The 134729-nt window shown below is 51.3% G+C and overlaps 5 protein-coding genes and 1 pseudogene across 9 annotated transcripts; 4 read left to right on the forward strand and 2 right to left on the reverse strand.

The window, feature by feature from the left end:
• Positions 1 to 12731: 12731 nt before the first annotated feature.
• SHF (Src homology 2 domain containing F) lies at positions 12732 to 32557 on the forward strand (the record flags this gene model as incomplete). 3 transcript variants are annotated; one of them, XR_013995673.1, is made up of 7 exons in its annotated part: positions 12732 to 13229; positions 22251 to 22392; positions 24616 to 24822; positions 26287 to 26455; positions 27666 to 27837; positions 27977 to 28096; positions 31803 to 32557. XR_013995673.1 is itself a non-coding variant. In XM_081086422.1 (7 exons), 7 exons carry the CDS (start codon positions 12732 to 12734, stop codon positions 31987 to 31989), a joined length of 1467 nt encoding a protein of 488 aa, XP_080942548.1. In that variant the 3' UTR covers positions 31990 to 32557. The 3 variants fall into 3 exon arrangements, 2 of the variants coding, with proteins under 2 accessions (XP_080942548.1, XP_080942549.1); XM_081086422.1 differs by having other exon boundaries at positions 26287 to 26427; XM_081086423.1 differs by lacking the exon at positions 26287 to 26455.
• A 2215-nt stretch (positions 32558 to 34772) lies between these two features.
• Positions 34773 to 69862, reverse strand: DUOX1 (dual oxidase 1; the record flags this gene model as incomplete). 2 transcript variants are annotated; one of them, XM_081086443.1, is made up of 33 exons in its annotated part: positions 34773 to 34895; positions 35577 to 35705; positions 35907 to 36062; positions 37360 to 37518; positions 37765 to 37994; positions 38386 to 38539; positions 42034 to 42161; positions 44422 to 44471; positions 44713 to 44812; positions 45387 to 45617; positions 45894 to 46072; positions 46626 to 46751; positions 47143 to 47212; positions 49927 to 50102; positions 50358 to 50451; positions 50721 to 50946; positions 53078 to 53263; positions 54115 to 54314; positions 55045 to 55158; positions 55766 to 55903; positions 56521 to 56639; positions 56831 to 57006; positions 58109 to 58281; positions 58541 to 58643; positions 59988 to 60078; positions 64229 to 64325; positions 64462 to 64522; positions 64948 to 65114; positions 65230 to 65431; positions 65598 to 65785; positions 66559 to 66723; positions 67137 to 67217; positions 69805 to 69862. In XM_081086443.1, the coding sequence occupies 33 exons, from the start codon at positions 69860 to 69862 to the stop codon at positions 34773 to 34775; spliced, it is 4650 nt and encodes a 1549-aa protein (XP_080942569.1). The 2 variants fall into 2 exon arrangements, with proteins under 2 accessions (XP_080942569.1, XP_080942568.1); XM_081086442.1 differs by having other exon boundaries at positions 67137 to 67220.
• Positions 69863 to 79640: 9778 nt separating this feature from the next.
• On the forward strand, positions 79641 to 83278 carry DUOXA1 (dual oxidase maturation factor 1; the record flags this gene model as incomplete). Its single annotated transcript, XM_081099231.1, has 6 exons — positions 79641 to 79911; positions 80251 to 80308; positions 81030 to 81164; positions 81416 to 81629; positions 81887 to 82104; positions 83022 to 83278. The coding sequence occupies exons 1-6, from the start codon at positions 79765 to 79767 to the stop codon at positions 83276 to 83278; spliced, it is 1029 nt and encodes a 342-aa protein (XP_080955357.1). The 5' UTR covers positions 79641 to 79764.
• A 283-nt stretch (positions 83279 to 83561) lies between these two features.
• Positions 83562 to 88470, reverse strand: DUOXA2 (dual oxidase maturation factor 2; the record flags this gene model as incomplete). The annotated part of the gene is made up of 6 exons (XM_081099240.1): positions 83562 to 85163; positions 85492 to 85706; positions 86010 to 86223; positions 86477 to 86611; positions 87037 to 87094; positions 88324 to 88470. The coding sequence occupies 6 exons, from the start codon at positions 88468 to 88470 to the stop codon at positions 84970 to 84972; spliced, it is 963 nt and encodes a 320-aa protein (XP_080955366.1). The 3' UTR covers positions 83562 to 84969.
• Positions 88471 to 89501: 1031 nt separating this feature from the next.
• Positions 89502 to 107407, forward strand: DUOX2 (dual oxidase 2; the record flags this gene model as incomplete). The annotated part of the gene is made up of 33 exons (XM_081099218.1): positions 89502 to 89571; positions 89855 to 89944; positions 90136 to 90300; positions 90821 to 91008; positions 91175 to 91376; positions 91492 to 91658; positions 92085 to 92145; positions 92281 to 92377; positions 92819 to 92909; positions 93182 to 93284; positions 93837 to 94000; positions 94578 to 94753; positions 94956 to 95074; positions 95437 to 95574; positions 95801 to 95914; positions 96097 to 96299; positions 96532 to 96714; positions 97820 to 98045; positions 98125 to 98218; positions 99898 to 100079; positions 100618 to 100687; positions 101115 to 101198; positions 102144 to 102322; positions 102411 to 102641; positions 102805 to 102904; positions 103601 to 103650; positions 103942 to 104069; positions 104321 to 104474; positions 105594 to 105823; positions 106083 to 106241; positions 106587 to 106742; positions 106849 to 106977; positions 107285 to 107407. The coding sequence occupies 33 exons, from the start codon at positions 89502 to 89504 to the stop codon at positions 107405 to 107407; spliced, it is 4626 nt and encodes a 1541-aa protein (XP_080955344.1).
• Positions 107408 to 119598: 12191 nt separating this feature from the next.
• LOC308519247 (hyaluronan mediated motility receptor-like) lies at positions 119599 to 123247 on the forward strand (annotated as a pseudogene). Its single transcript has 4 exons — positions 119599 to 120866; positions 122642 to 122730; positions 122921 to 123018; positions 123095 to 123247. The product of its transcript is annotated as a hyaluronan mediated motility receptor-like (transcript).
• Positions 123248 to 134729: the final 11482 nt, after the last annotated feature.

A 134729-nucleotide genomic window follows, 5' to 3' on the forward strand; every position in this document is an offset into this window, starting at 1 on the left:
GCACAGAATGATAAGGTGCATTTCCTTAGGAAAATAACTTCAGATCTATTACATATAATAAATTACATAGATTGCATAGAATAAGTTATTTATTACATAAGAAATTATTGGGGATTAGAGACAAATTAATTAACCATAAACAAACAAATAATCCTTTTGCCACATGACTGTAATATTCAGATAAAAAATATATCTATGGTCTGGCCGGTGTGGCTCAGTTGGTTAGAGCATCATCCCATACACTGAAAGGCTGCAGGTTCCATCCCTGGTTGGAGTGGGATCAATCTCTCTCTCTCTCTCTCTCTCTCTCTCTCTCTCAAATCAATAATATATATTATTCTTTAATAATTATATTGCTAAAATAAATGCTACATTTTCCCATTTGAGATAACCCGGCTTTTTTAAAAAATTAATCTTTAAAACATCCCTGTCCTTTAAAAAGTGCCACAATACATAGTAGCCCTTAAAAAGTGTTAGGTGTTATTTTGGGGGAACACAACAGAATATAAGAAAGAAGTGCTAGACAAAGAAAGACACTGTGAGAAATCATATTGTTGTAAAAGAAAACATTCCATGCCATGGCAAGTGAATGCCACCAGCCAGGGAGGCCCCGCCTGAGCTTGGTGCCCAAGCACCATGGGCCCAGCCTAGACACTGATGAAGTTTTGTCAAGCTCTCTCTCTGTCAAAGCACTGAATGGGTTCATGAAAATTTGACAAAGGTCTACAGGGAGAAGGAGAAAATGCTCCCTGAAACCATGTCCTAGAATGGTCACCAATTAATAATAATAATAATAATAATAATAATAAATAATAGTTAACCTTTATGGAGAGCTTACTTGGTCTTGAACTCTGAGTCAAGGGCCTTTCATGCATTATTTCACTGCATCCTCCCAACCCCCTATAAGCTCACTGCTTTGTTAAGCCCATATTTTACAAAACCTGGGGCTTAGAGAAGTTAAGCCACTTGTCCAACTGCTGTTCAGTGGAGATCTTGTATATGAATCCAGATAGTTGGGTATTTTCTCAAGCAGAGTCACAAACCTTCAGTGATAGGCACCAAACTTGCCTCCTGGCCCCAGAGGGTGCCGATGGGGCATTGTACCGCTGGGGAACTGATTCCGGCCCTCAGTTCCTATCTTCTCAGGAAAAAGCCTTCTCAAGCAGTGTTGCAGTGAGGATAAGTGTAATTCTGCATTCTACTAAAATGAATTAAGATAACTCTAATGACAGGGAAAGGCCACCGGGCTGGCACCAGCTTTGAAGTCTATAAACTCCACCTACGATTCACTCCACAGGCTTCTTGTTCAAGAACTTTTCCAGGTGGAAGTTCTGCTGATTCTGTGGCCTCCAAGAGTGGAACCTGCCTGTGAGGAAGATGGAATGGAGTGGTTGCTGCCACCTCCTCGCTTCACTCCTCTCTCTTCCACCTCCACAAGCAGTCCCAATCTGATCCTTTCCAAGGAAACCGCTGTCCATATCATCTTTGTGAGAGTCAGAGAGGGAAATGGAGTCCAGCCTGGATGGGGGTATGAAGAGGAGGGGTCATGCCTGAGGCACGTACTGAAGGACAGCACAGATAAATGCGAAGCCAGCAAAGTGTCTTTGGGGCCGAGCCCCTTTCCTTTTCCCTTTTCTCCATCCTGTCTTCCTCTCTCTGGCCTGACCAAAATCCGTCTTCAGGAAAGGACCTGAGATCAGCTGCCTCACTGGGAACAAAGTCAGGAAGTACCGATGTGGTTTCTGTGCCCTGTTAAGGGCTTTTAGGAATCAGTGAGCAAGTCAGGGAGGTAGGTTTGTCTTGTTCAGGATTAATGACTCAGTGCCTAGAATAGTGCCTGGCTCCTGAAACTGTGTGGGATAAATACATTTTGGAGGCCAGGGAGTTCTTGGGACCCTAAACTTCCACACCTCTTGGCCCTGGACTGTGGACCTGTGAGCCACCGGTGCTGGACAGAGCTTCCAGCCTCAGCATTCCACATCCACTTCCTGGGATGCAGCGCCTCCTAGTGGGAGTCTGGGGCTGCTGCCTCCTCCCTAGATGCCTCCAAACATGGGCCCCTATATTACTTCCCCCATATCTCCATCTTCTCATTCTCAAAACCTCGACGTCACCTTCATCCGTGAAGCCCAGTAGATGGTGCAGGCCCCTTCTAGTAGCCACAAGTACTCATAAGATGAACAATAAAGGGCTCTAATGGAGTCAGGTAGTTACTCTATGTGAGAGCAGCACTCCTCAAACTAAGGTGCAGATGAATAATGTGTAAAAGCTTATAAATTACAGTTGTCATCTTCAAGATCTGCTGCCTCTTTTCTAGTGCTGAGACCTAAAGAAGAGCTTAAACTTTGAGTTGGAAGGAGCGGGGGGAAAGGACCACATTCCCAGAATCAGAAACTACAAAATATGGTTTATTAGTAAAGCAAGAGGTCAAGGGGAAGAGGGTGTTGTCTGACTTCTCAGAGAGGGCGTTCCAGAGCAGCAGGTGAGGTCATCCCTAGTTCTCAGCTCTGCCAACCCAGAAAACTCCTTTTATCGGTGCACCCAGAGATAAACACCCTGTCACCTAGGAGGCTGTGGAGACGGAGGCCACAAACTCCTCATCGCGACTCTGGAAGTCAGCCCCTCCGGGGCCGCCGTATTTTCCATTTGTCACAGTGTATTGTCTACTGCGCACTCTTCTCACCCTTCAAGGGAAATGAATCATACCAAATTATTAAGAATCTAAATCAGCCGAACCGGTTTGGCTCAGTGGATAGAGTGTCGGCCTGCGGACTGAAGGGTTCCAGGTTTGATTCCAGTCAAGGGCATGTACCTTGGTTGCAGGGACATCCCCAGTAGGGAGTGTGCAGGAGGCAGCTGATCCATGTTTCTAACTCTCTATCCCTCTCCCTTACCCTCTGTAAGAAATCAATAAAATATGGTTTTAAAAAAGGATATTATGAAATTTTGATAGTTGGGTGCATCTATCTCCAGGATAACTGTATACCTGCCAAGAAGGTCAGCAGTTGCAAGTGCAGAAGAACACCTTCCCCTTCTGTCACTCTTCCTCAAGGAAAAAAACAGGAGACTTTCCTTACTTCCCACCCTGACCCCTCATTCCAGCCTGTGAATTTAAACACCTTCAGTGCAGCTATTTGGTAAATGGTCAGAGGAAAGAAGTTCATCATATTTCTGTTGGCCAGTTCTGTGATTCTTAAGTCTGGCACTTTCTCAGGCTCACCTTCCTCCATTCTGTCCTCTTGTGGTCTGAGCTGTCCTGTTGTGTGGCTTTAAATTCATCAAATTTCGGAAACAGGCAGTGGGGAGACCGGGAAAATGACAGCCCTCAACAGTGTCTTGCTCTCACACACCATTCAGTACGTCTTTGCTGATAAATTGTCCGCAAAGGGGGCCCAACCCCGCTGCAGTGTCCACCTCTCCCAGGGTTGCTTCCTGGCTCTCTGTGCCAGCCCAGGTGCCCTGGGGGACAGCTGGAGAGGCTCATTTCTCACCAAGTCCTACCTCATTCCCTCCTCGAGGTGCTACAGCTGCTGTCAGCCACCCCAGAGCCAAGCCCAAAACTTCCATTTTGCCTGATGCCAAACGACAGGCCTTCATTTGCTAAATTTGGATTTTTTTAAGTGCTCATATAACAACTAACAAAATTTGCTTTAAACCCGAGGTAGCTTAGGGGGAAAATCCTCAAGGAGGAAACACCCTGTCACCTAGGAGGCTGTGGAGACGGAGGCCACAAACTCCTCATCGCGACTCTGGAAGTCAGCCCCTCCGGGGCCGCCGTATTTTCCATTTGTCACTGTGTATTGTCTACTGCGCGCACTTCTCACCCTTCATAAATGTTTGCACGTTGTGCTTGCGACCCCCAGACTCCAAAGCATTTAAGTTCTAGCCAGTGCGAGGCTCTTTAAAGAGCACAATATATGATCTGACCCTCGATAGGGGCCAAATGAAGAACGAATGACGTCCTGCGGTAAAACAATCACATAATAAAACAATCACACAGCCGGGAACATGAAGGCCAGCGCACCCATGGGCAGCTGAACTAGAAGGGGGAGCCAAGCCCCGGAGTTTCTTTTTTGCCGCTTTGGCATCAGGGCAGTGGCTTAAAGTCATAGTAAGCGCTAGGGAACCACAGGGAGGAATGCGGCTTCCCAGACCCAAAAGGGCGCCCTTGCCGTGCCATTGCCCCACAATGCCGTGACTCGGATTCGAACCGAGGTTGCTGCGGCCACAACGCAGAGTACTAACCACTATACGATCACGGCGAGCTACCGGAACGCCACGGGGGCCGGCCTTCCGCGGGCTGTACTCGTCTACGGGGCCGTCATTCCAATCTTCCCAAGTTGGCCATTGTCACCCAGGCCCTTCTGGCCCGCGCCCTGACCCGAAGCAGAGGACGAGCGCCGCGGACTCCTCGGCCTGGTGGTCCACACAAACCGTAAAGAAGGGACATGAAGATGCTTGGCAAACGAAAGGACTCCAATGAGGCCAGGCCTACGTGGGCAGCGAGAACGGGAGGCCCCGGAGTCGCCCAAAAGGTGGCCCTCTCACGCACACCGCTCACGCTATCTGGTTTGGAATGGGGCCGTCTCTTAAATTCTACAGGAAAATCGGTTCCGACCCGCCCGCCCAACTTCCTTTGAGACGCAAGGAAGCGAAAACCCGGACGCAGCTCCCCTGCAGGCGAAGCGGCGGGATCCGGCCCGCGGAAGAAAGCAGGTAGTGCGCCTGCGTACGCTCGAACAGCCACGTTGGAGATGGGCGGGAGCAAGGACAAATCAAAGATGTGCTAAGGGGCGGGGCTTTTAACACAGAAGACTTCTGGAGAGGACCCAGTGCGCCAGGTCCCCAGTAGCTCGCCGTGATCGTATAGTGGTTAGTACTCTGCGTTGTGGCCGCAGCAACCTCGGTTCGAATCCGAGTCACGGCATTGCGTGAAGCAATGGCACGGCAGGGGATCTACCTTTTTACTTTTCTCTCGAGTTTTTAACGACAGTCTGGAAAATGGATCTCAATTCTCTTATGACAGCGGGAGATGACTTTTTCGCCATCTCTGGCTAAACTGGATATCTGACAAAAATAGGCTTCCGGTTACTCCAGATCTACGTGCGTTATCATTCTTGGGGGACAAAGCACAAAGCACTCACAAGGCTGTGTTATAACAGACGTGTACAGATTCCCATGGCAGCACTGGAAAAGGACTCCCAATAATAGGAAGAGAAGGCCTCGCACAACAGTTGTCCTTTGAAGTAGCTCTTGAAGGCAGAAAGGAAATTTGTCAATCAGCTAAGACAATCTCTTGTGCAAAGGCTTGAATAGCTATCGTAATTTCTCTTCGTAAATTTTGTCTCTGAAAGGGCAGACGAGTTTCTTGGAGGGTGGGAGTGAGAGGTGGTGCGGTCAAATGATTCAATTCGTGTTTAGCAAGATCCCTCTGGCGATGCTGTAGGGTGTGGGGAGGTGATTAGAGCAAAAGGCACTGGAGAGACGGGTAGTTTTTGTGGATTCACTTTTTAGAACCCGTGGCAGGTTCTCGGTTTAGCAGAACGCCACTTCCTACCGTGGGCTCGGCCGGGTTCTAGGTGCGGTGGGGGCGGGAGCACAAGAAAAAACCCGACCTAAATCCTGCTGCCGCTCAGGGGCACAACGGAGGTGGATAACGGGTCCGGCGGGAGACTGCGGAGGGAGGAATCAGCGCCGTCGGGGAAGTAGAAGCTGCAAGGCAGTGGGTGCTGAGGGGAGAAGAACGGCAGGGTGAGATGCGTTGAGTCCATGCTACGTGGCCAGCCGGGTCGTGGGGCGTCCACATCCTCCGCAGAGGAAGCGTTGGGTCATTCCTGGGGGAATCAGCCGGGGAGAGAACCCCTGAGGAGCGCCCTGCAGGCCCACGATTATTGGAAGCGTCTCCCGAGCACAGAAGCAGAGGTCGGCGTCCCCCAGGGAATGGGAGTTACACAGCTTGTGGACACTCTGATATCCGACCAGTCCCGAATGCGGATGCCCAAATGGCCCCCTCTAAACTCCCACATCTCACATGGAACCCACCCTTCCCACTGCATCGTCACCATCTCCCGCGACTGAAGGGCCAAAACAGGAGAGAACCCGAGCAACTGGCGTGAGCGCAATGGACTGCGCGTTCTTAGATAGGCCTTAAGCTGAAACCCCGCCCCAGAAGGCGGGGCTTTTAGTGACGTGCAGACTGGGAAGGCCCACAACTATTGAAAAGGACAATCAAAAGCTGCGAGTCCCAAGGCTCCGGTAGCTCGCCGTGATCGTATAGTGGTTAGTACTCTGCGTTGTGGCCGCAGCAACCTCGGTTCGAATCCGAGTCACGGCATTGTGGAACAATGGCACGGCAAGGGGCTTAAACTTTTAATTTTCTTTCTTTACTTACTCAATCTGTTTCGTATATATCATAACTTGCTTTTTAAAACATAAGCCACTGCATTTCCCTACCCTGAATATTGAGCCACCTTTAATATCGCCACCCCCAGTAATTCTGATTTAACTCTTCGACTTCAGGTCTGTTTGAAAATTGGTGTCTAAATCATTCTCCTACACCAGCAGAACAGCGCCTCTGTGACCTTGCGATTTTTTCCCCCCTTTCATGCATTTTTTAAAATTTGAGTTGTTCTTTTTCAAATAGAGAGTGCATGTGCACAAGTCCAGTGAAAAGTAAGTTTCCTCATTCTTTTTTTTTTTTTATTGCTTAAAGTATTACAAAGGGTATTACATATGTGTCCTTCCCCCCCCCCCCCCCCCCCCCCGTTTCCTCATTCTTCACTCCGTCCACCAATTATTGACAGTTTCCAGTGGATCTTTCTATTTACGTCCTTGTATAAACATATGTTTGCAAACATATTCCCTTTCTTACTTCTTGCAAAATACAAATGACCTCTTCCCTTCCTCTCTCTCACCCTCAGAGTCAAAACTTGAGGTGATAGATTTGCACTGATAGGCAATCTCCATTTACAGGGAAGAATAGTACACATACCTGGAGGGAATCTCTACTACCCAGATCCTGTCGTTATTCTCCCCAGCCCTCAATCCTGGCTGGGGAAGGTGGGAGATGTTTGGGTTGGTAAGAGAGGCGAAAGTGGTTCACTACTGTGTCCATAGAAACCTTTGGATGGGAAACAGCCCAATTTTGATGATTTCAGGTTGGAAGGGCAGGGAAGCATCCTGGGTTTAGAAGTTGGAAGAGAAATTTGATTAGTTAATCCATTTGAAGGCTCTCTACTTCCATCTCTCCCCAATCGTATTGTCAGGATCCAACTTAACTCACAAGCCAGTGACGTTAGAAAATTCAAGTTCATTGAAGGCAGAATCAAAATCTTACTATGTTTGTGTTCCAAGCATACATCTTCTCCATAAATATTTGAACTGAGGTTTCTAATGGAGTTTATAAATGAGTGAAGTGGCCTAATTTGCTTTTTGGTTGTAGATTAAGTTGTATTCTTTCAACACAGAACCATGTTATTTTCATATCAGACAAATAGAAAACTTGGTCCAAATGAACCTCCATTTACATCCAGAATCTCAAAGAACAGAGTGCATATGTGAGTGTACTAGGATATGTTAGTCCTCACAAGGTTGTGGACAGAGATTGGCCCAAGACAGGGCAAGGACCAGACTTAGAAGAAGGCAAAACCCAGAAGGAAGCACAGTTCAGGACAGAATGAGTATCCAAAGTCAGGCACAAACAGAAGTGATGACACCCCACTCAGAGTGTACTAAGAAAAGTGAGGGCTAAGGACTAGGCCTTGGGATTGCACAAATTTAGGAGGTTAAAGGGGAAAGAGAGGATGTGGCCTGAGAGAAAGGAAGAGAACCAGAACAGTGTCATTTAAAGAAAAATTTGGGCCGAAACCGGTTTGGCTCAGTGGATGGGGCGTCGGCTTGCAGACTGAAGGGTCCTAGGTTCGATTCGGGTCAAGGACATGTACCTGGGTTGGGGGCACATCCCCAGTGGGGGATGTGCAGGAGACAGCTGATCAATGTTTCTCTCTCATCGATGTTTCTAACTGTCTATCTCTCTCCCTTCCTCTCTGTAGAAAATCAATAAAATATATTAAAAAAAATAAAGAAAGAAAAATTTGGGAGAAGAAGAGTTCAAATAGAAGAATTCAAAACACAGAGGAAGTCAGCAAACCCAGATGCTGCAAAGGAGAAAGAGGAATGAGACAAAATCTTTGGGTTTGACACTTAGAAGTCATTGTTGATTTTTAAAACCTTCTATAAGAGCAACTGGATAATGTGTATCAAGAGTCAGGGGGGGAAAATAATTCTACTTTTAGGAATCTTGCCAAAGCAAATAATCCTAAACTTGGAAGAGTTACCTGCATAAAGATGTCTGTTTACAGAGTTACTTAGAAGGGAGGAGAATGGAAATAGCCTAAAAGACCAACAAATAAAGTGCTGAACTAAACTAAGGTATATAATAATAGTCATTTTAATTTTTTAAAATAATAATCATTTTTAAAATATAAAGTCAACTTTTAATATTATTTATAACTAAAAAGAGTAAGATTCCCTTAAAGAAATGACTGATTACAGATCTTCAGCAGGGGAAGTACAAGTTGAGTCTGGAATATCTTGTGTAAGAGAGCAAGCAAGTGCTTAAAGATTGATAGGACCAAATCAAAAGGACACAGAAGCCTTCTGACAGGACTCCTATTGGACAAATTTGGGGCAATTTGAGCATCAAAAAGAATATTGGTAACAATAGATTATATCACATAGAACTAAAGAATTTTTGAGATCATGGGGAGAGAGAGAAAAAGAAGAAAGAGGAAGAATTCTTTACAGAAGAATGCCAGATAATAAACACAGAAGTAATGACAGAAGTAGAGTCACCATTTTGCAATCGCAGTGTAATAACAAACGCAAGCAGGGAAGCCAAAACCACTTGGTAAAACCTTGTTGGGAGCAAATAATGAAAAGGTCTTAGGAAAGCACAACAGAACTTACTGTAACTTGTTGTGTAGAGAGAGCTGATGAATTCTAACTTAACCAAGTGAGCAAGCCTGGCACCACCAATAAAGAGACAAATATGCACTACTGGCCTCCTGGTGTGACACAACATCCCCTACGAGGTGGTCTTTTCAAAACTGAAAAGTCTTTTCAAATATGTTTAACCTGAATCTAGTCATGAGGAAACTATGGAGGGATCCAGAATGTGGGACATTCTATATGACAACTGCTTTGGACTCTTCAAAACAATGCTATGAAAAAACAAACTAGCAACAATAAAATGGGGAACTGTTCAAGATTAAAGAGACTAAAGAAACTTAAACAAATGCAATAGAGGAATCTTGATGAAATCAAATCTATGTAAGTATATATAGGGTGTCCCAAAATTCACGCAAGATTTGAATTTTGCGTGAGCATTAACAACAACAACAAAAAACAAAAGCCTAATTTTACTTGGTTTATTGAATCAAATTCTAATATCTGTTGTCCTTTGATTTCAATCCCTTCAATTTGATAAGCATTACCAAGTACCAATTATGGCCCAGGAGCAGGGACAATGAAGACCAGTGAAGACTACGCTTTGTGTATGTGCCAGCAAAGCTGTGGAGGCCACCCGATGTGCTATTCCATACATAACCTCATACTGTATATTTTATGGATCAATAAAAAATTTACAATTTTTAATTATAAACCTGTGTTTTCTATCAAAATTACTTCTTGCGTGAATTTTGGGACACCCTTTATAAATACTAAAGGCCCAGTGCACGTAATTCGTGCCTTGGGAGGGAGGGGGTCCCTCAGCCCAGATTGTGAGAGGGCATAGGCCAGGCTGAGGGACCCCACCAGTGCACAATCAGGGCTGGGGAGGGAGGCAGGAGGTTGGCCAGCCAGGGAGGGACCGCAGGAGGGCTCCAAGGCATGCCTGGCCCATCTCGCTCAGTCCTGACGGGCCAGACCCCAGCAGCAAGCTCACCTACCAGTCGGAGCGTCTGCTCCCTGGTGGTCAGTGCACGTCATAGTGAGCAGTTGAGTGGCCTTAGCATATTATTAGCATATAACACTTTGATTGGTTGAATGGATGACTGGATGACCGGACACTTAGGATATAAGGCTTTTATTATATAGGATATGAATATATATATATATATATATATATATATATATATATATATATATGATTTTGCAGAGAAAAATAGAAAAAATTCAGTATAGACTGAATTTTATCTATTTGTCTATCACAGTAGGCAATACTATTGTGATAATGATCTTATGGCCCTATAGAAGAATTCCTTATTCTTAGGAAATTGCTGCTGAAGTATTTAGAGCTGAAGTGCCATGATATTTGCAACGTGCAGTCAAATGGTTAAGGGGAAGAAAGGGGGATAGAGCAAATATGGCAAAATGTTCAAAAAGAGTGAATCTAGGTGAAAGGTATACAGATTCCCACTGTACTTTCTTTGAGCTTCTCTGTAGGTTTGCAATTTTTTTAAAAAGGAGTTGGAAGAAAATAAGACATAACAAAAATGGGGAAATTATGCAATGCTAAGTATAGCTCTACAAAATAAGAACAAGAGAAATGTTCTGTATTCATTTCAACAGGCTCCTGCCACACAACAGGCTCTGTACTAAGTGGTGGGAACACCCTGTTCCCCTTCAGAAGCCTGGTTTTATGATGTTATGCTTAACGTGCTTAACATTCAAGACTTAGGATCTGGCCAATGCCACCCAAGTCTCAGAGGACGCTTGCTGTGACAGCTTCACCTCTGCTATCCTGGGTTCCTAGCAAAATGCCTGGCCCCATGACACATTCAGTAATGCCTGCTTCCAGGAGTCCACACTTAGGTGGGAAAGGAAATTGCATTAACAGGTAATTTAAAATAAGATTAAGAAGATGGTGCAGCCTTAGCCGGTTTGGCTCAGTGAGTAGAGCATAGGCCTGTGGATTGAAGGGTCCAGGTTCGATTTCCGCCAAGGGCACATGCTTGGGTTGTGGGCTTGATCCCCAGTGTGGGGCATGTATGAAGCAGCCAATCAATGATTCTCTCTCACCACTGATGTTTCTATCTCTCTCTTCCTGCCCCTTCCTCTCTGAAATCAATAAAAATATATTTTTTCAAAGGAATGCTAATTGTTTACTTTTTAAAAAAGAACATGGTGCACAGAAGGCATTAAGCATTTTAATTATCATTTAAACTCTTACCTTTATTACCATTTAAACTCTTACCCCTCCTCATCTAACTTTATTTCCTACTCTTCCCTACTATGAATCCTCCCCTTCTTTATGGCATTCTGGTTCCTACCTCAATGCCTTTGCTCAGCTCATGCTGACCTCCTAGCTTGGCGTGAATAAACTTTCACTCCTTTGCTCCAAAACCTACCCAGCTCAGGTCTGTTTTTACAAGGTGCACATGTCATTTTCCCAACTGTAGTTCATGAAGCCAGACAGGGTACCAGATATTTCAGTATTTCCTACAGCCTAGCTAATCAAAGTGTGGCGGGAGGACCAGCAGCGCCTGGCGGGAGTCTATCAGAGCTACAGTCTGGAGTCCTTCCTATCCAGCCACAACCTCAGAATCAGACACTGAAGTTGAACAAGTTTCCGGGGAGATTCATGGTCACATTAAAGTGTGAGAAGCACGGTCCTGTAACACTAACTAGAGTATGAGTAAAGCAGAAGCTCACATATTTTGAGACCTGAGGCCCTCCCTGGGGATCCTAGGGGAGTCTCAGGTTTGCCATCCAGCTTTGAGCCCCCTTGCTGGGCTCTTTGCTCAGAAGGCAGTAAGAACCTAAGAGTGAGGGAGGCGCTGAGGCCGTGTGCACGGGGTGATGGTGAGGTGAAGCTGCTACCTTCCCAGCAGAGCCGAAAGCAAATGTTGATGTCTGCTTCGCGGGTACTTTTCCGGGGGAGAAACTGGCTTTACTTCTAACACAAAAACGCCTATCGCTTCAGCAACCCAGCCTCAGGGTAAGAGCTATGTGACAGACAACACTGGAACGGTTTCTGGACTTGATTTATTGACTTGTCTGTTTCTCGTCTATCACTAATCTGATTGACGACGAAACCCGGGATGTGACTTAAGGCGATTTCGGCGGGAGCGCGCGCTCGGTGGGCCTGCGGGAGGCGGGTGCTCGGGAGGACGAAAGGCATGTCTGCGGGGGCCGTTTGCGTGTGCGGAGGGCGTGTGTGGAAACGACACGGGAGGAGTGGGCGCCTCTGGGAAGCTGGCTGTCTGTGATGGGAGCTGTGTCTGCCGGGCTGGAGTCTGAACCAGGCGAGCAGCTGGGCGGGAGGAGGCAGGTGGGGCTCCCCAAGGGAGGGTGTCGTTACAGACACATCTTAGGCAGAGCCCCCTTTCTCGCCCTCCCCAGCGTCCCCTCCTCGGGTCTGATTTCCCAACTGGGGGGCCTTGGGGGAGGGGAGGGAGAGGGACGAAAGGTGCCGAGGGCTCTTCGCTGGCAGCAGCGGAGGGAGAGCGGGTGGGACAGGTGCGCCCCCACAGCGGCAGCGGGTCACACGTGGAGGGCTCGTCCTCCGTCCGGGACTCGCCCCTGCCCGGGGTCGCCCGCTTCAGTCCCCGGGAGTCCCCTACCGCCCGCAGCCCGCGCCCCTCTCCGCGGGGGGCCCGGGAGGTGGACCCCGCCGGGAGCGGAGCCCCGCCCCTCCTTGTTACTGGCGAGCCCCGCCCGCCCGCCGCCGCGGAGCCCCGCCCCCGCCCCGCCCCCCGCGGCCGCGGCTCGGAGCGCAGTCGGCGGGCCCCATGCTGCTGAGCGGAGCTCCGCCCGCGGGCTCCGGCCCCGGGCCGCGGGCGCAGGGGGGCGCGGGGGGCGGCCCGGGGGGCTCGCGCCGGGGCGCCGGGGGGCCCGGGGCCGGCCCGGGAGGAGGCGGCAGCGGCGGCGTGGCCAAGTGGCTCCGGGAGCACCTGGGCTTCCGCGGGGGGAGCGGCGGCGGCGGCGGGGGCAAGCCGGCGCCCCCGGAGCCGGACTACCGGCCGCCCGTGCCCGCCCCGGCCGCGCCCCCCGCGCCCCCCCCGGACATCCTGGCCGCCTACCGGCTGCAGCGGGAGCGGGACTTCGAGGACCCCTACTCCGGAGGGCCGTCCGGCTCCGCTGCCCTGGCCGCCCCGGTAGCCCCCGGCCCCACGCCGCCCCCGCGCCACGGCTCGCCCCCCCACCGCCTGATTCGGGTCGAGACCCCGGGTCCCCCAGCGCCCCCGCCCGAGGAGCGGACCTCTGGACCCGCGGCCGGCGGCGACAGGGTGAGTGCCGGGGCGGGCGGGGGGTCCGGGAGCAGAGGCGGCGGTGGGCTCGGGCTTCGGAGAGGGACAAAGGTGGCCTGGCCGCCGGCCCCTCGGTGTCACGGCTCCTGACGGACCCCGGGGGCCCGGAGCCTTCACCCACCTTTGTTCCAGTTCTCGACCGACTCCTCTGGGCGCGGGCCCCAAACTCTGCCTCTGTCCCCTCTTATCGCCCCAGGACTCGGCGACCCTCCCCCTCTGCGGCTCTGATCTCCTCCTCACAGCCCCCAGGAACCTAACCAGCCGACCGGGCTTTTTCTAACGGGATTTGAGTTCCCCTCACCCCCCCTATTGGCCCTTCTGCCCACGGGGAGCAGCAGCTCACTGCCCTTTGATCTCTGACCCCTCCCACCAGGAGAGAACCAGCACAAAGCCCCACTCCTCCGTCTCCTCCTCCTGTAGCCCGAGCATCCTTGCAGGTGCTGGAGCCCCGGGAAGGAGGGGGCGGCTGGGGTTTCTCCCCGTGGACACAGCAAGAGCTGGCCTTTGCCTCACCCAGTCGGACTGGAGCTGGGTGGACTGTTGTTCTCGGGAAGCCAGCCGGGCCGTGCGCAGCTCTGCGCTGAGGATGCTGACCACTGGGGCTCGGGCAGGCCCGCCCTACACTCCTTCCCCTGTCCCCCCAGGTGCGGGGACAGCCAGTGCTCAGAACCTGTTGCCCAGAAGGGGCTGACCAGCTGAGACCACTCTTCTCCTCTTGGCCTCTCCCTCCCTCTGTCCATTCTGAGGGTGGCGAGAGCCTTTTATGGATCTGCAGGCTTGGGATGGAGAGGAGAGCCCGGCGCCCCCTGTTCGGAGAACACCCGCTGTGCCTCGGCAGGCCCTGGTGGAGAAGCCCCCCCACGCCCAGCCCAGCCGCAGTTTGACTTACCCCTCCTTGACAGCGGAAAGCCATCCCCAGGTCCCTCTAGCCCTAAATTTTATGACGGTCTGGGCCGCTCTGGCTCTGTTGTCTCTCTTCACACTCCCCTGGGAGCTCAGAGCTGGGGCTTGTTCCCCCTCCTCCTCCTCCTCCTCCTCCTCCTCCTCCTCCTCAGAGAACAGTTTTATTGTATCGGAGAGCAAATTGCTGTCCGAATCCACTGGCTCCAGGGTGGAGGCTTTCAGCTGAGAGAGTGCCGTTCTGCCTGATTTCCTGGGCAAGAGAGATGTGTCAGGGTCAGAGCAGAAGCCTCAGGAATGCGAATTATTTTTTCCCCTAGTTCCTGCCAGGGGGCACGGCTGCCCATCCTGAGTTAGGATCCTTAGCCTGCAGAAGGAGGCTGTGCTTTCTTCACATGTCCTGACCTAGTCTTCTCTTTTTCCCGATTGTCCCGGCTATTGGTGATGTGATGGTGGTGCAGTAAGGCACGGAGAGCATTAGGCCTTGTTTTTACTATTTTTAAAAAATGCTTTTGTTGATTTTAGAGAGAGAGAGAGGGAGAGAGAGATGGAAACGTCAATGGTAAGGGAAAATTGATTGGCTGCCTCCTGCATGCCCCCTATTGGGGATAGAGTCCTGACCAAGAATGGAACCGTGACCTCCTGGTTCATGGGCCCAGGCTCAATCACTGAGCCACACCAGCTGGGTTTGGTTTTATGATTGACCAATAGTCTCCTCCTCCCTGTCCACACCCATTCGCACATGGGCCTGAGCTGTTCCTGGCCCTCTTCCTCCTAGAATGCTTTAACAGCCTTCTCACCAAGCTGTGGGCTCCTCCACAACGAGGACCATGTTCTCCTCAAGTCTGTGTCTTCCAAATGATGGACACCAATTTTGGCATAAAGAAGGGTGCATGAATACGTCCCGAATGATGACTGTCCATTGCCGGGGTGGCCTGAGGGTCAGAGACCTCCTTGTACATTTCGCCACAAAGACCCCACAATGAAGGGGCTGTGCCCACACAACCATTCAGAGACCTGCAGCCTCCTCTCACTGAGGGCATCATGCCTCACCCTGGGTCAGCTCTGTGATCTGTGGGCTGTTCAGCCCTTGGGGGCCAAGAGGTGTCTGACTCCTTTGTCAGCTGCAGGGACAGGAATGAAATCCAGCAGGATATCCTGGGAACCACACAATCGGTGGTTTCTTTACCAGGTGTGATGAGAAGGAACCAGGATGCCATCCAAGATGGCCCAGGGGCAGGGATGCTGACCTGGGACTTCCCACCATTCCGAGAGAGCAGCTCCACCCCTTTAGGAGCCGTTTTGGGGACCCCAGAGTCTTCCCTTAGGAAGAGCCCTGCCGAGGTACCTGAACCCCTTACCCTAAATCCAAGTGTCAGCACATGCCTACAGAGCTCACTCTGCCCCTGAACAGTGAGCTGGCTGTGGCTCTTGAGGCATTATTGAGCCAGCTTTTCCATTCTGTGGCTGTTTTATCCCTAGTCTCTGTTCTCCCTCCTCTCAGCCCTGCAGATCCTCTTGGCTTGTTGCTTTTGGGTCACTCGCTGAGGTGAGGTAGGCACTGAATGTACCTTGGGCTGGTCAGTTTCCTCCGAGAGGCCAGTGACTGGTGCCAGAACCCTGTGAAAGGGGCTGGTTTGCGAGGTTTGATGAAATGGGTGGAAATGCCTCTGTGATGAGCCAGAGAGATTGAGGGGAAATGAGTTCAATGACTATGGGGTAGGAGAGAATGGGGACTTAGATGGGACCCTGGGAGGCCCAAGGGGCTCAGGACCATTAGCTTTCTCCCCAGGCAGGGCTTTGGCTGTTGGCCCACCCTGAGACCTACTGCTGCAGTTGGCAAGGTACCAGGGTGGCCATCTGGGCAGGCCTGGCAGGACAGGCATGGGAGCAGCAGGAGCCGAGCCTTGCATGGGATGGGAAGGCAGAGACTCGCCATCTGGCCGAAAAAGAGCTCCCGCTTGGTGTGTTGGACCCTTTCTGGCCGCCAGGCCGTGCTCTGACAGAGGGGTTAGAGAGCCAGTCTTGCCCTTGCTTTGCTCCCTTTTCTCAGACCTTCAACAGGAAAAACCTGGTCTAGGAAAGGGGGGTGGGGGTGGGAAAGGGGCCCTGATCGGATGAAGTTTTGAGCTGTCTGTGACCATCTGCACAGTGTGTCCTTTGCCTCCATCATGCCAAGATATGTGTGTGTGTGTGTGTGTGTGTGTGTGTGTGTGTGTGTGTGAGAGAGAGAGAGAGAGAGAGAGAGAGGGAGAGAGGGGGGGGGGAAATGTGATGGGAACAATAAGGCATCCTGTATGAAGTGAAACTAGAGCTCTTATTCTTAGCTTATGGGGGCGTTTCTGGAGTTCATGAGCCTCCAGAAATTGTGCAGATATTTGAGTAGATGAGCATTTTTTCTGGGAAAAGTCTCACAGCTCTCAGATTCTCACAGGGGTTCACAGGGCTCAACATATTAAGAATGTAAATAAAAATAGGTGTACCTCATAGATGGTATCCTCAGGCCCAAATTTAGAATGAATGAACAGACAGGTAGGAAGAGTACAGTAAAGTGAAGGAGATATTTGGGTGTCTGAAATTACACAAGACATGCCTGCCCTGGGGTTAGGAGGGCGGGTAGGGGCCCTCCCTTACCAATTGTTCATTGCGTGTTTATGTATCATTAAATGATACCTAGGCCCTGAAAGGGACTCACCACCCAGGAGACCTGGTCCCTGACTTTTTTGAGTTTGCTTGTTTGCTTTAATTTTCCTTGTTATGCCTTCCACAGAGCCCCGAGGTCTGATCTGTTTACCTAGCACATGGCCTCCTGTGGAAGTAGAGGGAGGAGAAGAGAGAGGTCCGGATCAGGAACCTTTGTGGACTGGCTAGACCTCTTAACCCCTCTGTGGCCTGAACTGGTCGTCTGTGCTGCAGGTGGTGCTTTGGGGAGGGCTGAAGCCTGAGACCTGCAGGATTGTATGGCAGGCCTGTCCACTCAACCCAGTGCCGCCTCCTCATATTGCGGCACTCCGACCCTCTAGAAGACATCTTTGGCTTGTTGGCTTGGGCGATGACTCAGAGACACCTCAGCCCTGGCACTCTGTGCATTGGGAGTCTGGAACAGCTGGGACCCTGTAGACCAGTGGTTCTCAACCTTTCTAATGCCACGACCCTTTAATACAGTTCCTCATGTTGTGGTGACCCCCAATTTCATTGTTACAAAAATTGAACATAATTAAAGCATAGTGATTAATCACAAAAATAATATGTAATTATATATGTGTTTTCCAATGGTCTTAGGCGACCCCTGTGAAAGGGTCTTTCGACCCCCAAAGGGGTCGCAACCCACAGGTTGAGAACCACTGCTGTATACCATGAATGGGAATGGGAGCAGCTGACTGGGCCCTGGGCTTGGAGGGGGACCTGCTGCCTACTCCAGTTGCCCTCACCATAGAACCAGTGTGATATTATATGACAGCAGTGAACCTGTGGTGCCTCTAGAGCAGTGGTTCTCAACCTTCCTAATGCGGTGACCCTTTAATACAGTTCCTCATGTTGTGGTGACCCCCAACCATAAAATTATTTTCGTTGCTACTTCATAACTGTAATTTTGCTACTGTTATGAATCGTAATGTAAATATCTGATATGCAGGATGTATTTTCAGGGGTCGCGACCCACAGGTTGAGAACTGCTGCTCTAGAGCCTGGGTCCCAGACATGGGGCTTCACAGCACCTCAAGATGCTTCAATCTTTTGGAGTTTATTCTGTGTCTGTCACTGTGAGCTTCTTGAGGACCAAGGAATTTGGTCTCTTCATCTTTAATGATATAATGGCGGACATTTACTGAGCACTTACTCGGGCCTGGTACCATTTTGAAGCGACTGACATGGATTGGGCCAGTGAGCCTTACCACAATCCTTTGAGGACATTCAGTTGTTATCCCCGGGTTATAAACAGGGAGACTGCCGCACAGGAATGCTGGGTCACACTTGCGTGGTTTCATAGCTAGTAAGCAGGAGAGCCCAGGTTGACAGCCAGGCAGCCCGACTCCGGATTGGCTGCTAGCACCGTGCCAGGGGACCCCTGCACTTATGGAGAGGAGCCCCGCAGAGCAGAGGTGCTCACTAGACATTTGCTAGTGAACAAGGGGAAGGAGACTCGGAGAAGGAATGAGGAGTGCATTCTGGGCTGAGTTCACCAATTTCTGGATGATGAAGGACAGCATGTGCCACCTAATCTCTAGGGAGCCATAGACACACCTTGTAAGGCATCAATTTCATCCATCATCTTCTTCCCAAGCCTATGGGTTAGGTACTAATACCAGCCCCATTTTACAGATAAAAATACAGAAGCCTCCAGATAGTAAATGTAAATTAAAGAAACAGAGAAAAGGGGCAGTGGTAGATTTGGAGGACCTTGCAGAGCCAAATCCTGTAATGTTTGTCCCCTTGGTCTCCCTGGACTCACAAGCCCCATGGAGGGCAGAGGTCAAAGACTCATAGCAGGGCCCAGCTGCAGAGTAGAAGGTTCCACCAGATGGTGGGCCTTCCAGCCACTTCAGGAGAGGCTTGGGCAGGAAGGAGAGTCCAAACCTGACAGCTGCTCTGGGAGGGGCACTGCACAATTGGAACAGGCACAAGAGCTGCCTTCTGGAGGCACCCTGCTGGATGACAGAAAGGAGGGGATCTGGTGGGCAGGTGGTATGGGGACAAGGGGGCCCTCTGATTCAGCATTTCAACAGCATTGTGACTACCAGAGGGCTTGCCCAAATATCAGCCCTGGCCTTGATGTCTTCCCTGCTAGTTTCTCTCTTCTGCTCCTGAGTCAGGGGCTTTGATCCCCATTCTAAAGTCGAGTCTCTTGACAGCCTGCTCCTACAGCTGCTAATGGTTGGTCAGAGTTCAGATAAATGGGGATCTGAGAGTCTATGGTAGGGGTGGGCAAACTTTTTGACTCGAGGGCCACAATGGGTTCTTTAACTGGACCGGAGGGCCGGAACAAAAGCATGAATGGAGTGTTTGTGTGAACTAATATAAATTCAAAGTAAACATCATTACATAAAAGGGTACGGTCTTTTTTTTTTTTTTTTTTTTTTTTAGTTTTATTCATTTCAAACGGGCCGGATCCGGCCCGTGGGCCGTAGTTTGCCCACGGCTGGTCTATGGGTATAGGGAGAAGGAGGCCTGTCGAGCCTCCCGGTAATGTGCACTGAGCACCCACTGTGTGCCAGGCTCCGTGGTGGACATGGTGTATAATTGTGAGCACATTAGAGTCTGGTAAATACACAAAATAAATAGGACAAAGGTGTCAGAAGCCTACAGGGGCAGCTTCCCCCACTGAGCAGTTTTGCCTCCTTGTGTAACCCAGAAGCTCCTGAGGAAGCAGGCCTGGCCTATGACACGGGTCCTCTGTTCTTGGGCAAGTGCCTGTCCTGCCTGGTTTCCCAGCAGGCATTTCTGCTGTTGCTCCTGACTCCCAACCCCATGGGTGGCTCCTTGGGCACCCCAGCCCAGGGCAGGGGGGTTGGGGCTTCCTGGAGCAGGGTGTGGAGCCAGGGGTGGAACAGAGGAGCCATTGAACTGCCCACAAAGCTGCCACCTGGGCGCCCACGGGCACCAAGGGCTGGCGCTAGGGAGGCCCACGCGGCCTGGGAGGGGTCGTGGCTCTAGGCACTGGCCCAAGACTCCAGTGGGAAGGGTGCTGAGTGCAGCTGTGACCCAGCTTGGCGAGGGAAGGGCTGGGGGGCTCTGTGGAGTTGCGGGCCACCGGTGCGTGGTTCTGGGTGCTTCTGCTCACTGAGCAGCTTCCAGGGCCTCAATCCCCTACCTGGTCCTCCACCCCACCCGGATTCATGCTTCCTCCCTCTTCTGAATGAACAAGAGAATGCACTTCCTTTGTCCATTCTTCCTGTTTTATGTGAACTGATTTAACAAAGATTTACTGAGCACTTTTGGGCACTAGGAATTTAACAGTAAACATTCTTGCCCTCAGGAAGCTCACAGTCTGCAGGAAGACAGATAATAAAGCAAGTATTCACTACACACAGGATGACAGCCCAGCTCAGAGGCACTAACTTGTCCTGGGGGGAGAATGGAAAGGCTTTCTGAAGGAAGGAAAGAATCTGATTCAGGCTTAGGGAAAGCTTTTGAGGTGAGAAAAAGAGCATTGAGCTTTTAGGTAACAATGTGATCTGAGATGGGTAAAGAGAAACCAAAGAGGAAAGTGGAATCTTAAAATCTCTTTAACTATGGACTTTTTATTGTAGCCACTGGAGAGCCATTCAAGGTTTAAGGATAGCCTGTCCGTTGATTCAGTTACTGTTGAGTTGCTGCCATGTGTGAGTTGTGAGTCTGGGTGCCAACTGGGCTGGGTACCCAACAGGCTGGCTCCAGAGCCCCCTTGGTCAAGTGGGTGGGGCCACTTGGGCGGGTGCCAGCTGGCCTGGGAGGAAGCAGTTTGGGGGAGGAGGGGTGAGTGGATTTATTTTCTTTACTTCTTGGAGGAAGGAGGATGAGGTGTGGTGGGCTCTGAGGGAGGTAGGAGGTGATCTAATAGAAACATTACTCCAGTGCCTACTGTGAGCTGGGTACTTACTGGAGCCGGAGAGACAAAAATGACAAAGGGCTCCAGGCTAGTGGCTGATCTGGTGGTGGGTTAGGAAGATCTGAGATGATAGAATTCTTGGAAGCAGGCAGAGATCTGAGGGCAGAAAGGGGCTGGGCGGCTTGACTAGGACAAAATGGAATAAGGTGGGAGCTGAAGAGCTGAAGGGTGAGATGGCAGGAGCCTTTGGGACATGCTTTGGAGACCTTTGGAGGGGTTTGCAGCAGCCCAAGGAACATGAAGAAGGGGTCTCTGAGGTGGGAAGCTTCCTTTTTCCATCTCTGCCTTACTAAGGGTCCCAGATCCGCTAACCCAGGGCAGGGAGGTCACCCTTACAGCTTCCCTGCTCAACTGGCTCCCACAGTCCTGATCTGTGGGATCTTGGCCCAGAACCAAAGCCTAGACCAAGAATGGGGAGAGGCAGGAGTGGCCCCTCCCCATGCTGCTGGCCCCAAAGCCACCTCTCATTAATGCAGTGCTCCCTGAGGGGCTGGGTGGCTGGGCTCTGTCTCTGCCACAGCCAGCCCTCCCCTCCCTGCCCCCCAGGCGCCTGTGCCCAGCTTGGAGAAAGGCTCTATTGTCCTCAGTTGTGCCCCACCCTGAGCACCTTGAGCTCCTCTGCAGGGTGTGCGGCTTGTGGTTCCCTCTGCCTTGACTGGGAGCAGAGACGGGGGGCCATGAGCCGCTCGTGTGGGAGAATGCATGGGATGTGGAGGGCCAAGGCAGGCCTTTCCTGTCCCTGTTCTCCACGAGCCCAGGGGATTTCAGCAGAGCCCCAATCCTGGCTTTCCTCATGGCTGTTCTAAGGTTGTCTTTCTCCTGGGACAGCCAAGGTGTCCACCGGTGGCAGGTTGGCAGCATGATTTTGCACAAAGGATGCAGGTTCCAATCCTGGTTCCTCCACTTCCTTGGAATGGTCTTGGGCATGTTGTTCCCTACCTACGATGAGCCTCCATTCCCTTAAAACGGGATAATGATACCCACATGGTGATTATGATGGATGTCCTGCAGCTAAACCAGCAGAACTGTGGCATAAAATACTCAGTCTTTCTGTTCTTGGTGGTCAGCAAATAATATTTGTTCAGCATCTGGTAACACACCGGTAGGCATGGACCAAGCTAATCTCCAAGTTGCCTCTTGTGCCCTGTCCACTCTTTGAACTCCATTGCAGCCAGTTCTCTGAATTAATTCCCTCTGTGGAACCACCTGGTGTAAGCTCTTGGGCTGCCTGGACCCTGACTGAGGCAGGCTTTAAGGCCCAGAGTCTCATCCTGGCTATTTAGCCTAGGAGTTGGCCCAGAGGCACAAAATTAACAGAAAAGAAAGTACCATTTTTGGGGGGCAGCCTAGTGGGAGACCCCTGCCAAGGAAGAGCCAGGGCTTGTCCCCATCTAAGTTCAGAGCCTGGGGCTCCAGGTCTAAGGCAGCCTGTCCAAGACTCTTGCTCCTGTGGATAGAGCATCTGGGGAGCAGAGCTGTCTCTCAGATGTCTGACGCCTGCTCTCTTCCCACAGTTGGCAATCCTAGAAGACTATGCGGACCCGTTTGATGTCCAGGAGACTGGTGACGGCCTAGTAGGGGCTTCAGGAGCCCCAGAGAAGGTCCCGGAAAACGATGGCTACATGGAGCCCTATGAGGCCCAAAAGATGATGGCCGGTGAGTGATAGAGTAAGGGAGAATGTTGCGGGAAGTTGTTCCCTGAGGCTTGGGTATCTGCAAAACAAGCTTTGCCACCCACACATCTTAAGAACTGATTCCTTGGTCTCTAGAAAATATGGAGAATGCCTTTGCTGGGTCCTCAGGGAAGGTGACCACTACTTTCAAGATAGTCACTTTGGAGAAGGAGCTGTGATTTGTGGTACCTGAGACCTGAGGTGGTAGAGAAGCCACACAAGCAAAGGTCAGACAGATGGAAGCATTTGGGGTAGTGAGGAAGGGCAAGATAGTGGTGTGGGCTGGGGGTCACTAGTCCCTAAAAGAGAATCACTAGCTTTAGAGAAGGTGGTAAGTTTGAAACGATGTTATGACAGTTGGAAACGCATGACTATATAAATGCAGATGCAATGCCCATGATGCTGGGCAAGTAGTTGAAGGAGTGAGGGCAGGAAGAAATGGATGAGCCTGGCTCTGGGGAGCAGAGACCAATAAAGGGCCCAGGGAAAGACCAAATCGGGGCAAGCAGACAGGAGGACAGGGGTGAGTCAGTCTAAGCCAAGGTCCCAAGGCAGGATGAAAGGAAGATGTGTTCACAGGAGAGGCAAGATGAGAGAGGCCAAGAGGGGCATTGATAGGCCTTAAAGGCTGGAATGAGGCATTTGGACTTGCTCCAAAAGGGGAAGGGGAGCCATTATGGATTCTTGAGCAAGAAAGCAATAGGACAAATAAGGCATTTTAAGAGGATTACAGAGGCTTTGGTGTACAGAACAGACTAGAAGAACTGGGCATCAATCAGAAAGATGAGTTATCAGGCTGTTGTGGAAATTACTGAGGCTTTACAGAACCAATAATTAACACCCTTTTCTTCCCCTCTGGAGCTTGGAAATAATTGAGAAATAAGATCAAGGAAACAGAAAATGGAGATAACAATGTCAGTTTTCTTACTGATAAAAGTGATTGGAGAACATTACTTAGCTATGTCACTACAATGGGCTTCTTAAGACTTCCCCACAGAATTAAACTTGCCCACCTCAGGCTTGGGCAACGTAGCATGACTTTAGGCCCTTGCACAGGGGCAGGAGGAAAAAGAACCAGAATGTTCTCTCTGTGTAAGAAAGCAGATCAGATAAACTGCTCGCCCTCCTTGGAAGAGGTGGGAGACGGGCAGAGGGCAGTCAGGAGTGTTATTCCATGGAGCCAATGAGACAAAAGCCTGAAGAATGGAGGTTCGCCCTAGTAGTAATCTAGATGTGGAGAGATGAGGGTGAGACTCATCAGGCAATGGCAATGACAGATGGGACTCAGACAGTGAAGGAGGGCCAGGACCAAGGAGAGCAGTATAGTAGACAGAAATGGAGACAGTGGGAGGGTGGCTACCATATTTAGATCAGAGGGGTGTGGCCCCCTAGGACAGCAGTCGCCAACCTTTGGACCTCACGGACCACCAGTGGTCCGCAGACCACCGGTTGGCGACCGCTGCCCTAGGAGGCCCATGAGTGCCCTGGGATTGATGAGAAAATCTGCACACAGGGGGAGCTCCATAGCTTTTATCAGTTTCACTGGGGTCAGAGATCTCAAAAAGAAAATCACAGAAGAGACTAGAAGAACATTCGGGGAGAGTGGGGAGTTTGAAACATCGAACTGAAACATCTTTATGGCAACTAGAAACATAGATGCAAAGGGTTCGACTGGACAAGTAGTGCAAGGATGAGGCCTGGGAGAAATGAATGAGACTTGGCCTTGGGAAACAGAGACCAAGAGAGGATCCAGTAAAGAGACCAAATGGGAGGACAGTCCATGAAGGGGACAGATTCAAGGATGGGGTGGTCAGCAGTGTCTGACCATCCCAATATGGCAACAAAGGATTGTCATATTGTGAATGGTATCACTTGGGACACAAGGAAAAAATGGAGTTGGGTAGCAAGGAGATGGACTAGGAGAGGACCCTGACTTGGTTTCCTAAATGTGTAAGCCTCAGCTCCCCAGCCCTTGCTGGCCATCGCAGGATCCTTTTTCTGTCTTTCATTCGGGTGCCGCTGCCCCTGCCTCTGTTGGGTCCCATGCTTTTGGAACCCCAGAGGTATTTTGAGGGAGAGGGACCCTGTATGTGTGCCCCAGAGCCACCGGCATCTGTGAAGGAAGCCTGCCTGGTTGCTGGGAACACTGCTGGGGGCTGAGCCAGGCAGCCAGGCTCTCACGCCTCCCTCCTGCTTGCCCTGGTAGAGATCCGGGGCTCCAAGGAGACGGCCACTCAGCCCCTGCCTCTGTATGACACACCCTATGAGCCAGAAGAGGAGGGGGCCACCCCTGAAGGTGAGGGGGCCCCTTGGCCCCGGGAGTCCCGCCTGCCTGAGGATGATGAGAGGCCGCCCGAGGAGTATGACCAGCCCTGGGAGTGGAAGAAGGAGCGGATTTCTAAAGCTTTTGCTGGTGAGTCCTGGGCAGAGAGGGCAGGTCCGCTGGGGCCTCTGGGCAGCTTTCTGGGCTCGGGAGTGAAGGAGAGGCACCCTGGGAGGGGAGGCCCAGGAGGGAGGTGTCGTTGAGTCTCCACCATGGAGCTGTGAGTTGGCAGGTGGACAGGGCGCTGTGTGCAGAGTCAGGGTGTGGGCACAAGAGGAGGATGAAGGCGTCTCCCTGCATCACCACATCCGACGCCCAGAGGCTGGGGCCACTTCCACCTTTTGGGGGACTGGGTATATTTAAAAATAAAGAAGTTCCAAACAAAATTATAAAACTTGTGGCATATGTTAAATACTTAACCAAAGAGGGCATTAACCCTCCAAACAATGCAAACAGCTGCCTCTGTAACCGTTAGAGAAACCAACCCTGAGTGAGCGGCTGTGTCTCCCAGTGGTAGGCCATGCGGACCAGGGGTGCCTACCCCCCGAGGGGTTTCTGAGAAATCCCCGTCACTGAGTGAGGGTAGGTTTCCTCTGTACCGAGCACCCCAGTGGCCATCCCAGGCCTGGAGTCTGACATGGAGAGGTGTGTGTGGGTGGTTTGAGTTGGGGGTAGGGGGCACAAGAGCTTTAACTCCTGGATCCTTGATTCAGTGAGGACATAGAGGACTTAAATGCCATTAGACTCCCTTTTCGTTCCCATGTCCCTCTTACTCCTCCTTGGGCAAGAGGCTCATCTTGGAGCTGGACCCAGGTCTTTGCTCTGTGGGGAGGCCCACCCTGGCAGCCAGACTGAGAAACCACAAGGTGCCTCATTTGTTTCCTGTAAAGCGCGCACCACGGAGGATGGGCCGCTTATCTCCAGAAGTCTCCTTGGAGAATCAATACTGTTTGGCTTGCTTAATGGGAAAATCTATGCTCGTCATTAGGAAACCTTGTTAGCAGTCCTGGCGCCGCCCGTGGCATCACTCTTCTCATTGTCAGGGCTTGGGATTTAGGGTGTGGGGGGCAAGTTTCACTAAAACATCTGCCCCCACATCTGAGTATCCCTGACAACCTGGGTGGGGCTGTCTCAGCGAGGCGGTGGGGAAAGGAGGGATGGAGGAGGCTGAGGCAACCTGGGGGTGGTGCTAGGAGATGTGGGCAGCTCCTTATCCCTCTTTTCCTCCTTTCCTGGCCCCTCTGGTTCCTGGAAGCTTGTGAGGTCAAATGAAGGGGATCCGCAGGGCTGACAGCAAGACCCTGCTTTTGCCACCTGAACCTCCGACCTTTGACCCTGCCAGCCCAGGGTGGTCAGTATGGCTCCACCTGGCCCCCTGAGAGTCCTGCTCCCCATTCAGAAGCCGCCCCTGCCTCCACTCTGACCCTCCTCCTCTCTAGGCTGTCCTGTGTCCTGGCTCTGGGTTTTGGTGTCTCAACCTCTGCCTCTCTCTGTCTCTGTCCCTGTCCCTGTCCCTGCCTGTCTCTCTCCTCCCTGCTGTGCTACTGGTTCCAGTTGACATTAAGGTCATCAAAGACCTACCTTGGCCTCCACCGGTGGGACAGCTGGACAGCAGCCCCTCCCTGCCCGACGGGGACAGGGACATCTCCGGTCCAGCCTCACCCCTCCCCGAGCCCAGCCTGGAGGATGGCAGCGGTGGGTCCTGTCGGGGCTTCTGGCCAGGGTGACGTGTCCTCTCATCCCTCGGGCCCTGGGGGCTTGGGTTGGAGGAGCCACGAGGTGGGGCATGGTTTGAAGGACCCAGGAGTAACCCCTCTCTTCTGCGGAAGAAGGAAGGGAGAAAGTACACACCTCCCGCTCCCTCCCCAAACGTGGGGAAGGTGTCTCCCAAGGGAAATCCCCTGGAAACCCACTCTTCTAAATCCACTTCTTTGGGTTGCGCTTTGCCTGGCCCGACTTCAGCAATGCAAACAACTCCTGAGATGGGGGAGACTAGCTCGCACAGCAAGTGTCTAGCTAGCTCCTCAGATAAAGGAAAGGGTCTGCTCCTTGCATTTGGTGTCTGAAAGATAATAAGGGCTTGAAAGTGCTACAAGGAGAGAAAAATAGTCCAAATGGGGAGAAAGAAGGCACCAAACACCTCATCTACGTTCAGTTTTACCCCGAATGGGCAGTTGAGGGGAGTGGGAGGCGGTGCATCTCTGCACGTGCACAGAGGCCTGAGCACTGTTGGTACATGTGTGCCCGAGTGTGAGTGGGTATTTTGTCAATACAGGATGTCACCTGTGCATGTGTGCCTCTGTCCATGTGGTCTGCTGGCTTCAGCTGCCCCTGTGCAGGCTCAGCAGTCAGGTCTGCCCTGGTCTGGGAGGGCAGAGCCCCCTCTACTGGGTTTCTGTGGGGGTGGGGAGGGGAGTCTGTGGGCAGCGACCTTGGGAGCGGGGGAGGGGCGGACCGGCTGGCGGCTTTGGGCAGGATTAGCCTGTCAGGATGGCACCAAGGGGAATCAGATAATTGTTCTCAGATCGATAAGTCATTTCTACAGAATGGCTTGGCAGGGTGATTTGGAGAACGGTAATGAACTCTGAGGAGGAGAAAGAAACAATATTATCAGCACTGAAGCCACCCCGAGGAGGATGGAATAGGGGAAGGCAGTCAGCAGCTCCCCAGGGAGAAGCTTAAGTGGTTCCTCTTGTTGCTCCTCTCCCCTCTTCTCCTACCGTGTGGGGACTGGGAGGCCCTGTGTGGCACCGGAGGGCTGAGCCCCACCTTCACCTCCACCCGTGCCCCTCCTGGGGGATGGACCCAGAATTCCATCCCTAGAGCCAGTCAGGCCCATGAGCATGTCCAGGAAATGGGGGTGGGGTACTGGCTATTCTATAGGGCTCTACTTCCAGGGTCCTCAGTGGCTGTGACTGGTATGTTCCCCACAGCCCAGTTTGAAGGATCTGAGAAGAGCTGCCTGTCACCCGGCCTGGAGGAGAAGGGGCGTCTACCTCCCCGACTGTCTGCAGGGAACCCCAAGTCAGCCAAGCCCCTAAGCATGGAGCCCAGCAGCCCCCTGGGGGAGTGGACAGACCCAGCACTGCCTCTGGAAAACCAGGTGTGAGTGTCTGTGTCCAGCTGGGGACTCTCCCCTCTCCTTTCCCTTCCTAGCACTTGCCTGAGGGGACACCCCGAATGGGTGGGCCTGGTCAGCGAGGGACCCAGCAGAGATGCTCCCCTTCCTCCCTCTCATCCGCAGCTGGTACCATGGGGCCATCAGTCGAACAGATGCCGAGAACCTGCTCCGGCTGTGCAAAGAGGCCAGCTACCTGGTGCGCAACAGTGAGACCAGCAAGAATGACTTCTCCCTGTCCCTCAAGTGAGTGGGGCTGGCTGGCTGGCAGTTTTAGACAGGATTAGCCTGTGAGGGTGGCACCAAGGATAATCAGTGGGAGGACAACCGCCAGCACAGGAGGAGACCCTAATATTCTCAGGCCCAGCCAAGCTGGGGAGAACCCCATCCCCCATGAACCTTTGCCGACTCTGGGCCACACTCTAAAGGTCTGAGCTCAGCCCCTGCTCTCAAGGAGCTCGTAGTTTCTCGGGGAAATAGTTAAGCCGTTGTCCAGTTCAGAAGGGTTCTGTCCCTTACTAGCTGTGTGGCCTTCGGTCCCCTTAATCTCTCTGGGCCTCAGTTTCCTTCACTTACAAAGTGAGGGAATAATATCTGCTTTATAGGGAATGATTAAATGTATGGGAAGCACTTGCCGTGGTGCTAAGTGCCCAGTAAATGTCACCATCATCATCATCAATGGAAGCCGGAAATGTTCTAATAGCACAGGCAAGGAGAGAGGAACTTTGCCTGAAAGGATCTACAGGGTGAGATGGAGGCTGGGTCCTGGGAGGAGGACAGGGCTGTGGACACAAAGCTATTCTTACTCTGAAGAAGCGGACAGGAGGTCTGGTTGCTGGTGGCTGACAACTGAGCTTTAAAGATCCTGGAAGAGGCCAGGGAGGTCGGCCCTCCCTTCCCATCAGCCCTCCTCCCTGGGAGCAGATACACAGGCCAGGATTGGCTTCCCAGGCTCTCCTGGTGGGATGGCAAGTCCTCTCCTTGGCACAGGAGTGCCCCCTGGTAGAGCCTGTACTCCACAGGACCGCCTGTCAGAGCAGTGTGTCCACTCACCCCCCTCCCCCCGCCACTACTGGAGCATCTATATCACCTTCTACCACATTTTCTGGGTGCAATAGAATATAGATATACCCGCACTTCAAACAAATCCAATATATGGACATCTGGGACTACTAAAAAGATACATTTGAAGATAATTATTCAACTTCACTAAAAGATAATGAAGAAAATAAAAGCCAGACTATAGTCATAACCTGAGTTTTATTCTCGGGTTTAATAAAATTAGCTATGTGACCCGAGGCAACCTTAACCCCTCTGGGCCTTGGTTTCTCCATCTGCAAAATGGAGAATGGTTACTTCTTAGGTTTCTTCCCGCTCTCATACTCTGGGAGTCTGCAAATTATCATAACATCAAAGGAGCATTTGGGAAAAATTTGTCAAAAATGTGATTTACATAACTTCCGGAATGTGTATTGCTTTAAAAATTGTAGTTAAGATTCATAGAGCATATACTATATGCCAAATAGCAGCGTATACACCATCTCTTAAACCAACTAGCATCCTGCAAAACCAATTTCTTTTTATAAACAAAAATAGATTCAAAGAGGTATGACTTGCTCAAGGCCATCAGCTAATAAAGTTCTAAGAGCAGAATTTTTTAAAAATATATTTTTACTGATGTGAGAGAGTGAGGGAGAGGGAGACCGAGACAGAGGGAGACCGAGATAGAAACATCAATGATGAGAGAGAATCATTGATTGGCTGCCTCCTGTACGCCCCCCTACTGGGGCTTGAGCCCGCAACCCAGGAATCAAACTGGGGACCCTTCAATCCACAGGCCAATGCTCTATCCACTGAGCCAGACTGGTTAGGGCCAAGAGCAGGATTTGAATCCAGCTCAGTCTGACTCTAATAACTACACAGTTCCTCCATTGCACAGCTCCACCCCTCAAGTCTGGAACAGTCTAAGGCAAGTGGAGACTGCAGGGGTCTGGCTCCCTAGCAGAGCACGGCAGAACACAGCCCTGCCTTAGCCTGGGGTGTAAAGGGGGAGGCACGTCTGGACGCCTGGCTCCAGCCCTGGCTGATCTGGCCCCGCCAGCAACTGTCTGCCAGAGCCTCGTTCACATATAAATGGCTGTTCTGAAACACAATTATGGTTTCTCTTCTCTCTGTAATGGAAGGGCTTTCATTGGTAATTAAACAGCTTCCTCCACAAGTCAAGCCAGCCCTGGCTCTGCTTCCCAGCTAGTCCCTCCCCGGCCCCCGGAGGGTCTGGCACGGGTTCTGCTGTGTCCTAATGGGCCCTTGGGACTTTGTCCCAGGAGGTCATTTATCTAGATGGAGGCTGAGCTCTCAGCTTCCAACTCTGGTCTCTGGCTACCTGTTGCCCTGCTTGCCCAGATCTGTCTCCCAAAGAGAAGATATAATGCACAGGTGTTAGGAGAGGTGATGTTCCCAAGTGGACTGTGGGAAGGGAGCCATCCCCAAACTGCGAGAGGGTGAGGGAAGGCAGGGTCCACGCTGCTGCCCACAGCCTCCCCTTTCTACAGTCCCCAGGGGCTGTGCATTTTCCTGAGGCCCTTGGCTCCTTTCCCAGGGCCTGTGTGGTCACCAACAGCCTCAGCAGTTATCTCAGACCAACAGATGAAGGATGGCCCCACGCCCTGACACACACACCCAGAACTGGGCTTCCAGCAGGCTTTGGGGCCCTGTACCCTGGGGAGGGAAGGATGGAGTTAAGGGCCTATGTTTTCCTCCCATCCCTTTACTCTCTTCAGTCACCCCACTCTCCCCGCTTTCTAACTGCTGGGCCTAGTGAAATGGGTCCAGAGACCTCTTTTAACCCAGGCAGGGGAGGCAAGCGAGGAGGTATTCCAGCTTCGCCTCTCAAGAGCAAGGGCCTCACCATGAGTCCTGCCTCCCACACCTGCTCTGAGCCCTGTCCTTGTCCCAGGTAGGCTCTGACCAGCAGGGCTCCCCTAAGCAGGGCTGACCACTTGCCGGTGAGTGGGTTTTAGACTGGGGCCTGGGCTGTAGTAGTTTGGACAAATGTTGTTCTTGCTGGGGCCCCACCCCCACTCTAAGGCTGAGGGTGCCCAGACATCTGGGAGCCTGCCAGAGCTGGGGGAATGGGGAGGACGGGGGAGGGGGGGGGGAGAGGATATGGGGGGAGCACAGAATGCAGGGGATGGGGTCCTTGTCTTGTGGTCAGGGCCAGGCAATACTGCTGACTTCCTTTCCTAGATTGTGCCAGGAGATGGGAGAGGCAGTGGAGCATGTCCTCTCTGAGGAGGGCATGGAGCTGTAGCCTCACCCATGACGTCAGCCCAGGCTGAAGGGCTGGATGGATGGGCTGGGTGCTTGGCTCAAGGCCAGTTAGCAGGAGGGTGAAGGGATGTCCCTAGGACAAGGTGGCTGGCTCTCCCCAGATTTGGGGAGCAGCTCACCTCCTCCCCTAGTATCTGCAAGAGAGAGCCCGAACCAAGATTCTCTTGGTTGTCACATCCACCCACCACTACTGCCCTGCCAAGGGTGTCTGTGTCTTCACGGGAGTGACCAAGAGCCTCACTGGTGTCCTCCCCACAGCTCAGAAAGGGGGATGGGTAAACTGGTCCTGGCCACATAGGCTGGAAGGCAGGAGTGCCTGGATACCAGGGTTTGGGGTGGGGGCGAGGGGTGTTGGTCCCTCCAGTTTCCACCTGTACACACCCTGTACACTCACTACAAGCACATTCTTGGCACACCCTGTGCCCTCACCACAAAGCCAATACCTACTGCTACCTACTCACAAAATCCCCTCCGCCCCCTCCCTGCTTTCTGGACTGACCTCCATCTTCCACAGCCACCTCCACGCTCTGCTGGTTTGGAACAAGACATTGGCTGCAGGGTTGGGGGAGGGAGGGGACTGGAAGGGGCCCCCACTCACCAGGGTCTCCTCTCCTCTTCCCAGGAGCAGTCAGGGCTTCATGCATATGAAGCTGTCTCGGACCAAGGAGCACAAGTATGTGCTGGGCCAGAACAGCCCGCCCTTCAGCAGCGTCCCGGAGATCGTGCACCACTACGCCAGCCGCAAGCTGCCCATTAAGGGGGCTGAGCACATGTCCCTGCTCTACCCCGTGGCCATCCGGACTCTGTAGGTGTGAGGCTTGGGCACTGCGACAGATCTGGACCCAGTCCTGTGCCGGTCCCCTGGCTGCGGGCTGTGGTCCTTCCAGGGCCGTGATCTCCCAAGCCTTTCTTCCCCTCTCCCTGGGATGGAGTGGAAACTGGAGATTCCTTAATTTATTCGAAAGAGTAAGGGCGATGGGGCCTTGGAGGAAGCGGAGGTCTGGAGCTGAGGAGAGAAGAACCCCTGGGGAGAAAGGGCAGCCCCTGGAGGAAGGGGGCTTCCAAACCCAGAGTCTCCCCGAAGAGTTTAAGATCCGCAGCTGCAGGCCCTTTCCGCCTCTGGGGCAGAGGTGGCAACCTACTTCCCCTCCGCCTCTCCCCCGGTCAGTACGAGGCGGAGCAGGATGCAGGCCCGCAGGGCACCCTGACCTCTCCCCCTCCGCCCCCAAACGATCGGCAGACCCCTGGGGTGGAGGTGGCATTGGGGCGGGAGAGGCGGGAAAGGGATCCGGACGGAGGGGACGGAGGGAATTCGTGCGGTCCCCCGGCCGTTCCGGCTCCCGGCCAGAGGCAATAAATAAACCCAGTGCTGCCAGGCACTGCCGCGTCTGCGCCTTCCGCGCCGCACCCCGGGCTGACGGGTGGGGAGCGGCGAAGCGAGCACAGATCCGTTTATAAATCAGCTCTGGAGCAGACACAGGCCGGCTGTGAAAAGCGCTTTGGAAGCATCAAGTTCCTTCCTTTGATGAGATATCAAAACATCCCCCACTGCCCCCGCCCCGGCTGGGTGAGGGGGGCGGGGGGCCGGAGCCGGCCGGCCTCGTGGCGCCCCCTGCCCGCCGCGCCGACGAGCCCGGCTTCCCAGGAGCGCGTCCAATTTCCTGCCTACAGCCATTTGTCTGGAGGAGGGGAGCCGCGGAGAGACAAAGAGGCAGCGCGCCAGGCGGGAGGAGCGGGTGGCCCTGCCACGCGGAAGCCGCGCGCCGCGAGCTGGGAAAGCTGGCACAGCCCACTGCGTTTCCTTTCCAGAGGAAGCGGGCCCTGCCGCCGCCTCCTCCATTCACTGAAGGTTGGGTTCGCCCCGCGACCTGCTGCCTGCGGGCCTCGGTCCGGATCTGCCACCCGCTGCTGCTCGCGGCCGAGGCCGGCGGGGGGGGGGGGGGGGGGGGGCCGTCCGCGCGCGCCCTCTGCTGGCCGTGCCCTTAACTGCGGGACCCGGGCGCGGGATCACACCAGCCGGTGGCCCCCAATGCGCCCCTGCTGCAAACCGCCGAGGCTTGTGGGCCCAGCTCCCGGCTATACCCTTGGGCCACCAGGCAGGGCTGCTGCCAAGCCACTCCAGGCCTGCCCTCCTGCTCCCCTGGGCAGGCTGAACAAAAACTCTACGAGGGGCTGAACACACACCCTGGCGATGGCTGCCTTGGGAGGACAGTCTGAAGACCTCCAGAACCTAGATCTGCAGTTCCAAAGTGTGATGTGAATCATGAGATTTTGGATGTTCTAATCCAGTGGTTAATTTATCAGGGATCGGGCGGAGGATATGAGATATGACAAATGTAAGAAGTCTGTGGAGACAATAGGAAGAATCACTTGAAATTGGGCACTGCTTCAGAAATTCCCTCAGAGAGGGTTGCCCTCTCTTTAAGTAGACTTGGAGGGCATTCAGTCATTTTGTAGATGCAAAAACAGCTCCAAAAAGGTTAGGTGATGTGCTCATCTATCTCCTTGCTATCATCTCACTACCTAAAGCTCAGAGAAGGACTAGGAGTAACAGGTCCTGGAGCAGGCCAGGTCAACTCTGCCTCCCTGTGGGCTCCTGGGTGTCTCGGCCCCTATCCCACACCCCTTGTGCCCAGTCCACCTTCTCCAAAACCCCTCACACCTCGCCCCCTCCTGACCAGGCTTCAGAAGACTCACACTCGCCACTCAGAGAGGCCCTCTGTCAGGAAGGGTGCCCTTGAGCAGGGGAAGGGGTCTGTAGCTGGGGTGCTTGGCCTGGACGGGTTCCTTTATTCAGAGGATACTAGCAAGCTCAGAGAATGTCTGCATTGGCCTGTTAGCCGGCCGGTTGGGTGGCTTCTTCTGCTAGTGCTTACCCCATCCTGGGGCAGAATAAAGCAACCCAGGGGGCAGAAAAGTGGTTTATTTGTAGAGGAGGCTATGGAACAAGAAGAGCAGAGAATGTCTGAAGAGCACTACATAGAGAGATATTGAGCCAGGTTCTGACTACAGAGCCTGTTTAAGAACTTGGGAGAGAAGATCAATTGTGCTGTTAAACTGAGGTGCTGAGAGATTTCCTATAAATTTCTCTCTGGGGTCCAGCCTCTGTCCCCTTGAAGGCATTTGCCAGCCCTTTTGACAGTGGAAAGCCCAGAAGAAGGGGAGGACTTAGGGGAGGAGTTCTAAGACGCCAGCATCTGTGCTCCCACTTCATCCTTAGGCTCACAGCCCCCTATACACACACACACACACACACACACACACACACACACACACAACTTACCACTTGTCAGGCCCAGTCTTTTGAAATTTTTCTTAGTTTGGAAGAAGAGCTGTCATTTTGCCCCCAAAACAATAATAGCTCCCAACCTCTAGTCCCCGGACAGTGCCTCCCACTTCTCCAGGCTGAGACTATGAGTCTGGGGGTCCCAGAACCCACATGCGGTGACTGACCATGGCCACCCGGACCAAGGTTGGCAGGTGGGAGTGAGGAGAAGGCGAGGGAACCAGAAACAGGAAGTACAGAGGTGAGGCGAGGTGTGACCCAAACCTCTGCTCAGCAGGCAGTGGGTGGAGCCCCTGGGCAGGAGGCCTAGAAGTTCTCGTAATGGTGGGAGAAATGAGTCCGGTCCTGCCTGTTAATGAGCTGACAGGCTTTTTCCACATTCTTGGTCATGCCAGGGGGGCCACAGCTAAACACCCCAATCTTCCGGACCTGTTGGGGAAGGAAGAAGTGAAGGCTAGCTCAGTGTTTGGAGGGAGGGCTAGCTCAGGGTCCATGTTAAAGCCATGAAGAGTCCCTGATGAGGGCTCATTCCACGTTCCTGTGAAAGTTTGCTTCTACCATGCCTGGTGAGGGCCAGCTTGGTGTTTTTAAATCTAACTTGATTTTAGTAGACCTTCTCTCGGTGGGTCCAGCCTCTACCCCTTCCAAGCATTTGCCAGCTTCAAGTGCCAGCTTCAAGAGCAGTTCCGATATGGGGCTGGGCTAATCAATGTTCAAGTTGAGGGATAGCTAGTGTCTCGTTAAGGGCTCCCCCAGTGCTTATGGGAGCAGTGGCTTGCTCAGTGTTTATGGTGAAGATTAGCTCAGTGTCCGGGATGAGGCCTGGCTCAGCATTGGTGTGAAGGGTAGCTCTGAGTTTATGGTGAGGACTAGCTCAATCACTGAGCTCTTCCTTCTGAACAAGGCAGGCATCATGGCTTCAGAAGTGGCAAGTCCCTGTTGCCTGCCTCCCCACTTCCCCCTCAGGGTGACCCCCTCTTCTCCTTTCCCATTTCGTTACCCCACCAACTTCCCAGGGGGTGATGGGTTCTCATCGGCAGTCAATAGCTTCCCTGATGGAGCAGGTTTGGGAGCTTTGCCCAACCCCCCAGAGGGGGCGGGGGAACTGACCTGTGGGTGAACCTCCTGCAGGGAGTTGAAGAAGGGCTCAAAGGGGGGGCGACCAAAGTGGGTGACAGAGCGCAGGCCCGTGAACAGACTCCGGTTCAGCACCTTCTGGAAGTGCCGCTCACAGATGTACTGGGGGCACAGGGGCAGGTCAAGACAAGGACAATCAGGGTCAGCCCAAGCCAACCCAAAGCCTGGGTTGGGAAGGGAGCTGGAGGCTGAGTATCGAAGCCACCTGCTCTGTGCCTCCTGCCAACCTTCCCTGGCCATCCTGCCTTACCCTGCTAACCCACTCAACCACTGAGCTACCCTGCCTGGCCGGCCCTGACGTACCAGCATGGTGGTCCTGAGGTCGAACTTCTCAGCCAGCTGGGTGATGTAGATGTGCACGGACACCAGGTCCTGGTGGTCATTCTCCTCCACCTCCCGGATGATGTCAGCCAGCCACTCGAACTGCCGCTGGGTCCGTGTCACCCAGATGAAGTAGATCTGGGGACAGGGCTGGAGCTTAGGGCCCAGCTCAGCTCAGGCTCCTTATACCCCAGGGATTTGCACACCAATAGAACTCTTCTGGCCAGCGGGTGCCCCTCTCCAGATATCCTGGGGAATGGAGTGTAGGGGGCCACAGGGCCAGGCTCTGGAGCAGGACATGGAGTTGCCCCAGGGCATGGAGAAGTGCAAGTAAGTGACAGCCTGGGGCACCTGACGGTCTGAGCCTATCCTGCCACTCTCTCCAATGTGCCCTCCTTAGGCCCAGAAGGAGAAGGTACCACTAAAGGGCTTGTCACAGAACATCTTCAGGGAAGACCCAGCTGGCTGTCTGGAGGGGATGGGAATGGACTCAGAGACCAGGGGGATGGAAACTTCCCTAGGAGAACCCATCTCCAGCTTCTGATGGGGGAAAGTGGGACTGTTTGGGTTAAGAATCAGAGGCAGCCTGGCCAGTGTGGCTCAGTGGTTGAGCGTCGACCTATGAACCAGGAGGTCACAGTTCAATTCCCAGTCAGGGCACATGCCCGGGTTGCAGGCTTGATCTCCAGTGGGGGGTGTGCAGGAGGCAGCCAATCATGATTCTCTCTTACCATTGATATTTCTATCTCTCCCTTCCTCTCTGAAATCATATTTATATATAAATATAAATTATTTTTTTCCAAAAAGGAAGCACAGGCAGAGCTAGCTTGGACAGAGGAGCAGAGAACTGTCTGTCACCTCTGAATGCTGACAGCATATGGGCTGGGCCTCTGCCTGCTGCATTCCTGCACTCCTGACTCACCTGCCAGGCCTAGAGAGACAAGCAGGGGCCTGCCACAAGGTGCAGGCTGGGGTGAAGGGGCCTGGCGTGGAGGGGTCCTGAGGGCCTGGGCTGTGTTCCTGGAGCCAGCCGTGCCCATCAGCCCTGCCTACCACCTCCTGTTCTCTTACTCTTGAGAGCAAAGCCAGTTTCACCTGTGCCCCACCCCAAGCCTGCCCTTCCTTCTCCCAGCCCGACAATGCCTCAAGTGCTAGCTTTCTCTGTAGGAGGGGAGTTTCTTCACCTTTCTCCAGCCTGCCTGGAGGGATTCCCTGTGTGGGGTGCTTCATAACTGAGGGAAGGAGCTCAGGGGCATCAACAAACTAACTCTGTCCTTTAGGATCTGGGGGTATCCTGCCCACCCCACCCCAGCCCACCCAGGGCCAGGCCAGCTTGGCCTTGCCTGGACTAGGGAGACCAAGAACAGAGGCAGGAGAGCCAGCACAGATGGACGCAGTGATCAGGAGCAAGGGACATGGGCTAGGGGGCACTTACCTTCTTACAGAACACTTGGTAGCTGACTGACGACTTGAAGACCAGGTCTTTGAGGATAGAGGCAAAGGGGGTGACCCCAATGCCCCCTCCTACCAGCACTGACACCTCAAACTTATGCCATTCCTGGTGGCCCTCTCCAAATGGCCCATCGAGGTACAACTGCAGGGAGGAGAGTGGGTGTGAGTTAAGCTCTCAGCTACCACCACAGTTCTGAAGCCAGAAATGAGAGGCAAGAAAAAGCAGGTAGGTTAATGGAGTGAGGGGGGAGGGGGACTGTGGCTTTATCTGGGACAGCCAGTCTCTGGATGGCGGAGGGAGGAGCACAGTGGGCGTCTGGTGCTGCAGAGTCGAGGCCTACTAAGGGGCTGTGGGAGCATGTGGCACGTCTGGCCTGGGTCTGGGCACCTTCGGGTAGCTGGCACAGCCGTTGGTCGGGGGTGAGTAGATCTCCCTGAGGCGAGTGGTCCAGGGCCCTGCCGCCCGGATGTGCAGGCTGAGCGTGTCCTCATGGGGCGCAGAAGTCAGTGTGAAGGGGTGGTACTCGGTGGTCCCCAGAGCCAGGCAGGCGATCCGCACCCACTGTCCTGACTTGTACTCAAAGCCTTGGGGCCGCTGGAACTGCAGGTGGGTCACCCCTGAGGAGGGGAGGTGGGCGTGAGGCTGCTGTCCTGAACCCAGCAACAGTGTGGTCTCCAGAGAGTTCCCTCTCTGCAGCCTCAGCTCTGCTCTGGAATATGCCAGGGACCTCCCCCCATCAGACCCCATTACTCCCCTCAGGCCCTGTCTGCCCTGAGGAGGGGCTGGTGGTCAGCAGGGCAAGGAACAGCCTGGCCTGGGCTTCTCCTCTCTGTTGTGAAAGAGGCTCAGGGCCCCTGGCAAGGAGCTTCTTTTACCAGCTCCCTCATCCCTTCCCCCCCAAGGCCCCTGCCAACTCCATGCGGCCAGGCTAGGAGACTGCAAGGCCCAGGCTCTGCTCTGCTTCCCAGTCCCACCAAGCTGGGCTCCTGACAGCCTCTCGGCTGGTACCTGAAGGCAGCAGCTCGGCCTTCACCACGCTGATCTCCACCTTCTTCCGGCTCAGGCTCACCAGCTTGTCCCCCCCGTAGATTAGTGCCGGGACCAGGAAGAAGATGTGGAAACGGGGCAGCTGGATCAGAGCGAAGCTGCCGTGGATGATGAGCTGAATAGAGTGAAGGATACCGCTCAGACCCGGCCACACCCACAACGGTTCTGCGGCCGGCTCAGGGCTTAGACCCCTGTATCATTCCTCACTGGCATGTCCACGCCTCACCTCACTGTGTGCCATGCTCCTTTCAGGTTCCAAAACCGAACCATTCCCAACCCCATCCTCCAAAGCATCCTTGACGAATAAGACTATTTGCATCTCTCCGACACAATCCTAGACCAAGCCATGTCAACTCTCCCCTGCACTCATGCAGTCGCCTCCTAACTGGTTTTCCACTGGGTTTCCCCATGTGATCAATTCTCTTCAAGGCAGCCAGTGTGACTCTTTAAAGTTCATTTTATCATGTCACCCCCAGCTTTAAAAACCTTAGCGGCCTTCCCATTGCACCACAAGGCCTCGTGATACTCTGATCCCTGCCTGCCAAACATGGCAAGTCCTTTCTGCTCCACGACCTTTGCACCTGCTGTCCCCTCTGCCAGGAATGCTCTTCCCCTGGCTCTTCCTAGATTATCTCCATCTCATGCTTCAGGTCGCAGCAGAAACACCACCTCCCTGGGCTTCCCCCCCCGCCCCCCCCCGAGTCCCCTCTGTCACAGCTCCCTGCTAACTGCCTTCAAAGCACTTGTCAGCCACAGTTATTGTGATTCTCCATTCATTGACCCGTTTGCTGTTGCTTTCCCCAGTGGACTGCTGGGGTAGGTCCTGCTTCCATTTTGTTTGCCACTATTCTCCCAGCTCCTAGCGGTTTCTGCCTGGCACATGGTAGGCACTCAATAACTTTTGAGTCAATGAAAGAAGTTCCCCCAATGTATCTTCTGCCTTTGGAGTCTAAGAACACATAATCAGTCTCCGTTTTCCATGAAACAACTGACAGGCATTGTCCAGCTCTAGTCCTTTCCTCCATAAGCTGGTCAGACACTCCTTGCCCCGTTCCTTCCACTTGCTTGCTCCTAAGTCTGGTCAGTCTGGCTTCCCCCTCAAGCTCTCCTCACTGAGGGCTCACGAATGGCCAAACCCCAAGGTGTCCTTTCAGACCATTTTCGCTCCCTGCCTTGGCACCTGTGGCACAGTGCCCCCCCCCCCCGCACCCCCCCCCCCACCTTGACACTCCCACAACAATACAATGCTCTCCTGGGTCTCCCTCCTCTCAGGCCACTTTCCACCTCCTGCACTGACTGTTCCTTCTCCACCCCAACCCTTGTGTTGCCCAAGCCCAATTTCCTCACCCTCTGCTTGTCTTTCTATGCTCTCCCACGTAGCATGGCTCTCAGCTGAACCACAGCCTCTCAGCTTCAGTGCAACTCACACAGGTCTACCATGTCCTGCCACCACGTAACGCCCCTGGCCAGGCAGCACTGTCTCCTCGGTGCCCTGAATATTCTGTCATCATCCACACCTCCACACCTGTGCTCATGCCCTCCCATCTACCTGCAATGCTCTTCAGCTTCCACTCTGCCCTGTCAAACCCTAGCTTATCTCTCTGTAAGGCTTGGCCCAAGTCCCATCTTCTCCCTGAAGTCTTCCCTAACCAGTTTGGCCCAAATGAAACTCCCTTCAATGAGCTCCTGTAGCTTACTTTTCAGAACACTCAGCTCAGCAATTAATCCTGTATTGTCTGCTCATGTCCATCATTTCACATGCATGGCGTTTACCTCTGCCGCAAATCCTAAATTCCTGAGGGCAGAGCATCCAGTCTCCCCTTCCCTGCAGGGCTTAGCACAGAGCTAGGACCTAACAGACTCTCAGCACAACTGTTAAACTCTGCTTCCTCATTCAACTCTCCCTTCCCCAGCTGAGGGTCCCAGAACTCGTGAGCCTTTCCCCACAGGATTCACTTGAGCCTCTCAGAGCTCTCCTCTGAACTGGCTCCAGTTCCTCTTTCATTGTGGAGCCCACGCCCACCCCCAAGGCTTTCTGAGCATCCAACCAGGCTGAGAACAATGCCAGGGTGACCTCATGCTATACACCCTGTTTGGTGTTAGCTCTACTTTTTAACCACCATCTGCCCTCTGGCTGAGGAGCTGGGGGAGCAGCTGCCAGCTCAGCTTTGGTTGTGCTGGCCTTGCCTCTCCAGCCTTCTCAGGGTCTACTCCACCCCACCCTGGGCCCTTTACTTGTAACTTCTCTTTCTGCCTGAGGTCAAGTGGCCACACCTGTGATAAATGGGAAGGAAGCGGGTGTTTTGGCCCTGACCTACCCCCAGGGGAGAAGCTCCCAAGCTGCCAGGGCTAGGACGGCCCAGCAGAGGGGCCTACACCTTTCTGAGCTGCTGACTTCCCTGTTGGCAGGACGGGTGGTTCTAAACTCTAGTGATTCTCCCAAACCAGCGATTAATCAGAAAGGGGTCTTGGTCTCAGGGTGCCAGTCTCCCATTAGTTCAAAGAAGCTCCTCTTTCACCAGGAATAAGAACATCACCTCCACCCCGGCCAGAAACAGTAACTAGGGCCCCACCCCTTACCGAGGAGGCGGTGGGGAAGGGATAAATTAGCTGGAGAGAGATTTCTTTGGAAATAAACATCATCAGTTCTAGGGAACAACCTAAGCCGAGGCTGGGTAGTCATCTTCAGAACTGTGAAGTACCAAGCCTTGGGCAAGATAGAAATAGACCCTCCTATCAATGAGGACGGAATAGCACCTGGGAGGAGACCCCTGTGTGCAGTTCTGCCCGGAGCCAGCGACGGAGAAGGAAGCCATACGGACTACGCATTTCTTAAATGCTCCCAGCCAAACTGTCATTCCTGGGGACTTAGTTTAGCTCCTCAACAAGCAGGTCCTCAGGGTGCCCTTTTGGGAACTGCCTGTGTCCCTGAGGAAGGCAGGCCAAACAGAACCATGACACAGGCGCACAGATCGAAGTCAGCTCCGAAGCAGCCGCCAAACCCAGGGAAGGGGGAAGGGAGCAGGACAGGAGAAAGGAGGGAATGTGAAGGAAGGCAGGCAGGAGCCCAGATTAAGGAGAAGGAAAGGGGAACGGTGGCCTTAAAAATCCAGTTTATCAGTAGTCCAAGTGAAGACTTTGGGAGCAAAGTCATTAACTTTATAGGTAGCACTTAGTTGGGTGGGGTGGCTAACATCTTAGAAAATGGGATCAGAACAGAAGCGGCAAAACCCAATGAAGATAAGTCTCTCTAAAAAAGGGCAATGCTCCCTTGAGTGTAGGCAGCCCACCCTGGAGCCCTATCCGGCCACTCAAAGTGGAGGAAGACTGGCTGGGCAAAATGACGCGGGGGTATCTGCTGGGAACGCAGATCCGTCTGCTAGAGCTGCTACTGCAAAACTCAGGTCGGCAAGTCCATCTCCAAGCGCTGCGTATCAGGGTCCGTCTACTCGAAAGTCCCCTACTATCCTCTCCATCTTTTAAGTGGCAAATGAAGAGGATACTTGAAATAACGAAGGGGATGGAGAACCGACGTCTCAGCCCTCACTGCCTCCCTGGGAACATCTTGCCCAGACCCCATGAGCCTGGCTCAGAGCCGAGAGCCCTCACCAGGATGTAGAGCAGGATGTAGAGGTGGTGGGTCAGCCAAAAGCCCCGGAAGCTGCAGCGCCGGAAGTGGCGGGAGGCGAAGACGTACATGACGGCCAGGACCAGGAGCATTGTAACCCCCGTGAGGCCTGCAAAATGAACAAGGGCTCTGAAGGGCCAGGGAGCGAGGCTGTTCTGGGCCTGCCAAGGGCCTGGACCCTTTTCCTCCCCACTGTCCTAGGAGCGGGTGGGGAAAGCCCAGCATCTTCCTCCGTTCCTCTCCCTTCACGCCACTGGTCACAGGTACCTCTCGCTTCTATAGACCCTACTCATCCTTCATAGACTTTGTCAGGATATATATATATATATATATATATATATATATATATATATATATATATATTTGCCTCCATTCTCTTTATTGGTGGGAGTTTAAGTTGATGTATCTTTTAAAAAGTGTACATACCCTTTGAGTAAGGAATCCATCTGTTAGGAATTTATTCTACAAATCTATCAAGAGGAATGCAAGAATACATGTACAAGATGTTCATGGCAACATAATTTGTAAGTAAAACAGCTGGAAATAACTTAAATGCTCAAGAAGAGGGAACTGGCTGAGTAAAATGATAGCATAGGAATACAATAGAATAGTATTCTGCCGCAAAGAAATGAGGCAGATGTACTGGTATGAGATGTCCAAAATAAAATGCTGCCCTGACCGGTTTGGCTCAGTGGATAGAGCGTCGGCCTGCGGACTGAAGGGTCCCAGGTTCGATTCTGGTCAAGGGCATGTACCTTGGTTGCGGGCATATCTCCAGTGGGGGATGTGCAGGAGGCAGCTGATCGATGTTTCTCCCTCATTGATGTTTCTAACTCGCTATCCCGCTCCCTTCCTAACAGCTGGCTGTGTTCCCCTGTGATGGAGTTCTGACTTGGCTCAAACAATAGTTCATTCAAGTGGACACTTTCTGGGCTGTCATGGAAAATGTCAATAAAAAACCTGGTTCGTCTGAATGCTGAATCCGGGCTTTTATTTCTGCTAAGCTGGTCTCCCCCTCTTGGGGGACTGAAGCTGCTGCCTCCTTCTCAGTGTCCTCTACCTTAGTTACAGTAAAGTGTGGCATTGCTGTTGAAATCCTGTGCTTTTTCTGTATTTAAACTTCCTTCCAAGTCTACTCTGCCCACCCCTTCCTTGCTGTGTCCCTTTCAGATTCTGTCAGGATATTTTTCAAGTATCTGTGTTTTATGTTCATCACTTTCCTGACTCTCAGCTTCACAAGAACAGGGCCAGGCTAGGCTAGTTCACCACTGAACCTAGTGTAGGGCCTAGTGTAGGGCCTGGCACACCGTGGGCCTTATATAAATGTATGTTGAATAAATGAATGCATGGGGCTGGGTCTCTGGACATTGCAGGCCCTGCCTTATGCAGTCAAGGCTTGTACCAAGTCCCTGCAGCACTCCACCTCGCTGCCACAGCACACAGCGTGAGCACTGGTGCGTAAGTGCTACCCCCAGAGACCCCCCTGGGTTCGGCCCTGAGTTAGTGAGAGGCCCCTCTTCACAGGGAATCCCAGGCCTGGGCTACCCAGGAGGGCAATACTGGAGCCAGAATGGGAATGCAGGGGTCAGGGAAGGGCCCCTCAAGGATCAAGGAGGAGAGAGGCACAAATTAGGAAGATTAGAGCCCTGAAGAGCGGCAAAGCAGAGGTTAAGAAGGGATCTAACCAAAGCCTGCCAAGTACAGAATGGAGAGCAGAGCATAAACACAGGCTTATCCTGGAAACCCCAGTGTGCAGGAATTAGCAGGCACTCTCTGAAGTTCAAAGCAGATCACTTTAGGATTAAAAAAAATAAAAAATTAAAAAACGGTGCTTTGTTTCATAGCGGAGTGAGTGTAGAAAACGTGTTGCCCCAAGGAGGGAACAGATTGAAAATACAAATAGGTTGAAGAAGTGTTTGAATAGATGCACAGCTAATAGCTCTAAAATGGGTGATTATGGGGAGTTAGGAATATGCCTCTAAACAGCCCTTGTCAAGACAGACTAAAAGGGGTGGGAAGGGGGGTCCGCCTGACTTGACAAGAGCCTGGTCCCTCCCCCGTGCAGCCGGGGCACAGTGTTTCTCAGAACCAGTCATGGCAGGTGTGTGCACTAGGGGAGAGGAGGGGCCCTCCCACCCCACAGAGGGAGGAACTAGTTCAGAGCTGGGGTGGAGCCCAGTCGAGCTCCGGAGAGAAGCACTAGAAAGCAGTCTCCTACTGCCCAGGAGAGCCCTCGGGGCCAGAGGGCAGGGCCTGACTGACCGTGAGAGCCCAGTGAGTGCAGCTGGGCTGCTCTGTTGGTAGAGAGAGCCCAGAACCTGGAACTCGGAGCCAGGCCCAGAAATTCATGGAGCAGGAAGGGCTCTCACCTGGCACCGTCTGGAAGAACCACCAGTAATACTTCTGGGGGAACTCGGACCTGTGGGGAAGGAATGCAAGGGAGGGTCCTGAGAGGAGATGTCTGGGACGTCCTGAAAGGACCCTCCAGATGAGGCACCCCAACCCAGCCACAGCCCCCCTTTCTGCTGACTCGGGGCGGGGGGCTCAGGCTGGTCATTGTCTGTCCTATAACCTGGAAGGTGACACTCTCCTCTGAGCAGAGATAATTAGATTCTTTCCACTCACAAATTATACACCCTTTCCCCTCGCTCACTACTCACCCGTCATCATGGAAGAGGCCGGGGAAGAGGCAGGAGAGGATGCTGAGTGGGCTGATGGAGAACAGGTACACGTTCACCACGTGGCCTGCGCTGTGTAACACTAAGGAAGACCAGGCGGGTGGGGTGAGCCTGGGGGCAGCCGGGTGGGGGTGCTCAACCCATTCAGCCCAAGGCGAACTCCCGCCAGCCAGAGGTGGGGGCCTGAAGAAGGACCCTAGGGGGTTGGATTTCTGATCTCTGAGAAACTTCCTGTTCCTCCCATGTCCCATATACACCCCCTTCATGAAGACAACCATGAGTCTAAATTATATATTAGAAGTCCACTCCTTTGGCTCCTCTCACAGATCTATCTTTTAAAACATAAACATTGCAAGATGGCACATTCTGTACACGCATTTGGGGTGTTAGGAACTTGTCAGGTGGAGGCTGGTGAGGTGTCCCTGAAAGTGTAGGAAGAGGCACTGGGGCGGGGGGGGGGGGCGGGCATTGAGGGGCTCCTGGGCTACTGCACACCACTGCCGGGGCGCCGCCATCCTTATGAGGACAACGAAGGCTCACACTCAAGTGAAGCACAGCGAACGCTCACCCTGGGAGAGGGACTAGGGGCTCTCGGAGGAGGGGAAGCCAGTGGGGGCGGAAGGACAGGGAGAGGATGCCCTCGACCCCAGCCCTGCCTGTGAGGATGATGGCAGTGGAGGCGATGAGGCGATGGAAGTCCACGGCGGCGTCGAAGGGCACGTAGCGGTTGAGGAAGGTCTCCCGCAGGAAGGTGATGAGGTTGCGGCACATGGTGAGCAGGATGTAGGAGAACATGAAGGAGATGCTGGCGGCCGTGCCCCGCGACAGGATGATGCCCACAAAGGTGGTCTGTGCGATGCCCGAGGGTGGCGAGGCGAAGGCGTAGTCTGCGGAGGGGCCCAGGCGGGTGAGGGCGGGCAGTGCAGTGGAGAGAGCGCTACTGAGGGAGGTCACCCGCAGGCCCGGCCAGCCCTCGCCCACAATCGCCTCCCCAAGTCCCCATTCCAGCTGCCCAGACACCCACTGCAGGCCTGCCCCCAGGGTGTCTGTCATTCACACAGTAGGCACGCTCTGTCCTCCCCGCAGCCGTCAATCAAGCAGGCCCCGCCCCCAGGGCTCTCCGTTTTTGTGAGCCCTGTCCCCACCCCGGGGCCAGCACGCACAGTAGGCCCGCTCCAGGAAGAGGCCCGCGGCGATGGCGTAGAACACAGCCACGCAGCCGATGTGGCGCCGGTAGTTCTCGATGAAGCGCTTGAACTGCTGCACCGTCTGGTGGCGACGGCTCCGCTGGAACTTCTGCCGGTGAGCCTCGGTGAACAGCAGGGGCTGAAACAACGTCACCCTGGGAGACAGCAAGTCTTGGCTCTCTGGTAGGGACCCGGCGCTAGTGCAGCCCCGCTCCCCTCCCAGTCTGAGCGCGGGAGAAAAAGGGCCCCGAGTCGCTCAAGCTAAGCATGGCTCAGAGTCCAAAGGCTCTTACCACACTCTTCCAGCGAGCTGTCAATGCAGGGACCCCTGCAAGTGGTCACTGGGTCAGCTCATCCCAGGGACGCACTTCATCTACCCCAGTTCTCACTCACAGACAGCCCTCTCCCCTCCCAATCTGAGCTCCCAACTCCACATCTCTATTCTCACTCTACCCTGGAGCTCAAAGGTCGCCTCCTCCAGGAAGCCTGCCCTGACCTCCCAGACAGAGATGAGCATTTCCTTGCGCTCTGAAGCCCCTTGCTCTTACCACCATTATACCATTCAGCAGTGGGACACTGCAGTTCTCAGTGTACCAGGCTATCTCATATGAGGCTGTGCTTAAGATAGTGCCTGGCACCAAGTAAGCAATGCACGCATGCTGAAAGGATGGATGAACTGCCTGGGCTTAGGGGAAGAAGCAGGCGTACTTCTTGCCAAACCTCCGTCGAACCTCCTGGGGAGGATCGGTGTCCATGGGGCACTGCAGTCTCTGCGGTGTCCGCTCCACCTCGACATCACTGCGGGAACAGCGAGCGCCCACTCTGGGAGAGGGACTAGGACAGGAATGCAGGAGACAGAATCTTGGTTACCCAAGCCACTTGGTGCTCCGCTGCCCCTGCTCTGCCTCCATACCCACTCTGTTGAAGAAGGGCCAGAGCTCTCAGCCAGAGGACAGCAGGATTCCCAGAGACCTAGATAGGGAATGAGTCGCGTCCTGGGGGTTCTAGACAGGGCTGTCAGAGATAGCTGTGCCCGTTACAAGGGCCTCTGACCCAGGCCAAAGGTGAATGCAGAGCTGTGTCAGCAGCGGAAGAAGTGTCTTTTTCTGATTTGCATGAAAGCATGATGTAGGCTAGTGAGGGCTGTGATCCCAGTCATTTTGGGAGAAAAAAGGCAACTCCCGGTCCCCAGCCCTCCCTCCAACATTCCCAGATGAGGGCTCACCAGAGCTTATCCTGGCTGATGTAGGAGGCTCTCCGGCAGAGATCCTTGATGCCTTCAGGCACCTCCACTCCTGCAAAATGGAGAGCTGGGCTAGGGAGCAGCTCAGGGCCCAGAGCCTCAGGAGAACCTGGCTCAAATGTCCAGACACTATAGGGGTCGCCTAAGACCATCCTGCATATCAGATATTTATATTACGATTCATAACAGTAGCAACATTACAGTTATGAAGTAGCAACGAAAATAATTTTATGGTTGGGTCACAACATGAGGAACTGTATTTAAAGGGCCAGAAGGTTGAGAACCACTGCTATAGAGGGTCCTGGCCAATAATACCCTGCCTCTGGGTGCCCCAGCCTCAGCCTGTGTCCCCAGTGGGAGCAGCCCTAGCCACCGTTAGTCAGGGAGAAGGCCTGCAACAAAGCTGGCCAGGCAGGCTCTCCTGAGTGTGTGCTCACCTTCAGTCTCATTCCTGGGACTAGAATCAGGCTTACGGGGCGGAGTTCAGGAACTATATGCAACCTGTCTGCTAAAAACATTCTGCCACAAACCCCCACTAATGACCCTCCAGCTTAAAATCTCTGTGGAGTTAAGTGTAGAATCTAGGACAAGGTGGTGCATATATGGGAGATTCCACTTTTCTGTGTTGGAAAATGTTCATAAGAAAATGGGGGGGTGGGGGTGGGGGGACACACCCTTCCAGGAGCTGCCCATTGTTCCCTGTCTGGGCTGAGCACTTAGGGGCAGGGCAGGACTGAGCAGCCAATCCAGGTTCTCACAGGAGACCTGGGAATCTGCAGGTCACTTCCAAGTGCTAAACCAATCCTGAGGATTACCCTGGTCTACAGGCCAGAGGCCAAATGTGATTAAGCTGAATTTAATGAAATCAGAGTGTTGAAAACAAAGTAATCTATCCCCTCTCAAATGCTTTAGCAAACAGCAGATGTGGCAAAAAAGGGTAACAAATGACAAATCTAGGTGAGGGAGAAAGAGATGAGCCTTTAAACTCTAGGTTTACAATGTTTCAAAGTAAAATTTGGAGGAAACAATAAAATACAACGATTAAAAGTCAAATGGGCCCTGGCTGGGTAGCTCAGTTGGTTAGAGTGTCATCCCAATACACCAGCAGTTCTCAACCTGTGGGTCGCGACCCCTTTGGGACAGGGCAGGACTGAGCAGCCAATCCAGGTTCTCACAGGAGAACAACCCTTTCACAGGGGTCGCCTAAGACCATCGGCAAACACATATATGATTACATATTGTTTTGTGATTAAGCACTATGCTTTAATTATGTTCAATTTGTAACAATGAAATTGGGGGTCACCACAACAAGAGGAACTGTATTAAAGGGTCGCGGCATTAGGAAGGTTGAGAACCACTGCAATACACCAAGATTGCGGGTTTGATCCCAGAGCACATACAAGAAGCAACCAATGAATGTAGAAATAAGTTGAACAACAAATCTCTCTCTCTTTCTCTCCAATAAATTTTTTTTTTCCATTAAAATGCCAAACAAAATACTCATTGCTAACCTTCTACTTAATCTCCTTTCCCAAGCCTGGTCCTTCCTCCACCCCAGGGGCCGTATATCGGGACTCTGGCCTGCGCTCACTTCAGGCACCCTCCCCTGCTCTGCCCTCAGGCCTGGGTGCCTCCTGCTCTGGCTGCCTGGGAAAGGTGAAAAGCTGCAGAATTAGACTTGCTGGGTCTGCACTCTACCAACTGTCCTCCCAACCTGGGCAGGGGAAGCCCTGACCAGAAGCCCAACTGTGCCTTGTCTAACTCGCCCCTCTCACCCAGACTGCTCAGCTCCCCCAGGGCCTCATCATCCTGGGAGGGGCTGGGTTTGGTTTCAACATGCCCCAGTGAGAATCCCAGGCTGTGAAGACACAGTAACAGCTCAGAGCAGGCCACAGGCAGTCCCTCGGCTGCTCTCTGCCCACTCCTCACCCTGATTCTAGCCCCACCCACTGAGTCAGACACAGGAAGGGCAGGAAGTAGGGGGAGACAACAGAAGTGGGTCTCCATGCACTTAGCAAACATTTACTGACCACTCCTCTGGGGAATAAAGTGGCAAACAAAACTCGAACACCCACCACTACCAGACATCCCAGCTGAGATGAGTATGGCCGGGGTAGGGCTGTAAGGAGGAGACACTGTTTTCCCTCTGCACTGGGCTCCAGGCATAGGGTTCTTTGGCAAGAAAGAGGAATTCCAGCTGCCATTCCCCACGCTATCCTGGCCCTGCACACCCCACCAGCAGGGCTGCATTATGACTGTTGTGGGTCCCAGGCCCCGTTGTCTTCCTGGGCCTCTTCCTCCATTAAAAAATAAATTAAAAATTATATTTAAAATAATTACATTGGTGTAAAGCAGAGGTGAGGAACCTTTCTTTCTGCCCAGGGCCATTTGGATATTTATAACATCGTTCAACGGTCACACAAAATTATCAACTTAAAAATTAGCCTGCTATATTTGGTCAAATATTTAAATAACTCACCCCTAATGCCTCAGCAGGGCCAGACCAAATGATTCTGCGGGCCTTATTCAGCCTGTGGGCCAGATGTTCCCCACCCCTGGTGTAAAGAATATAATCCAGGCTGGATATGTCATCACATATTTATTATTATTATACTAATTCTCTTTTATGATTTTATGATTTTTTTTTCGTCTTCTGATTTTAAAAGAAATGAAAACATTTCCATGGATTCCCAAAATACATGGGCCTTGTGTACTGTGCCTGCTGTGCCTAATGGATACGTCAGCCCTGCCTCCAGGCTCCCTCACCTTTGACACAGAGCTGTGTGAAGCGGAGCTCGCTGTCGTGGTCCCGCAGCATGAAGTGGAAGTCCTCCCATGTCAGCTCCTCCTTGTCCTGAAAGCCCGACTCCCGGAACATGGACTCCACCACCTCCGCCAGCTGGGCCTTGGACAGGCAGTTGTTGGAGATCTCGATGAAGGACCTGGGGGTTGGGGGCGGGGAGCTATCAGGCCCTGACAAGGGGCCTGGGGCCTAGACACAAGGGCCCACTGGCCATCCCACCAGGCAGGCCCGCTGGGCCTTTCCCAAGCCCCTCTTAGCTCTAACTGTCTCTGGCTCTGTGGGTGAGAAGGTGGGGGCCCCTGCTCTTTACCCTCCTGCTTCTTCCTTCATGTCCCACCCGACCCCCTGCAGTCCCTGCTCTGGCCCACTCTCCTAGCTGTCCCATCGGACCAACCTCAGCATCCTGATGAACTCGTCCTTGGAAATGAGGCCATTCTCATCAAAGTCGTACATGCGGAACATAAGGCGAGACTTCTCCTCAGGGGAGCCTGGGAGAAGGAGGAACCTATGAGCGGCCCAGACCTCCTGCCTAAACCCAGGCTGGCCGGGAGGGGCCTTACACTAGTGTGACCCACTGCTGGACACAGCGAGGGGTTGCTCTGCTTCCTGACTCTACCGGGGCGCTCCCAGATGTCTGCCATGGCTAGAGACCTGACCCCAGTGCTTCCCCATCTCCAGCAGGTCAGCCACACCCCAGCCTCAGGCTCCAGCCCCTTCCATCTTCTCCTATCTGGGCAATCACTCCCTCCTCCACTACCTTTCATGAAGACCACCAGGATGTCCAGGAACTCCCGGAAGGACAGGTAGCCATTGCCGTCTTTGTCGGCCAGAGAGAACATGGACTCCACAAACATGTCCTGGGGCTTGAGGCCCAGGGACTCGGCAAACTCGACCCTGCTGAGCTCACACGTCAGGGCCTCCTGCACCTTCTGAGATGAGTCCAGGGGCAGGGTCCCTGCGTCTGCCTGGTCGATGTCCAGCACCTGCATTTGGGCAGCAGCAGAGGGAGGGAGAGAAGGAGACAGGGATTCCTTGACTTGAAGGCCAGTTGAGCCACCTTTTAATGTACCTGCCCAGCACCCCCTCCCCTAAGCACTACCCCATAAGCCCTGTGGGTGGTCCCTGTGGCCATTTATTCTACAGAACCTTGGCCCCGTGCATTAGCTGATTGGACCAGGGATGCCCACTTAAGCCACGCAGGGGACGGGGAACTGGGACTGGAAGGTCCTAGGTCTGTCTTGCCTGAGCACAAGGAAACTCAGAAGTTGTGGACCACCCTGTTCCTCCAAGTGCTCAGAGACACAGAGACAGAGCGAAGCAGCAGCACAGAGGAGAGGAGGCAGCCTTATTTGCTGACAGCTTTCCCTTCCCTGGTCCTTTCCAGGCCAGGCCACAGCCCTCCCTTTGGGGTTCCTGAGACACTGCTATATCCTGAGTCAACTGACCCTTCATCAGTGCTGGCTTGAGCGGGTTGCTTTTCTATCCAGAGTTTTGACTGAAAAAAAAGCTCAACTGGGTTGAGAAAAAGCTGAGGGGAAATTCTCATCATGAGCCATCTTCATCCCACCCAAGGGGCTGCCCCAGCATAAGGAGAACAGACGGTTAGGGAAGCAAGCAGCCTGCAAACCACAGCACCTGTTGTTCCTGCCTGTCAACTAGAAGCCCCTACTTCAAGCCTGGCTGTGATTTCATGAGGTAACTTGTTGCTGGAAACAAGGTGCTTTAGCGGAAAGAGCCTGGGGCTAGAGACAAGAGACCCAGGTTCATGTCCCAACGGTGCCACTGTCTCACTGCATGGCCTCAGGCAAGTCTGTTCCGTTGCCTGGCATTCGTTTCCTCACCTGCCCGACCTATCTCACAGGGTTGCTGTGAGAATCAACAAGAGAGGCTGTACGAAAAAATATCTGAAAGCTGAAAACACTGAAAGGGTTGGCAGCTGCCCCAGGAAACAGTAGCACACCCTCCCCTCCCAACACAGGGCGTTCTCTTTCACAGCCCTGGCGGATCCTGAACTGAGTGGAAGTGCCTGCCCGGGCCCTGGCAATGAGTCACCCCAGCAGGGGACCCTCCATTCTAGTACATACTCAAGTTCAACTTGTTTGAAGAGTACGTGATGTAGTCAGGTGCACACAGCTAATGACCATTAAATGGTAGCTTCCCTCATGGGTCCTTTCTAGAGCTAGCCAACCCTGCTCCTTCTCCTCAAACACTGATTTTTTTTGCCCTTCTACCGGGTACCTCCTTTCTTCTTCTTCTTTTTTTGGTTAGTCCTCACCTGAGGATATTTTTCCATTGATTTTTAGAGAGAATGGAAGGGAGAGGGAGAGAGAAACATCGATGTGAGCCCCTTTCTTCTGAGCCAAAACTTTTCCAACTTTGAGTCCTTGCCAAATCTCACTTCCACCAGGACTTTATACCTGCCTGAAGCTTCAACTACCTTTTCTGAACTCCTAGACCACTTTTTTCCTGGGTCACCTTTATAGCGGTCATTCTTTGCCAATTATCTTCCTCTCTGTGTGCATCTTATCTTCCCATTGGGATGATAAACGCCTTCCGGGCGCGCCCATGCTGTATTATATCTCCCAGCCTTCTCCTCTCCACTGTTCTGCTCAGGCTGCCTTTATTTTCATGCCAGACATGGGTCCAAGTCCTTGCATTTCTCTTCCTATCTTATTTCCCCACAACCTCTCAGTGGCTCTCAGAAGTCTACAAGGTAGGCACTAATACCCTCTTTAGGCCTCTGGCAGCTACACTCCTCCAAGGAGTGGCTAAGGGCTCTCACTGCCCCACAAAGCCCATCTTACCCTAGATTTCTGCAGCCTTTAGGTGAGGGCAGAGAACCTGGGCAGCCCTGAGGAGAGATATCGACACATGCAGATGAGCCCCTTCCCAGGAAATGCCTCTCTGAAGTCTCACAGGTGGGTGGGATTGGAACGGGGGCTGGTGCATCTCCTTACAGTAAGGTCAGGTGACTTGGCCAAAATCACAGTAAAGTTGACTCTTGGCTGTGATTTCAGGGTTTCTGACTTGCCCTGGAGTCACCCACGGCCTTACACAGGTAAGGGCACCACCATAGACAGACGTGCAAGAACAGATCTGATCCCACATACACACCTGGGAGAAAAGGTGCCTGAAAAAGGTCTCCAGGAGATGGCTCCGCTGCTCCCGTGTCACGGCTGCCCTCATCAGCTCCTGCTCCCGCATCTCCCACTCCTGGAAGCTCAGCCCACTTTCCTTCAGAGCCACCCGAAGGTTTTCCACCAGTGCCTGCCGCTCTTCCTCCAGGTTAAACAGCAGCACCTACGGAGGCAGCAGGAAGGAGAGCAACCATTTGTCAAGGCCTCTTGGGTCTAGGACAGCGGTTCCCAACCTGTGGGTCGCGACCCCTTTGGGGGTCGAACGACCCTTTCACAGGGGTCGCCTAAGACCATCGGAAAACACATATATAATTACATATTGTTTTTGTGATTAATCACTATACTTTAATTATGCTCAATTTGTAACAATGAAATTGGGGGTCACCACAACATGAGGAACTGTACTAAAGGGTCGCGGCGTGAGGAAGGTTGAGAACCACTGGTCTAGGAGCTTTATATGAATTTTGTCGGGGCCACTGGAAAGGGAGCCCTTGCAAAAGACACTGTTATTTCCTGGGCTCGGGGGTTAAGTGGTTTTCTTATATGTGCAGAGGTAGCATTCAAAGTCACATACATGTATGAAGCATTCTTCCCTCCCTGTTCCATACTGGAGAAGGGGAAGGCGGGGAGGCCAGAGGATTGAGGGGGACCATGAGCCAGACACTCAGAGCTGAAGATCAGCCTCTGATGGACTCCCCTCCGAAATCTTTAACAAATCACTCCAGCCTGAAATCAGGGGACGGGGGAGCACCCAGCTTCTTCCCAGGAATCCCAGCTGGGACCTGCCACAGTGGCCTTAGAAAGGGAGGGGCAGACTCCCCTTAGAGGAATAGGGGACTGTGGAGATCACATCCAGCAGGTCCAGAGCAGGACAGATGTGCTCAAGTTTCTCTCTCTATCAGGTACTACAGCCAGTAACCAGAAGCCAGAAACCCTGTGTGACCCAGTGCTCATTTCCCTCCACCTGGCTGGCCATGTCGGTGGACGAGGAGCCAGGGGCCAGCGGGGCCATACCAGGTCATACTCCTTGGGGATCTTGAGCAGCAGGGTACGGCGTCCATGGTTGTTGGAAAGGATGAGGTTGACCTGCTGCAGGGGCCGCAGCTGGATGATGCGGAGCACAGAGAGCCTGCCATCCAGGACACGGACCTGCCCGGGTTGCAGGTGCACAAGCACAGGCCGGCAGGGCTCCTTGCGGCCCTGCCATTCCAACGCTGGGGAGAGACGGGGCTGGGTCAGCTGGGGCCTCCGGGCCTGCCCTGCTCGAGGCACACCCACAGGAAGAAGGCCAGCTCAGAGCTGGAGTTAGATCAAGGCCCCCATAGCTCCTTGCCTCTTCTTGGGTCCTGAGGGACACCCCCTCCCCAATAGTCCCATGAGAAGAATAGCTACCATTTCCTGAGTGTTTACCATGTGCCCAACACGGCATCAAGTACTTTGCATGAGCGAATTCATTTAGTCTTCATAAATCGATAAGGTAAGTGCTATTATAATTCCTACTTTACAGATAATGAAAAGTAAGTTTAGAAAACTTAAAGATCTGCCTAAGGCCCAGGTGGTGGGATCAAGATTCCAATCCTCAGTCAGTCTGACTCTAGACCTTCCTTAATGACTTCTCTGTTGCCTGAAATTCCAGTTTAAGATGCACAAAGCAGCAGTTCTTGGGAATTTGTGAGTCACAGAAACCCTGTAAAATGTAGTCCAGGTTCTGTGACTCCTCCCCATGAATCTATCTCATCCCCTCTGGGACCTTTAGGAGCAACTACAGAGGTGGGAGGACCCCAGGACCAACTTCCACCCAATGCCCCTGTGGCCCTTCCCCCTGCCCAGCTGCCAGGAGGCCTAGAAAAAGGAGACCTTTCCTTAGGCTGCTGAGGTGGAGGAAGGGGCTGTCGCCCTGAGTCAAGTCCTCCTTCTCACCACCATGGCCAGCCCCAGGCTTACCTTCCACGCCCTCCACGAACTTCTCAGACTTAATGCTTTGGCAGTTCTGGCCTTGGAGCTTCTTGAAATTTCTCTTCCGGAGCCGGGCAACAATCCAGGCAACAAGCAGGCTCACTGGCAGGGCAGAGGCAGTCGGATGCTCAGAGGGAGGTCTGTGGAGATCAGTGGCTCCTTTGCCAGACTCCTTCCCTTGCCAAGACCCCTGCTTTCCCCAAGTCCTAGATCTGTCCATTCTCAAATTATAAAGCTGCCTTCAGAGAGGCGGGGAGCTGGTTTGCATCCTATGGGGAGTTTGGGTAGCATCTAAGATGCCTGTGCAGGCTCCTTCTCTGCTTCCAGCGCTCAGGTCCTCTCCCAGCTAGAGCTGGACCCACTCCGCCAGGCTGCTGGTCCACCCACACACAAGTCCAAAGCCTCTGCCCCAGCAACTACATCCCAGCTCTGGTTCTCCAGCAGGGCATTGTCTCTGGCAGGCCCAGGCTCCTGCAAATAGCTGTGGATTGTGGATTCCTGGGACGCCTGACCAATCTGGGCCCTGAGAACAGGGGGGGCAGTTCTTCCTGGTGCCAACTTATCTGCAGGTCAGACACCTCTTGTGTCTCCTCCTGCTCTGATGTTTTTGTCATCTGCCCAGAGGAACATGGCTTGTTGCCACAGATGGAACCAACCCTACTCCCAGCTTGCATCTCTTACCCAACCCCACCCTGCCCATCACTGTTACCCAGGGGGAAACAGCAGAGGGTCCCAATGGTGACCCCGAAGCCAAATCCACTGCCTTTGAAGTAGTCCCGCATGACAGGGGGAACACAGGCTGGCAGGCCCTCCGTGCTGAGTTGTCCTGGCTGTGGGCAGGGGTCTCCTGGGGAGGCAGAGAAAGATAGAGTCCTGGGGGCTCAGGCACAGCATTACTGAGGCGGTTAGGGTGGCAGAAAGAGGGAATGGTGTTGGCTCTGGGTACCAGAGGGGAGGAGGCTGCTTACCCCTGCCATTGTCCCTGCCATTATACCAAGAATGTGGTGTTTTCCTACTTGGGTAACAAGTGGGGTCCAAAATGAACCTCAACCTCTATCTTTCCTTCCTATGCACATGTACACACACACACACACACACACACACACACACGCACACACACACAGAACTCTTCTGTCATCACTGCTGTGGGGTTGGGATATCTTCACTACACTCAGCCCTCCTAGTGTTCCACACACCCCAGCCCCATCCAGCTGAATGTGTCTCCTTACCAGGACTCTCCAAGTCCCAGGCCTGCCCTCACTTGGGCACCTGCAGTTGTGCAGAGGCGAACCTACGTAGCTGTATGTGGCAACCTTGGTGCCCAAATCCAAAGTTCCCAAGGGCACAACCATAGTTCACTCCCCCCTTGGAGTCTACTGTCCAGCCACACTGACCCAAACCCACGGTTGAGGAGGAAAGAAACTCCAGACCCCAAGCCCCTGCAAGCACTCCTTGGCCACTCACCCACATGCCAGAAAAAGACATTGGGCTGCAGGGCACTAGGGTCCACGTTGGTGACAGCCACTAGAACATCCCAGAGGGATGTGTTTCTGATCTCTGCGATCTCTTCCTCAGAGAAGAGTCTGGGGGTGAGAGAGGTGGGGTGTTCTCAGAGTGGGAGAGAGATGCAGGCCCCAGGCCCAGGGATCCAGATGAGGAAAGAGCCCCAGAGGGACTGGGGAGGGGACAGTGCCAGCTGGGAATCAAGGGCCCATGGGGGCTGCTTATAGGCAGTGGGTCTGGAGTCTGAGGTGGGAACCCAGGCAGGCCTTACCCATTCCTGGTGTTCTCAAACCAGTAACGGTCACCATCCCGCAGACGCACAAACTGGTCGAGGACTATGGTGCTGAAGAGGGGCCCGGGGTTCCCGTGGCTCTCCAGGAGCCCCCCGGGGAGCAACTCCAGCAGGGACAGGTCCTGGTTGTACAGAGCAGCGGTGGCTTCCAGCACCTGGGGCAAGAAGGGACAGGAGTGAGTGTAAGGACCTGGCATCACCCTCAGGCAAAGAGATGGTTCCCAGGGATCAGCCTTAGGGATAATAATAAATGACAGTAACAGTAACTCACTTATTATGTACGCCCCAGGCACTGCTCTGAGTGCTTTGCGTAAGTTCACTCATTATGGGAATCCTCTCACAGATTCAGCTGCCTATTTTACAAAGTTGGAATAGAATAGGCGGCCAATCCCCTACGTAACTTATTCTTGGAAAGGTATACGAGTTCAAGAATCAAATCAGTGCAAATGTTAAATGGTAGAATAATGTGTTAGAAAAGGTTTCCATTTTTTAGACCTAAAGAAGTGTTTAAAAAAATCAAATCCCTACATATACATTGTATTTTAAAGACAGCCTTCAACAATATATGGGCAGCATATTCTACCTCACCTTTACTTTAGTTCTTTTCTTCACAACGTAAATAAGCACTTGACCAGTTTAATCCGAATGAAGTGCAATTGAAGCTAAAGATCTGCTACTTTGGGTATGCCCGCTGATTCTTATCTTGATGTTGATTTTATAAAGTTCACAAGCCCCACACACATATCACATCTTTGTTGGTCTTTCAATTCTCTATTTTCCAACAATTTTATAAAATAGTAAGGGCAAAGGCAAGAACACTGTCATCAATTATAGAAACCCTGTTGTAGCAAGATGTTAAGGAGCTAAAACTAGTCTGTTGGCAGTGACAGCGTAGGGTGTGAGAGCTGACTCCCCTAAGGCAGCATGAATACCAGTGTGCGAAGGCACGACTTGTTCCTGAGTCAATAACTTTCTTTACCCACCCAGGGAATCGGGGAAGAGTAAATGAGGTAACGTCTAAGTGCTTGGCATGCAATAGATGCCCCACAAACAGTTGCAGAGCCTAAAGCCAACTCCTGCTGGCCTGGTCACCTACAGCCTGATGGGTGATACTGGGAAAAGCAAGGTGGGTGAGCCCTGCCCCTCTCAGCAGGTGCTTGCCTCTGGTACCCGGGTCTCACTGCCCATCTTCTGTGTCTCAGGCCAGTGTTCCCATGGCCCTCCCACCCTGCCCTCTGGGTCCCGGCCACTCCTCACGGTGCCATGACTCTGGGAGAGTGCAGGGTTGATGTCCTGCCATCTGGTAATGGGAGGCAGGCCCAGTGCTTCCCTGGCCTTGGTGTAAGAGGGCAGGCCCAGGTCCCGGCCCCGCTGCAGGCTGCTGGCCAAGTGGTCAGTGCGGGAGTACTTCAGTGGCCCGGGCCAGAAATCTGTGAATTTGACAGCAGAGAGTCTCAGGGAGCTCAGCAACATCAAAGCCCCTCCGGCCCATGCCCCAGGCTTCCACCAGCCCCCTGGGACGTAAGCTGTGCAGAGGGAGCTGTGGCCATTAGGTCAGAAGCTCTCTTAGCAGTGAAACAGCGCAGGTTCCCAGCCCTGGATACCCTGCCTGGCCTGGCTCTGGAGCTGCAGCTGAACCTCCTCCCAGGGGCCAGGGGTGCACAGCCTACAGGCCAGTCTTGGCCTCACCTCGCACATCCTCAACCACCACATGGTCTTCTTGTTCAGCAATCTGGGAGGCCATGCCCAGTAGCAGCGCATCTACATCTTCAGCTCTTTGTAGGTTTGGGTGCTAGGGGAGTGAGGAGAGGAGACGAGTGTGGCTAATGGGGCCAGAATTTGGGCAGCCAGACTCCCTCCACCTATAGTCTACGTTCTCTATTCAGTCCTGCTGTTTACTCCCAAACTGGTGGGCCATTCCTCTTCCACAGGTTGATTCACCACTCACAGTGAGTGATGTCCTCATCCAAAGCCCTTGACCAGACCTTTCAGGGAGAAAGGTGTCCGTGAGCACAAGGGACCAAATACTTGATTTCTTCTATTTTTTTTAAAATATATTTTATTGATTTTTTACAGAGAGGAAGGGAGAGAGATAGAGAGTTAGAAACATCGATGCGAGAGAAACATCGATCAGCTGCCTCCTGCACATCTCCTACTGGGGATATGCCCGCAACCCAGGTACATGCCCTTGACCGGAATCGAACCTGGGACCTTTCAGTCCGCAGGCCGACACTCTATCCACTGAGCCAAACCGGTTTCGGCGATTTCTTCTATTTTATTTTGGTTATTTATTCATTATTTCTTCTATTTTTAGAAACAGACTTGAGATCATGGTTGACAAAGACACTAGAAAATATAGATCTTGGTTCTTGTTTTGTTTGGTAACCAGCTGTGTGATTGTGGGCAAGTAATAGGATCCCTCTGAATTCAGTGTCCTCCCCTTACTAAAAAGGGCATTAGAGATTTTAAAAATAATGAAATAAAATTAATAAAGTAATAAAAAGAGATTAGGAGGACACTGAGCTCTCTAAACTCAGCTCCATGACTCTGATCTTATGCCTTCCTCTTCTCTCTTTTCCTCCCTCCTCACTTCCCTTTTATGAACTCTGAGTTTGTTTGCTTTAAATTAATGATCAATGCTCTTGACCCACACTGACCTGGTTTGGGTGGACAGACTATACCTGGTATCTCTCAGAATACCTCCCTTCTCCTTGCCTCCAACCCACAAAAACATATTCATTTGCTGCCCTAGGTAAGTCTAATTGGAGAGTTTCTTTGGGGGCTGGGATGACTGGGGTACTCCAAGGCTTACAGGGGACTCAGAGCTGTCAAGGGAGAAGAAAAACCTTGAGGAAGCAATAAATGTAGAGCCACATTTGCACAGTCCTGAGGTGAGAATAGAGGGTTGACTTTTGACCATGTACAGCTACCTGGTCATCTCAGACACTGGTAGGAGAGACGGCTTTGGTCCCCAGGCTGCCTCCTCTACCCCAGCCCATCCCAGTTGCTGGCTGTCTCAGCCCTACTGCCCACCTTCACCACATACCCTAACACTTGTGTATGTGTGTGTGCATGCACACACACACAAACACACACAATACACATACCCACCCACATATATGTCCCCAGCTCTGACCTCTCGGCTCCAATAGCTGTTGCAGACCCGGAGAGCTCTGGAGACGCTTGAATTCTGATTGATGACCCTCTGGAAGTGGCAGCTGGCATTTCTGAAATGCAAGGAGCAGGGGAGTGGTGACTGAGACCCCAGGGTCTTAATGTCAGGCATCAGCTCTGGTCTCTCAGGCTGTATCGAGGGGCCAGGCCATGGCTTCCCTGAGGTGGTATGTGTTCAGGGAAGGTCCTGAACAGTCTGATTTTTGGGGAGGTCCCTCTCCCACATCAGACCAAATATCTAAAAATGCACCCATAGAGTTTGCTTATACTCTCTTTCTCTTTCCACATGTACATATACATTTTGAACGAATTTGTAATTGTTCTTTTGAAATTACTTGTCTATGAATAACTCAATTGCTATGATTCCTTGGCCATTATCAGGCATATCCAGAAATTGTTCCAGCCCTGGCCCAGTAGCTCAGTTGGTTAGAGCATCATCCTGATATGCTGAGGTTGTGAGTTTGATTCCTGGTCAGGGCACATAAAAGAAACAATCAGCGAATGCATAAATAAGTGGAACAACAGAAATTGTTCCAGAAAAAAAAAATTTTTTAAATTATAATGCAGATCTGCTCCTGTTTGGGGGCTGATGCGGTGGCCCAGGGGGCTTTGCCAATGCCAGCGTGAGCTAGTCAGGCTTAGCCAGGGCGATCCTAGGGGCGCTGTCTCAGCATCCGGGCCCCTCCCTGGCCAGACCAGCGTCCCTCCCCTCTGAGCCGGGTCCCGTGGGTGGCCTGCCAGGCCGTGAAGACCCTGGAGCCTTTGTGTGGCCCCAACCTCAGCCCCTGTGCTCACAACCACCTTTGTTGCAGCCACAGGCCCCTGGTCTCCTCAGAGGTAACCTCGCCCAGGGCGCAGGCTGCCTCTGCTGGTGGAAGCCGGTTGCTGAGGGTTGGAAATACACAGACATTTTTAATGGAAGCAAAATGGGGCAATGGAGAAACCAAGATGACAGCATAGGTAAACACCGGAAATTGCTGCCTCACACAACCACTTCAAAAATACAACTAAAAGACAAAATGGACAGCATCCAGAACCACAGGAAGGCTGGCTGAGTGGAAATTCTACAACTGGAAGGAAAGAGAAAAGCACACTGAGACTCAGAGGAGGTGCGGAAGTAAAGTGCAGAGAGATGGAGGCACATGTGGAAAGGGCTGGCAACTGAGGACACAGTTGTCTTTTTCAATTGGGAGGGAGTCTCAAGCTCCCAACTGCTCTGAACTCCAGTTCCGGGTGAGTCTCTGGGGAGAAATGGACTGTCTGGCATTGGGCAGAACTCGAGGGTGGCTTTCTCTCAGAGGTGCTTGCAGTGATTACCATGGGACACTGAGACCCTGGGCCTCTTAGGGCAGGGCTGAGGATCAGCCATAGCTGTTTGCTCCACCCTGTTGATTCCCTGAGACCCCGCCCCACCCAAGCTGTGCTCAGAGGCTTTTGCATATGAAAGGCCTGGCCCTTTGTAATCTGAAAATTACCTAACAAACTGCAGCTGGGTCAGAGAGACCCAGAACATCCAAAAGAAGGCCCAAGGCCCCATAGCAGCTTGCATTGCTTCACAGCTGGGCCTCATCTAGGCACCTCCAAACCCCAAGCAAAGAAGAGGAATCTGCAGATCTCTCCATAGCTCCTGCTGGGTAGCCTCAGACAGAGGCTAAATTAGCACCTCCTTAGAGATCCAAGAGCCAGTGTACCCAGTGGTCAGAGTGGGACCAGCCAGATTACAACTCCTCAGATCCATAAGGGACACACTCAGGGGGCAGACTCAGTGAGCACCAAAGCCCCACTGAAGCAAGTCTTGCCCCAGAAGGGTGTCTCCAGCACAGTTCTCCCACCATAGACACAGCTGATTCTCATAGCCGATTGGTCTGGAGGTCAATTCCACCCAGTGATACCTATAACAATCAAGGCTTAACTACAACAAGACTGTATGCAAAGCCCACAAAGGGGTGCACCAAGAGTGTACACCTCAGGTAATTGGGGAGGCTGAGCCACTGGGCCCTATAGGACACCTAGCACAGAAAGCCACTCTATCAACACAGGAAAGCATAAAAAATGTGGAGACAAAGAAACAGGTCACAAGTGACAGAAATGGAGGAAAACAAACTACAGGATATAGAGTTCAAAACCACACTTATAAGGTTTTTCAAGAATTTTCTCAAAACTGCTGATAAATTTAGTGAGACCCTCAAGAAATCTAGTGAGACCCTCAAGGTTATGAAAAAGGACCAACTGGAAATTAAGCATACACTGACTGAAATAAAGAATATTATACAGAGTTCTAACAGCAGACTAGAGGATCTCAAGAATCAAGAGCCTCCTGAGCTTAATTACTTAATCAAACCCTGGGAGTACTTAATGATACCATGCGAGTGAGCCTGCGAGCCGAGTGAGCCTGCGAGCCGAGTGAGCCTGCGAGCCGAGTGAGCCTGCGAGCCGAGTGAGCCTGCGAGCCGAGTGAGCCTGCCTGGCAGATGCTAAGAGGCAAAGTAAGGGCGTGACCAAGAGCTTTACATACATTCTCCTGGGTTTCAATCCTACTCAACTACCTGCACCTGAACTCTATCAAGCCCACATCACTCAGGCACGTGGGGCCATGTGTTCGGACCATAGGTTCAAGCTCACAACTACAGCTATTGGCTATAATTGTGCTGGGAGGGACTTGCATGTGGCAATGAGAGGAGTGTGCCCTCTCATCAGTCCAAGGCTTGAACCTGTCCAAAACACTGTAGTGGCTTCCCACAATAACGTTTTAATTCTGTTTCTTTGTTACTAATGTTGTGGCCCCACCCCATAACAAAGAAACAAAGGAAAATTTCCCCATGGAATTTCTGAATAGTATTACTCCTTTGGGAATGCCGTGTCATAAATTAAAATTGAAAGTGGGTGCAATCATCATGCTATTCAGAAATCTCAATAGTAAATGGGGTCTTTGTAATGGTACCAGATTTATTATCAAAAGATTACGACCTAACATTATCGAAGCTGAAGTATTAACAGGATCTGCAGAGGGAGAGGCTGTTCTGATTCCAAGAGTTAATTTGTCCCCATCTGACACTGGCCTGCCATTTAAATTGATTCGACGACGGTTTCCCGTGATGCCAGCATTTGTGATGACTATTAATAAATCACAAGGACAAACTCTAGACAGAGTAGGCATGTTCCTACCTGAACCCGTTTTTGCACATGGTCAGTTATATATTGCTTTCTCTTGAGTTTGAAGAGCATGTGATGTTACAGTTAAAGTTCTAAGTACTTCATCACAAGGGAAATTAGTCAAGCACACTGAAAGTGTTTTCACTCTTAATGTGGTGTACAGGGAGATATTAGAATAAGTTTAATCACTTTATCAGTCATTGTTTGCATCACTGTTGTTTTTATATCATGTTTTTGTTGTTTTCATATCATGTTTTTGTCATTTTTATATCATGCCTCTGTTGTTGTCATATCCTTTTGTTACTGTTATTTATTAATAAATTTATATATTATTTTCAAAAAATATAATGCAATTGTAAAAAAAATAAACTGATATGCTTTGCTTTGTATACATTTAATTAATTAATTGTTTTTAAAGTCCCCTTTTTATTATTTTGGAGCCTATATTTTCTTCAGCTCTCACACATTTTAAAAAATATATATTTTTATTGATTTCAGGGAGGAAGGGAGAGGAAGAGAGATAGAAACATCAATAATGAGAGGGAATCATTGATTAGCTGCCTTCTGCACACCCCACACTGGGGATTGAGCCCACAACCCAGGCATGTGCCCTGATTGGGAATCGAACCGTGACCTCCCGGTTCATAGGTCAATGCTCAACCACTCAGCCACACTGGTCAGGTTCACATTTTTATTATAATTTCTCCAAAAGATTTATAAGCGCCAAGTTCTGTATTTACAGCTAAAAATGCCCCCAGGGTAGTGTCAAGTTCAGCACAACAGGCTTTGTGACTCAGCTTCTGAGCCTCAATTAGCCAGTCTTAAATTGGAGAATTAAGAGCTACACCAGTTGCAGGAAAATGGACCTAAAGTGCTTAAACACCACAATAATGTATCTTTTTAAACAATTGTTTTTATTCTTCCCGTCCTTGTTCACTGTTCCCTGATAATCCTGTCCTGAAGACTCAAAAGGGCAATTTTCTCAATTGACAATCCCACCCCCGCCTGCCGCCCCCTCACCTCCCAACACACACTTGAGCCCTCCTTTACCTCATGTAGACGCCAGGGGGCACCATGGTGGAGAGGAACTGTTCAGAGGCTGCCAGGAACTCTGGAGAGATGCTGGGGTCCAGGAAAGGGCGGTACCCTGCCCCACAGGAGGAATAGGAGAAATAAACTCCTGAACCCTCCATCCTCCCATAACAGGCATCCCACCTGTCTTCTTTCCACCCATGGATCCTAACCACAACCTCCCTCAACACAGGTGCCCCCCATGCCCTCACCTGTATATTCTGGGGGTGTTTGCTGCAGGAAGCTGGGCAGCCACTCATACAGAGCAATGTTCTGAGGGTCAAGAGAGAGGAAAGGTGGGGCGAATGCTCCAGCTGCCAGGACAGGAGGGATCTGAGCCAGGGAAGGCTTAAGTGGGAGAGGACGACCAGGCAGGGGCAGTCATGGGAAAGGCAACTCAAATGGGAGAGGAGCTGAGGCCTCTCCCACAAAAAACAAGCGATTGGGGGGCGGGTGGGGGGCAGCTAAATCTCTTGTGTAAGTGGCACTTAGCCTCTCTGTCATCCCTAGACTTTAGCTCTCCACCTGAGCAGGGGATCTTGGGAGAGAGGGAAGGCGGGTCACCCGGTCCTGGTCGCCAGCTGTCCCAGTAAAGGGTGTTTCTGGGTGGCCAGTGTCCAAGGATAGAGGGTTCTGCAGGGGAGCAGAGTCCCGTGGACCAGGGCATGAGAGTGGGGCGGGAGGGCCATGGCACTGACCTGGTAGGTGGCAATGACCCTCTTGCGCGCGTGCTGGAACAGCTCCTCGTCCCCCCAGCGCGGGTGCTCGCGGGCCAGCCTCTGCGCACACAGGTTGTGGTAGCGGAACCAGAGCAGGCCCAGCGCCTGCAGGAAGGGCTCGCGGTTCCCTCGCTCGGCCCCGAAGGCTGCATCCGCCGGGGGACGCAGGAGGGAGAGGAGCGGGTGTGACCCAGGGGAGCGCCACCTCGCAGACCCCAGCCCGCCCCGCCCTCCCGCCGGCCCGGCGCCCCGCGGCCTCACCATACAGCCCCCGGGCCCCGCGCTGTCCCGTGGCGGGGTCGGGCGCGATCCACATGAGCAGGGGCTCCTGCGCGTCCCGGGGGAAGGCGGGGTCGGCCCCCGACGCCAGCTGTCCCCCAGAGAAGCTGCGCAGCGCGTCGCTCCAGGAGTGCGAGGAGCCATAGATGGCGCTGCCGTCCAGCCAGCCCGTCACCTCGTTGGTCTGACAGGTGAGCAAGTGGGTAGTCGAGGCGGGTAAGGGGGGCCCAGGGCCAGGCGGGTGTCCGTGGGGGAGGGGGATCCTCTCCGCACACGACCCTGCCAGACCCGGAGCCCAGAGCCCGACCCGCCTGGGATCCAGCTCCTGTCCCTCCACTTGCCCTTCTCACCGGGTCCCTGGGGTTGCTGGGGCTCTGTCCGGTCTTGGGGTCCCAGCGGCTCCTCTGGAAGGGCAGCACCACGTCCCCGCGCCGGCTGGGGTCGAACACGGGGTCCCCGAGTGGGATGTGGATGTTGAGGAACTCCGCGGGGCAGCCAGGTCTCTCTATGCTCACCAGGTCCGAGAGCACGTGGTAGCCTGCGCACACAGGGGAGGGGCGCTGGGCCAGGGAAGCCCACTCTCCTTTCTCCCCCAGGTAGCTAGTTCCCCCACCCCCAGGCCCAAGCTGCAAAAGACTCAACAGCTATCCTGGGCAAGTCCCGGCCTTGACCTCACCCATTCCTTCCCAAAGCTTTGTTACACCCTGGTCCAAACTGTTTTCATTGACAGTTTGGCCCTCTCCTTGGTAACTGGGAGGTGCCCAGTGAGTGTGCCTGGCAGCATGGGTTCCAACACATCGCTGGGAGCAGCCCGCCCAGAGGGCCCGCCAGCCCCGGTGGCCTGGTGGACACTGAGAAGCAGGTGCAGGCATTTGGAATAACTGGCAGGAGCCCGCATTCCTGCTGTTTGCCAACAAACAAACCCGACACTAGGCCCCAGCAACCCCATTTTGACACCCGCCAGCCCTCCTGCCAGGATAGGAACCCTGTACTGTGCCTGTCTTAGGAGCCACAGAGGCAAAGAGTGGGAAGAGCATCCCACCAAGAGTCCCCACCAGATTATTTTCATGCTCCTGCTTCTACCCCCAGCCCCGTCAACAGCTCAACCTGGGGCACATTTATTCCTCTTCTAACCAGACTTTAACCCTCTATTCCCACCCCTACCCCACCTCATTGCCAGCCCCTCCATCTCTCTCCCCAGTCTCTCTGACCCTCCAACATTTCTCTCCCTCATTCTCTGAGTCGCCCTCAGACACAGAGGCATCTAGCTGAACCCCCTGGCCTCTATCCCCTACAAGTTGAGGCCCTTACCAAAGAAGACCCCCAGGACTGTGCGGTTCTGCAGGGAGGCCTGCCCTGCAGGGCCCCTTGTGGCAATGTTGCTGACGTCACGGGGATTAGGCAGGTAGGGTTCTCCCAAGGGCTGGTACACACCATCTGCATAGGTGGCTGGGACCAGGCGCTGCAGCCGATAGCCTGCAATGGGATGGGTAGAGGCAAGGACCAATCCTCAGAGGGGTTCTCTGACCTCTCTCCCAGGCTTCCTCCATACCACAGATCTTAAAACCTTGGGAATGGATAAGCCTTTGCTGGTGCCTGCCAGTCCTTGCCCCTAAGCCAGTGGTTCTCAACCTTCTGGCCCTTTAAATACAGTTCCTCATGTTGTGACCCAACCATAAAATTATTTTCGTTGCTACTTCATAACTGTAATGTTGCTACTATTATGAATCGTAATGTAAATATCTGATATGCAGAATGGTCTTAGGTGACCCCTGTGAAAGGGTCGTTCGACCGCCAAAGGGGTCGCGACCCACAGGTTGAGAACCGCTGCCCTAAGCAGTGGGCACCATCCTAACCCTTGGCTCTGTATTCATTTGACTCTCACTTACCTTTGCTGCCCCATCTGTGCTCCATGAGGTTGTTGTACCATCCATCAAATCGCTGCACCTCCCAGGAAATAGCATTCTGAGCTCCTGTGTGAGGATGGAGGGAAGGGGCAGCTGGGCAAGTCAGTACATGAGCGGATGGGCAGGCCTGCAGAATCTGTATCCTGTGAGCCTGACACTTGGGTCAGCAGAAAGTGGACTTCCAGCACAGATGTGGGAGGTAGGGTAGGGTACAGAGGGAGCCAATCAGAGCAAAATGATGTTCAAATTCAAGCCCAATCTTGAAGCTGTTGTGGGGGAGGGGGTCAGATATGGCAGGGAGCACTTCAGGACTGTAGCCAGGTAGCCATGTGCAGTGTGCTGACAAAGGGCCTCAGAGAGAAAGAGGAAGCAGAAGAACAGGGGCAATGGAGAAGGAGACGCAAGAGACTTTTGTCACTCTCACACCTCAGCTCCCTGGGGGACATGGCAGGACAGCAGCCATTCCAAGCCTTAAGACATCACACAGAGCAAGAGCTAGCCACCCCCAAACAGCCAGCCACCCCAAAGAGCAAGCCACTCTCCCACCCAGGAAAGGACATGTCATTCTCTGATCCATCCCCAGGCAGGGGCAGGGGCAGGGGCTTGGCCCTTTCCTGCTCAGCAGAGCCCAGGGCAAGGATGTGGGCCACAGGGCTGTGGTTTTGATCTTTTTTCCAGTTTCTTGGGTGGGATCAGGGACTGATAGTCAAGTGGATAACCTTGCCCCCCTTCTCTTTGGGGTCAACATGTCCCCCATATAATTCCTCCTCTTGACCCTATTTGCTCCAAAAATCTAGGGTTTGGGAGGGAGTACTCAGCTGCTGAGGGAAGAGCTCAGGCAATGGGGGCAGAGGGAAGGATCCAGAATCAGAAATATAGCAGGGGTCCTTCTGGTCAGTAGATCAGATGACCAGCCAGATTCCTTTCCCCAAACGAGGACCATAGCGCTGAGTCTCCCCCTCTCCTCAACTCAGAGAACAGAGCAAAGAAAAGGACTCTCATTAGCCAGAGGGAGACCTATTCCTCAGATTGTCTCCCCACTCAGACCAAGGACAGGATCTCAGAGCTACTCTCCTGCCCCATAGTTCACACACACACACACACACACACACACACACACACACACCAGGTGGTCAGAGAGGAAAAATGACTCAGGCCCTGATATTTGAGCAAAGAACTGAGGAGGAACAGAATAAGTGACCCCAAAATATGTCAATTTGGCATGTGGATTATTTTGAGCTGAAGACAATCAAGATATAGCAGACTCAAGAAAAACCTACCCTTTTCTCAACCATCTAAAAAATATTAGGTAGGGGCCTGGCCCAGAAAGAGGGTTAATACCAGAGATAACTTTTGATCTGGATGGCAGGGCAAACATCTAACCAGATATCTGCTCTTCCTATTGTCTTATAAATTTCCCTTCTCCCCTTTGGTGCCCCAGACCACTATCCCATTCCTCAGCTTAGGATGGTAAAGAAGCCAAAGAATCAAGAAGGGATGAAGGGAAAAATTTTCCATCCCTGCAGAACCCAACTAAGGATCCCAACTTGGGGCAGAAATAGGGCAGCCACATACATTCTATCTCTAAAATAAGATGAACTTGTGGCAGAACAAGGGATGGGAGCTGTTGGGGAGGGCTTGGGGGAGAATGCCTCTTGGGAATTAGAGGCAAGAGAAAAGGAAAATCTAAGGCCAAGGCATAGATAAGGTTGGAAGAAATGCAAATGTGAGCAGCTCTGGCAAGGGAGAAGCTGCAGGGGCTGGCTCATCACCCTATGCCCATGGTCGGCAAACTGCGGCTTGTGAGCCACATGCGGCTCTTTGGCCCCTTGAGTGTGGCTCTTCCTAAGCCTTAGGAGTACCCTAATTAAGTTAATAACAATGTACCTACATATAGTATAAGTTCAAAAAATTTGGCTCTCAAAAGAAATTTCAATTGTTGTACTGTTGATATTTGGCTCTGTTGACTAATGAGTTTGCCGACCCTAGGCTATGCTGCCAGCCAGGACAGATCATTTCACAGATTTTCTTTGCTCCTTGTTCTTGCATCCCGCCCCGATGATCACAGACTTGCTCTTTTAACCTAATTTGTGGCACCTTAAGCCCACTTCCCTCCTCAGAGACCCAGACTATAGGGACTTGCCTCAGATTCTAGATTCTAGTAAGAGACTATCCAAAGCCAAAGGTAACAAGATGAAACTCTTGCGGATTTTTTTCCTAATCATATTGTTTTAGAACATTGGTGACTTCCCTTTGAGGAAGTCAGCATTCAGTCCAATCTGACCCCAAGATCCTTCATTTGCTTCTGTGTCTAACCAATCTTTTTCTATTTGGGGTCTGGGGTGGAGGCCATAGGGCTGAGTCTCCCCTTCTCCTCAACTCAGAAAACAGAGCAAAGAAAAGGACTCTCATTAGCCAAAGGGTCACCCAGTCAGACTAAGGACAGGATCTCAGAGCTGCTGTCCTGGCCCCATACTTGACATGAAAAGAAGGCACAATCAACACGCTGGAGATGAGCACCTGCAGGCTACTGTGTTAGCTAGGGAGCAGGCATAGAAATGAATGTGATACAGCGTCTGTCCTTGGAGAAGCCCAGAAGATGCTGGGTTCCTCTGCTCCTAGCCATGGTTCTCCTCCAAGCTGTACTCACCAGTGGGTATCCACGGCCCAAGCAGGAGTGTCCATGCCAGAGCCAGGCAGAAGCCCATGATGAAAATGGAGAATACCGTAAAATGGAGACCCTAGAAAAAGACAGAGTGCAGAGAGAATGAACCCCAGCAGTTAAGGAAAGTCCGGTCAGGGCCTTGGCAGAGCTTTGGCATGAGTCCAGCCATGGGGCTGGGACAAGGCCACAGGAAGTAGCACAGAGCAGGGAGACTCCCTCCCTCCCAAGAATCTTTCACTCATTCACAAATTACTTGAACACCCACTATGTACTGGGCATGGGCCTAGGCACTGGAGATTAAGTGGTGAACAAAGCAAACAGAGACCCTCACACTCCTGGACTTCGCTGCCCAAGAATAAACGGAAAACCGTGCTTATGCATGTGTTCCTTGGACGGAGCCTCTTTAGGAGGCCGGGATATGGTGCCACTGCCCGTCCACTGTGTGGATCGTAGGTCACTTATCTGGTCTGGACCTTGGCTTCCTCTTCCAGTTATGGGAGTAAACATGTTTGAACTGTCCGCCTCCCAGCATGGTTTTGGGAATCAAATATGAGATTGAGAAGCGGCAGGTGTTATGTAAATGTAATACAGTGGGGCCTTGACTTACGAGTGTCCTGACTAAGGAGTTTTTTGAGATACCAGCTGTCTCTAGGCAGATTTTTTGCTTTGAGTTGACAGAGTAATTTGAGTTAACGAGCTCCTTAACGAGCTCGGTCTCGGATTGAATTAAACTCATAAGTCAAGGCCCCACTGTATAGAGAGTATGGGCTGGAGCTTGGCTCCTCTGAGTCAACTCAGAGGGGTTCCTATGTTTAATGCCAACGTCCTGCTCACTCTCCCCAGGCCAATAAATCACCTAGCGACAACAGGGAGACAGAGGCAGCCGGGGACTCAGGTTGGGACTTCTAAGTGGCACAGGGAGCGCCCAACACCAGTGAAGACCTCCTAAAGGCAATATGGAGGTTGGGGGTGGAGTGGGGCTGGGGAACTATCCAGTGGAGGAAGGTGGGAGCTCATGGAAAACCTCATCTCCAAGCCAAACCCTCAGGGCTCCTGGATAGGTTGTCTAGCCACAGAGGAGGGAACCCAGAGGGCGACCTCAGCCCCACTGACCATATCTCATTAAAGAAATGAGCTCAGCCAGCGTGGTTCTGTGGTTGATCATCAACCTATGAACCAGGAGGTCATGGTTCGATTCCTGGTCAGGACACATGCCCAAGTTGTGGGCTTGATCCCGTGTGGGGCATGCAGGAGGCAGCTATTCAATGATTCTCTCTCATCATTGATGTTTCTAACTCTCTCTCTCTCCCTCTCCCTTCCTCTCTGAAACCAATAAAAATAAAAATATTTAAGAAAAAATGTAGGCCCTGTCATAATTCAAAAGCTTGGTGTTCTACCCACTCCATCCCAGAGACTGTCCAGACACCACCAGCCTTTGATAGTCTGTGAAGAAAGAGCAGGGCTCTGGGTGGTTGAAGCCATAAGGCTGGACATGCTGAAGTGCCCACAGTGGTCCTTCCCTGATCTAGAATGTCCTACCTCCTTCCCCTCCCACTCTGACTTCTGAATCCTTGGTCCGGACACCAATGTACCGCTCAGTCCCTAAAAGCATACAGCGAGCCTGCAGGCCAGGCTGTGTGGACAACCTGAAGGAGAAGGCGGACACGTAACAAGCACTCCTTGTGGGTGGGTAATCACAGGGATTTACACAGCACATTTGTTCCCTAACTTTTTACCAACCTTCAAAGGAAGGCACAACCTCAGGAAAGGGCTGTAAAGCCCCAGGCAGCGGCAGAACCAGGAAGCGAATACAGGCCTGCCTCCTTCTTGACCCACATGGCAACTTTTCCAGCCACGAAGTCCTACAGCAGTGACTGTGGGGTGGGGAAAGAGGAATCAAGGCCCCAGAGAGTCCAACTTGGTCCCAAGGGAGGACTGAAGAGGAAAGCCTGGTCTCTAAAAGTCCCCAGTTCCCTCCCCGGCATGATGTGCTGCTGCCAGGAAGAGCTCAGAGAGATCCCCGACGCCCAAGCAAACCAGGTCACCCAACATTCCCAGACCCCAAAGCATCTAGTCTCCCCAAACCTTGGTGGATGGAGGATAGGCCTAACGGGACCCACTGCAGCCTCAGGCTAAGAACGGAGCCGCGGGAGGGTCTGGCTGGATTCCCCTTCCCTCAAAAATGTGGTGGAGCTGGGGCACACTCTGCCCCTGGAGCTCCCTCCGCTCCCCCTCCCCCGCCCCCCTTCTCCCAGCGCCAGATCTGCAGGCCCAGGGAGCCCTCCGGGATCTGACCTGCGGTTGCGGAGTCCCCCCTTCGGGGACTGCGGCTTCGCTCCCGCCTGGCTCGAAGTTGGACCCGGGACGCCCGCTCTCGTCCAGCTCCCTCTCTAGTTCTGCGCCAGGACGGGCGGGGCGGGGGGGGGGGTGAAGAGGAGACGGCGCACCCCAGATCTATGGCTGGGCGGGGCGAAATGGGGCGGGGCAGAAGCCGGCGCACTGGGGACCCGCCGAGGTGCCCCGTGGAGGCCCGGTACGCAAGGTGAGACGTCACGTGCTCGCAGGACCCAAGTGGAGGGAAAGTTCGCGTCCGTGGCGAGGGCTCAGCTGGTGTGGCCACGTGGGGAGCGAAAAGGGCACGTCCGCTTGCACGGGTCTGCCGAGGCTGGGAGTGGAAGACGGAAAGCGTGCAAGGGGGCGGAGCGGCGCTCCCTAAATCCTCTCCGCACCGTTGGTTCTGGGCTCTAAGACCTTGGTCTGAAGACCTGGCCAGGCGTCCCAGCAAGGCACGCATCCTCAGACCCTGTTGGAGACGGTGCTAACCACCGCGCCACCCCCGAGGAGTTCACCGTGAGATCGCGGAGGTCTCACGCCGCCCGCGTCCCGGACTGCATCGCTAGGTTTGTGCTGGAGCTGCCGGGGCGCTGAGCAAGGGGGGAGGAGAGCGGAGTCTGAGGCGTGGCTGCGGAGGGGCATGGTCCCTCCTCTGTGCCGGGCTGGCGTGGGGCAGCGCCGCGGAGCCTGGGCTGCAGTCTGAGAAGGTCGAGGGTGGTTTAAAATAGGAGGTGGAGAAGCATCCGGGACCCGGTTTGTCGGGTCAGAGCCTGGTCCTTAAGTGATGAGGAAAGTGGGGGATGGAAGGGAGCCCCGCGGAGAGAAAGGGCGCGCGCTTTCTGGACAGAACGTCCGGACCAGTCTCCTGATTCCACCCCGGAGAGCGTCGCGGGTGCGGCTCCATAGGAGGAGGCCAGCGGCGCGAGCTGCCACGCACGCATTGTTTGAAGACGCGAAGGTGGGGAGCCCTGGTACCCTGTGAGTGGCGGGGTTGTGGCTGCAGTCCCGGTGCATTTGGGAGGGGGGCTTGAAGTGCCGCCCTCGCCCTAGGGGCGCACTTCTTGTGTTCAGCCGGATCAAAACCAGATTTTCAAAGAAAAAGTTTGGTAAGACACTAAGAGGAAGCAAGAAAAATCTTGTAAGGCCATAAATGTCGCAAGACGTACAGACATCCAGTCCTTCTCCTGGCTTAGCTGAAGTCTGGATAGTTCGGTCTGTATGATTTAGTACCCCTGGGTCCGTACTGCCTCAGCCCTTACTGGAGGTCCTCGTCTCAGGCTGCTTTTCAGATCTTGTTCTGATGCTCCATTTAATTTTTCCTTTAGTGCAACCACGCACATACACATGCCCACGCACGTTCTTGAAGAAGAGAGGCGGGGACAGGAGTTTCTGACGGGGTCTCCTTAGCCAGCCAGGGCTGTAAAGTTTTAATGGGGTCAACCCCAACCAGAGAAATAAACCATCAATCACAGTATAGTAGCTGTGTATCACCAATTAGAGCTCTTGGCAACTCCAGACATGTGACCCACTCCTCATTTGTAGAGAGAATTAATAGTCCTTACTCTATGGGTTCCAGAGATGGGGGATGTGGGCAGGAGACTTCAGGAGGAAATTCCCGTCAAGCTATAAGAGAGGCTACAGAGCAATAAGAAAGTGGCTGAGAACTTTGCATGCTGGGGACTGTAGCTTGTACTAGGATCAATTTTCTTAAAGATTGGATCTATTTCTTGCTGGCCCCTCATACATACATGGGAGTCCCTTTTCATCCTATGGCAGGAAGGATGTGTCCGGAATACAACTTAATATGAGAAATGCTTCAGTATTTTAAGGGACATCAGAAAGGGCACATCTTTCCAGGTCCGGTAATAAAGGAGGACCCCAAAGTGTGAGGATTGGCCTGCCCCAGTGAAAAAGTACCCCAGTTTTGTTACAGGGGCATCTGGCGCAGGGCTTTAGTGTCTAGATGTCTGTTACTGAGAACTTCTTCCTTGTTGTGCCTGTATTTCTATTTATATGAACTTGTAGGTGTATGTCTGATTGTTCCTAGTGTTTATTAATAACAATATGCATTGTGTTTATTTACCAATCATGGTGGTGAGCTCAGGGAGAAGTGGGTCAAGTGAAGACTGACATGAGATCTTTATCAGATTAGGAGAAATTCTACTGTCAGACCCTTCTTGGCAAATCAGGGAGGAAGGTGTTCCTGAGGGAATTGATAAGCTTCATAGGAAAAGCAGGATTGCTAGATGTGGGGACTTTTCATTTTAGTCCCACCTCTTCATGCAGGAGAGGCCTGTTAGCTAAATCATGAAAATCAAATTAAGACAGGATCATGAAAAATTAACTTTAAAAACTAGGCAGTGTTGCCTGGCCATCATGGCTCAATGGTTGGGCATCAACCTATGAACCAGGAAGTCATGGTTCGATTCCCAGTCGAACCATGCCTGGGTTGTGGGCTTGATCCCCAGTGTGGGGCATATAGGAAGCAGCCGATCAATGATTCCCTCTCATCTTTGATGTTTCTATCTCTCTCTCCCTCTCCCTTCCTTTCTGAAATCAATAAAAATATATTTTTAAAAAAAAACAAAGAAAAAAACTAGGCAATGTGGATTAAGAAAGACCTAATTCATTAAACTGAACAAAAAACTTAAGGCAAATTTCATTCACCAGTTATCTCTTTGCTTTAGTCATAATAAATATTTTGGAAAATTGGAAATAAGTTAACAATGTTCTGTGCTTAGGATACAGAAAGCTTTTGGTAGTGTTTCTTTGCTGCATCATACTAATAGAGATGAGCCATTCTTGTAACATATTGTATAACTTCCCTTTTAAATAAATGCAGGAATAAGGTGACCCTGACCAAAATACATTACACTATTATTTGCTTATATTGCAAATATTTGGTTTTGAAGTTACAGAATGTAACATGTATTAGCAAGCTTGCTTTATCTTCCTATCTTACTAATTAATCATTTTATAGACTTCCTAAAAAATATAGCCTTCTATCAAAATTATAATGGTTTCATTTTAGGTATCATAAATTTAAAATTCTTAGACCAATAAACATCTGCTTTAAAATAAATATCACTGCCCAGCCCGTGTGGCTCAGCGATCAGACGTATGAACCAGGAGATCACGGTTCGATTACTGGTCAAGGCACGATTCCTGGTCAGGGCACATGTCCAGGTTGCAGGCTTGATCCCCAATGAGGGGCGTGCAGGAGGCAGCTGATCAATGATTTTCCCTCATCATTGATGTTTCTCTCTCTCTCTCTCCCTCTTCCTTCCTCTCTGAAATCAATTAAAATATTTTTAAATATAAAATAAATATCACTATGACATATTTTACAAAATAATTTAATCCACAAATTCTGTTACTCATGTTGAGCTAGAGTTCAAATGTATGTTTCAGATTCAATTTAAAATGAACATTCGTGCTTTGAAGAATCCAACCATTGGAAGAGACTTTCTGAAAATTTTGTGAAATCATTAAAAATTGACATGGTTAGTCAAATCCCTTCCTGCCCAGTCCTTAGCCCTATATTGGTGAGAACTCAAAGTAATGTTGAATGACAATGAGGGAATATAGCTCCCTCTTGTGTTCCAAATAGAAGATGCTGCCTGCACAGGGAGGAACCCGTTCATAATATTCATTCATTTGATCCACAGACTGATTAGTATATGCTATGTTCAGGAGTTGCAAAGATGGAATAAGGATAGTCAAAGCTAAAAGGGAGGGAGATATTCAAACAGACTATAAGTTGATTATTGGGATCATGGACGGAGGTGTGTTCAAAATGCAATCAGAACATTAGATGTAGGAACATCCACATAGACCTGATAGCATCCTTCACAGAGGGGTTAACACAAGCTGAGACTTGAAAAGTGAAAAGGAGTTTGCCAAGAAGGTAAGAGAATTCCAAGCAGAGGAAATAGCACGTACAAAGGCATGAAGGCTTGAAAGAGCATGTCAGATTCTGAGAAAGACCAATAGCTCAGTGTGGCTAGAGATTAGACTGAGTGAAAGATGAAGATGGAAGGGTAGGTGGGACCAGACTACAAAGGACTTTCTATGTGATGGTGAGATTAGATTTTTCCCCAGAGCAAAAAATTGAAATAATTATATTTGCTTGTTAGAAATATTGTTCTGACACCAGGCAAGACAGGATGAGGCTGAATTAGGGCAGAGGCAGTAGAGAAGGAAATGCATGAATGGTTTCAATAAATATTTAAGAAGTACGATACTCCAGGTCTCTGCTTTATTTGATTAATGGAGTGGTGACCAAAAAGATAAAAAATGAAAAGCAAAATAGAGACAGTGAATTCAGTTTGGGACCTGTTAAATTTGAGGCATCCATGGAACATCCAAGTGAAAAAGCCCATGGGGTAATTGACCCTGTTGTGTTTGGAGCCCAGATAAGAGGTCTACTTAGAAATATAGATTTGAGAAGCATAAGCTATGAGAAAGGTGGTGGTGAAGGCAGGCTGGATAGGTTTCAGAGCCCAGAAGAAAAAGAGATACCCCTTCCCCTGGGATGGGAGAGTTGACAAGTTAGGAAAATAACCAGCCCAGAAGGAAAGGGGAAGCCTGGGAGCTATGATGTTTTGTAGGAGAATCACAGTATTTAGAACTAGAAGGGACTCCGAGATCGTCGTATCTAATTGTAGAGAAAGAAACGAAGGACTGGAGAAGTTGTCATTTGCCTTCCTAATGTTACATTCTTCACTGAAGAACTGGAACCAGACCCAGAGCTGATTCCAGCCCAGTTCTCTCCAAAAAGGATTGGAGATAAATGAAATAATAGATTGTCATCGCCTTCCCAATTTGGTAGCTTCCATGTATTGATATTCTGTTCCAGGTACTATTCTTAGCACTTTACATACACAGTCTCATTTTATATTCACAATGATCCTATGATGCAAACATTATTATCATCTCCATCCTATATAATAAAAGGCTAATATGCAAACTGTCCTCACGGGCAGGAGTTCCACTAACCAGTTTGACTGACTGGGAGTTAGATGTGCATTGACCATCAGGGGGTGGCACAGAAGATGGCGGGCATCGGTGACACGGTGCTGGCAGCAGGCAGCAGTGGAGGTACTTCTGGCCCCGATGGACCCCGATGGACCCCGATGAGAGCAGCACAGTGACCAGAGGCAGGGGGCGCAGCTGGCGATCAGGTGGCACCAGGTCAAGGCAGGTGCAAGCAGGGGCCCCGATCATCCTGCTGATCTCCCCACAGATCAGCCCTGATTGCCGGCCAGGCCTAGGGACTCTACTTGTGCACGAATTTTGTACACTGGGTCTCTAGTCTATATATATATATAAAAGCCTATGCCACTGTTCCACCATTTGACAGGTAGTTATGATGCACACTGACCACCAGGGAGCAGATACTCAACGCACAGGCATGGAAACATTGAACAGACTGATTAATCTCAGAGGGAAGGAGGAGGTGGGAGGGCGGGAAGAGATTAACCTAAGATCTTACATGCATAGTAGAGGCTTGGTGCATGGATTCCCTGGCCTGTGGGGATCGGGATAAAACCGGCAGCCCAACATCCCCTGAGGGGTTTCAGATTGCAAGAGGGCACAGGCCAGGCCAAGGGACCTTCCAGTGCACAAATCCATGCACTGGGCCTCTAGTTTTTAAATAAAATTCTCTGTAGAGGTCAAGTAACTTGCAAGAGGCAGAGGTGGAAATTAAATATAGAACTACTTAACTCCAAAGCTTGTTCTTTCACTCTCATCCTATATAATAAAGAGCTAATATGCAAATGGTCATCACACCCTCACGCTGTCATGCCCTCATGCCATCACGCCATAATGGCTCAGACACTCAACAATGAGGAGAGAGGAATGGTGACCAGCCAGGCACAAATGAGCTCACAAGAGAGGAATGGGGACCAGCCAGGCTGTGGCCCAGGAGAGGGACAAGTTGCCCGCCCTGCAGTCCCAGGTGCCAGTGGCTGTGCCTGCGCCTGCTGCCCAGGAGAGGGACAAACTGTTCACCCCACGGTCCCAGGCACCAGTGCCTGTGCCTGCGGCCTGGGAGAGGGACAAGCTTCCTACCCCATGGTCCCGGGCTCCAGTGCCTGTGGCCCTGGCAAAGCTGCCCACCCACGGTCCCCTGTAGCTGCGGCTGGCCCGGGCAAAGCCGTCCCGGATCCTGGGTGCCTGCGGCCAGCCAGAGGGAGGGAAGCCTGGGTCCTGGGTGACTGCGACCAGCTGGAGGAGGGAATCCTGGGTCCTGGGTGCAGGGTGAGGCAGAGGCAGTTAGGGGTGATCAGACCAGCAGGGGAGCAGTTAGGGGTGATCAGGCAGGCAAGGAGGCAGAGGTGGTTAGGGGCGATCAGGCAGACAGGCAGGCGAGCAGTTAGGAGCCAGCGGTCCCAGATTGCAAGAGGTAGTCGGACATCCCCCAAGGGGTCCCGGATTGGAAAGGGTGCAGGCTGGGCCGAGGGACCCCCCCCCCATGCACGAATTTCATGCACTGGGCCTCTAGTCAGACTATAAAGCATGGAGCCTCCTGTGCAAACCAAGAACCCAGTGTAGATCACACTCAGGGAAATGAGCAGAGCTGGAATCATTGATTGTAAAATGTGCTTTATTCTCACATTTTGACATCTCTGAAATTGAGATGTATCTTACCAACAATGGCTGTCATGGTTTGATTCATAGTTTCTTTCTTTCACATAAAGTAATAGTGTGTCTTGTAATCCATTTTGTCTGGATTTAATAAAACACACTATCTGTCTGCAAAGGGACAAATTAGAGTAAATCTAGCTCTGAAATCAGGGAACAGGCAGAGAAGAGCTGAGCCAGTGTGTGAGCTGAAATAAGGCCTGGGAATTTAAGTCAAGGAGGAAGGCTGCAGTTGATGACGTGTGCGGTAGAAGGACATCTGGCCTCTGGCCCTGGCGCCATGCCTGGTGGATGGCAGGTGCTCCTTCAGTGCTTATTGAGGTGAACTCAATTCAGCTCAATTGTTCTGGAGTAGCCAGAGCTGAAGCCAGGCACTTGAGAAAGCTGACAGACTAGTGTGGGCAGTGCCAGGTCTGGAAATCAGCCTTCTGATAATAGAGTTGGATCATATACTTAGCAGAGCTGTCTGACCTTTGTTCCTTTGGGGACTGAGGAGGAAAACCAAAATTTGTGTCATCTGTACTATCTTTTACCCTTATGCTTTCACTTGATAGTAAATATAGCTCTTATTTTGTTCTGTGATGTATCTGGAGGCCTGAGGGAGATAAAAAAAAAAAAAAAGAATTGTGTCTCTTAAGACAGTGCCAAAGGAAGCAGAGAAGCCTCCAGGATGGTGGCGGCACTGATTTAGCGACCTGGAGGTTAGGAAGGGAACATGGAACCACAGAGACTGATTGCCAAGACCCTCATTCATTCACAACCAGAACATGGGGAGATGAATGGCTGAGGGGCAGTGGAATGGCAGTAACAGTGGAGTCTGGTGAGCTCAAGAGAAGAGGGGCCTGATCTGGTTTATTCTCAGCTGTATCTCCAGCACCAAGAACAGTGCCTGGCACACAGGGCACTCAATAAACATCTATCCTTGTTGTACAGATTCTGTCTTCCCTGCACAACCCCACCAGAATGGCTGCTTTTGGACACACATTCCCCTTCTATGCTGGCCCCAAGCCAACCTTCCCAATGGACACCACCTTGGCCATCATCATCACCATCTTTCTTACTGCACTTGTCACTTTCATCATCATCCTGCCTGGCATTCGGGGCAAAACGGTAAGAAACAAGCCCAGCCTTGGGGACCATGGTCCCAGAGAAACCTTGCCTTGAGGTGAGGGGGCCATACTCTCTCACTATAACTAGACTCAGGAAACAGGCTTCAGTCCTGAGAAAGCACCGCCCCCCCCCAAGCCTCCCCCCGCACCCCCCCCCCCCCCCGCCACAGCAGAGAGCTTCCCCACTCACTGATTCAACAGATGATTATTGAGCACCTATTATGTGCCTGCCAGGCACTCTGGTCTCCATCCACAGAGTAATCCCAAGGCTGGAAAGAGGAAGGGTGGACTTGGGAGGAGGGTGCTCCTTCCTAAACCCACCCATCCTGTTATGGCTCAGAGGCTGTTCTGGCTGTTTCGGGTGGTGACCAGCTTATTCATTGGGGCTGTGATCCTGGGTGAGTGTGAAGCACAGCTGCCTCAGGCAGTGCCTCCGTCCCATCTGTCCCATCCGGTTCCCTCAGCAGCCGGTCTGGCGTCCCATCTGTCCCATCTGGTTCCCTCAGCAGCCGGTCTTGCGTCTCCTTGTTTCCTCAGGGCAGCCTCTGCTTCAGGGTGGTCTTCCACACCCTGCCCACATGCCTCCCTCATTATGGCCATATCACCTCCCTTTTTCCCCTGCTCAGAGGGGTCTGGGCCCTGGAAACCATCCTGGACACATCTCTCCAACCTTCATAACATTTTTATTCAGAGGAAAGCAGATCAAAATGAATGTCTGTGGGGAGAAGACCTTTGGATACTGGAGGGAGGAAATGGGGGAAGGCCTGCTTGCTTTGCTTTGAGAATTAGGCAAGCAGGAGAGATGAAGTCTCAAAGTTGAAACTGTGTTTGCCCAACATGGTTTATTACATTAATGTCTTCCTCCCCCAGCTGCTTGAGTAGCTCTCTCTAAACAGGAAGAGAAAGGGAAGGAAGGATAAGAGGAGCATGACCAAGGGAAGTCTAGGATTCATCTCACACATTATTGGCAAACCAACCATGAGCCAGACCGTAGGCTAGTTAAAGGATATACAGATATGAGCAAAACAGACATGGTCCCCTTGTGGCTCTCCCTCTGACTCTAACTCAGCGATGCCCGCAACTCCCTGAGTTCCCATATGTCCAACTCCCCAACCCCAGCTGTGAATGTCAGTTCTGAGTGGTCTGTGGGCCAGGTCAGCACCAACACATCGTACAAGGCCTTCAGTTCCCAGTGGATCAGCGCTGATGTTGGGCTCCATGTTGGGCTGGGAGGAGTCAACATCACACTCACAGGTAAGGAAGGGCTCTTGCCGCGGAGGGAAGAGAAAGCTCTGCTCTGTGTCTTTGGGCTCTAGTTTGGTGTGGTCTAAAGAGCTACAAGGTTGGGGGATGGTAGGAGGGGAAATTCCCAGGCCTTGGAAGCTGCCTTTTCTCCGTTGAGACCAGCTCCTGTCCCTCTGCCCATTGTGGTGAGCCCCTTTCCCGGGCAAATGCCCCACTCTGGCCCTTGGGTCCCTGCTGAGCACAGCTGCCCCATTTCCTAGGGACCCCAGTGCAGCAGCTGAATGAGACTATCAATTACAACGAGGAGTTCACCTGGCGCCTGGGGGAGAACTATGCTGAGGAGTATGCAAGAGCGCTGGAGAAGGGACTGCCAGACCCCGTGCTCTACCTGGCTGAGAAGTTCACCCCGACCAGCCCATGTGGCCTGCATGGCCAGTACCGCCTGGCGGGACACTATACCTCGGCCATTCTGTGGTGAGGGTGGGATGGAGGCCCTATTGCTCTAGACCTGGGAACAGGGTTTCTAGCCATCACCCCCACCCCCACCACCCTCCTAATATTGCAGTTCCTATGAGGAAGGTGATGTCAGTCACCACAGTACTCTGTTGGGAATCCCAAAGCAGAAATCCCTACCTCACATCTTTCGGGTATCCTTGGGTCCCTGAGCCTCCACCTGGAGCCCTCCAGGTAGTGGTGCCTGGGCCAGCCTTCACAGGGTCCTGGTTTTCCAGGGTGGCATTCCTCTGCTGGCTGTTGGCCAACGTGATGCTGTCCATGCCTGTGCTGGTCTATGGTTGCCACATGCTGCTTGCCACGGGCATCTTCCAGCTGTCGGGACTGATCTTTTTCTCCATTGCCACGCCACTCATCCCACCCTGTCCTCTGCGCATGGGCACTGCTATACTGCACTTTCACCGTGGACCTGCCTTCTGGATCACGCTGAGCACAGGTGAGGCTCAGCCCCGAAGACAGGCAGTTGGAGAGCTCGGGGCCAGGGAGGGAGTATCAGGGACCATTATTTTAGGGGGCGAGGGGTTGAGGGTCTGGGAGCCAGGGTGCCTTTCCCTTCTTTAAAGCCCCATTCCTCTTATATCCCTCATCTCTGGGTTTTCTCTCCCCAGTTCCACTTCCCCTCTATTTTTGTATATGCCTACTTCCTATGTCTTCTCTCTTTCTCTGTCATGTGCCTCATCCCCTAACTATCTCTTTGTCCAACCCTTTCCCAAATCTTCTAATCTCATGTCCCCTCCCACTTCCCCCAAACATTATTCTTTGTGTCCCCCATTCCTAGAATTCTTCTCTGTCCCTGTTTCACATAACCTTTACGTGTCCTGCAGTTTATTGCCCCCTCCTGTCCCACCCACTGTGTCTGTCCCTCATGCCCTTTCCTATGCCTCCTCCTTGTGCCCTTCCCTTCCCTAGGGCTTCCTGTTTTCAGATTCATATTCATTCTCTCTCTGGCTCATGGGATGTAATTGAAAGCATTTGGCTTAGAGTCCAAAACTCACAGCTGCCTCTCTGAGCCCAAGCTGCCTTGAAGCCAGGATGCCAGGCCTCCTTTAGAGTTGTTCTGATGCTCTTAGGACAGTGGTTCTCAACCTTCTGGCCCTTTAAATACAGTTCCTCATGTTGTGACCCAACCATAAAGTTATTTTCGTTGCTACTTCATAACTGTAATGTTACTACTGTTATGAATCGTAATGTAAATATCTGATATGCAGGATGGTCTTAGGCGAGCCCCGTGAAATGGTCGTTTGGCTGCCAAAGGTGTCGCGACCCACAGGTTGAGAACCGCTGTCTTAGGAGACGATGTCCTTGGGAGGGTGTTGTCATTACTAAACAAGACACCTGTTGCCTCATTCCCAGGACTGCTTTGTGTGCTGCTGGGCCTGGCCATGGTGGTGGCCCACAGGATGAAGCCCCACAGACTGAAGGCTTTCTTCAATCAGAGTGTAGGGGAGAACCCTGGGCTGGAGTGGAATCCTGAAGAAGGGGGACTCCTGAGCCCCCGCTACCGGTCCACAGCTGAGAGTCCTGAGCCCCAGGACATTCCTCTGTCAGAGGCGTCCTCCCAGGCATGCTGTACGGAGGAGCAACCCAGAATGCCTGACCCTGACCCATAGGTTCCTCTCCCTGGTGGCCACCCAGACTTCCAATGTGATTCCAGACCTCCTTTGGGCCTCCCGAACCTCCCTCCGGAACTGCCCATAGAATGGGTTCTAACGGCCCTCCAGCTCCGGTCTGTAGGTGGAGTCAAAAAAGGAGACTCTCTCTATTGATGTTGACAAAACAAAAGAAAAGACCTGAGGTGCTGAACAGATATTGGAACTGCCCATAAACCTTGTCACATGAGAAGACCAAATGTTTCTACACAGCAACCCTGCTTTTTTTTTTTTTTTTGATGCTTTGCCTGTGTCAGATTCCATTTATTGAAACCTAGCATCACCCCCATAATGATGATTCTGTGGTCCCTCTCATCCGTCTACACCTCTTGTTTTCCTTTTTCCTGGGTCCCCTTTGTTCTTCCTTTATTTCCCCGGCTTGTGTGACCTCTTGGTACAATGAAAGAGACACTCAGAGGGAGAAGAAACCAAACTTCTTACCCTAGGCCTAATATTAACCAACTGTGCCACATTCTCTTTGAGTTTCAGTTCTCAAGTTGGCTAAATAAAAGTGTAAGACTTGCCAAGGACCTTTTAAAAAATCCCAGGATTTACATTTTTATGCCTTGCTTACATCAACCTTCGGCCTCAACACCATTCCATAGTGAATAAACTAGAATCCTATATAATAAAAGGGTAATATGGAAATCAACCAAACGGCTGAACAACCGGTTGCTATGACGCACACTGACCACCAGGGGCAGACGCTCAATGCAGGAGCTGCCCCCTGGTGGTCAATGCGCTCCCATAGGGGGATCACCTCTCAGCCAGAAGCTGGGCTCATGGCTGGCAAGTGCAGTGGCATTGGTGGGAGCCTCTCCTGCCTCCATGGCAGTGCTACGGATGTCCGATTGATGGCTTAGGCCCGCTCCCCACACTCCCCAAGCCTAAGCCAGCAGTCAGACAACCCCCGAGGGCTCCCAGACTGCGAGAGCGCGCAGGCTGGGCTGAGGGAATGCCCCCCCCCCCCCCCACACACACCCAGTGCACAAATTTCGTGCACCGGGCCTCTAGTTAGTGAATAAAGTCCCAAACGCCATTTCCTCTTAGCTCACTTAGCCGGGCCAGCGGAGGGGGATCCCACTGGGTGTGTCAGTTGGAGGGTGAGCTGTCTGGTCACCTGTGCCCTTACCATCCATCCCTTTGGGGTGGCTCAGGAAGATGCTGGCTCCAGTCGGATCTCCTCTGAGCTCACTAGAGGGCGCCCGTCTCCCAGATCTTTCCCTGGGTTACTCTGGATTCTCCAGGTGGAGAATCCCGGTGCCAAGGCAAAGAAAATGTTCTGTGGCTGTCTGCAGCCCAGCGAAGTCTCCTGAGGCCGCGTGTCCCACAAGAGTCTAAAGTAGCCATGGAAATGAATGGAGAACCATTTTTACAAAACAAAAGGGGGAAAAATTTATTTGCAGCTCATCTTGGGAGACTTGAGTGCAAGGCGCATGCCTGAGGCCGCCCATCTTTCCTTGGCGGCCCGCAGCGCAGCGCCCCTCCCAGAGCAGTCCCGGCTCCGGTTTGGCGGGCACTGCAGTCAGGAGGGGCACCCCAGGGTAGTGTCCCGCCAGGCGGTACGGGCAGTAGAGCCCGCAAGGGCTGCTCGGGGTGAACCTCTGCGCCCGGGGACCCAGGCGGAGTAGGAGTCCAAGGTCGAGTCCCCTTCACAGGTTAGTACTGATCATTGCGTCCGAGGCCCCGAACTGCTTGTAGTACGGGTTGTTGAGGCTGAGAGGCGAGCCCCCTCGCGCCTGGTTACCGAAGTTCTTGACGCTTCCGTCCAAAAAGATGCGAAGAGCGCTTGGCTTAGCGTAGTGGAGACCAACCACCGCCCCTCCTAGAAGGAGGCACAGGATGCCTGCGGCAGCGCAGACGTAAGAAAAAGGGGCTGTCAGGGCTCCCCGGGACAGAACCCGGCCTGCCCCCTTCATCTATGGAGCCACCCCTCCCATTTCACACACACACACACCCCTCTGATATGGATGGCATGATACAGGGCTCGAGTGCTAACTGGGCAAGATGCCACACCCTTCTGCAAGATGGGCACAGCAGCGCCTGCCTCTACGAACTATCGAGAGGGGCAAAAGGGTAATGTAGGTGAACTCACTTTGTAAACTGGAAAGCGCGCAACCGGTATAAACCCCGTCCCTATCCCCAGCCGCCCGGGCCCATCGCTCGGTCCTCACCGGTGGCCAGCGTCACCCAGAAGGCGGCGCCGTAGTGACTGGTGATGGCGGAGGAGCCCAGGTGCAGCGGGCAGAGCGGCACACTGGCGATGGAGACGAAGGACAAGATGGCGAAGATGGCGAAGGCGCCGGTGGCCAGGAGCGCCAGGCCTCCGTAGAGCGGGACCGGCATGGAGAGCAGCGCGTTGGAGAGGAGCCAGAGGCAGAACGCCACCCTGCGGGGACACGGTGCTGTGAGCCCGCTCCTCCCAGTCCGCGGGCTCCCGCAGCCTCGCGTCCTCTACCCCAGGCCGAAACCCCGGGGTGGCGTGGCGGAAGTGCAGGGGGAACCCCCAAAGGGTGTAGCTGGATCCCAGCCTTTGATGAGGCTCTGGGAGATTCCGACGGTCTGTGCGGTCCTCCTGACCTTCTGACCCGAGGGGCGAGCACACACGCCGGAGCGTATTGGACACACGCGCGCGCGCACACACACACACACACACACACACACACACCCGCGCCTTCCCGCCAGGGCTCACCACAGCGCGGCTGAAGCGAAGTGTCCCGCCAGGCGGTACTGGCGGTAGAGCCCGCAAGGGCTGCTCGGGGTGAACTTCTCCGCCAAGTAGAGCACTGGGTCAGGCAGGCCCTTCTCCAGCGCCTCCGCGTACTCCTCGGCGTAGTCCTCGCCCAGGCGCCAGGTGAACTGCTCGTTGTAGTCGATAGTCTCGTTCAGCTGCTGCACCGGGGTCCCTGCGGAGGGCGGCGGGGTCATGGGGCCGCGCCCAGCCCCGGACCCAGACCCGGAAACTAAGTGGATTCGGATAGTAAAGCGGAGGCGCGAGAGACACGGGTTTGGCAGGAGTTGGAGGAAACACAAAGGGGAGAGGACCACAAGCTCTATGGCCCCATGGGACCCGAGAGGTCCTGCATCTGCCCCTGGCACACTCCCCCCACCTCCATGGGGTCTGTCCATCCCAGAAGTTCACGTCGCCCAGCCGCTCACCTGTGAGTGTAATATTTATTCCCTCCAGGCCCACGTGCAGACCCACATGGGCTCGGACGCGGGCCGAGCTGAAGGCCTTGTAGGAGGTGTTGGTGTTCGCTCTACCCACTGACCACTCCGCACTGAAGTGCACCGCTGTGAGGAGAGGCACGGGTGGGGGGCGGTTAGGGGAAGGGCTGGGGAGATGGAATTGGGAGCGCGGTGATGGAAGGTGGGATACTGTGAAGAGAGATGGGAGTGGAGGTCCAATATGGTCTACATGGTAAGAACTGAAGAGTGGGCACTAGAAAGAGCTGGAAATGGACAGAGGAAGAGGGAAGCCCAGCTCTCCATTTTCCCAGGTTTGGAGTAAGAGGTAAAAGAAAATTTATTGGGAGCAAAGGTCCCTGAATGGAAACCCCAGATCCCTCTGAGATGACAAAAGGCTCGTGCTGCCTAGTGGGGGCTGGGGGATGTGGCTGTGGACTTGCGGAGGGGCTTCAGTGGGCCAGTGAGGTACCCTCTGCCAGCCTCCTTCCCCACCCCAGGTCCCCTCCCCATCGGTTGCACCACACACTCACCCACGATTTCTGCGCCAATGAACAGACTGAGGAGAACTCGCACCAACCAGAACCAGCGCTGCAGGAACAGGCAGGGGGTCAGGCCTGGGTACTGTCCAACCAGAGTCCCCCTGCCCCCTGGATATTTAGTGCTCCTGCAACTGCCCTTTCTTGCCCCAAGTCCTTTTCCCAGTTATATTTCTTGTGCTTTGAGGCTGAACTCAGGCTTCCTTTTCGTGCAAGTCCCTCTGAGCCACTGGCATTTCTGATGTTTTCTGACCTTGTGTTTGCATCTCCCCAACCCCATTTCCCAATCCACTTTGCAGTCGGCCATCTCTCCCTGCCTGGTGCTCTCCCACATCCTTCACCGCGCCCCCCCCCCCCCCCCTGCTATCTAGCTCCTGGTCCTGGTTCCACCTCCTGCTCAGGTCACTGCTATGGAAAGGCTCAGTGAGTCCAGAAGTGCTAGGCAGGGAGGGGGCACCTCCCCCAAGAGAAGGAGGCCCTGGGTTTGGTGACCAAGTAGGAGAGGTATGAACACCACCTCTCAGGCATTCCTTGGTTTCCCAGGAAACCAGTGCAGGACAAGACCCAGGAAGGCTAAGTCTTCCGAGACTTGAAAAACAACGTAGGTTCTTGGAGAGGGACGGGAACCTCAGGGCAAGTATCCAGTCGGCTACAGCTTTGGATTCTGTGGGGAAGTGTCTGAATCCATATACATGTGTCTCAACCCAGCACACAAGTGAAACACAGCCATCTGAGCAGCTAGTTTCTGTCCTTCTGGGGAGGAGTGAATGGGAGTGCGGGAAATGGAGCTGCAGTAGGGGGAGAGGCAAGGAGGCAAGCCAGCACATAAACTAGAATGGGCCCCAGGTGGGTACCTGCTCTTCACAGCAGCCTTCTGAATGACCCACTGGGCCAGGCTCTAACAGTAGTTCTCAACCTTCTGGCCCTTTAAATACAGTTCCTCATGTTGTGACCCAACCATAAAATTATTTTGGTTGCTACTTCATAACTGTAATGTTACTACTGTTATGAATCATAATGTAAATATCTGATATGCAGGATGGTCTTAGGCGACCCCTGTGAAAGGGTCGTTCGACCCCCAGGTTGAGAACTGCTGCTCTAGGATGACCTCTTCCTGTCCTTGGAAAGGGGTGCGTGCTGCGCTAGGCTTCTGGGTCTGCCCCATCTATGCTTGTCTCACTCTTCCATGGAGGTCCTCGCTGCAGTCTTAATCTGTCCTGGGTCCTCCCAAAACAAGCTGCCTACCATGTCCCCAGACCCCAGCTTCTAGCACCCCCTTACCGAATGGCCACGAATCCCGGGCAAGATGAGCAAGAAGCTGGCAGCCAAGGTCAGGAACACCAGAATGACAATGAGCAGCGGGACGTTGAAGCCAGCGGCGTGCCGGGGCTGCGGGTAGAAAGGCAGCTCGCCATCCCAGAGCGTCATGCTGTAACGAGGCCGAGCGCCGTGCGTTGTCGGGCGGGAAAGCCGGGAGCGGAGCCTGCTGGAGCTGGGAGAGCGCGTCTGTGGTGTTGAAGCTTGAGTTCCACTTCTCTTCACCCCGCCCCTGGCGTGCTAAAGGCAAGACCTAAGGGGTTGGTCAAGTCTGCGCCCCTGGGCTGGGAAGCGCAGCGCTCGAGCGCTCGGGGTTGGCCCGGGAGGAGTCGGTCAGCGGGAAAACGGAATTATTTCTCACAGTTCCCTTTGAGCTCGGCGGTTTGCTCTGCGTTTGCAAGTCGCTCTCGGGACCCTGACTCCTTTTATAGCTGCACGGGCAGCGTGCCAAGCAGCGTTGGGGCTTGGAAGTGGGAATCTGTCCGGGAAGAGATCATGCAAAGTAGAGGAGGCGGTCGTTATGCAAATGAGAGGAGACCTGCCTCCTCAGCAGGGGGTGAGCGCAGAGAGTCTAGCCGGTCACACCTGTAACCGGTCTAGCCAGAGTGGACACGCGCGCAACGTGCCTCAGAGGACCCAGAGCGCTGGGCGAGAGCGCAGCGGGGAGGCTGAGCTGGTGAGTGGCTGTGGGAATGGGGTGGTGGAGGCAGGAAGCAGAGCAAAAAAAGCAAAGATTCCAAGAGGAAAAAAGACTTCTGATCCCCCACGGGGGCTCCAAACCAGTGGTTGGACCGGGGCTTGGGGCTTGATCTTCCCATCCCTCCAGTCCATGCACAGACATTCATTTCGGAGGATGGGGCGCTGCATGTCCTGGCCTCCAGCTTACTAGCCCCTTTCCCTTCCCTGCTTTCCTGCTTCCTAGGAGAAGCCGTTCCCCAGGCGGGGAGGTGAGGGCTGCCACGTCCGCCGTCCGCCCCAAAGAGCAGCGTGCCGGTGCGGGCTTTTGGTAAGGCTTCTAAAAGCTTCGCCCCAGAAGTGAAAACAGCTGATGCCTCCTCCTCCTGTGCCGACTGGAGGCTTTGGGGACGCCAGCTTTATGTCCCTCACATACCACCTCCTATTCCCCAGGCCGCAGGCTCGGCATGGTCCACGCAAGACCAGAGACACTGGTGCTCCTGGGAGCTCTACTGACTGGATCCCTGGATCCGGCGGGTAAGCACTGGGCGCCCTCCCGGGGTGTCACTCGGTACCCCTGGGGTTGAGGGAAGGGAACAAGGAAGTCAAGCGGTTCCCTGAGGCTGGAAGATCGGGTCAGATGGCTGCGCGGCTCAGCAGGCCGGGAAACTTCCCAGCGCAGCCTCCACGCTGCGCAGGCACAGCCTCTCGGGTTGGTTTGCGGACGCTGGGCGAGCCGGAGAAGCTCGGGCTGAGGTCGTCGGGTACCCGGGGCGTCGCGGGGAGGCTAGCCCTGAGGGGGCCACTCTCTGACCCACAGGCGGCGCGGACGCGCTCTCACTGCCCTGGGAAGTGCAGCGCTATGACGGCTGGTTCAACAACCTGCGGCACCACCAGCGAGGCGCGGCAGGTGCGTCCCGGCGCGGAGCGTGTGGGGGAGCGCACCGCCAGCCTCCGGGCTGCCTGCGCGGGGATCGCCTGTGCATCCCTGCCCGGGCCAGGAGACTAGGGAGAGGGGTCTTGTCCCTGGTGAGGGAAGAGGAGGGCAAAGTTCGGGGCTTGTTGGGGACGGAGTGCCCTCACACAGCCGGTTTCCTGCAGGCGGCCCATTGCGACGCCTGGTACCGGCCAATTACGCAGACGGTGTGTACCAAGCTCTGGGAGAGCCGCAGCTGCCCAACCCGCGCCGTCTCAGCAACGCCGCCATGCAGGGCCCAGCCGGGTTGGCATCCCGCCGCAACCGCACCGTGCTGGGGGTCTTCTTCGGTGAGGGCCACGTGGGAAAACACGAGGGCCGACCCACTGAAGCCCCCCTGCAAGTCCTCAGCCACATCCCCCGACCCCCACTAGGCAGCACGAGGCTTTTTTCATCTCAGAGGGATCTGGGGCTTCCATTCAGGGACCTTTGCTCCCATAAATTTTCTTTTACCCCTTACTCCAAACCCGGGAGTAACCCTGGCCCTCCATTATAGTTCTCAGGAGCTGAGTCCCCTGCCATGCTCTCCTCTCAATATGATCATCCTCTCCCTCCCCCCATCATCTTCCCCCTTGCCCTCCCCCTTCCACCCCCGCTAGAGGAGGGGTGGTGGAAGGACCTATTAGGAGATGGGGATTGGCTGGGGAGGGGGCTTATATTAATTATATTGATGATCACAACTTTGCAAATTAGAAAAAAAAACCACAGAGCTGTTGGTAGCGCTTGCACTCAAACGTCTGCCTTTTGGCTCTTGAGAAACTTGGCCACAGGAAGTGGCGATTCTCACCAGTTCGCACCCCTGGCACGCAGGCTACCACGTGCTCTCGGACCTGGTGAGCATAGAGAGACCTGGTTGCCCCGCCGAGTTCCTCAACATCCACATCCCACTTGGGGACCCCAAGTTCGACCCCAACCGGCGCGGGGATGTGGTGCTGCCCTTCCAGAGGAGCCGCTGGGACCCCAAGACCGGGCAGAGCCCCAGCAACCCCCGGGACCTGGTGAGAAGGGCAGGTGGCGGGGCAGGAGCTGGATCCCAGGCGGGTGGGGCTCTGGGCTCCCGGTCTGGCAGGGTCGTGTTCGGAGAGGATCCCCCTCCCCCACGGACACCCGCCTGGCCCTGGGCCCCCCTTACCTGCCTCGACTACCCACTTGCTCACCTGTCAGACCAACGAGGTGACGGGCTGGCTGGACGGCAGCGCCATCTATGGCTCCTCGCACTCCTGGAGCGACGCGCTGCGGAGCTTCTCTGGGGGACAGCTGGCGTCGGGGGCCGACCCCGCCTTCCCCCGGGACGCGCAGGAGCCCCTGCTCATGTGGATCGCGCCCGACCCCGCCACGGGACAGCGCGGGGCCCGGGGGCTGTATGGTGAGGCCGCGGGGCGCCGGGCCGGCGGGAGGGCGGGGCGGGCTGGGGTCTGCGAGGTGGCGCTCCCCTGGGTCACACCCGCTCCTCTCCCTCCTGCGTCCCCCGGCGGATGCAGCCTTCGGGGCCGAGCGAGGGAACCGCGAGCCCTTCCTGCAGGCGCTGGGCCTGCTCTGGTTCCGCTACCACAACCTGTGCGCGCAGAGGCTGGCCCGCGAGCACCCGCGCTGGGGGGACGAGGAGCTGTTCCAGCACGCGCGCAAGAGGGTCATTGCCACCTACCAGGTCAGTGCCACGGCCCTCCCGCCCCACTCTCCTGCCCTGGTCCACGGGACTCTGCTCCCCTCAGAGCCCTCCATCCTTGGACACCGGCCACCCAGAAACACCCTTTACTGGGACAGCTGGCGACCAGGACCGGGTGACCCGCCTTCCCTGGCTCGCAAGATCCCCTGCTCAGGTGGGGAGCTAAAGTCTAGGGATGACAGAGAGGCTAAGTGCCACTTACACAAGAGATTTAGCTGCCCCCCACCCCCACCCCCCAATCGCTTGTTTTTTGTGGGAGAGGCCTCAGCTCCTCTCCCATTTGAGTTGCCTTTCCCATGACTGCCCCTGCCTGGTCATCCTCTCCCACTTAAGCCTTCCCTGGCTCAGATCCCTCCTGTCCTGGCAGCTGGAGCATTCGCCCCACCTTTCCTCTCTCTTGACCCTCAGAACATTGCTCTGTATGAGTGGCTGCCCAGCTTCCTGCAGCAAACACCCCCAGAATATACAGGTGAGGGCATGGGGGGCACCTGTGTTGAGGGAGGTTGTGGTTAGGATCCATGGGTGGAAAGAAGACAGGTGGATGCCTGTTATGGGAGGATGGAGGGTTCAGGAGTTTATTTCTCCTATTCCTCCTGTGGGGCAGGGTACCGCCCTTTCCTGGACCCCAGCATCTCTCCAGAGTTCCTGGCAGCCTCTGAACAGTTCCTCTCCACCATGGTGCCCCCTGGCGTCTACATGAGGTGAGGGAGAGGCTGGTGATGGGAGAGGAGGCACAGCACTGGCAGAGGTGGTGAATTAGTGGGCCTGGGGTCCTGGAGCGTTTTATACACCTCTACAATGATGTGAAGGAAGCAGACGTTTCGGTATTAAAACAGGACCCTGGGATAGGAAATTCAGCCTTAACAGGGAAATCTCCCCAGCTCCTTGTAATGACTGAACTTCAGTTGCTGAGAGCAGGATTTGTCTATCAGCTAGATAACCCTTTTCCCTCCTTCCCTTCCTACCCTGAGTGGACAAAGAGCAACCTTTATCTTCAATCCACACACATTGCCAGGACTTCAAGGAAGTTCAGGGACTATCCCTCAGACTTGGCCAACCCCCTCTGAATCCCTCACCTAACTCAACCCCATCTTAGCTTCTTCCCTGAATCCCCTCACCACATTCTTGATTCCCCATTTCAGAACTGCCAGCTGTGATTTCCAGAATATCACCAACAAGGGTCTTAACACCTCCAAAGCTCTCAGAGTCTGCAACAGCTACTGGACTCGGGAGGTCAGCCTGGGGTCAGGGTCAAGGGAAGGTGGCTCAAGGTCAGTTTCATTACATAGGCTGGGGAAAGCAACAATTCCAATTCTTGAGTGTTGCTGCTCCAGGGTGGTGGGAGATGAAGGGTAGGGGAATCAGAAAATTATCTGGGGACACCAGTTCGAGAGAGAGTCTGGGACTGGCCAAGGGACCTTTGTCCTGTGGTCCAAGGTTAGAGGGATTGGGCTTTGGGAAGGGACCTGAAAGCCTTCTTGACTGAGAGTCTTGTTTATTTCCAGAACCCCAACCTGAACAGTGCCCAGGCAGTGAATCAACTGCTGCTGGGAATGGCCTCCCAGATTTCAGAGCTGGAGGACAGGATAGTGGTTGAAGATCTTAGGGGTGAGCTCTGGAACCAGAAGGGAAAGGGGCCCAGAGGCCTGGCAGCCTGGGGATTCTTTTGAGTTAATCAACAGGTAGACCTATGGTACCTACAGTGCAGAGACAGAGATACACTGCAAATAGCCATTAGAAGAAAATAAGCTCAAGTTGAAAATTTCCCCTCAACTTACATTTTAGCGTTGTTTTCATTCTAAATTGCCTATGTCTGAGTATGTGGGGGAAGGGCGGCACCACAATCTCTTCAATGCTTAGGTCTCTAAACGTTTTCATTCAGTCCTGTCTTGAAGCTCAGGAGGTAAAGGCTAGGGAATGTTCTGCTTGGTAACTAAAACAGTCTTGAGTCTTAAGGGAAGAGACTTAGCAGAAAAAGTCTCTTGGCCATGGTGACATGGACTCCACACCTAGGCAAGGATGATGTGGATACAGTCACATGTAGACAAGTGCTGGGGGCGGGAGGAGGGGAGGGGAGTGTCAACAGCCCAATTGGAGGCTATTGGGCAAAGAAGGGTTTGAAGTGAGTGAGCCTATAGTCTAGTCCTCTCCCCTCCTTAGATTATTGGCCTGGCTTTGGCAAGTTCTCCCGCACAGACTACGTGGCCAGCAGCATCCAGCGTGGCAGGGATATGGGGCTGCCCAGCTATAGTCAAGCTCTGCTAGCCTTGGGTTTAGAAAACCCGAAGAACTGGAGTTACCTCAACCCCAATGTGGATGCCCAGGTCAGGAATAGTAATGATAATAATAGCAACTAAAGCTTTCCTGTGGCCCTACTGTTCCCGGCCCTTTACACATGTAATTCGTTTAATCTACGTTGGGAATGTGGTAGGGTAGATACTACTATTATCCCCATTTTATCAATGACATAGTTGTGAAGTCACTCATAGATGCAGGACTCAAATTCAGCCACCTGATTCCAGAGTATGTTCCTCATCACTACATCGTACCATTCCTGCAGGGTTGCCCCTGGGTGGGTGTCATTGCCCTATTCCTGCGGGGTTCCTCCCCAAGAGTTGGGTGGCTTTGAAGCTGCTAATCATTGGGGCCAGGCGGTCTGGGTAGTGATGGTCACAAGATATATCCTTGGGCATTTGACAGTGGTCTCAGCATGGGCAGGGATACACTGGTCCTCCCACAAGATTTGCCACCAACCGAGGGGGCTGCCTAGAAAGAGGCCTGAACAGCAAGCCAAGTGGCTGACGGGGTTCTATGTTTGAGGGATGGGGCAAGAGTGGCTGCCCTCCCCAACACATAGACACACCTGTGTACACACATACCTCACCTCCTGTGGTTCCCCAGGTGTTGGAGGCCACAGCTGCCCTGTACAACCACGACCTGTCCCTGCTGGAGCTACTCCCTGGGGGGCTCCTGGAGAGCCAGGGAGACCCCGGACCCCTTTTCAGTGCCATAGTCCTAGACCAGTTTGTGCGTCTGCGGGATGGTGACCGTTACTGGTTTGAGAACACCAGGAATGGGTAAGGCCTGCCTGGCTCCACTTGGCCTTGGTCCCAGACCCTCTGCCTGTAAACAGTCCCCATGGGCTCTTGATTCCCAACTGGCCCCACCTTCTTCCCAGACCCTCTGGGTCTCTTTCCTCACCTGGGTACCTGCTGCTGAGATTGCTAGAGGCCTACAACCCCTTCCCATCCTCAAAATCCTTGGCTTCCTCCAACTTAGGCTGTTCTCCAGAGAAGAAATTGCAGAAATCAGAAACACCACTCTGCGGGACGTGCTGGTGGCTGTCACTAACGTGGACCCCAGTGCCCTGCAGCCCAATGTCTTTATCTGGCATGAAGGTAGGTGGCCTGGGAGAATACAAGAGATGGCTGCCAGAGAAAGAACCAAGGTTTGAGGGATCACTTGGTGCTGTCCAGGGAGCCAGGCACCAGGCAGCCCCCTCCGTGTTAGTCTAGGAGGCCTGCATTAGGCCATCTCCCCCACTAAAGACTGGGCTAGTTTGCAGGCTGCACCCTGTGGTCAAGCTGTGGTGAGTGCTGTGAGATGAGATATGGGAGGGGACTTTTGGAGAGGAACATGTTCCAGTGAGGTGAGCCTGGGAGAGAGGAGGGTGCCTGGTTTTTTACAGGAGAGAGGGAGGATGCTTGGCCAAGGAGTAGGACCCTCAGGCTTTGAGACTCTTTTGTGCCCTCTCCCTCAGGTGCACCGTGTCCTCAGCCCAAGCAACTCACAATTGAGGATTTGGCAACCTGTGTGCCCATGACCGTGACCGACTACTTCGAGGGCAGTGGTCCTGGTTTTGGTATCACCATCGTGGCTCTCTGCTGTCTTCCTCTAGGTGGGCCCTACACCCCTTCATCCATCTCTCTTCTCCTCCTCCCCCTTCCCATGGTCTGACCCTGCCCCTCATTACCTGCTGGCTTGCAGGGCTAGTTTCTTGGTATATAGTAGGCACAGTAAGCCTTGGGAGGCGGGGCGGGGGGGCGGGGGGCAGGCAGCCAAGCCTCAGTAAAGCTTCAGGTGAGGGGCTCCCCTACCCACTGGCTCCTTCTGATCCCCTTCAGTGAGTCTGCTTATCTCTGGGGTGGTGGCCCATTTCCGGAGCCGAGATCTCAAAAGATTACAAAAGAAAGGCAAAGAGAGTTTGAAGAAGGAGGCAGCCAAAGATGGAATACTAGGTGAGATGGGACTGAGGAGGAGGGGGTAGGTGGGGGCAGGGGGAGGGGGAAGAACCAGGTTACAATGTGGGGAGAAAGCCAGATTTTGGGAAGGCTGTTCTGACCGGTAGAGTGGAACTGGCCTGAGGGCAGAGGCCTGGGGACCTCTGCTGATCTGCTCTGCCCAATCATCTCCCCTGCAGCGATGGAGTGGCCAGGCCCTAGGGAGAGCAGCTACCCCGTCATCATTCAGCTGCTCCCAGACAAGTGTCTTCAGGTTCTGGATATGCGTCTCTCTGTGCTGCGCACCATCCAGCTGCGGCCCTTGCAGCAGGTCAACCTCATTCTGTCCAGCAACCGTGGATGTCGCACCCTGCTGCTCAAGATCCCCAAGGAGTATGACCTGGTACAGCCCATCCTGCCTCCCTTCTCACAGCGAGTCCTCTCGAGTCACCCTCTTCTTAGCTACAGAGCTCATTGTGAAGGCTGATTGTGGGAGAGGCACTCCTTTCAGAGGTCCCCTACCCTCCTTCTGACCCTCTTGGGCCACTCACCTACCCCCAACCTAAGGTTCTCTGAGGGGAGGCTGAATCAGAAGCTCAAGCTCTGAGCATTGGCTCAGCCTTCCTTCCACCCAGGTGCTGCTGTTTAACTCCGAGGAGGAGCAAAGAAGCTTCGTTCAGCATCTGCAAGACTCCTGTGTGCAGTGGGCTCTGGGTCTCCACAGGGCTGAGATGGGCGAGAATGAGCTGCTCAGGAAGGCTGTGACCAAGCAGCAGCGGGGCCGCATCCTGGAAGTCTTCTTCAGACACCTTCTTCAGGTGCTATGGCCGTGCCTTTTGAAGATAGGACCAACCCATGGGTTGGAGGAAACCTTGGCCTGATAGGACTCTATATGGGTGAACTAAGTTTCTGCTGTGTGGGCTGGAGACATCCTAGCTTTGCCACTCACTGTCTGTGTGACCTTAGGCAAATCACATGACCTCTGCTCTGTATCTTAGTTTCCTCATCTATAAAACAGCCTATTAAAAAAGGGTTCATCCCATTGGGTTGTTGTAAGGATTCAGTGAGACAATCTACATTAGTGGTTCTCAAAGTGTAGCCCCTAGACGAACAGCATTCCAAGCATGAACTTGGAATTTGTTAAAAATGCAAATCTTTAGCAGCCCTCACCCCCATCACCTCGCTCCGGACCTAGTGAATCAGAAACTCTGGGGTTGGGGCCCATAAACCCGCCAAGGGATCCTGATACACTCCAACATTTGAAGAACACTGTTCTATGTAGTGTTTAGCCCAAATGCTTAGTACAGCAGATCTTCTGATATCTTTGATGAGATGACATAGGAACTTAACTCAAGCTTATATCATGAGCCTATGGTAAAATTGGTTTTGTTGTACCTCGTTTTGCTTAAAGTCACAGGACCTATTGATGACATTAAGTGAGGACTTAACTGTACATTGTAGACATTTAACAAATGGTTGCTACATATAAATGACTTTTAAAATCTTTGAATAATGTGCAGAGACCAAATCAGTCACATGGCAGCTTGTCTGAATTGGTAAGAGAACATATCTCTAGCCTTTTCCTGCCTGTCCACCCATGTCAACTACATCTTCTGTCCTCAGTATAAGCTTTCTCACTTAGCAATCCCAAACTTTGCCCTTGCTGTTCCCAGCCAGGCCCAGCACCATTCCTACTGTATAAAGTTCCTGGATCTTGGGTCCAGGGAGAAAATGCTAGAGATTGAAGCCACTCCCTCTACAGGAGAACAGGGGCCCAAGTCAGGAGTATATCTGAGGACTAGGAGTAGCCACCAGGGCCTCCCTTTCTTAGTTGGACTTTGGAGAGATGTGAAGAGTCACTGAATTGCATTCAGCCAGGCCTCACTTCTTTCTCTCCTTCCCTCTACTGCTGCCTGGGTACAGGTGCTGGACATTGACCAGCCTGATGCAAGGGCTCAGCCCCTGGACTCGCCACAGAAGGTACGAGAGGCTCTGACATGTGAGCTAAGTAGGGCTGAGTTTGCTGAGTCCCTGGGCCTCAAGCCCCAGGACATGTTTGTGGAGTCCATGTTCTCTCTGGCCGACAAAGACGGCAATGGCTACCTGTCCTTCCGGGAGTTCCTGGACATCCTGGTGGTCTTCATGAAAGGTAGGTGGATGGTGGGCCATTCAAGGAGCCAGGGTTCTTTCAGCAGAGAGATGACCTGTATCCCCCTTTCTCTTCCCAGGCTCCCCAGAGGACAAGTCCCGTTTGATGTTCACCATGTATGACCTGGATGAAAATGGCTTTCTCTCCAGGGAGGAATTCTTCACCATGATGCGGTACAGGCTGGGCCCTTCTATCCCTGAGACTTCCTGCTGTTTTCAACAGGAAAACAAGTCAGGTCAGAGGAGTGTCGGCAAGGAGGCAGCCTGCACTGAGAGCTGGCCCTCAGTGCGTCCTAGACTCTCAGAGCAGCCAGCTTCAAAAGTTTGACCCTTCTGTCCCCAGTATAAGCCTTTCTCACTTAGCATTCCCAAACTTTGCTCCAGGAGGGTCAATATCTGCACTTTCACATCAGCCAGAAAATTCTCCCTCCCTAGTTAGAAAAAAAACAAAAAACAAAACCACAACCAACACTAATATGACCACTAACGAAAGTCCACTAACCCCTTCTGGATGCTTCTGGATCTTTGTGAAGTCTACAGCATGCCTAACACTGCTCTATACAGTGAAATCACAGGTGGATGGAGCATGGACAACCTTAGTCACTCTTCCAATATCAATCACCCTGATTAGCAGGAGGAGGAACACAGACAGTTCCTCTATTTTTTGACCCTTCTCTCTTACTGCCCCTTAAGCCATTTCAGGTTGTAGTGTCTTGATAAAGATCAGTTTTGAGACTTCTTATTCCTGAAGACAATGCTCCAGTAACACCGTCCCCTTCAGCTCTATAAGGATGGGGTTCACGCCTTCTTTGTTTCCTGCTGAATGCACCTCCTCTATGCTGTGATTGGCACATAACAGGCATTCAATATATGGTTAACTGAATAAGATGGAATAAATGAACAAATGAATGAATAGAATGCATATAATAGCTCAGGACCTTTTAAATGCCCCCCCCCCCTTTAAGCCTTTCTATTGACTTCTGTATTCCCCTTGACTGCCTCATCCCTCTCACAGTCCAGATACCACAACTGGACATGGGCTTCTAGAAGGGATGGGGTGAAGTTAGTTGACTGCAGTCTGTACCATGCTGGGTGTGCCATTGCAGGCCCAGGCCAGAGTACATCCTATGGAATTTAGGAGAGGGTCCCTGCCCCCAAGGGATGAGCTTCCACCTTCTCATCCTATACTCAGCGTGTGGACCTTCCTCAGTCTCAGTGGGATATGTGTTTCTCAGTGTGATGGCAGTGCTTGCTGTACGGTGTGGGAAAAGCTCTTTTTCTTCTGGGCTCATAGTTTCATCCCAAAGCACAGCTTAAGAAAAGAGTATGGCTACTGCTGCCGCCACTATGGGTGCTGTCTGATTGGGTGTGGAAACAATCCTGTCTGTGCTTTGAGGTTTTGGCACGAGGAAGCAGCAGCCATTGAAGCTATCTCCTCCCCCTCCCCCCAGTTTTCTATGCCCCCACTGGACTGTGAAAGGGGGAGCCCAGCGATGGTGTAGGAGACATAATACGAGAGAGACCCTGTCAGAGGCAGAGACCCTGTCATGGCACCATGGCATACCTGGACATGTCCCTACACTAAGTGGACATTCATCCCAGCTGTAGATGTCTCCCTGTTTGAAGGTTGCTATCTTTCCTTGGTCAAGGTCATTTTCAGTTTTGTTCTGCCTTTTGAGCTCGTGGTCACCCCACCCAGCTTAGTGTCGGGTACAGGCTGGATGAGTATCTTCTTGGTGTTATTTCCAGGGTCACTGGCAACAACATTAGATCATCCATGGCCCGTCCCACTCTGCACTTGCCTGAGTCTGACCTCACCAGGTAACAGGCTACTCTCTCTGGTCCTCTCCCAGGTCCTTCATCGAGATCTCCAACAACTGCCTGTCCAAGGCCCAGCTGGAGGAGGTGGTGGAGTCCATGTTCCGGGAGTCAGGCTTCCAGAACAAGGAGGAGCTGACATGGGAGGACTTCCACTTCATGCTGCGGGACCATGACAGTGAACTCCGCCGCACGCAGCTCTGTGTCAGAGGTGAAGGTGTGTGAGTATGTAAGGAATGGTCAGAGTCAAGGAAGGGTGTGTCCTCAAAATGAGACTTCCTGATGTATAGAACCCAGATCTCATTTCTGTCTTAGTCCTTGGTGCTTAGCACTGAGTCAGGCATGTGTAATCAAGGGTGTACTACAGCCCTGCACAAAAACGCCCACTGAGGATTCAAGAGTGAGCTGAAATCCCGCCTACATTCTGCCCACCAAGCCATGTGCATTGGTCTGGATTGTATCTGGCCAGAGGAAAAGGCACTGCTTTCTTTACACAAAGGATCTGCAGGCCCAGGCATCTACCTGGAGAGGGGTCCTTTTCCTAATGGCACAGAATTGCCACATTGTCTAGCAGTGGCTGCCCTGTGTGCAGTGTGGGGAGTGAGGGGAACAAAGCTGGAGCAGGAGATGAGGACATGACCAAGTCACTGACAAGTGCCATGGCACCCTTCCCAGAGGGCTGGGTGGTGTTGGAGGGACAGTCTTCCACCCCACCCCACCCACCTCATGGGGAAGCCTCTTGTTTTTCTTTCCAGGTGTTGGAGACATCTTTAAACCAAACATCAGTTGTCGAGTTTCATTCATCACTCGAACTCCTGGAGAACGGTGAGAAGGAATGGGGCGTTGGGAAGTCCATTTGGCCAGGTACCCTGCAAAGAAATGAAGAAAGTAGGGCTGGCTGAATCTGACCCTGGGGTCAGTCATTGAACTATGAAAGTTACTCTTAGTGCATGGCTAGTCCTAGCCCAAATTCCAGCTGCCTCCCACACCCCATGCTGCTCAGGAGCCTGGCTCTCTCCTGCCACTCCAGGACAGAACCATTCTATAGAACACATGACCAGATCATATTTATTCATTCTGCCTTGTCTCCTGTCTGCTCCTCTCTGACCAGTTTTATGGGCAAGTTGTGTGGGTAGGATGGGTCATAGGATCCACTCCTACCCTACCCCACCCCATCCCCGAGCTCTGACCTGACAGTTCTCCTCTGGCTGCAAAGACAAGGGGAGAACTAGACCCACTTTCCTTTTCTCAGCTCCTGCTCCCAGGGAGGGGGGCTCCCTGCCTCAGAAGCCCGAGAGCTTGGAGGACCTGGGCTGAAGAAGAGGTTTGGCAAAAAGTGAGTGTTTCCTACACACCTGGGCCCAGGAGACATGGGGAGAGATCTCAGGGTCTTTGGGTTCTGCCCACACCACCTGACACACAAGAGACCATCCTGAGTCTTATTCCATCAGTACCTAACTTGATTGGAGGGCTATAGAGTCAAGTGATCAATATCCTAATGTTCAGGCTAGAACAGCTGTGGGCAAACTATGGCCCGAGGGCCGGATCCGGCCCGTTTGAAATGAATAAAACTAAAAAAAAAAAAAAGACCGTACCCTTTTATGTAATGATGTTTACTTTGAATTTATATTAGTTCACACAAGCACTCCATCCATGCTTTTGTTCCGGCCCTCCGGTCCAGTTTAAGAACGCATTGTGGCCCTCGAGTCAAAAAGTTTGCCCACCCCTGGGCTAGAATCCGGCACTCAGACGCGACACCAAGTCTCCTGGCCCCTGCCTGCTTTGGGCAGAGCAGTGAAGCCTATGCAGGGAGCAGGAAGAGGGAAGGACAGAGCAGACAGGAGGAAGAGGGAGGAGAGGAGTGGGGAGACAAAGGAAGGGGTGGATAAAACAAATAAAGATGAGAAGCAAAGGTTTGGGGGTTGGGAGTCTGCCCCCAAAAAACTTATTTTGTGGCCCATCCTGTCCCCAGGGAGTCACCAGGTCTCCTTCATGGGTGATTTTTTTTTTAATTTAAATACATTTTTATTGATTTCAGAGAACAAGGAAGAGGAAGAGAGAGATGGGAACATCAATGATGAGAGAGAATCATTGATCAGCTGCCTCCTGTACGTCCCCCATTGGGGGCTAGCAACCCAGGCATGTACCCTGACCAAGGAATGGGACCGTGACCTCCTGCTTCAGAGGTCGATGCGCAACCACTGAATCACACCGGCCCGGCTGACATTTAGGGGAAGCCAGGGTGCCTTGACCTTACAGCCAACTGCCTTCCCGGCTGCAGGGCAGCGGTGATCTCTCCGCCGCTGTACACGAAGGCGCTGCAGGAGAAGAGGCAGAGGGGCCTGCTGGCCCAGAAGCTGCAGCAGTACAAGCGTTTCGTGGAGAACTACCGGCGGCACATCGTGTGCATCACGATCTTCTCAGCCATCTGTGCGGGCCTGTTTGCAGAGCGCGCCTACTGTACGAGCTCTGGTTTGGGGCAGTGGATGGGTGAAGGGAAGCCCTCTGGTTGCTCTTCCCGCTCCTCAGCGTCCCACTCTGTCCCCAGACTACGCCTTCGCCTCGCCACCCTCGGGCATCGCACAGACCACCTTTGTGGGCATCATCCTGTCGCGGGGCACGGCCGCCAGCATCTCCTTCATGTTCTCCTATATCCTGCTCACCATGTGCCGCAACCTCATCACCTTCCTGCGGGAGACCTTCCTCAACCGCTACGTGCCCTTCGACGCCGCCGTGGACTTCCATCGCTGGATCGCCATGGCTGCTGTTGTCCTGGCTGGTACGTGGCTCCTGGGGAATCTCATTGCTGCAGGCCCCTGGGACTAGCTGTGGGGGAAATAGTGAGGTGACTGGAACTACTTTTACTTCCATCTCTCCCCCTGTTCCTCCTCCTTCCCTTGGAGTTGCCCAGGGTGGCATCTCTAACGGTCTGTCTCTTTCAGTTCTGCACAGCGCGGGCCATGTGGTCAATGTCTACATCTTCTCAGTCAGCCCCCTCAGCATGCTGGCCTGCATCTTCCCCGGCGTCTTTGTGAATGATGGGTCAGTTCTGGGAGGGTCCCCTCGGGACACCTGCGCACATCCAAGGGTATACTAGAAAAGAAATAGATGGTCCCAGACACTCCACTCCCTCTCTGAGTGAGGGTGAGATGCCAGGCTCCTTGGGGAAGCTGAGAGGGGAATTCCTCAGCCTCAGGAAGGAAGCTGGCCATGATTGGCCAGGGAAGGAGTTTGGGAGATGAAGTTGGAGACTCCCACATGCACCTGACACACATCTCAGCCTATTAGCCATTCACTGGGCAAACATGTATGGAGCACATTTGATGTGGCCATCCAGGAGCCAGAGAGTAGGGATGCCAAGGCACATGCAATCACTCAGCAAATACTTACTGGACGTTTACTATGTGCCTGGCACTGTTTGAGCATAGGGATAGGGCCCTGAGCAAAACACATACCCCTGCCCTCACTGAATTTATAGAACATGAACCAAGCACTGAAGGAAGCAAAGATCAGGCACAGTAGGAGAGTTCAGGACAACACTGGAGGAGGACTTGCTGAGAGAGCAGAGGATGGAACTGTGGGAGATTGGGTGGCATGTTTCTTGGAAGTTATGGTGGGCCCTCTGGGTGGGGGCCCAGCAACCTCAGCCATCAGGGCCGGCAGGAAGAGAATCATGTTGTGACAGTGGCGGAGCCCCTCCTGCCCCAGCCAGAGGTCCCATGTGCCTTTGCCCCACAGGTCCCAGTTTCCCCAGAAGTTCTACTGGTGGTTCTTCCAGACAGTCCCAGGTAGGGAGTGGGGCTGTGTGAGGGAACTGGGGGTACGGTCTGAGGACTTCTGCTTTTGTCTTCATGTTCCCATGAACACATATGTGTGTATAATAATTAGCGATTCTCTTGCTAGCCTCCAGGACAAGCCCCAGCTGCAGCCCCCTCAGGCAGGCTGTCCTGGGAACTAGGGAGGGGAGGGATGAGGGAGGTCAAGGAAGGAGGGCAGAATGGGGGAAGAATGCTCTTTGCATCCTCAGTCCAGGCTGAAGTCCTGAGATGCTTCTCTGTCCCTGCATCCCGTGCCTCCAGGTATGACAGGAGTGCTTCTGCTCCTGGTCCTGGCCGTCATGTACGTCTTCGCCTCCCACCACTTCCGGCGTCGCAGCTTCCGGGGCTTCTGGCTGACCCACCACCTCTACGTCCTGCTCTACATCCTGGTGAGGGACTTTCCTGGGCAGGGCCCGGCCATGGGGTAGGAATGAGCACTCATGATGGGAGGGGGAACAGGCTGAATTGGACACAGGATCTCAAACGGAGACCTTCAGATCTGAGATCCCAGTCTCTGAAGCTGATTCCATCCTCATTACCCAGCCCAGGCCCAAGGCCCAAGCAGAATGTATCTGGGCAAGGGGAGGGCAGGAAGGGGGCCTGGCTGGGCCTCAGCTATACTAACTGGCTGTGTCTCCAGATCATCATCCATGGCAGCGTTGGCCTGGTCCAGCTGCCCCGTTTCCACATCTACTTCCTGGTACCGGCACTAATCTACGGGGCGGACAAGCTGGTGAGCCTGAGCCGGAAGAAGGTGGAGATCAACGTGGTAAAGGCAGAGCTGCTGCCTTCAGGTACCAGGCCTGGCCTGACCCTGGGTGGGGAGCACGGGAAGTTGACTCAGGGTGTGTGGGATGACAGCTTCCCAGGCCTCCTACCTCACCTTGAGATAGCCTGTCTGGGACCCCTGCAGCATTCCTGATGCAAATCCAGTCCCCGGAGAACTTGTAGACAGTGTGAAGTGACTAGAAAAGAGATAGCTGAAAGTGCAGATGAAGGCGTTTAAGGACAAGAGAGACCCCCACATGTGTGGCCTGGGTGCAGGGCAGGAAACCATATATCCCTTTCACGGCCAATTCTGCAGAGCAATCCCCTTTCAGAGATAGGCCAACGGCTCGATTGTGAGACTCTTGTTGAGAGCCAGTGCTGGCTAAAGTGGGCATTCACATCACTGTAGAGGGTGATGAAGATGATTTTAGGTGTCAAGGAACCATCCAACCTTTAGGACTCACATAGTAAGAAAATTAACCTCATTTCTACTTTATTTCAATCAAGATTACTTAAGGACAAAGTTGCAACATGGTGTTAGTTGGCTTTTGTACTCTCCAATGCCTGCAAATCTCCTTCTTCAGCAAAGAGAGAACAGGCCCGAGGTTCAGCTCTGGTCAGGCCACAAAGGGTATCCAGAAAAAATTTGATAAAACGTGGTGCCTTCTGTTTAGAGGACATGATATTGGTTTTCCACCAACCTTAGTGACCTACACCTAGTTGTCAAGGTAAATCAAATCGAAAAAGTAAGTCAATTCAAAGAAAAACGTAAGTGATAGTTCAGGCGTTATGCAGATATGGCTATAACAGTGGAGGTTTGATAAGTTCTAAGTTGGCCCCTGGGGAACCTGAGGTCCCCTGAACCAGTAGGCTTGTATCCAGGACAGTGGTATTGGACCCGAATCCCATGTGGGAAGAGAGATCTGAGAGAAGAGAGGGTCTGCAACAGGGGAGCAGAGAAACTCTCATGTTACCCAGGAAACAGAGGAGAGGGTCCTCTGACTCCCAGCCCCAGGAGCCCAATTTGCTCAGACCATGTGACTGTTCCCTGTGCCTCAGGCATGTGAGAGGACAGGGTACCTGCCAGTCCTCAGGTTGCAGAAGCAAGCCTTCTAATCCCTGCCCTTCTCTGCCCATGACCCCAGGGGTGACCCACCTGCAGTTCCAGCGGCCCCCAAGCTTTGAGTACAAGTCAGGACAGTGGGTGCGGATCGCCTGCCTGGCTCTGGGGACCAACGAGTACCACCCCTTCACACTGACTTCTGCGCCCCATGAGGACACGCTCAGCCTGCACATCCGGGCGGCAGGACCCTGGACCACTCGCCTCAGGGAGATCTACTCACCCCCGACCAATGGCTCTGACAGATACCCAAAGGTGCCCATGATTGGGAACCACTTTGGGGCTCTGGCATTGGCAGACGTGTCTCTGTCCTCCTTCTCCCAGAGTCTGGAAGCACTAGATACCTCAAGGCCAAGCTGGGAGAGGGTTGTTTGCCTCAGAATAGGCTAGAATGTACCTGCATCTTTCTTCTCCTTATACTCACGCCCCAACTCCTGCGCCCCCCGCCCCCCGCCCCATTTCTAGCCTCAGAGCTGGGGCAGGTAGGCTCATTCCATCCCCCTTCTGTTGGCAGCTGTACCTTGATGGACCATTTGGAGAGGGCCACCAGGAGTGGCATAAGTTTGAGGTGTCAGTGCTGGTGGGAGGAGGCATTGGGGTCACCCCCTTTGCCTCCATCCTCAAAGACCTGGTCTTCAAGTCATCCTTGGGCAGCCAAATGCTCTGTAAAAAGGTGAGTGTCTCTCTCCCATTCTTCAAAGGAATCCGAATAGATGGACTGTGTTCCCACATCACAACAGAACAGCATTAGAAAAAGCCCCTGGCTCATAGGCACTAGGTCTGCCAGGGCCACTTATACCGAGTTTTCTATGTACGAAATGTTCTGATGGAGGGTAGGAAGTGTAGCCAGAAGGGCCTCTGCTTGGATCTGTTGTTTAGAAGCCTTGGGCCAAGCTTGTGGGTCCTGACAAAGGGTCAGTGTCTGTGGGTAATCTGGGGCTTCCTAGCTGCTCAGGGGAAGGCACGCGGGATGGAGGAACCTTGAGTTGAGTCCTCAGCTCCAGCCATGTGTCCCCAGATCTACTTCATCTGGGTGACACGGACCCAGCGGCAGTTCGAGTGGCTGGCTGACATCATCCGGGAGGTAGAGGAGAATGACCACCAGGACCTGGTGTCCGTGCACATCTACATCACCCAGCTGGCTGAGAAGTTCGACCTCAGGACCACCATGCTGGTACGTCAGGGCCAGCCAGGCAGGATGGGTGGGTTACCATCTAGGCTAGGAGCTGCCCTGGTTCTGCCTGGCTCTGACCTTCTTCCTCCAATCATTCTTCTACCAGTACATCTGTGAGCGGCACTTCCAGAAGATGCTGAACCGGAGTCTGTTCACGGGCCTGCGCTCCATCACCCACTTTGGTCGCCCCCCTTTTGAGCCCTTCTTCAACTCCCTGCAGGAGGTTCACCCAAAGGTTAGTCCCAACCTCACCCATCTTGGGACTCTGGCCTTCCCCACCAGGACATCCTGACCTGTAAGCACCCTATGGCTCTATCTTGAGTGGGAACCCCCCCTCCCACACTGAACTTGGCCCCAAAATAAGGAAGGCTTAAACTCCCCACCCCCTTCCCATCTCCAGCTCAAGTCTCCTCCTTGTGGTCTGGGGTTGATGCCCTGGTCATTCCAGACAAGCTTCAGAAGCAGCTTCCTCCTGGAAGTGAGCCTCTCAAGCCTGCAGGAAACTTCTTTCTGAAACCACTCTCCCCACATGCACTTGACAGGTACGGAAGATCGGGGTATTCAGCTGCGGCCCTCCAGGAATGACCAAGAATGTAGAGAAGGCCTGTCAGCTCATCAACAGGCAGGACCAGGCCCACTTCGTGCACCACTATGAGAACTTCTGAGCCCACCCTCCCTGGTGCCTGCTTCTCCTCCGAGGACTAGCCCACCTGGCAGTTTCTTTGTCAGAATTCACTTCTGGCCTCAGTTGGACAGCCACTCCCTCATTACCCCACACCCACATCTCCCATGCTCTGAGAAGGGAGAGGAGACCTGGCCTGTATGGCTTAGTTGGTGGAGCATCATCTTGTGCATTGAAAGGTCACCAGTTGGATTCCAGTCAAAGCACATGCCCGGGTTGCCAACTCCATCCCTAGTGGGGAATGGAAACAGCCAATGGATGTTTCTCTCTCCCTTCCTCTCTCTCTAAATCAATAATAACTTAAAAAAAAAATCTCATCTGCACCCCTATGTTCATAGCAGCACAATTTACCATAGCTAAGATTTGGAAACAGCCTAAGTGCCCATCAGCAGATGAGTGAATTAAAAAACTGTGGTACAGCCCTAACTGGTTTGGCTCAGTGGATAGAGTGTCGGCCTGTGGACTGAAGGGTCCCTGGTTCAATACCAGGCAAGGACATGTACCTTGGTTGCAGGCACATCCCCAGTAGGAGGTGTGCAGGAGGCAGCTGATCGATGTTTCTCTCTCATCGATGTTTCTAACTCTCTATTTCTCTCCCTTCCTCTCTGTAAAATCAATAAAATATATTTAAAAAAAAAACAACTGTTGTACATCTACGCAATGGAATACTATGCTGCCATAAAAAAAGAAGGAACTTTTGCCATTTGCAATAGCATGGATGGAACTGGAGAGCATCATGCTAAGTGAAATAAGCCAGTCAGAGAAAGATAAATATCACATGATCTCACTCATATGTGGAATTTAATGATCAACATAATTTGATGAACAAGAATAGATCTAGAGACAAATTGGGGGAGGGAGGGTAAAGAGCAACCAAAAGGCTTGTATGCATGCATATTAGTATAACCAATGGACACAGACACTGGGATGGTGGGGGCTTGCCCGGGGTGGGAATGGCTGGGGGGGAGGGGGTCAATTGGAGAAAAAGAAGAGATATACAATTTAAAAAATCTCATCTGTAGAATTAAGATACACCTAGATTCAAACTTGGCTGCTCTACTATTTACTATCTTTGGGACCTTTGTTTTCTTTAAAAAAAAAAAAAAAGAAAGAAAAGGAAAGGCAACCCCTACAGCTCAAGTCACTGCAGGTTGTGGCAGACCAAGTTGGGAGAGGACAGCCCCTGCCTTATGACAGCTGTGAAGGTGAAGAAATACAATAGTATTTGCCTTCAAGAGGTTCCCATGTCTGTTTATCTTCCACAGAATCAATGTGGAAGATATTTTTGGTATTTTCTTGGCCTAGGCATTTGAAGGAGGATGGGATGGGGATGTGAGAACAGGGCTGAGTGAGAACCTCCTCAGAGCCCAGTTGAGCTGTGATGCTTAGAACCTGGTCAGCCCAAAGTACCTCAATTCAGTCTCTAAGGCCTTTCCCTCCTTCTCACACTCCACCCCTTTATGTTCCAAGAGGGTCAGGAATCCTGAGGAATAACCTGGGAACAAAGGTGATGCCCCAACCCTGATGTTCCTGGTGTCAGCCAGCAAAGCCCATTGTCCTGACCTCCTGGCGGGTCCTCTCTGAGCCCACAGGAGAAGCCCTAAGACTCTGGGACCAAGGGAGTCCAGGTTGTGGGCCAGACATCCAAAACTCCTTCCCAGTTCACCTCCACAGCAGTTGGGTAACCAGCTGACTTGGTTTACCCAAGGCTCTCCCAGTTTTAGCACCAAAAGTCTCTTGTCCTAGGAAATCCCTCACTCCCAGGCAAATCAGGACCGTTGGCCACCTTACACAGGAGTCAACCTGGGATGTCATCTCAAATTTTGGTTCTTTAAGAACCTTCCTTTTCCTTCCTTAACTTGCTCTTTCCTAAAAAGCTGAGCTTTAAGTTTTTTAAAATGTTGGTATAATTTACATTCAGCAAAGTGTATACGTCTTAGAGTTACCATGTATTACTTAGTGTTACCACTACATCTATATCTCCCCAGAAACTTCCCTGTTCCCCTTAGTCAGTCTCCCCCAAACCCTAGAAGCAACTGCTGCTGTGATTTCTCCAGATTAGTTTTGCTCATACTGAATATACTCTTTTGAGATTGGCTTCTTCACACAACACAGTGTCTGTGATTGGCCCATGTTGTTGTAAACATCAGTAGTTTGTTCATTTTTATTGCCGAATTGTATTCCATTCCAGAGATGTACCACAGTTTGTATATCCATTCTTCTGTTGATGGACATTTGGGTTGTTTTAAAATTAAGAATAGCTCTAGCCGCCCTAGCCTGTTTGGTTCAGTGGATAGAGCATCAGCCTGTGGACTGAAGGGTTTCGGGTTTGATTCTGGTCAAGGGCACATGCCGGGGTTGCAGGCTCGGTCCCCAGTGCGGGTGTGTAGGAGGCAGCCAATCAATGATTCTCTCTCATCATTGATGTTTCTATCTCTCTCCCTCTCCCATCCTCTCTGAAATCAATAAAAAATATTAAAAAAAAAATAGCCCTAGCCAGTTTGGCTCAGTGGATAGAGTGTTATGCTGTGGACTGAAGGGTCCCAGGTTCGATTCAGGTCAAGGGCAATGTACCTCGATTACAGGCTCAATTCCCGGACCTGGTTAGGGCAAGTGTGGGAGGCAATCAATCAATGTGTCCCTCTCTCATCAATATTTCTGTCTCTCCCTCTCCCTTCAACTCTCTTAAAAATCAATGGAAAAATAACCTCTGGTGAGAATTTAAAAAAAAAAAAGAATAAAACTGCTATGTACATTCTTGTACCTGCCTTTTGGTGGAAATGATGCACTCATTCCTCTTGGGTCTATATCTAAGAGTGAAATTGTTGAGTCATGGAGTTTTCCAGCCAATAAGCCCAGTGGCAGGGAGTTTCAGGCCAGTTCCACATCCTTGCACCAGGCCCCTCTCCTTGTTGGTCTTACCCTTCTGCTTCTGACAGGCCAAATGCATTTGGATCCCAATCCTCTATATTGAAGGAATCTATGACAGAACTGGAAGGACACTGGATCAAGAGCTAAGAAACTGGATTCTAGTGTGAATTTTACCACTACATCACTACAGAGAAAAATCCCTTACCTTTTCTCTCTGAGTCTGTTTCCTCATCTATTAAATTGTCTACGTGGGCATTAGGAAGTCAAATAGCAACACTGGCCCAGAAATTATACAGATGAGAAAAATGTATGTGTTATGTCCCAATCTCGGCCTATTGATAACCAGTGTTGTGACTGGACCATTCTTCATGGTTCTTACTGTGATTGTATAAGATGCCCTCAGCCATAACCATTAGAAAACTTTGAAAGAGTCAAGGGTCAGTACTTACAGGTCCTGGAAATTACATGGCACACCTGGGGCCACACAGTGTGGTCATGTGTAGAGAGAAGAGGGCCTGGGTTATTTTTATTGGGGTCGAGGGTGGGGGCGCAGGGTTTCACAGGCTCACATCTGGTGAACTAAAACCTAAGAGTGGGAATTTAAAGCACCAGAAGAGAAAAAAGCAGACCAAATCTGGCCCATTAGTGCCTTCCTTATTCCTTCTAAAGACAGCTCAAAATATTTATCTGTCCCATCCTAATTCATCTCTCCTTGCTAGGCTAGAGGCTGTTGTTAACATAGTTGTCATGATTATCGGTAGCACTCTCTACTCAACCTTATTCTCCCTGCCCTACTAGGGCCTGAGTGAGTGTCCCTTAAAGACTCCATGATCACTTTTGCCCAGATGCCAGACAATGTCAAAGGCATGTCCAGTTGGACAGAGAGATGTGCCATTATGGTCTGGAGTAGCCTCAGGTGGCGCTTGGTCTGCCAAGCTCAGTCCTGACTCCATACCCTAGCCAGGTTTTAGATGGAGGCATTTATTCATACTGTCTGGCTGCTCTGTCTTTCCCAGATTCCCACTCATTGCTGGGATGAAAGTCAAGGACTTGAAGAGAGAGTAAAAGTATCTGCACAAGTGGGTGTAGGGGAGAGGTTAGTTGGACTCTGGAAAGTATGTAAACAAGTGAGAACCCAAAATATCTCAGAGAAAGAGGACTAGGAAAAAATGACTTGGGGAATTCATGGAAATTTTTCTATTGACAGTGTAAAAGAAAGCAAATTTCTTCCACCTTAGGTCACAGATGTTGGTCTCAGGCCCTGAGACTTAAGCCCAACCCAACCCCTGCTTCACAAGCATAGAGATGAGGATGAAAATGGAACAGTGATGGAGAAGGAATCAGATGGAATTAGATGGTGATGGGATTAGAGATGGGGACTATGAGGATGAGATTGAATGGAAGGTCTTCCGTGGGTGGGTGGGAATGTCGTGGATGAGGACAGGGAGGTGCTGAGGCTGAGCTCTGTAGGAGAGGAAGAAGGCTAACTGTTTGCCTCTTTTTCTAACTTTCCAGACCCAGATTCTGCCCCAAATGAGAAGGAAGAAAGTTGACAAGATGTGTCAATCTTCCCACTTACTTGCTAAGATTTTTTGAATAGAAGGAGTCAATCTAGCATAGTAGTTAAAAGTAAGAACTGGCCCTAGCCGATTTGACTCAGTGGATAGAGCAAGCGTCAGCCTGAGGACTGAAAGGTCCCATGTTCGATTCCAGTCAAGGGCACATGTCTGAGTTGTGGGCTTGATCCCCAGTAGGGGTGTGCAGAAGGCAGCCAATCAATGATTCCTTCTCATCATTGGTGTTTCTATCTCTCTCTCTCTCTCTCCCTTCCTCTCTGAAATCAATAAAAATATATTTTTTTAAAAAAGTAAGAACTGACTCAAATTGGGTTTGAGCCCCAGCTGAATGACCTTGAACATACAAAGGAAACTCTCCATGCCTATTTGCTTCTCCATAAAATGGGGATAACAGGTGAATCTGCTCCCTAGAATTTGGTAAAATCCAACATTATAATTCAGTGCAAGAAACATGTGCTGAGCCTAGCCGGCATGGCTCAGTGGTTGAGCATCGACCTATGAACCAGCAGGTCACGGTTCTATTCCCGGTCAGGGCACATGCCTGGTGCCTGGCTTGTGGGCTTGATCCCCAGTGTGGTGTGTGCAGGAGGCAGCTGATCAATGATTCTCTCATCATTGATGTTTCTATCTCTCTATCCCTCTCCCTTTCTCCCTGAAATCAATAAAAACACATTTAAAAAAAAAAGAAATATGTGCTGAGTGCTATTACGCCCTAGGTACAGGCCCAGCTCCTATGCAACTTACATGTTAGTAGAAGCAAGCAGACAAGAAACAAGTAAACTAGAAGGTAATTCCAGATGATGAAGAGCTTTGTAGATCATAAAACAGAATATGTAATATAATAGTGAATGACTAAGGGGGACCCTTTAGGTAAGATGGTTAAGGGAATGCCCTGAGAAGTGGCTATAAGATTATAACAACTAAATGCACACAGGATTTGCTGTTTGCCCAGTGCTATTTCACAGGTAAAGGACTCAGTCTCACAAGATCACCCTGCACTGTAGATGCGAGTCCCAAGTCCAGGTTGTAACCTGTACGTCTGACTGACTGGCTAGACCTCAGAGGTTCCCACTACCCGCTCCTTGGATTTGATTAACTTGCTCAAGTGGCTCACAGAACTCAGGAAAACCCATGCATACAATAGATTACAGTAAAACCTCAATATAATGGACTAATTTGGGTGAGGGGGGTGTCCGTTAACACCGAGAGTCCATTATATAATAAAGTAGGTTTTCTGAATGCATGTTAAAAAATTGACAAATTAGCCCTTGATGGTTTGGCTCAGTGGCTAGAGCATCGGCCTGAGGACTGAAAGGTTCCGGGTTTGATTCTGTTCAAGGGCACATGCCTGGATTGTGGGCTCAATTCCTAGTAGGGGGCATGCAGGAGGCAGCCCATCAATGATTCTCTCTCAGCATTGATGTTTCCACTCTCTCTCCCGCTCCCTTCCTCTCTGGAATCAATAAAAATGTATTTAAAAAAATTGACAAATTAGTTAGTTTACCTGTTTTTACGTATGTAGACACATTTGTATAATTAAAATTAAGTATGAAAAGTTTAATTTCACAGAAAAGCTTTCTATATGTATTACAGTAATTTTACATTTATATTGAATATGTCTAGTAAATGTGTGCATTCACATCACCGCAAGGAAACAAATGCACATGTCTGGGGCGTGTTTTAGCACACGCATGGCCGCATAGGCTGACACCCATTAAAACTGCCGCAGAAAGTCACGCCACAGACAACAGAACCAATTAGCTCTCACAGTGTGGTGTGATCATGTGCTAATAATTCACCAAACATTGTTTCGAATGGTGACTTGGATTTAAATATATACACAATAATTGTAGATATGTAATATTTATTTATGTCGGCAAAATTACTAGTGTTTTTTCCAACATATGGCCTATTCGCTAAAATTTGTAAAAAATAACAGTAAATTAATAACAAAAAAATAACCTGCTAATTTAATTATAAGTAACTCTTGGTTAAAAGCATTTTAAAATTAGCAGAGTGTTAATTTTCTCATATGACATCCAAAAGTCTGTTAAATCGAAGTTTGCAAAATTGAGCATTTACTGTACTGCTTTACTACAAAGGATACTAAAGGATATGAATCAACAGCCAGATGAAAAGATATATAGATCAAGATCCCAAACAAATGAGCTACTATCTTTGTGGAACTTGGTCTGGCAAGGTGACACATGGAAGCATTCTGATTGACCAGTGTGGAAGCTCTCCAATAAAAAGGGCCAAGGAGCCCTGACTGGTTTGGTTCAGTGGAGAGAGCATCGGCCTGCGGATTGAAGGGTCCCAGGTTCGATTCCGGTCAAGGGCATGTACCTGGGTTGTGGGCACATCCCTAGTAGGGAGTGTGCAGGAAGCAGCTAATCGATGTTTCTAACTCTCTATCCTTCTCCCTTCCTCTCTAAAAAATCAATAAAATATATATCTATATTTAAAAAAAGGGCCAAGGAGTTGTCCTCCTGGGTTTCTATGGAGGTTTCATTATAGTCACGATTGAGTAAGTCATTGACCACTGGCTATTGAACGCAATCTTCTAACCACAACCCCCGTTCTCGTTTCCTAAGAAGAAGGAGGAGACCTGCCTAGAGAAACACCAGGCCCCCAGATCATCAGACAGAGATCATCTGACAGTGACTGCATCTTGGCCTTGCCTAGATTGGACTCTAATAAGCAAATTGTAGGCTCCCCACCCAGATTCCAGGAAGCCATAAAGGGACCTGGGAATCTCTCCAACTGACTTCACAGGAATCCTTAGCCTCTCTGGAGACCTGTAAGACTGAAGCACTATTTTTTCTCAGAGTGAGAGGCTGGCAGTAAGATTCTAGGAGCAGCTGTCCAAAATGCACTGGATGGGAATGGGAACCTGGGTTCTGTTCCTAGCCCTACTACTAAAATCATTGTGTGACCTGTATGCCTAGTGAGAAAATTAATGAATAAATTAATTAAAAAGGAAAAATGACAATACCAAATGCTAATGAGAATGTGGAGCAATTGGTCCTTTCTTCCATTGCTGATGGCAATGCAGGTGGCATAGCGGCTTTGGAAAAACATTTGGCAGTTCTTTATAAGGGTAAACATGGCTTACCATACAACCCAGCATTCCTACTCCTAGTTATTAACCCAGTGAAATTAGAATTTATGTTGATTTCTTTTTTTAAACAACTATATCAAAATATAACTCACATACCATACAATTGACCCTTTAAAGTATACATTTCAATGGCTTTTATTTTTTTACTTTATTTTTTTGTTTTGTTAATCCTCACCTGAAGATATTTTTTCCATTGATTTTAGAGAGAGTAGAAGGGAGGGAGTGGGGCGGGGGAGAGAGAGAGAAACATTGATGTGAGAGAGACACATCGATTGGTTGCCTCCCGTACACTCCCCGACTGGGGCAGGAGATCAAACCTGCAACCCAGGTACATGCCCTTGACCAGGAATCAGACCCAAGACCTTTCAGTGCCTGGGCCAATACTCTAACCATTGAGAACACTGGCCAGGGCTTCTATGGCCTTTAATATATGCACAGAGTTGTGCAACCTTCACAACAATCAATTCTAGAGCATTTTTATCACTCCAAAAAGAAAACCCAAATTCATTAGCAATCACTCCTGTCCCCTTCCCCTAGGCAGCCACTAATTTACTTTTTATCTCTATATATTTTTTCATTTAGCATAATGTTTTCGAGGTTCATTTGTGTTGTGGATGTATCAATACTTGATTTCTTTTTACCCCTGAATAATATTCCATTGTATGGATATACCCTATTTTGTTTATCCATTCATCAATTGATGGAAATTTGGGTTGTTTCTAACTTTTTGGCTGTTATGAACAATGCTGCTATGAACATTCATGTACAAATATTTGTGTGGACATGAGTTTTCATTTCTTTTGGGTATAGATCTAGCAGAGGAATTGTTGGGTCATATGGTAACTCTATGTTTAACCTTTTTGGGGAATTGAAAAACATTTCCAAAGTGGCTATACTATCTTGCATTCCTACCAACAATGTTGGAATGTTCCAGTTTCTCCACATTCTTGTCAACATTTTATTTGCACTGCAGCTATTCTAGGGGCTGTGAAATGGTATCTCATTGTGTTATTGATTTGCATTTCCACAAAATGATGTTCTGTGTTTTCTCATGTATTTATTGGCCATTTATAAATCTTCTTTAGAAAAATGTCTCTTCAAATCCTTTTCCCATTTAAGCCCTGGCCAGGCACCTCTGTTGATTAGAACATCATCCTGATACACCAAGGTTGCATTTTGATCCCCTATCAGGGCACATACAAGAATCAACCAATGATTGTATAAACAAATGGAACAACAAATCAATGTTTCTCTCCTCTCCTTTCCTCTCTCTCTAAAAAAATAATCAATAAATTAGAAAAATTAAAAAAATCCTTTTTCCATTAAAATAGATTAATTATTGAGTTTAAATAAATAAATAGAATAAAATCACTGTTTGAGGTTAAGGAAGTTACCTGTGTTCTCTGGGCCTCAATTTTTTCACCAAGAAAATAAAGGGACAAATAAGTCCCTTCCCAGAAGAAAACTTCACTGTTTTCTTCTGCACTTATTGTCCCAAATGAATGGAAGGCCTGTATTAGGGAAACAGCTTTCTCTTCCTCTCATCTGAGGTTCCATTAGCTTGGGGAAGGGAACTAACATGTCAGAGTTTATATGTGTTAGATCTTATACCACATTTATGCAAATTGCCTCATTTAATCTTCACAAGAACTCTTTGGAGGAGAAATATTTGTTTGCCCTCATTTTATAGAGAAAGCTTGCTCTTTCTATCATGGTGCCTCTAAAGGTATAGAAAGAGTTATTTAAGAAGCAATAAAATGTTTTCATTATTTGTTTCCCATTGTTAATTGTTCAAATGATATTTGTTGAGCAACTACTATGAATACAGATCATGGATCCATGGGACCCTAAAAGTATGCAAGACACATTCCCATACAGGATCTATGGGAGAAAAAAGGGGACATATATAATACTTCCAACAATAAAGATTTTTTTTTTAAAGCACACATTCCCAGCCTTCCGGGAGTAGAAAATCAGCCCAGCTCAGGGGAGAAAGTTCAGTACCTCATCACACTTGCCAGCACAGTGCTGGCTCAATGTTCCTCTTTCCTGTTATGCTGAGCCCCTGGATTCTAGGGCCTAGAAGGTAGGACGTATGCCTTTGCTGATCAATGTCATTAACCCACTGCCTAGCACAGTGCTGGGCACAGAGCAGATTCTCCCAGAGTATTTGATGCATAAATTAAATTACACAGTAAGTGACTGAATAAATACCAAGATGAATGGGAGAACTGTGAGGGTCCAGTGAGTTCAGAAAAGGTCTCCGGAGAAGGAGATTGTGAGCTACACCTTGAGGGGTTAAGGTCAAATGTACACACTCATTCTGGGCTGGAGTCCACATTCTACCTGTTCAAGCTTTAGCTGTGTTCCTCTTCCACAACCAGACCTTCCTAAAGACAGCCTTCCTGGCCCCCAGAAAACTCAGCCCTAAAGTGCCTCAGGAGGAAAGAACATCTCAGAATTCCTCCTACCTTTGGATCTGCTGACACCCAGTGTGTCAGTGACTTTGATGGAGGGTTGTCATCTTAGCATATCACATTAGGTAAAACAAGAGTCTTGTATAGTCCAGGTTCAGGAGGGTTGACACTTTTGAAAGGTATAGGCCTTAGGGGGTAAACTGGAGTGACCCCAAGATGGGGAGGGGAGGCAGTTTAGGGTTGAGCTTTATGGGGGACAAGAATGCCATCACTTGATGTGTTTGAAGGAGAAGGTAGGCATACAAAGTAATGGAGTTCCCCTCCGAGTCAGGCCCATGGCTGGGTTCCCTAATATGCTCTGCCATTTAATTCCCTCCACAACCCTATGAGGCAGCTATAATCATCTGTCCAACACTAAGAAGATAGTTAACTCCACAGTCAAATAGAATATTATAACATTTCTTTTTTTTATTAAATTAAATCTTTATTGTTCAGATTATTACATTTGTTCCTCTTTTTTCCCCCCCATAACTCCCCTCCTCCCAGTTCCTGCCCCACCCTCTGCCCTCACTCCCCACCCACTGTCCTGATCCATAGGTGCACGATTTTTGTCCAGTCTCTTCCCGCATCTCCCACACCCCTTTACCCCCAAGAATAGTCAGTCCATTCCCTTTCTATGTCCCTGATTCTATTATAATCAACAGTTCATTCTGTTCATCAGATTATTTATTCACTTGATTCTTAGATTCACTTGTTGATAGATGCATATTTGTTGTTCATAATTTGTATCTTTAAGTTTTTCTTCTTCTTCCTCTTCTTAAAGGATACCTTTCAGCATTTCATATAATACTGGTTTGGTAGTGATGAACTCCTTTAGCTTTTCCTTATCTGTGAAGCTCTTTATCTGACCTTCAATTCTGAATGATAGCTTTGCTGGGTAAAGTAATCTTGGTTGTAGGTTCTTGGTATTCATCACTTTGAATATTTCTTGCCACTCCCTTCTGGCCTGCAAAGTTTCTGTTGAGAAATCAGCTGACAGTCGTATGGGTATTCCCTTGTAGGTAACTGTCTTTCTCTTGCTGCTTTTAAGATTCTCTCTTTGTCTTTTGCTCTTGGCATTTTAATGATGATGTGTCTTGGTGTGGTCCTCTTTGGATTCCTTTTGTTTGTGGTTCTCTCTGCTTGCTGGACTTGTAAGTCTATTTCTTTCACCAGGTAGGGGAAGTTTTCTGTCATTATTTCTTCAAATAGGTTTTCAATATCTTGCTCTCTCTCATCTTCTGGCACCCCTATAATTCTGATGTTGGTACGCTTGAAGCTGTCCCAGAGGCTCCTTACACTATATTCATATTTTCGGAGTCTTTTTTCATTTTGCTTTTCTCGTTGGGTGTTTTTTGCTTCTTCGCATTTCAAATCTTTGACTTGATTCTTGCGACCCTCTGGTCTGCTGTTGGGAGTCTGTATAATATTCTTTATTTCAGTCAGTGTATGCTTAATTTCTAGTTGGTTCTTTATCACAACATCTAGGGTCTCATTAGATTTCTTGAGGATCTCACTATATTTATTGGCGGTCTCACCAGTCTTTTCGAGGGCCTCACTAAGTTTATCGGCGGCTTCTAGAGAGTTCTTGAGAGACCTTAAAAGTGTGCTTTTGAACTCTATATCCTCCATTTCTGTCAGTTGTGTCCTGTTTCTTTGTCTTCGCATTTTTTATGTTTTCTTGGTGCACCCCCTTGTGGTCTTTGTGCGCAGTCTTGTTGTAGTTAAGCCTTGATTGTTGTAGGTAATACTGGGGGGGATTTGACCTCCAGGCCAATTGGCTGTGAGAATCGAATATTATGACATTTCCAATGAAATTTTATACTCGGGAAATCTGGCAAAACATCTCAAGAGTCTTAAAACATTTAAGCCCTTTTCCCCCCACTAATTTATCTTGTAGGAACCTATCCCAGGAAAATAATTAGAAATATGAACAAAAACTTACATTTTATAGAAGAAAATGCACCAAAATGTTCACGGTGGTTATCCCTAGATGAGGGCATTATGGCTGATCTTATTTTCCTCCTTATAATTATGTACATTGTTTTAAAAATGCAAAATATTTGTAATAAGAGGGGAAGAAACATTAAAAATCAACCATTAGTCAAGGAACACTAGTTCCCTTCGGTTTGTGGAGCTAGTGGTCATCATGTGCTTTCCTAAGGCGCCCCTGAAACGATTCAATGACCCTTCTGGTTGTGCACCATCTCCAGGTGCTTATGATGTGAAAACTTCAGAAGTATTGAAAGGACCAGTATCCTTTCAGAAATCACAAAGGTATAAAAAACAAAAAGAATCTCAACAAAATCTTACTGTTGACACAGATACTACCTTGCCTGCTTCAGCAAGAAGAGTTAAGACTTTGGGATTAAAGACAGAATCTCAAAAGAATGATAAAGACCTGAAGATGTTGGAAAAAGAAATTTGTGTCCTCGTGCAGGAATGCAGTACTCAGGACAAGCGTCCGCAGAATCTGGAAGCTGAGCTGGAGAAGATGGAAGCAGAGCTCAGCGCTATGGTCAGGGGAATAACGTCTCTCTCTGCAAGCAGCGCTGCACTGGAAAAGCAGCTTACTGAATTAACCAGAACTAACGAGCTACTCCAGCCCTGGTTTTCTGAAGATAGTAACCAGAAGAACCTGAGAATTCTAAGCCTTGAGCTGATGAAGCTTAGAAACAAAAGAGAAACTAAGATGAGGCGTGTGATGGCTAAATAACAAGGCATGCAGGTGAAACTGCAGGTCACCAGAAGAATCTGGAAGAGTCTCAAGGGAAAGTAGCACAGCTCAAAGGGAAACTCGTTTCAACACAGAAAGAAAAGACTGATGAAAAATCTGAAATGGAAAAACTCTCGGAATACATTGAAGAAATAAGTTGTGCCTCAGATCAAGAGGAAAAATGCAAGCTAGACATTGCCCAGTTAGAAGAAAATTTGAAAGAGAAGAATTATGAAGTTTTAAGCCTTAAGCAGGCTCTTGAAGAAAATATTGTCACCTGTCTCAACGAGTAAAAGACCTGAATGCTGAACGTCAGCTGCTTGAAAAGTAAAAGAAGACCTCCTCACCAGGGACAGAGAACTGGATGGACATCTGCGTTCTGAAATGCAAAACTTAAAAGAGAAGTTTATTCTTGGAAAACAAGAACATGAAAAGCTACAACAAAAAGAGTTGCAAATGGATTCGCTTTTGCAGCAAGAGAAGGAATTATCTTCTAGTCTTCAGCAGAAGCTCTGTTCTTTTCAGGAGGCCATGATGAAAGAGAAGAATCTATTTGAGGAAGAATTAAAGCAAGCTCTAGATGAGCTAGATAAATTACAGCAAAAGGAGGAAAAATCTGAAAAGTTGGTCAAATGGCTGGAAGAAGAGACAAAAAGCTAGAGTTGAAGAACTGAAACTTTTCTAGAAGAAAAGCTGGAGGGGTTTGTATTAATAGGACTTTATACATATGACTTCAGATTTTACAAAGTATTTTTCCAGTACATTCTTGGGATTCTCACACCAATCATGCATGTGGGTGAGGTTGGAACTGTTTTGCAAAAGAAGAAGAAAGTACATGCATAGGATGTACATATAAATAAGTATGACAGCCAAAATAAAAGCCAAGCCCTTTCTTTATTTAAAGCCAGTGGTTTAAGAGTTTTAATTCAGAAATGACCAGCCCTAACCAGTTTGGCTCAGTAAATAGAATGTGGGCCCGTGGACTGAAGGGTCCTGGGTTCGATTCTGGTAAAGAGTATGTATTGATTGCTGCCTCAATCCCCAGTAGGGGGTGTGCAGGAGGCAGCTGATTAATGTTTCTCATCAATGTTTCTAACTCTCTATCCCTCTCAGCTTCCTCTCTGTAAAATCAATAAAATACATTTTTTTAAATGACAAAAAAATCAGCCATTAAAAACATTTTTTATATTTTTTAATATATATTTTTATTGATTTCAGAGAGGACGGGAGAGGGAGAGAGAGAGATCGAAACATCAGTGATGAGAATCATTGATCAGCTGCCTCCACACTGGGGATGAAGCCTGAGACCCGGGCATGTGCTCTGACTGGGAATCAAACTATGACCTCCTGGTTCCAGGTTGATGGTCAACCACTGAGCCACACCAGCCGGGCTAAAAAACCCCAAACATTATTTATTTATTTATTTATTTATTTATTTTGTGGTAAACAATAATGTGTTTTAGGAAATCCAAAGGAAAATAATTTTAACAATTAGGACTGCCAAGTTACCTCAAAACCCAGTACCAGAAAGTGCCAGCACTTCAGAAAGGGGGTGCCTCTGGAGGGACTGCTGATGTGGGCTGGGCGGCGATCAGTGATCGCTGACTTTCAGGCTTCCGGCGCAGCCAGCCCAGGACTGTGCCAGGGACCCGCCTCCCTCCCTCTCCAGCAGGGAGACTTGAGCTGTGACGGAAGGCCACATCCTACAGAGCGGTGTGTGCATGCCTCCGAATCAATAGGTGCCCGAGCAGGCGAATGTCCCAGACCATGCAGAGGTGACACAGACCAGGCCGCGCCCCCGATGCCCCTGGGTGGGCAGCACTGAGGAGGGACCCAGCATAAGGACAGAAGGATCTAGAAGGACAGAAGGCTTAGAGAACTGCGCCCGAGAGCAGGCACGGGCGGCGCCAGCCTCAGACCATGAAGCGGTGCTCCTTCCCGTCTGGGCCATCAGGATGATGTTGCGGCTGGACGTCCAGATGAGCCGGGCTAGTCGGAGGGCGTGGTGGGGGCCGGGGGAGGCCGGCTGCACAGGGGGCACCTGGTAGGTTTTAATACAGCGCAGATGGGGTGCCGAGTTCAGCATGCCGATGCTTCCCAGCAGCGAGGTGTTCATCTGCCAGGAGGAAATGTGGCTGTCTGTGTTCGAGTAGGTGGCAAGATAGCGCCCATCAGGAGCGAAGGCCACTGCAGTGATCGGGCCCTTGTGTCCGTGGACTGTCTGACATTTTCCAGTCCGATGCCGTACAGGGCCACCGAACCATTGCGAGCTCCCACGGCTATCCTGTGACTCCGCTCATAATAGCTGACCATGTAGAACCTGCAGATGGCTGGGAAACACTCCTGAAGACCTTTCTTTTTAGAAATCCTTCAAGGCAGTATATAATGATGTCCATAACCTCCACAAGAAGATCCACAACATCTGTGGGCATCTTTTCAATGAGAATTTCAATGATTCTCAGAATTTCCCTTTTAGCTCGTGCGAGAGCGGTCGTGTGTATATTCTGCTGCGACGGGGTGTTCGCGGCCAGAGCAGTGTGTCTGTGGACCTCTTTGGCTATGGTGGTGAGGAAGGCGGGTGGTCTGGCAGTGGCAATGAGGGAGAGGGCAGGCCTGGCTGAGCTGGCGGAGTCAGCTGCTGGGCTCAGAGGCAGCCCCATTGTGATGCTGGCGAGCTGCAGAGTTCCAGCAGCCCCATGAGGACTGCAGACACATCCATGTAAGGCTCCCACACCGTGAACCCGCGTCCAATCAGATCGATGGCTGTTCTCCGGCTGGTACTGTGAGGAGGAAGCTTGGGGCTCGGGGGCTGGAGCAGAAGAAACGTCAGTGCCTTGCAAGTATGTCTGGCCAGTGAGTAGTTGGATCCACCAGTAGTCAAACCAAATCCCTCAGGAATCTGACTAGAGCTTCGAGGTCTGTTCAACAGTTTAGGAGGTTCAATTTCAGCACCAAATTCAGCTCCTATGACTCCAGTTGTGATGTCATCTTCTGCAAGGTCATGCTCTTCCTCCTGGACTTTGGCTTCAGGCCCCGAGGCGGTGTCAGGAGCAGTGGTGATGGTCTGCATGGCTTCCGCTGAGACCCCAGGTGACATGACATGGTCCATGTACTGAGGTACATACGGAGCCCAGGCATTAATGGCTTCCTTCCAGCCCGCCTGCTCAATCCTTCGCAGCTCAGCCAGAAGCAGGGCCTGCGCGGCTTCTCTGACCTCTAAGCATCCATCTTGCCATCTCTGAGCGAGCATCTCTAGAAGTGGTGGCCAAAACTTGTCCAGTCCCAGCAGCACCCTCAATTAAATATGATCTCCATGTCTATCTTATCTATTTCTATAAATGATTCCTTGGAATAGATGAAGGTTAGTTTAAAAAAAAAATCACCAAAAAGGAAAAGGTGATTAAAAGGAACCCAAAGAAGGAAGAAACAATGGGAGAAATGCTGAAGAGTTACAGATATCCAATTGATTAGACAGTATTTACCCTGAAAGAAAAGAGGAAGATATGTTTGCCTCCCTAAGGGAGCATATGGGTGATGCTTAAAAATTGTGGCAATATCCTTCTGCATGGAAACACTACTTCTAAGAATCCTACAGAAATATTTTATGCATAAATGTGGAAACATATGTATACAAGGAAATTAATTGTATTTAAAATAGTAACATATTAGAAGAAACCTAAATGCCGAATAACAGAAGAATGATAAAAGACATATGGTGATATGCGGTACATCCATGTGTGGAATAATGTTAGCATTACAAAGAATGAATATGTGCCCTAACTGGTTTGGCTCAGTGGATAGAGCGTCAGCCTGCGGACTGAAGGGTCCCAGGTTCGATTCTGGTCAAGGGCATGTACTTTGGTTGTGGGTGCATCCCCAGTGGGGAGTGTGCAGGAGGCAGCTGATAGATGTTTCTCTCTCATCAATGTTTTTAACTCTCTATCCCTCTCCCTTCCTCTCTGTAAAAAAATCAATAAAATATATATATATATATATTTTTAAAAAGAATGAATATGTTCCACATGTACTGACATGGGAATATATATATATATATATATATATATATATATATATATATATATATACAGGATGTGATCCACTTTTGTAAAATGAAATCCATGTGTGCAATATATATATATATATATATATATATATATATATATATATATAGTGTGTGTGTGTGTGTGTGTGTGTGTGTATCTGCAAGAATAAACTCCAAATCATTAACAAGGGAGGCTTCTAGGAAAATTAGAATTGAGGTATGGTAGGGACATTTGTTTATCAGCTGAGTTAAATCTCTATTACACAGGAGAATAAATAATCAGCCATGCCAAGAAGACTAGCATAGAAAGCCTGCATACAGCCAAAATAAACAACCAGTTGATTAGCTTAGTAACTAAACGAAGAAAATAACAAGGCACAAGGGCCACACGGTGATGGAGAATATCATGAAGAAAATGCAGTAGCACTGTGGTTAGGGTATAATTGTCTTTGGTGCTCAACTCCCATGTGTCAGTTATCTGCATTCGGGTTCCATCACTGCCCTGAGTCTCAATTTCCTGCCAAGTGTGATGGTGAAATGAGATAATATTGTAAAGCTCAGGGTAATATGATTCTTCATGACATTTCCCTGCCTAACTACTTGCCAACTCTGTAAATTGAGAGATGAGATCAAATAGGACCATACCAATGTGAATGCAAAACTTGATGAGTAGTTAGGGGACTCTGGAAAAACATTTGTTTTTAAATATATTTTTTATTGATTTCAGAGAGGAAGGGAGAGGGGAGAGAGAGATAGAAACATATATGATGAGAGAGACTCACTGATTGGCTGCCTCCGGCACACCCCCTACTGGGGGATGAGCCCGCAATCTTGGCATGTGCCCTTGAACAGAATTGAACCCAGGGCCCTTCAGTCTGCAGGCTGATGCTCTATCCACTGAGCCAAACTAGCTAGGGCTGGGAAAAGATTTTTGAAAGAAGCTAGAATGAAATGTTTTTGAACGTTACTTCTAAAGCCTGGGAAAAGAGAAGAGAGTGAAGGAAAGGACTCACACCCTGAAGGAAAAGGAGTTAGCAACTTAACCTAAGGATCTTAATTGATTTTCCCCTTTGGTAGAAAATTTCAAGATACGAATGCCAGCATGGCTCAGTAGTTGAGTGTCAACTATGAACCAGGAGGTCACCATTCGATTCCTGGTCAGAGAACATGCCTTGGTTCCAGGCTTGATCCCCCGTGTGGGGTATGCAGGAGGCAGCCGATCAATGATTCTCATCATTGATGTTTCTATCTTTCTCTCCTTCTCTCTTCTTCTCTGAAATCAATAAAAATATTTAAAAAAAGAAAAAAAAAGAAATGGAAGCCCTAACTGGTTTGGCTCAGTGGATAGAGCGTCAGTCTGTGGACTGAAAGGTCCCAGGTTCAATTCCGGTCAGGGCATGTACCTTGGTTGCGGGCACATCCCCAGTAGGAGGTGTGCAGGAGACAGCTGATCGATGTTTCTAACTCTCTCCCTTCCTCTCTGTAAAAAAATCAATAAAATATATTTTTAAAAAAGAAAGAAATGGAAGCTTCAAAAGGATTCATCAAAAGAGGTGGTCAGCTGTAGAAGCAATAATTAAAAACAGTGGGGCATGAAGAGAAGTGATCTGAAAGAGGTCGCATCTAATGGTATGAGGTCTAATTAGACCAGGCATCAGATACAGTATTGTGGGAACGACTAAGGAGTCAGTATTTGACAGGTTTGGGTTTTTTTTGTTTTTTTAAACATTTATAAAAAACAGGAAACACTTAAATCCACATTTTGCAAAAGCAAGGTTAAAATAGAACTTAATTGTTCATAGAAACTACCAGGAATGATAAAAAAATATTGTTAGGAAAACAAATATTGTTAGAACTTCTTACAGTAAAAAATCAGTTTGGAAAAACTAGAAACAGCTCTAGCCGGTTTGGCTCAGTAGATAGAGCATCGCCTGCGGACTGAAGGGTTTTATTTGGGTCAAGGGCACATGCCTGGTTGCAGGCTCCATCCCCAGTAGGGGCTGTGCAGGAGGCAGCTGATCAATGATTCTCTCTCATCATTGATGTTTCTATCTCTCTTCCCATCTCCCTTCCTATCTGAAATCCATAAAAATATATTTTTTTAAAAAGAAGTAAAAAACTAGAAACATGAGGTAATGTTCTCTCTGGCCTAATTTAAAAGGACTCAGGAAACCCAAAGTCCTCCACAGAAATCGCAAAGCAATGGAGCAAAAAAAGGAAGTAACCAAGGCAAACCTGAGAGATGAAGAAAGCAGATAACAAAATCATAGCCATAAATGAATAACAACTCAATTCCTCTGAAAATGGGGAGGTCATTGACTCAACTCAAGAATAAAACCCAGTGCCATAGAAACCACAAACATGGCCAAGAACAAAGATGCAGGCACGTAAGCACGCAAGATTTAAAGAGAGGTGCCAAAGACTGTCCCCTGCCACGGGCAGTTACTCAGCTTGTCATCAGATAAAGAAGATGATTAATTACAAAGACCCAAAGCCTGCAAACAGCTGACTTCTCAGAACCAGTGGTTTCACCCCACAGTTTTTCAGGCCTCACAAGTGACCCTTGGGCCCATGATGTAACAGACACCCTGCCCAGGCTGCTCAAGGGTCTTCTAAGGGGCAGGGGGTGGAATTATAATTGCCTGGAAGTGGCTGGTCCCTCCCTCTCCTTGTTCCTGGTAATGAGCTGCAGCCAAAGTCTTTCTGATAACAGAGCGTGCCTTCTGCCTTGGGATCCCGGCCACCGCTTACGCGCTTGCCTGTTTGGGTCTGAAAGTCACAGTAGGGTTGTGACATTTTTAGTCATTTTCTTAATGTCCAAAAGTGATACAGGATCATGGTTTAAAATTTTTTTTTTGATCAATAGAGGAATTTATACAGTAAAAAAGGAAAGTCCTATAGACAATAGCATGGTGGTTACCTGAGGGGAATGAAGGTGAGGGAGGTAGAAGAGGGTATAGGGAAGATAAATGGTGATGGAAAGAGATTTGACTTGGGGTGGTGAACACACAGCACAATATACAAATGATGCATTGTAGCGTTGTACATCTGAAACCTATATAACTTTATTAACCAATGTCACCCCAATAAATTCAATAAAAAAGAAAAAGTAATTTTAAAAATAGCCCTCCTCTTCCCCTCTCCTCAGAAACACAAAATCCCAAAATCTTCTCCTCCGGAGTTAACTACTATTAACAGCTTGGTGTCTCTCCTTCTAGACATTTTTCTCCCAACATATGTATGTATGTGCATGATGGGGAGGGGAGAGGGAATCTGGACAAAGTAACCTCTGTACCTCAATTTTCTCAGCTTTAAAATGGGGGGAGTGATATTAATCCCATAAGGTTGTTGTCAGGGGAAAATGAATTAAGGTATCTGGCATTCTCAGAAGTGTCTGGCCCATAGTAAGTACTTGGGGCTAGCAGTTACGATTAGTCTCTCATTCTTTTACACAAAAGCTTAGTATTCTATTGCATAAATGACAACGATGCTGAGGAGGTTGTCCTGACCCCATCACAGGTGCCCAATAACACATACAAATTAAATGGCTCTCCGAAAATTAGTGAGCCCAGAACCCAAGACTCTGCTTCCCGTCTATTGTTGTTCTTACCACACCCCAGGGTGCCCCCGCCACCCCCTTCCCCTCCCCCCACAAGCTCCCTTAAAGCCAAAGAGGTTTGGAGGGGGCAGCTGGTCCCACACCTTGTCCTTCAGTGAGATCTAGCTCGGTTGCCCCATCTTCCTTGGACCCTAGACATCTCTGATGGGTCTCTGGGGCATGAGGCTCTAGGCCTAGGTGAGCCCTCCTCTTGCCGTGATATCTGGATATGTCCCTCCTGGTCCCTGGGGCTCGGTTCCCGCTTCTACACAGTAAGTCACGCCGAGGATGCCCATCACTCTGGGTTAGCTCAGACTGACTGCCCAGGATGGCATTGGCTCAGCGTTAAAAAGTGAGGTCTGGCTACTTATCAGGCTACTGACATTTCCAGAGCTCCTTCTGTGTGTGCCAGGGGCTGTGCCAGCCCATGAGAGATGCCACCATAATGTAGGTGTGAGGCACAGCCATGGCTTCTGGGAGTCCCTGTCCTCTGTGCTCCTAGGCACAGGGGCTTCTCTGGGTGGTCATAGGGGCAGAGCAGGACAGGCAGGGAAGAGGCAGCGCCTGAGGGCAGTTACTGGGTTCTCACTCCTCTTTCCTGCCTGGCCGACGGGTCTACTTCTAGGACCATATTCCTTGCATGGCAGGTTTATGGAAGAGTGGGGGATGCTGGGTCAGGGCCAGGTGGGGGCCTTTTCTGCCACCCCGGGAACTTCTCACATCCTTCCAAGCACCTGTGCAGACTCCAGGCTCAGAGCGGGAAAAGTCTTGGGGATCATCCATCCTGTTCATTTACCTGAGGAAGAGGTAAGGTTTGCTGAGGGAGAGGCACCACTGAGTGGGGAGGGACCACTGAGTTCTGAGTTCACTAATAAGGGGGCACAGGAGCTCATTAAGCACAGTCATGGTGCCCTTCACCGTGCTAAAGACCTCAAAATCGCTTCATTCTGTGCCTATGACAACCCTGAGATGGATATTATTTTTCCCACTTCAAGGATGAGGAACCTGAGGCTTAAAGAACTTGAGTTGTCAAGATCATAGAAAATAGAGTAGCCTAATGTCTATCTACAGCCTTCTTACTAGAGGGTGCCCAGGACATCCAAACATCCTGTTGTGGCAGAATGCACGGGAGAACCACCAGCCAGCACTCTGAGGGAGGAAAGTTTAACCTTTGTTTCGCAGATCTGCTAATCCAGGGGAATTCCGGATCCAAAGCCTGAACTGAATTTGGGGGGAGGCTCTGACCTACATATCTCCTCCTGTGGCAGCCCCTGAGGGTTCCTGCAGCTCCGCCCAAGTCAGTCTTGGCAGGGGCTTGGGGCCATGCTCAGCAGCTCCACCCAAGTCAGCTGTGGCGGGGCCCTGGGGTTAGGCTCTGCAGCTCCGCCCAAGGCAGGCAGAGTGGGGAAGTAAGACTCCAGTTTTAACCAGGTACTGAGCTAGGTTGCAAGCCCCCACATTTTCCCTTTCAATCCCACTGGCCTCTTCTTTTACCACCGTTTCCAAATGCAGGAGAGCTTTCCCTCTAGTCTGACCCATGACAAGACACGTACAGGATGGCAGAAACTCTGCAGTCAACCATCCCAGCAAGGTCTGTCTTCCCTTTGGAAGCTTAAATCCCTCTGGAGCCCTGTTCTGGGAAAAGGCAGGATGACTTTAGGGGACCTCTGAGCAGGGTAATAGGTGTTACTCATTGTTCTAGCTTCAGGTGTACAGCAAGATGTGGGATTTTAAAAAATAGATATGTTTTTATTGATTTTAGAGAGAGAGAGAGAGAAACATCTATTGGTTGCTACTCGCACCCCAGGCATGTGCCCTGACCAGGAATCAAACTGGTGACTTTTTGGTGCGTGGAACGATGCTCCACCAACTGAGCCACACCGGCCAGGGCAAGGTGTGGGACTTTTGTATGTGGCACCAGGGAAGCCAAGTCTGGGGTAGACTCATAGGAGCTCTGGTGAAGCCTGTCTGTTCCTGTGCTGAAATCCCAGCTGCTTCCTTGAACCTGTCTCCAGTCTCCAAAGGCCCCAGATGAGTCACTTTCTTCACTGGGCCCCAAATATACTACTACTTCCTTTTCTTCTTAGACTTTTCCTCATTCTTCTCCCTCAGGTGATCTGTTGTCCTTCATTCTGCATACTGATAACAGCTTTCTGGATAGTTCTTTGGAATCATCAGTCCTTGATACTGTCCATACTGGCAGTCTCATTCCATCCCACGGAACGGGTGACAAAGGAGATGACTGACATTAGCATTCCTGGAAGCACACAGCACAAACATGCAAACACACTCGAAACTATGTTGTTAGACCACGTAAGCACAGCATCCTCTATAATAAAGAGGCAATATGCAAATTAACCCTCACACCCTCACAAGATGGCTGCCTACAACCAGGCCAGCAGGGGGTTAGTGAGGGACGACCAAATGACTGAACAGCAGGCTGCATGGGGTGACCAGGCCAGCGGAGAGGCTGTGAGGGGTGACCAGACCAGCAGGGGGGAGAAGTTGGGGGCAACCAGGCCAGCAGGGGGGTGGCAGTTAGAGGCAACCAGGCCGGCGGGGGTGTGTGGGGGGGTGGGTGCAGTTGGGGGAGACCAGGCTGGTGGTGGGGGGGGCAGTTGGTGGCAATTAGGCTGGCAGGGGGGACAGTGAGGGGCAACTAGGTCGGCGAGGGGGCAGTAAGGGGTGACAAAGCCGGTGGGGGGGGGCAGTTAGGAGCGACCAGGCCAGCAGGGAGGGGGCAGTTAAGGGCAACCAGGCTGGCAGGGAGCAGTTAGGGGCTATTAGGCAGGCAGGCAGGTGAGCGATTAGGAGCCAGCGGTCCAGGATTGGGCCTAAACTGGCAGTCGAACATCCCCCGAGGGGTCCCAGATTGGAGAGGGTGCAGGCTGGGCTGAGGGGAATCCCCCGCTCCACGCACAAATTTCATGCACCGGGCCTCTAGTTAATATATATGTGACAAGAGATTAAAAAAGTAATCTGACAATTATATTTGAATCACTCACTCAGAAGACCAAGTTCCTAAAGAGTCCTACAAGTTGCTAATCTCTTGAGGTCCAGAGAATCTCAAATTTGTATCTACATAACTACTCCAGTTTATTCTATGCCACATGGATTTGCATCTACTTGAGAGGCCAGAGCTGATAAAGGAACATTCTATATATACCCCCTTCACTTCCTCTTAGTTACTTATTAAAGTTTGGTGAATGATACACAGAGTCCCCTGGAGTTGAGGCTTGGCAGAGTGGACAGAGTCTTCCAGTACAAGCTCATTGACGGGGTTCATAGCTCCACAGTACCCCAGCCACAGTTCCTGGGAACCCCATGCCACCCCATGCCAGTCCCGGAGCTGGAAGGGACCACTGAGTTCACTAATAAGGAACTAAGGCCTGAAGAAGGGGTGATCTGTCCAGGATGGTGAAGCCCAAGCCTCCAGCTCTCCTAAGGTTGGCCTGAAGCCAGAGAGCCTGTGGCCTCATGGCACCCCTGAAAGGTGCCCAGACTTTATAGTCTTCCCACATTGTACATGTCGTGGGGCACCCCCAATCCCAGATTTTCTTAGTCTCAATATTAATATTTTGGTTTTTTATCTAACCAGGTTGCTTTTAAGATGTATATACCCTTCAAACCTAACTATTTTCATTATAAATATAACATATCTTCAGGCGATACATCAGGAGTATAAAAATACATGCACAAGGATAGTCATCACAACTTTATCATAAGACCAAGGCCTATACACTATCCAAATAACCAAAAAATTGTGATTTGCATTCTAAATGATAGTACATCCACACAATGGGAGATAGTCATTATAAATGATGCTGTATAGCCCTGGCCAGTGGTTAGAGTAGCAGCCCAAGCACCGAAGGGTCCAAGGTTCCATTTCCAGTCAAGGGCACATGCCTGGGTTGTGGGTTCACTCCCCATCCCCTGGTCTCCCCTGGTCGGGAATCATGCAGGAGGCAATCGGTCAATGTGTCTCTCACATCAATGTTTCTCTTTCTCTCTCTGTTCCTCTCTCCCTTCCACTCTGAAAAGCAATGGGGAAATATCCTCTGGTGAGGATTAAAAAAACAAACAAAAAAGTCACATTTTTTTCTAGATAATTAGGGGAAATTGAATTTGGTTTGATGTGGTGTGAGATGATATGAAGGAATTATTAATTTTATTAATGGGAAATATGATTGTTTAAATGAAAGTCCTTATCTGTTATGAGTGAAAATGGAAAATGAGTAGGTAAAGTAATTCTTACTTCTGATTATAATTATACATTTTATCTGTATAGAAATGCATGGGGGGAAGCTAGAAGGAAGTACTCCAATTTATTGCATCCTTGGAGAACAGGTTATGGCTGGTTTTATCTTCTTTGTACTTATCTGTCTTTATTATCACCATGCACAAACTTGTGTGATAAGGAAAAGTACAGTCGCCACTATCTCCTGGGGACCAGAGCAGTGTGAACAGCTGACCTGAGGAGTCAATGGGGATTCCTGCCGGGAAGAGGCAGGCTCTCCAGGAAGCTGGTGGCTGGTGGTTTCGTGCACACAGAGCCTGTGAGTTCACCGTGGGATGCACAGGGCTTCAGCACCACCCACCTGAAGCCTGGATGGAGCTGGTCCCAGGGAGCTGCCTGGGGGCGGGAAGGAGGCGGTGCCTGGACCAGAATAGGCCACCTTCTTTCACAGCCCCCTTCTCTCTGTGGCTGACCTGCTGCACCCCCACCCAGCCTGCTGTGCCTCTGCCTCCTGTCCTGTGTGGAGCACAGAGAGGCCAGTCCGTGAGCACCAGCGGGGAAGTTAATGGTAAGGCCAGACCTCCCTGGCTCAGCTCTGGGCTGTGCAAAGCCCCTCAGGACCACACCTGGGAGGCTGAGGCAAAGGTGCAGGACAAGGTGATACTCGGGACACAGGTGCTTCCATAGGCTGTCCGTCCCACCCCGGGGCACCCCTTCACACACACACGGGATGGGAACTGAAATCCAAGAAGGCCTCTCACACCTCAATCCAAAGAGGTTCTTAGTCCCCAGGGCTTGAGGGTGATGGGAACCCTGTAAAACCCCAGTGCCGGAGACCTTAAGATCATCTAGCCCAGTGATTTTCGACCTTTTTCATCTCTCGGCACATGTAAACTAATTACTAAAATTCTGCAGTACACCAAAAACGTATTTGCTGCCAAGCTGACAAAAAAATAGGTATAATTTTGATTCATTCATGGTTATCGCTGTGTTGGCTGTTATTTTTTTAATTTGGAAATCTAAGGGAAAAGAGGTCAGTGGCCCTGACTAGTCAGCTATTGCATGTTTTAAAAATTCTTGCAGCACACTGATTGAAAATCGCTGATCTAGCCCAGCATTGCCATTAAGAAGGGAGAAACCAAGGCTCAGGTTGGTGACTTGGCAAATCACAAAGGGAGTTGGTGGTGGGCCCAGGTCAGATAGACCTTGAATCCTGGCATTGAATCCTTTTTTAAAAAGTTTATTTTTTTAATGTATTTTTTATTGATTTCAGAGGGGAAGGGAGAGGGAGAGATAGAAACGTCAGTAAGAGAGAATCATTGACTGGCTGTCTCTTGCACACACCCCCACTGGGGATCGAGCCTGCAGCCTGGGTATGTGCCCTGACCAGGAGTTGGACTGTGAGCTCCTGGTTCATAGGTAGACGCTCAGCCACTGAGCCACACCGACTGGGTTGGCATTGAATCATTTCCATCTGCCTCTCATAGGCCTCATGGGTCCAAGACCAGAGGACAGAGGCTTCTTCCCACCCAGTAACCACAAGAAGTTCCCACAGAGGGTGAGATTCCGTGAGCAATCTCTTGGCAAGAACAGCATCCATATATCCCATGCCACTGTCAGCTGCCCAAGGAAGAACCTCAATGTCTGACTCAGTCGGGGCTTTAAGGAGAGAGGGAAGGGGGGCTGAGGGGTGGAGGCTGTGGGAGCATCACTGTGCAGTTCCAATGTGGCAGTGGCTGCGCCAGGAAACATCTGCTGCTGCTGTTTTGAAGGCACTTCCCTCTGGCGACGAACTCCGAGCCAAGCCTCCTGCATCCTGTCCTTCCTGAGCCCTGGAGGACCTGGGTGTGTGGAGGGGGACAGGGATGGTGGAGGCCTGCCTGCCACCAAGGGATGTGGGCCCTGCCGTCTGGCTTCTGTACTCCAAGCCTCAGCTGAGATCATGTGCACATTTCTGGGAAAAGGCGAATATCCAATCCTATCTGCTTCCCCATTCTTAACTCTGGGCCAGCTAACTTCCTGTTGGCCCCCTTTGTTCTCCCAGAGGGAGCAAAACCGGAGCCAGGAAGGGAGAGGAAGGACTGTGCTGCACAGCAGGACTGGCACGGCCTGAGAACCGGGGCCTGGGAGGCCAGAGGTGACTTCACATCAGCATTTGCTGTAGCAAAGGTGGACAGCAAGTAGGAGTTTCCAGAGCTGGGTCCGCCTTTTCCTTTGACATCCATGTTGCAACCTTCCCCTTCCACCCTCTATTTGTCTGTGGGGCCCTTCTTCCCAGCTCTCCGCCCTCACTCCCTGCCCAGCGCTGGGAGTGCCGGCGGGGTGGGGGCCTCAGCGTTGACTGAAAGTGGACCCGGTGACAAAGCACACAGAGGCTGGCGGGGAAGGCACACAAAGCTTGTGAAATTCATGGGGAATTTGTATTTTGGTTCCGGGACTGATTCAGAATCTAACCATATTTATTGAACACTTAGGGGCCGTGTGAGGAATGAGTTCTTTGTGATCATGGTACTGCCCCGCCAGGTAAGCACTGGGATGAGTTCTCAGGTTCCCTGCAGCCCCTTTGAAGCAGAGGATGTGGCGTCAAGGGAGCCCGGCAACACTGACTGGGGCCCCCTCACCACCCCAAGGGCTGACTTGGTGGCCCACCCACACCATCTCTTGCCACCCTCTCCGCCCCTGCTTGG

The sequence above is a fragment of the Myotis nattereri genome (assembly GCF_964212035.1).
Source record: "Myotis nattereri genome assembly, chromosome: 1".
NCBI classification, from domain to species: Eukaryota; Metazoa; Chordata; class Mammalia; order Chiroptera; family Vespertilionidae; genus Myotis; species Myotis nattereri.